This window comes from Perna viridis, chromosome 2 (assembly GCF_037379345.1).
Source record: "Perna viridis isolate PV_CMFRI_1.1 ecotype Kerala chromosome 2, ASM3737934v1, whole genome shotgun sequence".
Classification (NCBI taxonomy): Eukaryota; Metazoa; Mollusca; class Bivalvia; order Mytilida; family Mytilidae; genus Perna; species Perna viridis.
Genome location: NC_142446.1, coordinates 8,357,841 through 8,479,736, shown reverse-complemented (window position 1 = coordinate 8,479,736; position 121,896 = coordinate 8,357,841). Strand labels below are relative to the sequence as shown.

The 121,896-nt window shown below is 33.8% G+C and overlaps 3 protein-coding genes across 3 annotated transcripts; 2 read left to right on the top strand and 1 right to left on the bottom strand.

Annotated features, from left to right (window-relative positions):
- The first annotated feature begins 302 nt into the window (after positions 1-302).
- LOC148623532 (solute carrier organic anion transporter family member 4A1-like) lies at positions 303-36,212 on the top strand. The gene is made up of 14 exons (XM_088565400.1): positions 303-522; positions 9,536-9,601; positions 11,363-11,430; positions 12,317-12,633; positions 21,884-22,081; positions 22,447-22,552; positions 26,381-26,502; positions 27,765-27,859; positions 29,898-30,036; positions 30,939-31,137; positions 31,519-31,654; positions 33,058-33,245; positions 33,455-33,519; positions 33,904-36,212. Exons 1-14 carry the CDS (start codon positions 514-516, stop codon positions 34,131-34,133), a joined length of 1,938 nt encoding a protein of 645 aa, XP_088421526.1. The 5' UTR covers positions 303-513; the 3' UTR covers positions 34,134-36,212.
- Positions 36,213-50,381: 14,169 nt separating this feature from the next.
- LOC148623531 (solute carrier organic anion transporter family member 4A1-like) lies at positions 50,382-74,160 on the top strand. The gene is made up of 14 exons (XM_088565399.1): positions 50,382-50,461; positions 51,430-51,531; positions 57,868-57,920; positions 58,672-58,988; positions 60,661-60,858; positions 63,108-63,213; positions 67,111-67,232; positions 68,198-68,283; positions 68,412-68,550; positions 70,060-70,258; positions 71,738-71,873; positions 72,069-72,250; positions 73,039-73,103; positions 73,403-74,160. The coding sequence occupies exons 1-14, from the start codon at positions 50,429-50,431 to the stop codon at positions 73,636-73,638; spliced, it is 1,974 nt and encodes a 657-aa protein (XP_088421525.1). The 5' UTR covers positions 50,382-50,428; the 3' UTR covers positions 73,639-74,160.
- Positions 74,161-80,148: 5,988 nt separating this feature from the next.
- LOC148623530 (solute carrier organic anion transporter family member 4A1-like) lies at positions 80,149-103,624 on the bottom strand. The gene is made up of 14 exons (XM_088564860.1): positions 103,607-103,624; positions 101,424-101,465; positions 99,706-99,755; positions 99,116-99,432; positions 96,510-96,707; positions 95,908-96,010; positions 94,346-94,473; positions 92,958-93,082; positions 92,717-92,855; positions 91,954-92,158; positions 91,469-91,601; positions 83,229-83,389; positions 82,836-82,900; positions 80,149-80,700 (listed from the first exon to the last, which is right to left on the bottom strand). Exons 1-14 carry the CDS (start codon positions 103,622-103,624, stop codon positions 80,321-80,323), a joined length of 2,064 nt encoding a protein of 687 aa, XP_088420986.1. The 3' UTR covers positions 80,149-80,320.
- Positions 103,625-121,896: the final 18,272 nt, after the last annotated feature.

The following is a 121,896-nucleotide window of genomic DNA, read 5'->3' as shown; positions in this document are numbered from 1 at the left end:
AAGTCATCCGATTTTAGAGCATATCGCATTCGTGCCATTTCGGATGTAGAAAGTAAACCAAAATCAGTGACAGAAAAAAAAAGACGATTAACGACTGAAGACTTGTTTTTTATTACAATTTGAAATGTGAACATGGCAAACTAAGGGGCCTCCATTGACTCAGTACTGTAGTACTTTGATTATCCAGTGAAATGCGAGGCTGTAAGCTCAATCGGTTACGTTGGCAGAGTTAAGCACCATGGCTGTCATGTGATGCTAATGGGAACTCCAGGCAGCCAATATCACAGCGGTCACGTGTTTAACCTAAAGAAATAAGTGAGCTGCTGAATGGTTCACTGATCTAACTCTGATTGGTCGAAAAACTAGGTTATAATCTAAGCTACTTTACGTTTTTTTTTCGCGAACGATTTCAAGTTATAAAAGGGATAAAGAACAATGAAAGTATTTACAATGGTGACGTAGGCGCAGTGAAGCGGAGAATGACAACCATCTCTGACCATTAACAAGCTTACGATGTCACAGGTAAGACATTTGCATAATATTTAACGCTGACAGGTGACGCACTATACTTTTAACTCTAATTACAATGTCTAATTTTTAGTGTTACGTGTATTTGCATTTTCTTACCTTCTTAGGTTTAGAGGACTAAATAAAATTTCATAATCAAACTCTTTATATCATTGAGCTAGATAACTAAAAAAATCGACAGAGCAATTAACTTGTATTTGGCATTGTACATTGTTACACTTATGTCTTCGTTCATTTAACAAGACATCTTGACAGAATATTACTTAGTTGCAAATGGATTAGGATACATGGTTGTTCTTTTTGTGTCATCGTATGGTTATTTTTCAAAACTCTCAAGTATTTAATAGGCGTGAAAACCGCGATTCAAAGACTTTACTTCATTTTATGTACATTAAATGTTTACACTGAGAAAGATTTAAAATTAGGAAGTGCCTGAGGGAGTGTTTTTCAGTGGTTAAACCAAAAAGTCATAACGATAGGGTTTTAATAGCTTTTGACATACATGAAGCCGCCTTTATAATTGTTATTTGTTGTTGAGACTATATCTGATACAATTTAGCTCCTCTATGGTGTGTAACTTTCTTCAACATTGTTAGTTTTTATGAGCGATGTTATCGAAACAATAATAGCTTAGTCTCAATTTAGCGTGGAGTAAAATGCCGCTTTAAGGCCGTATCCTTTTTATAATGTAGAATTAATCTCTTTAAGCTAATTGCTATACTTTTAAAGTTAATGACCGAAAACTGTAATAAAAATTAGTAAGAATGGCAATAAAGGGGAAATAAAACTTAAACTTTGGACCAGGTGAGCTAAGAATGTGTCGATTATGCAGATGAAGCGTAAATCATGGTCACTATTCTATACCACAGTGATCAAGTTACTAAATACATATATTTCAAAAACTATAAGACATATTTGAAAGTAAATGTGAGTATGTTAATTCAGCATAAAGAGCTTTTCAAGAGTCTTCATATATAGTCCTGGTTATGTGACAAATCCTTCTAAGCCTAATGGCCCTGGAGAGGAAAAGAAATGACAATCTTTTCGGTTTTAGCTTTATAGTATGACTTGAAACCATCATAAACTGAAAAAAAAAACTTTTAATTGATGTCAAGGCCCACAAAAGTCCTTACGTTTCTAATTGTATGGCCACTCCTTAGAAGAACGGCTAAAATTTATCTTGTGGTTTTTCATACGCTCGTCTAAGACGGGACATATTATGGTATACCGTCGTCCACACTTCGGGCAATAACTTAAAAACACTTTCACCAACTTTTATGAAACTCTGTGAATTGTTCATATTTATTGACATAAGCTCCATTTCGATTTTTATAAATTTTAGATTTATCGTTTCCGTGTTATGATTTTTTAATTAAAAAAGTGGAATTTTCAAGTTTTCGGACAATAACTGGAGAACACTTTCACTAACTTTTATGAAACTTTGGTGAATTGCTCATATATACTGAAGTAAGCTCCCTTCCGTGTCAAATTTAACGTCTCCGTGTTACGAAGTTTTACTCTTTAAAAAAAGGCGGAAACGGCCAAGGAAATTTTATTTGTTGAAAAATTGTGGAAAACGGACTATTTTTTTATGATGATCGACTAACAAATATAAAAGGTACTTGGTAACCTTGCCAGAAAAGTGTGTTTTGAACAAGATAGAAATGTATGGGTGAAAAATCAAGACAACAAACTTGAGGTATCCTTGATACTGCCAAATTGTTTGTGCATTTTTTATTTACTTTTTTGGGGGGAAGGGTATTTCACTGGGCTCACAGTATTTCTAGTTAATCATATAAAATAATTAAAAGCATTAGGACAAGTTAAAAGGGCAACGGGCGTATCATGCGCTTAAAGCGCAGCTCTTCATTAGCTTATCACTTGAAAACCATAATAGATACATGTGGTAAGAAATTGTTAATACGGTGTCCTTATTACCGTTATTGCCCCTAAAATGAAAAGAACTTTTAACTGGTGGAATAATCCATATGATTAAATAACACTATAACAATAAAGTTGAAAATGATAGCACTTTCCGTATATCCGTTACACCCTTCATTTCGTGCATTATTAAGCTAGAATATCGTTGCTTCTAAGAGATAATTCGAGTGTCTTTGTGGATATAAACCACTAAAACCTCCAAAAATCTTTCGTTACACAGTGTTAGCCAATCATTTCCACGATATAAGTGACGCTGACAATCAGCTGACTGTTCCTATACTTGGTTTTATTTTCGTATTCGTGCTAACATATATTCTCAAAGCTGATAGACCCGTTTTGCACTCGTGTGTAATACATGACGGACTGAGGTGTTTTTTAACGTCCTTGGCTGTCGTTTGGGGTCTCTCACGGACGGTGTAAAGCATCAAAGCGTTTATACAGTCCCCGGGCATAGTCAAACCCGTGAATGTGGGTCATTGTGTATTCGGGGAAATTGGTTGTCATATGACCACGTTTATTAATTAAATTCATTAAAATTAATGCATTATCACGTGATTTAATGTCGATCGGTGACCTAGTGATTCAATTTGTAATATGCACGCTGTATACAGTGTTTTATAGCCTACAGCAGCATTTGCTGAATCTTTGACCTAGCAAAATACTTTTTGGGATAAAACCAACAATATCCAGTGCATGTAAGACATATATTGGTGCATGCCAGTCAATTGATAAGAAATTTCCATGGCCGAAAAAATAATGTTATGATTCCCAGATCTAGTCTAAAAATTTGTAGGGTCGGTAGGAAGGGATTTTTAATTTCATTTGATACTTTTGAAATGAAATAAGTCATAAAGATACAATGAAAACCAAATATACAAAGACTAAACATGTAATAGACTAAATCCACAGCCTAATTCATTTGGGATTCGGCGCATAAGTATTTTTTTGTTTTGACGGAGGTGGTAAAAACAAAACAAATATCTCAAGTGACGAATTCCAAAAAGGGATTATCCACGACCAAGAGCATACTCATGGCATGTGTGTTTTCAATTTTCTTCTTTTTTCTGAAAGACAATCGACAGAATTTTTACGTTATTTTTTTTCTTCAAAATTTCAAATAAAAACTTATGAGTAGGGGGTCTGAAGGAGGGTCAGTAGGGTGACCGGAAACGTTTTTTTCAGGCCTAAACGGATGGTATATTTATTACTCAGGTAGTGCTAGAGATTGTCTGGCAAGCTTTTTTCTGACTTGGCCTGGGGTATGAAATAACGGAATCCAACCTTTTACATCAATTTTCTATCTACATACAAATAAAGATTCTAAAGAAAAGTTAATGACAGTGTTGTGAAGTGCTGTATGTACATACACGTTATGTTGGTTCTGATACCAACTGATACTGGCAGTGCCTCTTGCATGAAATATTTTATACAGCTGCAAAACATGTACACCGTTTTTGTCCAAGGAAACATTTCTCAGGCTACAAATGTATGTGACTATTTAGAATTAATTAAATTGTTTGATACAAGATTTAGTTGAAATATTGATTTTGAAGTGTTAATTGTGAGTCAGTACCGATGGATTTAGCCTTAAAGTTCTTTATATACCGGTATTGTATTTTTGTTTCATAAGAATTTCGAATGTGACATTAGAGATGTTAATTCTTCTTAGCAAATCATACACTACTAATTTGGTCCTAAGGAAGAGTAATTGAATGGAGCTGACAGCAACGTCATCGTCTGCGGCGTCCGTGTCGTCGTCGTCCATATTCACTTGATTTTCGTGCGGTGACTTTATGGTTATGAAATTTTTATATGATTTTACAAACTACTAATTAATGATTGCTCCTGTTAAATTTTTTAGTTTATGGCCCATACCATTTTAAAATTAGGGCCATCCATGTTACTGACAGATACCATACTGTCGCTTTCTGTTAATCTAAACAAAAAACAAAAAAACTGAGAGCCCAGAATTTTACCAAGCTAACCTACATAAAGTGAAATGCCCAATCCTTATTAACATGACAGAGCAAGTTCAACACATCCATGCAAGTACACCTTCAAGGAAAAATATGTATATGACATGTCTCATGGTTGTGGCAAGTCATTGTGGAATTTGTTCCCCATTTATTGATATCAATAAATGGAGGAGTTTTCTGGACGATGCAAACACGTTCACCCTACCGGTGCATCTGGGTCATGCTCCCAGTTTTAAGTGGAGTCCGAGTTTCTCATTTACTTTTGTTACTTCGTATGTATTATTTTAGTTACTTTATGTTCATTGTTGTGTTTGTCTGTCTTCCATGTCTGGTCTTTGTCTCTGGAATACATTCCTTTGATTTCCGCTAGAATCTTAGTTCCATTGGTTACTCTTTCAAGACAAAACGTATGTATGTATGTTCAAATTTGCTCTTTGGGCAATACCAGTCTGCGTCCATACTTGCCCCTCGGGCAATACCAGTCTGTATCCATACTTGTTATGTTAAAAAAGATAAAAAATGAAGCAATATCAGAGGTAAAACTAAAGTTGGTTTCACAAAACCGTGGACAATATGCATGGAGATATTAAATAGAATAGTATATTTTATTAACAATTCTCAGGATTCCATGTATTACGGGGCGCCGAATGGGACTCTTGTGGTTTTGTACTCAAAATTCAATTTTGTACAGACAAAAGTGAATTTTGTTCAACAAAAATGTATTCTAATTAACAAAATTTATAACATGCTACACATTTTCAATTTTGTGTCACAAAAGTCAATTCAGTGTCACAAAATTCGATTAGTGTATTTTGTGTGACAAAATTGAATTTTTCACAAAAGACATTTTTGTGTTACAAAATTCAAATTTATGAGACAAAATAGATTTTGCCACAAAAAATCTATTTTGTATACAAATCAATATACAGAATCATTTGAATATGCTAATGAATTCTCTCATCATGATTTTGTAAAGTTTCTCAGTGGATATAATAACAGGTTTCCGATTACTTCGAGCAACGCAGGACGGTTAAGGTCGTTTTAAGTGAAATTAAAAAAAAAATCTTTTATGTTGCATTCTACAGTAAAACTGTTTTGAAATTACTAAAATTGCTGTTATACGTTTTCTATGAGATTTTTTTTGATAAAACAGGTTTTAAAATACGCGATTTTTCTACTTTCGATTTATTGGGATTTTCCCTGGTGAATCACGTGATCATTTCCTGACAGCTTTCAACTCTACTATAAAATGCTTTTGCCCGACCTGTTAATCGCAACCAAATTTGTTGAAATTTGACAAAATAATTTGTATTAATGTATTTGTCCCACATTTTGTTGGAAAAAGAAATGAATCGTCAAATTAGCCGAGAAAATCATATTAGAAATATGTTGTGCGGTGAAATTTGTTAATCTGTAAAAGTCGACTGAAGATTATTTTGTTCTACTATCCCTCACGTTTTTTTGCTAGATACAGATAAATTCCTTTATTTCATTTCGATTCTATTGATGTATGACACAAGAAATTCGGTTGAGTGGAATAGGTTGGGCGAGATGAAAAACCGACATAGTACGTGTCTAACTTCCGTTGAACCCTTTTGTTTACAAATGCTCCAATTATCTATCTTTAGATTCAAGATTTTAAGTGATACAGTGGGTTATATGACTACGATATCCGATATTTCCCTCACTTATGTGCTTTATTATAACTGTGCACATTCGTACCTTATCCACTGTATTGCCGTGAATGCTTTAAGTTTGTGATACACGTGTACATGATGCTACACATTTTGAATTCATTTGCATATCCAAAGGATTCTGTAAACTAATTTGCATACAAGATTGACTTTTGTGACACAAAATTGAATTTTGTGACACATAATTTAATTTTGTGACACAGAATTGACTTTCGTGACACAGAAATGAATTTTGTCTCACAAAATTGATTTTTGTGACTCAAAATTGTTTTGATTACAAAAAGATCAAGTCATATTCGGCGCCCCGTATACATGTATACTGGCTCCAATACTACCACAAGTGGTTACACGTCGGTACTGCTTGATTATATCATTAAAAACTTCGTCACAATCGGAAAACGACTCATTGCAGTTTTGCCATTGTCTTTTTTGTGCTTTTTTAGAACTAGCAAAACTTTTGATAAAAAAGGTTTCTTTTTTGTAGTATGTAAAGTCTTGTGATATTTCTTTAAAAATAGAAAAATACTCACTCACTTGATATTTTGGAAAATACCTACAATAAAATACACACCCCCTCCATAATCAGTCACTAAACAAAGAAGAACGTAAGAACCACATATTAAGAAACAACAACTTTTTATTTCATAATTATCTTGTATACATTGTATTGTTATACCTTCCAAAGTTTGAATAGTAGGCTTTGTTTATGTTTGATAGATGGTAGTAGTATTTCATTATTGACACACAAATATTACGTAACGTGCATTTAATTGTACATCTAAACACATGTACAACATAAGACGATGATATTTCACATGCGATCGATGTCTGACGCCATGGCCTAATGAACCATTTGCATTATTTTACGATGTATTTTATACTTCAATTTCTATCAGTATAAGCCATGTCGAAAAATAAAATCATATTAAATTTACTGTAAAGAAGCTCAGATAATATTGTAGACATTACGTCATTGCATTTAACATGTTTGGAAATAAAATGCTTTTGTTTTTATAATTGCTGAAGGAGGTAGACCTATGGTAAGGAACACATTTCTTACAAATCATTTGGAACCCTTGTATTCAGCATTTTACAGCAATCTCGTGTAAGCATCAAAGTAACCTTGATTGATTTCATTTTGATTAAAAAATGTACTCATCAATGGACAGAAAAAATATGATTCAGTATAGTCCATTACTTAACAATGTAGATTTAAAAACATATATGTAAAAAATTATAGATTTGACTGCGTCTGTGACATTTTTTTTTCTAACTCAACATAAAATCCCACCCCCTCGAGAAGAAAATGATCTGTGTCTTAGCATTGCGGACAGTCCTGAAGTAAATACTCTGCGCACATTGTTTTTACCATTTCCGACAATCGTAAGGTAAACAAGCTTCGCACATTGTTTTACCATTCTCGGACATTATTCAAATCAAACGTCGTTTGACAATCAGATAACTTTGCATAAAATCATTTTTTCCCGACTTTTCAAGATTCTTGAAATTTCTGAGAGGACTGGCAGCAGCATCTAGAGTGAATTTCGAACGTCAGACGCTGTTACGGAGCTTGGTAGGTGAAAACGCTAGGTAGATTGTTTTTACAATCACCAGTAGTCCTAATGTTGTAACACACTGCGCACGTTATTATACCAATACCGATAGTCCTAAACTAAGGACTCTGTGCACGTTGTTTAACCATTACCGACAGTTCTTAGATGATCACGCTGTGCACAATGTTAAACTCTTGCCGATATTACTGCGGTTAAAACGCTGCGCACGTTGTTTAACTCTTGTCGATATTCCTGAAACGTTGCGCACGTTGTTCAACTGTTGCCGATATTTCTGAAATGTTGCGCACGTTGTTTAACTCTTGCCGATATTCCTTGGGTTAAAACGCTGCGCACGTTGTATTAGGTTAGCATTGGTGGGCGCATAGATTTTACCACTGCCAATAGTCCTATAAGGTAAATATGCTGCGCTTGTTTTTATCATTACCGACAATAAACATATGCGGTACAACCTGAAGTTTTGTCTAAGCATTAATTTTTAAATGGCGACTGAAAAAGGGGAAATATCAAAATATTATAGTACATTGCGATATCTCAAAAACTAAGGTAGCCATGGATGACATGCTGAGTCCCAATTTTGAGGTTTCGAGACAATAAGAAAGTCGTGTTGTCATGGGAACCGGTTTTCCAGCCAAAATTTCAAAATGTTCTGATTTGAATGAAATTTGGTTTTTACGGTAAAAGTGACACGCTGAGTCCAAATTTTGTCTTTCAATACAATTTGAAAGTTGCTGTTGCCATGGAAGTTGATTTATCGCCAAAAATTCAAAATGCTCTGATTTGAATGACATTTTGTTGTTAGGGTTAAAATGACATGCTTAGTCCTTAATTTGTGGTTTCGAGTCGATTCAAAAGACACTTCTGCCATGGAAACCGATTTTCCTCTAAAAAAAATCGAAATGCTTTCAGTTAGATGAATTTGGTTTTTAGTGGGAAAATGATATGCTGAATCTAAATTATGCAGTTTCGAGACTGTATTGAGTCATAGAAGGGGCAGGGTTTTGAATCCCTTTATTCATAATCACCTCTTGTTCACTTTTGTTTTTGTATTTTTTTATATTTAGATAATTTCAAATGAAAATTCCACTTAATCATTTTACACAAAGCTGTGCTATGAAAGACTGTTCACTCATATAAATATAACGTAAGAATGATCAAAAAGGGCTCAAAGTCGATCAAAGTTTATAAACTGGACTTAATTTGTTATCAATATTTACTATAGCATCGTTTGTAATAAGTTTTTTCCCTTTCGATGTCATTCTTATCTTATTTAGAAGTAATTGAAGGACACTAGTGAAAATATCTGAGTATAGTTGCAATACGCACATAACGTCTACACAGTCTCGTGCGGGGAGATTAACATACCGTAAAGAGCGACAATGTCGTGACAATTGTCAGATGCCATGACATCCCACAACGCCTTTAACTATGTACCATAGAATGCTGAGTGCTTAAACCATGCTTCTTAGTTGTTAGGATATAAGATTAAAAAAATGAGCGCGGAGCAATGTGGGCCAACGTATGTGAAAAAAGTCATGCTTCATGGAAAAGAAATACCCGTTTGTGAATTTTGTTAACTGTGAGCTCCTGCAAGCCTATATATTGATGACAAAATTTAACCCCTTTTGACAGTCAACATTGGTTTATTTATATTAACTTGCAAGTCCAAATGTTATTGTCTACGATTCAATATACGAAACTGATTTTTCGACTATAGTTCTCGCTCTGATTTTGCAAGACATATTTTGTGTCTGCGTTAAATAAGCAGTGAATAATAAGATGAAGGTTATGGATTCTATGTATTTATAATATTGTACATTCACAGAAAGGTTATGATAATGCAGCTTACACAACGTCCGTTGATGACGTCAAGGTCGTGCCAGAAAGTAAGGTAGGTACACAGACGTTATCCCCCCCCCAAAAAAAAGTAATGGTCTGAGAGTACATCTCGCCATTTTCACGACAGAAACAGTTTTCGCTAATCTATCTGCTCACCCAAAAAGTTGTTCCTCAACGGAAATCGTTGTATGATAACTCATTTTTGAAAAAAAAATATCAGCAATCTGTTAGACGTTTTGTCTTAAATTTTGGGCATGAACTTGTTTCAAAGGAGAGGACGAAAAATCGGTTGGTGAAAATTACTTGTGAGCGAGAACTACTCTCTGACAATTGAAGTTTAAGGTAGATCATACCAAATATTTCTCGATCGTAGATACATTTTGCTAGTTTTTCTAGAAAATGACATTGAATGAACATATTATAGAATTTAAATGTAAAAAAAAACACAAGTCACCGAACTTGATTTCAAGATAAAGGCAATTTTTGTATGTATTCTGTGGGAAATTTCACTATTTCACAAACTTATAAAAACTGGTAGATAGAATTTCTTCTAAATCTATAAAATTCCCATTATATTTCTATTGAGCATTTTCCCGCCTATTATCTCCCCTTAAAAGAGGTTTTATAAATTAATGTTTGTAATTTTACAACATAATCTTTTATGTCAATACTTCTTTTAAAATAATTTAATAATCTGTTTTTACATCATTCTAAACATTAGTTCATTTAAAATATTAAATATGCCAGTGTGATTTTGTAAAATGACAGAGTGTAATAGGTATGATATACATTAAAAATACTATGGAAATGTAACTTAAGTATATCTACTGTAACAAAATAAGCATAAATGGTAAACGTTCATCTCAATAGGTAAACAAAAGAATCTTTATGAAATTATACCGCATGGTGTCTTATTACAAAAAAGGAAAGCTGGAATTTATTTTGGTGTTGTCAGTTGAACCGTTTAGGAATAAGGGACCAAAAAGTTGCAAGAAATAAGCATTTCCAGAAAATGTGGATATTAACTTGACTGAATGTAGATCATACCCGAGATCATAACTAATAGTAGGTAGATTTTCCTGTAATAATTCTTCTTGTAACTGGAACAATTCATGAATACGGGACCAAAAAGGGAACAACTTTGATTCTGGTCAAATCCTTATCGTGTGTCAAATATTTAATCGGAATTAAAATTCAGAACTGTATTCAGGTGTGTCCATATTTGTCAAAAATGTTCGGGGTTCGACCTCTAAGATCGTATCAAACTAAGCCCAGTGAAACATTTTATTTAACTTTGCCACATGTTAGGTCGAAAAAGGCTTACATGACAAATCCGAATATCGGATAGGAAACCTGTTGATATATAGTTTAGTAAAAGTTGTTTTCTGAATTTCTAAATGATTTAAGATGACCGAGAAATTCCGTAATATTTTAAAATGCCTTCCATTTTTGGCATGTTCATCTTCGTTATTTTGTGAAATGTCTGAATTAAAAATGCAGTCATGTTTCAAGATGCACTAAGCTCTGCATAAACATGAATATTAAAGAGATCAAAACATTAGTATGACATTTTTATGTGGGATAAACTGTATTTTTGAACGATTCTTCAAATTAATTTGTATTTCTATACATTCCTTGTAAAGAAGAAAATTACAATTAACTCCACACATGATATATTAACAGTCTTAAGAAAAAGGATAGCACGAGTTTCGACATGTCCCGTCCCGAATTTGTCCCATCTACTCAGTTGATTTCAGCATTTTGACTTTGGCTTTGTCGTTTACAATATTGTTTTTTGTCATCTCTGTTATAGCTTCCTGTCCAAACCAAACAGAAAGACGGTACAGGCACAAGTTGGGGATTCTGCTCATTTAAGCCAAAGTAAGAATTAAATTGTAACACCACCAAATCCATAGACAATGGTATTGATTCTGTCAGAGTCGGTGGGAAATTAATGTTAACGCCAATAAAAAGTTTGTTTACCACTCAAAAGGACTTCAACCGAAAATACAATGTATCTAGCTATCAAACCTAAACCTTCTTCGCGTTCATTTTCACCTTCTTTTAAACTCGAACAATAGAAGATTTGAAAAGGGAGTTTGAAAACATGAACAGTCCGTGTGTCGCAAATTTGTGTTATTGGGACTGTTCGTGTTTTCAAATTAGATAGATACGTTGTATTTTCGGTTTAAGTCCTTTTGAGTGGTAAACAAACTCTTTATTCGCGTTAACATTAATTTCCCACCGACTCTTACAGAACCTTGTCTCTTACTTTTATAATCACTTCAATATAAAACAACACTTCAACAACTCAAAATAAGTTTATAATACTTTTACTTTTTCAAGGTTATTATTCTTACTGTAATATCTTCTTGTTGTAAAGATTTGAATCATGTAAAGTATTATGTTTTACAATATTATAATCTCATCAACCATAGTAACATATTTGAGCCTTTCTGTTTACTGTCTGTCTGTCCATGAAATTAGTAAGAAGATCAGCAGATAATGCATTTAAATCGGGTCGATTATTAGCTATGCTAGTGAAAAAAAGTTATTTAATTATAAAAGTGAAAAGTGAAAATCTGATATTTTTAATAATTAAAGAATCCAGCTTTTTAATTTTTACAGTTTTTTTTTATTGAAATAAGTTGTTACTAACTATGTGGTTTTATCAGTATATACAAAAGTAGTTATCGTACATTATTACTGAAACTATACCCGACTTAATTCACATTGAAAGGCTAAAACACATCTTTGATCGCTTCAGGTGTTTACAGGGACTAAACCGGATGTCGTTGTTTACCATCTTCGTTTGTATCATGTGTTTTTTGGAAGGTTATGCAGTTAATGGAATTGCAAACGCAGCTCTTCCATCAATCGAGAGACAGTTTAAAGTACCATCTACTAAATCAGCAATAATTCCAAGTTCACAAGACATAGGAGCTCTCATTGTAGTTTTGTTTATCAGTTTTATCGGAGGCAGATACAACAAAGCATCATGGGTAGCAACAGGATCAGTTATCATGGCCGTCGGATCTTTTCTTTTCATGGTTCCACATTTTGCCGAAAAGTATATTTACCCAGGTATACATACCTTGTTGTTCACGATATTTATCAGCTCTTATGGGATAAGTCTATTAAAGTGTCTAAATTTTATAGCAAAATTATCCTAACACAAGTGACAATAAAACCATGATTGCAATATAACTCAATCACATTGCACACCTTGCATTATTTGTTAAAACAACGAATGTTTGTGGTTTGTCTCAAGTACTTTCTGGAGAAAAAGTATTTATTTCAATTTAGGCACAATTTGAATTGTTAATTTCATCTTTCAAACACCGTTAATATAGGATAATATTTTCGTTGTTTATACGTCAAAACATCAATATGTTTTATGTTGATCGGTTTAATATATGGTGAAAAAAGTAACTTCCTAAACGTCAAACGATTTATTTAATCTGTTGTAAATCATTACAATACACCCTTAAAACATTTTTATTTTTACTTGTACATCGCTAGGTGCATGATTGCATTTGGGACTATTTTTCGACAGAGTGCTACGTGACGTCACGTATGTTGTGCAGCTATACGACAATTTTCATTCTCACTCGACTGGCGCGATATTGAAAATTATCGTGTAGCAAATCAAAGGGAATTTAAAACAAAATAGCGATAAAGAGAAGTATCACCCAGTTAATGCTAACGTGCATGCGCTAGACTTGCGAAGAAGTTTCACCCGGTTAATGCTGACATTCATGCTCTAGACTTACTTACGAGGAATTATCACCCGTTTAATGCTAATGTTTCCGCTTTAGACTTACTTACGAGAAATAATCACCCGGCCAATGCTAACGTACGCGCTCTAGACTTGCTTGCAAAGAATGATCACCCGTTGAATGCTGACGTTCACCCTCTAGACATACAAACGAGGAATTATCACCCGGTTGATGCTAACGTTCACACTCTAGACTTACTTACGAGGAATAATCACTCGGTTAATGCAAAAGTTCACGCTCTAGACTTACTTACAAGGAATTACCACCCGGTTAATGCAGATATTCATGCTTTAGAGTTTTTTTTACGATGAATAATCATCCGGTTAACGTTCATGCTCAAGACTTACAATGAATTATCATCGGATCAAAGCTAACGTTACTAACGATGAATTATCACCTGGTTATATAGCCTACTTCGCAAGGTCGTTTAGAGTCATTGACTTTGTGCATGCTTTGTTTCTATAGATGATAAAGCAGTTCGAATCCTCTGCAAAGAGTGCATCATTAATTTGTAGCCTTTCATCGATTTTGCAGTTTGAAATGGCCGTTATACTTGGTTTAATTATTTAACGTACTTATTTTTTCAATATCGTTGATCCTACCCTCTCACGTTATACGTCTTGATAGTGATATACTGACACTAAGATGGTAGATTTTCCCACACCGTATTAGACTTGATAAACATTTAATACGAAAAAATTTCAAGATTACAAACTAGAAATGTAGGACTTGGGTCAATTATCCTTTAATTTTGTACATAGAAAAATATTCACGAATTAAATATTTTATATTAATTCTATATTTAATTACGTCACTAGTCAATTATATCTTTAGCAGATGGGTTAACTTTGGGATAATAAGTGCTATAAAATGAAATTGCTAATAAGCATGAACTATTCTATGGTTTGGCTACGGATGCTTCATAATAATTTGGTAGTTATAACCTATAGGTCTACGGTTTATATATTTTTTATCGAAATTTTGCTTTATTACTTAAAAGCACTTAATCTTTGTGCATAACTAAAATATGATGTTCAGTAAATCACCGAAGGTGAAAAATCCTTACATTGTAATAGCTGAAAAGGGGCTTCGTAGGGAATCCTCGACTTCAATCTACAGCAAAAATGTCGAAAATGCATTTTCAGCGATTTTTGTTGCTAAGTTTTTTCTCATTCTTTATTCGCTTATTTGCATTTATTGCAGCAATTATTTTGTCTACATACCTCTGTGGAAATATCGGACATTCAAAAAGCCCTACTAGTAATCTTTGAAAGTATGTCCAAGGCAAAATCCGTCACTCCTACCGGTTGCGACAATGTGACTTGTGTCTCAGTAGAATGAATTAAAGTTCAGAGCATTTTACAATTGGACCGAATCTAGTAGTTCTAGTGAGTTATAAATATGAAATTTGGACTTTGACCACTAAAGAATCTTTTGTTAACTTTACAATCTTTAATTTCTTACCAGAAAAAAACCTGTATTACATATAAATCTAGTATGATCAAAATTATTTTCCTAGGGCACATGAACTCGTTCGATTGGATAAAACCATTCGTGCAAATAATCGAAGCCGCAATATGCAAGTGAAGAGCCAGCCACTATTGATGAAAATATTTGTAGTATCCAAACAGTGAACAATATATGTTTGTATTTGTAAACACTTCAATCATTCAGCTTCAAAATTACATGTCGTGAAATGCGTACATTTTTCGTTATAACTATGTTTTTTTTTATTTTTGCTCTTAAATGTGTATGTGGTTGTTTCAACGGTTTCAATCATTAGCAGCAAAAATATTGCAAACGTTTTGAATAATACTCGATAATTCATATACTACGTACCAGACTACTGAATTTCACTACGCACACGGCTACTCTGCAAGTTAAGAAGTATTTACGTAGGCAAATCTTGTCAAAATTACATTCATGTTATAAGAAATGCATTAAAAATTAGAAAAAAAATTGAATGAACTTGACTAACTAACGTATTTTCAAACCAATTAAGTATTTTTTCATTTGTTCATAAAGTGAAGGAAAAATCACGAAACGCTGTCGCTTGGGGTTTTCTGCCAATACGAGCGACAACAACTTCTCTAGCGACAAACAATTTAGATTTATTGGAGGTCATTCTACTAACGTACCAACTTCTTAGAGTCGTGGATTACTGAAAAAAATTCTTGACAAAGGAGATGAAATAGGCACAATATACCATGATTTCTTGAAGATTTCTGACAAAGTTCCCCATAAACGGCTGCTCATTTGGAATAATCCCACAGACTCGTTACTTGGTAAACAAAATGTAAACCAACCGGAAACAGAGTACAAATGGGAAATACTCACAGTGGCAGGACGTCACTATCGGAATGCCACAGGGCTCAGTTTTTGGTCCTTTCCTTTTTGTAGAGTTTATAAATGACATGCCGAAATGCGTCAAATCCTAGATCTTCATTTTCAAGTGTCCAAGACAATATTAACAAGTTTTTCAAATGGTGTTAGCAATGGTTGTTAAGATTTCCTCAAAGCAAAGTACTAACGGTTTCACCAAAGAATCCTGATATTAGAGTCTATAGCTTTCCAACATACGAAGGAGGTAATGTGTCATTGGAATCTGTAAGAACCTAGAAAGATGTAGGTGTTACAATTGACACAAACCTGAAATTTAATACTCATATTTAAAATGAAGTAAATGATGTGATTAGTCTGTCTTACATTGAAAGTTTTCTCAAGGCGGAATGCTTTCCGCGTTTTTTTTTCTTGACAAGAATTGAAGTACTTTATTACGGTTCAAATATGACGGCAGAAATTTATGTCCGCAAATGCGGCTTAATCTCCCGCTTTGACACAGGCACGTTAGAGGGGCATTATTTAATTTTTCATTAAACATTAATTAATTGATTACATTTTAGGGTGTTTGTAAACTATGTTAGGCAGGATCTTTTCTGTACAACACTAGAAATAGCTTTACATTGCATTATCCAAGTGACTTACTGCAGCAGAATAATTTCTTCAGAAGTTTGATCTTTATAGAACACGATAAATCAAAAGTTAAATGTCAATACTTAACACTACATATACCTAAAATTGAGCTTCCAAAGTTTATCAAAGAGATGAAATGTACTTACGATTCATGAAATGCGTTAAAATGCTCTGTAGCCGTGTGCGTAGTGTTATTTAGTAGCCTGACTGAGTAGCCTGGTGCGTAGTGAACGAACTATCGAGTATCAAAACTTGAACAACAATTTTTGCTTGTAATGTTTGAAAGCGTTTCTTGAAATAACCACCTACACATTTAAATGTAAACATGGAAAAAACAATTAAATGAAAAATGTACGCATTTTCACTGCATTTTCACGACACACAATTTTGCAGCTGAATGATTGAAGAGTTTAAAAATGCAAAACTGAAACTAAAAAACATTTTTATAGTTCAAGTTAGCAAACATACATGTCGATAAAAGACTTGATTTCACCCCCGTTTTGTTCACGTTGACTTCAATGGTAATGTAAAGTTTTATTAATTGTAGCACAGTGTGTATTTGTGTACACGCCGTGGACACCAAGACAAACATAGGTTTTATGAAGCGACAAAGGAAGTACGTTATGACCTTAGATGTGTTTTTTCCATTAAACACAAATGCAAGAAAACAATATTCATATTTTCTGCAAGAAAATCGTACAAACATGTTATATGGTCCCAGGTTACTATCTATGTTTATGTAGACATCCAGTAGAACTGTGGGAAGTATTCGGTTCACTACGCACCCTGTAACAAAATTTACTGTCTGTCTAAATAACCATAGGCGATGCACCAATCATAATGAAGCACCCAATATCTGAGTGTCAGGTATTTTCCATATTTAACTGACTCTCACAGAAACATCTTTTCACAATATAATTGCTAGTACAACGCTTTTTACAATAGACCGTGCTTTTTTAAACAATTTTAATAACACAAATACTAACAGCCTATTGTTTCTTTACTATTTGCAATACCAAAACTAGCTGGCAAACTTTTTATGATAAGCATACTATACGTAAAATACACATACTATATGCAATTAAAAAAAAATAATAATAATAACGAAGAAATTGAAAAATAAATTTGGAAAACAATTATCCATATTCAGATTAAAGAAAAAAGTATATAAAATAATTTACATGTAGTGTAGTTGTTTTGTATTGTTTTGCTTCTGATTAGATTTTGCTACCCACTGTTTCTATGTTTCTATGTTTCTATGTTTCGAAAAGTAATATGTATAAAATGTAGGCTGTGAACATTTCACATGATCACGAAAATTGCAACAGTTCCTTATTAATGTTTTTGCCCATAGTAACAAAAGTTTGGAGGTAAAACTAATATTTTACAGGAACTTACTACTTAAAAGCCAAATTTTTTTTTATAAAAATATTTATCAAACCCAAAAGTAAAATAATCACTTCTCTTAACAGAAAAAACATGCCTTTGTACATATTTCTTTTCAATACTTTTACTTCTTTCTCTCTTCTCCTTATCTGACCTGTATGGTGTTGATGAAATAGCCTATTCACTGTTCGTTTACAATTCAGTAATATGGCGATCCCTGATCAATGTCACTACCTTTGAACTGAAAGGGGATGGGTAGTGACCCTGTGACCTACAGGATTGCCATAAGTCTGTTTCATTGTAGAGTAAAAAAAGACCGCGGATACCTTCGTCAATTCAGTTTTTTAGAACTAATTAAACTTACATTGTACAGTTTTTATTATAGCTTTGACTTTACTCCAATCAGGGTTGACATCGTTTTCCTGCTGTTTGTACTCCACGTCATCTTAATTATTGGTAATGTGGAACAAAATCAAGGTCCGTCAACCGAAGCAAGTAGTTCTGACGATAAATGTATTTCTATATGTAATGTAAATATCCGTAGTATCAGAAATAAACTTCTAAATGACTTCTTTGAGGAGTTCGACGTGTTAACGATTACTGAAACACATTTAAATCCAGCAATAGAAGACACTGATATCCAACTCGATTCATTGTTCAAATATAGTACGTAAAGATAGGAACACGTTTGGGGGGAGGTCTTCTCGTTTATGTTAAAGATCATGTGGGCATCGATCGTTTACCCGAATTAGAAAATCAGACTGATGAAACACTGTGGGTAAAAATCAGGACAAAAGGCCAGACATTACTTATTTGTAATACATATCGACCAGAATGGATGGACGATCTTGACTGGACACTGTTAAATCACTCATTAGGTATTGCAAGTCAAATATGTGATAATATTGTGGTTGTCGGAGACCTAAACTCAGACTTATTCAAATTGGATAATAATAAACTGCTTGACACTATCAATCTTTTCAATTTAAATAATGTAATAAGAAAACCAACAAGTATAACTGATTATAGTAGAACTCTCCTAGATCCGATAATTTTAAACGACTTTCTCAAATGTATATACTTAGATGTACTAGAAATTCCCCGAATAATAAGTGATCATGATGCATATGTCGCTTTTCTTGAATGTCCTAAAACGAAATCAAAATCGTATAAACGTGAAATATGGGTCTATGACAGAGTTGACACAGTGCAATTTAATGAATGAAGTTGACTGGGCAACACTACTTCCTGACAGGATAGATGTTGGTGGCGCCTGTGACATTTTTACCGATAAATTTTTACAAATTGCCCGAGACTCCATACCCACTAGATATGTAATTATTAGAAAAATCGATAAACCCTGGTTTAATAGTGAGCTAAGGCGAGAAATGAAGAAAAGAGACCGATTACAGAAACGCTCCCTCCTTACAAACAAAGACAATGATATTACAAAGTAAAAACAGCAAAGAAAGTCAATAATATGAAGAAAAACGCAAAAGAAGAATTCGAGCAAAACTTAGATAATATTATACTTGAAAATGCCGGCAATCCAAAAACTTATTGGAAACTAATGAAGATGTTAATTAAATGTCCCAAAGGGAAAAGTCAAATGCCCCCACTACAAAACATTATAAATGATCCACGGTTTGGAGATTTTGCCTTTGATGACGATGACAAATCAAATATATTTAATGAATATTTTTCAAATATATCACGCGTAGATGACACTAATATTTCTCTTTCAGAATTTTGTAATAGGACAGAAAACTTTTTATCGGAAATTGATATTGAAACAAATGAGATCATCGATATTATGAAGGTAATTGAGCCAAATAAAGCATCTGGTCCAGATATCATTAGTCATAAAATGTTAAAAATATCCCCCGAAAAAATAGCTATTCCTATAAAAAATAATCTTTAATAAGTCATTGCAACAATGTAAATTTCCTTCCCAGTGGAAGATGGGAAATGTTATTGCTGTATTTAAGAAGGGGGATCAGTCATTACCCTCAAACTATAGGCCGATTTCGTTGATAAGCTGTATAGGAAAGGTTATGGAAAGAATTATTTTCAAACATGTATATAATCATCTGTACAATTATAACTTAATTTATAAATACCAGTCAGGCTTCCTTTCAAAATATTCCACAGTTCACCAGTTATTAGAAATGTACAATTGCATGTTGAATTCATTTGAAAATAGAGAAATAAATTGTTTTGTTTTCTGTGATTTTTCAAAAGCGTTTGACAAAGTATGGCATGAAGGATTACTACTTAAACTAAAAGCCTATGGGATAAAGGGCTCATTATTCAACTGGTTTAAAAGTTATCTCTCTGAAAGAAACCAAAAGGTATTAATAAACCAATCTTCGTCTTCCACCTGTAATATTTAGGCGGGTGTTCCCCAAGGATCTGTACTTGGCCCTTTGCTCTTTGTAATATATATCAACCAATAGCAGATACACTTACTTCACTGTGTAGATTATTTGCCGATGACACTTAATTCAATTTTTCCAGTCAAAATCATGTACAAATTAAGCCTGTAATTGATCAAGATCTGGCAAAGTTGGATGAATGGTCCAAGAAATGGCAAATGTCTTACAATCCTGATAGAACAGAAATTATGATATTTTCCAATAATGCATTACCTACTCTCAATTTTGGGTTAAATGGAAAAAAATTTCCAATTACAAACACCCATAAGCATTTGGGTATTAACTTTTCTAATGATGCAAAATGGCAGAAGCACATTGACATTACAATAGTAAGCATATCCAAACACTTAAATGCTACGTAAATTAAAATATCAATTAGGTAGGAAAACCTTGAAAAAGTTGTATCTGGGTTTTATCAGACCTATTTTTGAATATGCAAGTGAAGTTTGGGATAACTGTGGTATTGGTAATTCTAATTAGAATGTGCAAGAATAGTAACTGATTTGCCAATTTTTACAAAAAAAGAATTAATCTATAAAGAAGTTGGGTGGGAAACATTAGCAGAAAGAAGAAAGAAAAGAAGACTACAAATGCTTTTTAATATGAAAAATAATAACGTTCCTAACTATCTTTGTAATCTTTTACCTCCTAATATACAAAGTATAACAATGTACCCCTACGAAATGGGGAAGATATCATTGTACCTTTTTGTAGATTGTCTTCAACTATGGATTCATTCATACCTGCAACAATTAAAGAATGGAATACTCTTGACCTCTCAATACGCCACTCAAAATCAATTGGACACTTTAAAATGACATTAAAAAGTAGAAATGTCAAAACTGAAATTCCAGAATACTTCTCAATTGGTCCAAGGAAAATTAATATTATACTTACACAACTAAGATGTTCTGCCTCATTTTTAAACAATGATTTATGTAAAGCTAACATGATCTCAGATCCGCCTTGTCGCTGTGGATATTCATTTGAAAATGCTCAACACCATTTTTTTGAATGTCCTTTGTACAGGGAATACAGGGAATTACTTATCGATGATCTCATTTGGCTACCTAACAACATCCCGTTTGATATTAATTTATTAGTTTCTGTGAGTCAAGAGTTATCTTTAGCTGAAAACAAGAGTGTGTTTAGTCACGTTTTCGCTTTCATAAAGCGGTCTAAAAGATTCATAATAGTCTAATGTACTACTAGCGGACATGTCTTAAATGGGCTATGCTCATCAACACCGTCTAATCTGTACAAATCATTTCGTCTCCTTTGTAGATAACTTCTCTGAAGAACTTTGTTATATGTTTTATGATATAAACAATTACTCGCATGCTCATATGTTCAAATGTTTCATTGTTAATATTGTATTGCGGAAAGGACTTCATAAGTATGATTTACTTGTGTCCGATCCATTTTGTTTTGAACAAATAAAATATGTTTAAACCAAACTTAACTTAATATTTCCAAATTGCTTAAGATTATTTTATTGTTAATGCCTACCGGAGCTATATGAATTTTACGAGTATTTTTGAACATGGTTGCCATAACACTAAAATCATCATATTCTACGACCGAAATCACAGGCTCAATGATCTTTATTTAGTTGCCCTCTCCACTCCGAGGTCAGATTCTTGCAGAAAGGCATTACTTCCCTCTTTCGTTTAAAGCAAGATTGAAAATCTTAAAAGCAACTAAGCCGGAGTTTCTGAAACTGATCTGTAATGAAAACGAACTTTACCATGTTTGTTACAGAGTCCACAGCTCAGACGTCTTATAATTGTAGTGCCAGTAGTCTACCATCAGAATTATGCCAGGAAGGAGGAGAGAAGTACCTTGCAGTCTTTGTAGTTGCTCAATTAGTCCATGGATTTGGGTTTACTCCAATGTTTACGCTTGGTACTGCTTACATTGATGAAAACGAAGACCACCAGTTAGCTGCAGTTTACATCGGTATCTAAAATAACTTTAAAAAAAATAAATGGAAAAATGCTAATTAAACCAATTGTCTCAGTTTCTGGAGTTATTGTTTCAAATTGAAATAATGGTATTTGATGTTATAGAGAAAGGATAAGTTGTTTTCATTCACTGGTTAAAAGAAGACGATGTTTGTGATGTTTTACCTTATGTGTGGTTCAGTTGCGGAGCGCATACACATTGATGATGTGAAAATTGAAAAGTGTAACAATTGTTAATTATATGAAATTTGATTGTCTAAAATCTCCGTTTTGAAATGATTACCAAGATAATAAAACAGCTAATGATTTGTGTTTTATTAGCTGCTCTATTGTGACTTTAAAGTTTTTTTTTGTTCGTAGGGTTGACATACGCCGCTACAGCTATTGGCGTTGCTGCTGGATTTTTCCTCGGTGGACAATTTTCTCAAAATTACTTTGTTGATTTTGATCGAGTTAATCAAGACAGGTAAGAAGCAACTAATTAATAATTCCCTCATGTTGAATTTGCTCACAAGCTACATTATTTTACAATATGTATAAACGCGGTACTGTACATTATTTTATAATATGTATAAAGGGTTCCTTTATGTTACAAGATATATGCACACGGTACACTATTTTACCATATGTAAAAAACGAGGTACACGACAAAGAACATAAAATAAATAATACATACAAAAGTAAATGAGCAACTCGGACTCCACTAAAAGCTGTGAGCATGAACCAGGTGAACCGGCACGTTGTGCGTCCCGAGTTGCTAAAAAAGTCAAGTCCTGGGAAGACGAAAGAAGAAATTAAACTATGACACTAAAGAAGTTCTGTTCTCCCTCAACAAATTCATGATTTTAAGCTGTATTCGAACATTATGTATTCGCCTTAAGCGACTATTATTTTTCTAACATAGATGATAAATATATTCTTAATCAATTAACCTCAAAGAACTTCATAAAAGCATTAAAAGCATTCCATAATATTATACATAATTTGTTAATATCTTTCTCCTGGCTATCATCGAAGCTGTTTTTTAGAAGTGTGGTAACCCATTGCGGTGTTTTATTTGTTCACGGCAAGATAATATTGATGGATAGCTACACGTAATTCCTTAAAGTAAAATGTTTTGTTTTAAATACAATTTACATAGACAGCTCAATTATCAACATAATATAAATAGAAATATAATCGTGATCAGAGTATATACATAATGAACAATACACCCAAAGTCGTGTCAATTTTCAATAGTAGGTTCAGCTCTGAGGAATATATGGACTCAGGATATATCCTAGTTTAGATTTTAATTTGAATTTTTTTTGACAAGTGTATTGTATATATTTATGTCGACTGATATATTAAAAGAGTTTTGAACTTCAGAAAAGACACGTCTGTCAATATGTCCCCTTTTTGCCAGGTACATCATTTCAGAGTAAGGACATAAACGATCAAACACACTAATGTCATTGCGATGAAGCGTTACCAGACTGTTGACTTGACAAGTGATAATTTTCTGTCGTGTCGTGGATTATTGGTATTAGAAAGTGCCTTAAATCAGAAATTGTGATTGTCTGGAGTATATTCCGGTGAATTGTTATTTCTTTTATTTCAATCTAAGATCTTTTTATACTTCTGCAAGTATGGACGCAGACTGGTGTTGCCCGAAGAGCAAATTTGAACTTACGTTTTGTCTTGAACGTGTTTGCATTGTATAGAAAGCTCCTCTATTTATTGATATCAATAATTGAATTGTGCACCTGTTGATAAATATCAATTAACATATGTTACTCACTATCTACTGATATCAATAAATGGGGAACAAATTCCACTTTGGCTTTCCTTAACTATAAGACAAGTAACATACATGTGCATAATACAATGCTTCTTCCTTGAAGGTGTACTTGCATGGATGTGATGAACTTGCTATGTCATGTTAAAGATTGACCATTTCACTTTATGTAGATTAGTTTGGTAAAAGTCTGAAGTCTCATTTTTATGATTAACAGAAACCAACAGTGTGGTATCTGTCAGTTACATGGATAGCCCCAGTTTTAAAATTGTAGGGGCCATTAATTTAAAATTAAATAGGAGCATTCGTTTAGTAAGTCGTAAAAGCATATCAAAATTTCCTAACAATTGATCAACCATAACTATAAAGTCATCGCACGAAAACAAAGTGAATATGGACGACGACGACACGGACGCCGCCGACGATGACGCCAATGTCAGCACCTAATCAATACTAGTATACGATTTTTTTTTGCGGTGACACTATTATTGTATATATATATATATATATATATATATATATATATATATATATATATATATATATATATATATATATATATATATATATATATATATAAGGGCGCTGGACTTTGTGCAGGCGGTGTTGCCATAGATGTCACATCAGTTCGCTACACTCCTCCATCCGATCAAATTGATACCGGGAAGATAATGTAAACTTATAGAAGGGTCTAAACATTCTCACTGATGTTAGAACTGTCAAAAATATATATATAAAGTCTAAAGGAATCTGCCAACCAGCGAAATTAATGGGTATCGGATTGTCGAGTCATGACGATGCAGCATAAACAGCTTGTTTTTGAGGGCTGATATATCTAAGCCCAACTTGACTCCAGGCGAGAGTCGCTCCTGTGGTGACAAAAAGTGTAAATGCTGCAACAAATGCACCACTCGTCATTATTCACCAGCACGGTCACGGGGAAACGCTACAAAATATTTTATTTTGTAAGGTGCACTGCAGAGTGCTAATGTAATATATTTTCTTCACTGTCCCATCTATGGCCTTCAATATGTTGGTGAATCTAAACAGCCTTTTCACAAGCACAGGAGCGACCTAACAAAAAGGCTTTACTCCCAGTGAGTCAACTTCAGATCACCAAACCGCAGCCTCGACGATTTCAACAAAATGCAAATCTTGATCGTGGAGCAAAACACGATCTGGAGCGATCTACAGAGAGTGAAGAGGGAGGGATTTAGGATAAAAAAACTCCATGTTTTACATCCACACGAAATTAATAAAAAACGTTAAGTTCTTCCTTTTTTGTATAGTTTCTTATTACAATGTTTCCGATCATCCTACAGACCCTCTCCCTAAAAGTTTTTATTTTTGAACTTGAAAAAAAAGTCTGCCGCTTGTCTTTCAGAAAAAAAGAAGAAAATAAAGCCAGGGATGTTTTTTCTCTCCTAGATGTAAAAAAAAGAGTTAGAAATACATGTTGTTTATATTTAGAGTCGATTGTAAACACACATGCCGTGAATATGCTCGTGGTCGTGAATAATCCCTTTTGGGATTCGGCACTTGAGATTTTTTTGTTTTGACCACCTCCGTCAAAACAAAAAAATATCTCGAGCGCCAAATCCCAAGAGGGATTAGGCCGTGTACGAAGTTTATTACATATTTAGTCTTGGCATATTTGGTTTCCATTGTATTCTAAGTTTGGTGTCACTATCACTTATACTAATTAAAAAAATAAAGAAAAAGAAAAAAGCCCTACCTACGACCCTACAAAATTTTAGAATAGAGATCGATTTTATTATCGGCCTTGGGATGATTGGCGTACACCAATAAGTTGACTTACCTATCTGTCTTACATGTACTGGAAAGTGTTGATTTTATCCCATGAAGTATTTTGCTGGGTCAAAGAAGCAGCAAATGCTGTAGGCTGTACAATATATAGCGTACAAATCACAAATTGGATCACTAGGTTCACACGGATCGACATCAAATCATGTGATAATGATTTAATGAATTTAATGAATGAACGTGGTCACATGACAACGAATTTCCCCGAATACACCATGACCCACATTCACGAGTATGACTGTGTCCGGGACTGTATGAACACTTCGATGCTTTACATTGTCCATGAGAGACCTCAAATGATAGCCAAGGGCGTTAAGAAACCCCTCCGTCCGTCATGTATTATACATACCACATATGAGTGCAAAGCGAGTCTAACAGTATTGAGTATATATGTTAACACGGAAACGAAAATTCAACCAAGTATCGGAACAGTCAGCTGATGGTCAGCGTCACACATATCGTGCAAATGGCTTACACTGTGTTACGAAAGATTTTAGTGGTTTATATCCACAAAGACAGTCGAACTATCTGCTAGAAGCAACGATATTCTAGCTTTATAATGCACAAATTAAAGGGTGTAACGGATATACGGAAAGTGCTATCTTTTTCAACTTTATTTTTCCATTATTTTTTTGGTTCAATTGATACATATTTTGATTTAAAGCTAGTACTATATCTTTTTTTTAATTTAAGCCTTGGTTTTGATGCAACGGATGTGAGATGGATCGGAGCTTGGTGGATAGGATTCTCGATCAGTGTCATAGGTTTTATTCTCATTGCTGTACCTATATATGGATATCCTAAATTCCTCCCGGGTAAGTTTCACTAGTGTCAATGAGAGAAAAGAAAAAAACACAAACAAACATCTAAACAGCTGGCGAATTTTAATTCTATGAAATAATGCTGGTGTAGGGTATTAACAAATTCATAAATGTTTTGGTCAACATATCCCCTTTTTCAGAGTCAAACCTATGAATGCATTGAAAATATTGTTTCTTGGATTGATTTATTTTTTTTATCGGTAAGATGATAGGCAAAAATATATATTTTGTTACACTCGAATACCGTCTTCCCACTTCAGTAATTTAATATGTTGCCTGTCTTTATAGCCCTATAATACATCTTAATGGCTATTTGAATGTCACCCATTTTCGCTCTCTTAGCCAACATTTCATTTTCATTCACTGTTATTTATTGGAAAAAATACCTAAGCGTCAGGAGATGGACGATTAAATTAAGTCAAAATCCCAAAACATGTTCTAAACGTGATCACATCACACAGAGACAATCTACATACACAATGTAGCGATCCAAATAAAAACATTACACATTAAAACTGAAGATAAAGGAAACAATACGTCGCACTATAAATAAATAAATAAATAAATAAATAAAGCACTAGCCATATGTACTTGCAAACAAATGGGAGTGACATCAGGTGCTCCGGAAGGGTAATCATGTACTGTTCTGGCAGCGACACCCGTCATTTCACAAGTAGTATAATATGGTAATATTCTTGCATCACACATTTTAATTGTTTCCATATGTATTTGATTGAACATAGTACCCCGTGGATCACCACAAGTTTGGGGTATATAGGGATGTCGGTAAGTATTGTCCAAATTATAGTTGTCTGCTATATCATGAGTGATCAATTTTCGATGCAAAATTTAATGAAGCTCACAGTCAAAATGTCTGTTTATCGAAGTTTATTGATTATTATGAAACTCAACAGTCAAAACGTCTTTTTATCTAAACTTTATTGAATATGAGCGTAATATAAATTGCTTATACTTTATTTGTTTCATTTATAATCGTACAATTCCGTTACAATCAAAATAAGTCTCTTTTTATAATTCAAAGTTTTCCCGAAAATTAATTTCAATGGACGTGTCTTTACTAATATTGACCAAAAATATATCACTGCGTCATCAAAATCCCCCCAAAATAAAAAAATAAATAAGTAAAATAAAACAAAAAAAACCTTCCAATTATTTAATCTTAACACCGCAAAATGCAACGCAAACAATTTTATAAATGTTAAAAAAAATAGAAAAAACATATGAATTCTTTTTAGGCACTGAAAAGTACAGAGTACAAAAACCCGACATTGAAGAACAGACGACAGCCATTCAACTATTGAAACTGTTCCTTGCCAATGCCATAGATTTGGTAGTTTGATTTGATTATCTCATTAAGAATATTTTAATATTTAATATTTATGACATATCCATTATGATATTAACTCCGATTAAAATAACGAAACTATTATATAAGCCACTTATTTTACTATAGAAACTCAATAAGATGTAAGACAAGTTGTCAATTTGCTATGATATTAATGAAACTCACTCGGACCACTGTATGACGAAAAAATAATTTATTTATTATTGAACGAATAATTTTAGGAATAATCACATTTTTTCTGTGATTAAATGCATTTTTTCGCAAAGCTTCTATTTTATTTACTTGACCTTTGATACACATGAAAAGTCAAAGTTTTTAAACGACAGCAAACATTTTTTTTGTCGTCGATCGTCGTTGTCGTTCTTTATTTATGATAACTTAAGTAAAATTTGTTAATTCTTTAAAAAAGAAATAACACATCGTTTCGTTTTCGAAGAAATAACATGGTCATATTTACAAAAGTAGAATGTTGCTTATCAAACCAGTTGAGCGATTCAGGCTTTTTAGAGCCTCTAGTTTTTGATCCGATTTTGATTTTTTTATTGGATTTCTTGTGAAATTCTTGCCTGCATTTTTAAATCAGATTTCAGATATCTCCTACTTTTATTTTAGTACAAAACGGCCCAAAGGGGGTCACATCTAAAAAAGAATCAACCTTTTTTTAGGTCCGAAAATTACTGCCGGCATTCCATTCTTCTATCAAATTTATCTCGTACGTTTTTTTTTAAATAACTTGGGTCGAAAGCAAAGATCTTTAATTAGCACCCTTAAAGCCGGACTTTATCCTCCTTTAATTTAGCTACATTGTGTCTAACCAAGTTGTTATGACTGTTATGCTATGCTAAATTGTTTAAAAAATTGTGTCAACACTTGCCCCAAATAAATAGAGTTTAACTTGTTGCGGTAGTATCGTGCTTCTTTATGTACATTACTGTTATCTTTTTCTAGAGATACTTCAATGCGATGTGTTTTGATTTTAGTTTTTACACTTAACTCTTGATTGAATTTTTGTAGAATGGCTCCTCTCTGGTGACCTTTCTTCGATAAAAACGTTATTTTTGTCATGGTCTGGTCGTCGATTTTATATCTTTTATTATATTTTGGAAGGTTGTAGATCTATTACATGTAAAATATTACATGTAGGTGAACAGATGCTGAAAAAAACATTTTGCCTACGACAACGGTAGAAAGTGTGGCATTAGTCATTTTTGTCAATCTATATATAAAAGAATGTTTTGGTCGAGATTTTTTGGCTATGTCAACAGTTTTTGTTTTGTTGAGTTTGTTAAAAAATGTCTGTGTCAACGCTTTTTTGGTTGAATTAGACAAAACTACCTACGTCAACACTTTTGGCATTGAGGTAGACAAAATGTGTCAATCTCATCGCAACAAAACGCTTTAATAGACATTTTGTGTCCTACTCAACACTACATTTGCTTTGATGTTTTAAGATTATCTACTACAACGCGTTATTGTGTTGAGTTCGACAAATTGTGTTTTAAATGGACATTTTAAGTGTTGATATGGTAAAAATATGACTACGTCAAACAAAATGAGCGTTTAAGTAGACAAAATGTTTGCTTCTGTTATATTTTGACTGTGCATGGACATTACAGTCAGTATTTTAGCCCGCAGTGTTAGTTCTCCAGTAGAGAAAAAAATCAAAACAGTAAAAATTTCGTAGTCTACTAACGGAAGCAAAAGTCCCAGGAAGTAAAAAAAAAAACATATTGAACCTGGCTGTATTGGTCTTTTAATTCCATATTAAACCTGCTTCTTCTCCGCTTGACCCAGTAGCTTGACTATCATTCGACATAATACGGGGCCAGTATGGGAACCAATTTATTACCCTATATTATTATCCCTTTTCGTTAAGTATTGAAAGGGAAATTGAATACATATCTTATACTAATGTTTAAAATTCATTATGCACACTTTTAAAAGTTACTCTTCAAGGATACTTTGACTTACATATTGTCTAAACTTCGTTCAGTTTTCAGAATTTCTGTCGTTTTCTTTTCAGTTCAAAAACAGAACCTTTATGATGTTAACTTTTGCTGGGAGTTCGAACACATTGATTATATCTGGAGTGGGAGCATTTTCTTTTAAATTTTTAATGGAACAATATAATTTGAATTTTGATATTGCTGGATACTTAATAGGTAAAATATCGTTAAAATATGTTGTAAGTTATTACTCAATTTAATAAATTCATTTCTATTTTCAGGGAAAAATATGTTGTTTTTAGATTCTTCTGTATTTTGGATACAACCATAATATATATATTTATACGACTCGAAAAAGCATGTGGTTGTTAAATGGCATGTCGTCGTTTGCTTGCATATTTATAGTTTCGAGAAATATCTAAAAAAAATGAATTAAACATAAAACATGATTGTGCTCTTTGTTGTCTGGTTTGTCGAGTGACTCACAACGAGGCGTAAAATATTTAATTCATGACGTTCATGACATATCATTCGTTTTTGAGAGGTGAAACATGGAGTAATAGCCGATGATTATGTTAAATCGTTATTGGTATTATACAATATGCCTAAATGTTTTTTTTTAAATCAAATCTCGAAGCATCATATCCACCCCTTTAATATGCTTGTATTTCTCTTTTCAGTTACTCCTCGTTCTGCCATTCAATTTGTCACATTTAATTTCAAATAAATTGTTCTAATATAACAGAATCAGCATTCTAACCGCGAAAGCGTTTGTTAAAACAATGCAGTAACTTTCAACCAATCAAGCACAAAGTAACTTTTGAAAAAAATATAAATAAAGGACGAATCAAAATAAAAACAAAAATTAGACAGAACAAAATTTGACTCTGACATAAAAATAATATACCGTACTTACTTGAATCGTAAGAGTAATATGAAAATTATATTAAATAATGACATAAGATATCTGGGAAATAAAATCACATGCGAGTTGGAGATAATGACTTGGCAGTTTCGTATGAAGAGGTGTAGATTGTATAATACCAAGTGCTGATGGTGATTGAATATAACTCATTTTTCATGTACATTTTTGTCCATTAGCTTGTTTTACTTTTCAGGCGGTCTGATCTTAATCGGGTCAGTAGGAATGTTTTTGGGTGGTTTGATAATAAGAATGTTCAAACTAGAGGTTCGAGGTATGCTCCATCTATGTGCGGTAACAACATTACTTTCTGGTGTTCTGGGAATATGTTTTTTAGCAGGTTGCCCAGAAACAAGATTGAGAGGTTTAGAGATGCCGTACACAAACAATATTGAGTAAGAGTATAGTATATAGTAAAAACTTCTGGCAACCTGACAGTTCTCTAGATGCAATAGGTTTTTACATTTCATCTTTTGTCTACAATTTATTCGTAGGAGGATTACTGCGATAAAGAAAAAAAAAAAAAAAAAAAAAAAAAAAAAACATTCTACACACGCCCTTGTTACATACTTTGAAAAACGTCAATATGTTACTGGTTCAGGTAATGTCGTTCCCTGTCAAATGTTGAATGCCGAGGTTATGTGTTGCAAAATTTAATTGAACAAGAACAACAACATAACGAAAAATAGGAAATGAAGAATTCTGTTCCAAAGATCCAAAGCTTCATTCGTTCATCTTGATTACGTACTTTTGACATAAAATAATTGATATTTCAGTACATCAGGCGGTTTCCTAGATACATGTCAAACGTCGTGTACATGTAAATATGAAGCAATGTCTTTAGTGTGTGGAGGAGATAATACTGTATATTATTCACCTTGCCATGCAGGTTGCAAAACACAGAATGGACAGGTAGGGTCTCCAAAACTATAAATCTGCAATCGTACAAAATATTTTCACTTACGAGTGATATTTTATTTGTGATTTTTACTTGGACACAACGTACCGGCTTACCTGACTTATGACCCGATTTTATAAATACACATGTTTATGTTTTAGTCAATGCAACTGCTGGTGGACACACCAGTAGTCAGACTTGTCTGAATGATATAAAAAAAATCTTACTTTTCTGTGGAAGTAAGATTTTTGTGTAACGTATACATATATTAAAACATGCCTAACCTCAACACCAAAGAAATAATTTCCATTCAGCATGTTAAAGGACGAATTGAAAGTCACGTATAACTGATACTTAAACAGGTTGTTTGTATGCAAGACATTGAAGGGAGGGTAACAAGTGAAACAGTTTGCATAACATAGTCGTAACGAAACTGTTACTGATGAAATTATTCGATACACGTTTTGATGCACATTGTTGTGAAACTAGGTTAAATTACTCATTAGCCTTTGTCTTGGGTTTATTTTTCCGTGATTAAAGGATGATGAGTGCATAAATTTTATAACTTTGTCTATAATTTGTCAATTATTAATCAGATATTCAGATCTTTGTGATCTTCTTCAGTGTTAATTAGTTATTAGTCACATATATATCATAGACAGTTGAGTAATCATTAAATTAGATTTAGCTTTTCAGAGTCAATTGTTAGATTCAGTTTAGACCTTCTTTACAGCTAAATGTAGCTGTATATCATTGACGTATTTTCATATGTCTGCTAAAATATGATATGGTCCAAAAATAAATAAATAAATAAATAAATAATACTGGAGATTCAGGAGTGGGATAATTCAACATTGAGTTAACATCCAAAACATGACCGGAAGGTGAAAGTAGGAAACAAATACGATATGGATTTAATGAATAATTGTATTTCAGTTGACTCTATATGTTAAGCAACATTTGGTGACATCACATGAAATATGTAGACGTCGAAATGCACGAACAACTCTGGGGATGACTGATAAATGGAAAATCGAAAATGTAACCATACTGAAACTCTAATATCTCACTTTCAATGTTGTTTTATTTTATTTCCATTATTTTACTGTATAACTTTTAAATGTTTTGTATCTTCTTTGTAGATTGGTATAAGTATTTTATGCGATTAGTGAATTATATGAACACTTTCTTGTCATGTTTTATAGTGTAGTCATCAAACCATAGTAATAGAGTATGAAACAAACAAATATTATATCTAAATATGAACCAGAATGTTTTATGGTTTAGTTAAGGTATTATATCCACTCTTGTAAAAGTTAAATCTGTTTTCTAAGTTTTTTCTTTTATGTATTTACTACTGTATTGCAAACTTTTAAATATATCAATAATACAAAATGATACTAATTGTATTTTATAGGTATCTTATAGTAACTGCAGTTGTGTAGCTGACGCTCTAAACATTTCAGTTTATAGTTCTACTGCCACAGCAACAATGGGTCGTTGTGATGATGGATGTGACAAGCTTGTCATACTGGCACCTTTTATGTTCCTAGCAATGATTTTAGTTTTAACTTCTGTGACTCCAAACTCAATGGCTGTGATGAGGTAACCTTTCTGTTTGATTAATTATTATTCTTTATTTTTTAAAGTCAAATACTGGGCAAGCATATAAAAAAATCATTGAAATTATGGATACTGCATTTTCATAACACTAATTTACTTTCTAATTTTTTTATGAATGCGTTAAAAAATATTAAAATTACTTGCTAAAGTTTTATACCTAACCAACAATATTCCGTTTTTCTTAAAACTAGAGTTGTACCGGATGAACAACGGCCATTTGCTCTTGGCGTTCAGTGGGTTTTTATACGATTATTGGGTGAGTAAAATGATCAACTGAGATTAAATTTATGTTATTTCAGACATCAAGTGAATTTAGAAAGAATACAGTGTAAATTCCTTATTTTTACATTATACATATAAAGATAAATCCAACGTTATTCCGACGACTGTTTGTATGGGGAAAAATTGTGTTCTAATAACCGTAAATTGTCACCACATTGCCTTCAGTCTCTGGTATGACATCTCTGTTGCATAAAGTACAATGCAGATATACTGTTACCTTTTTACCGTAACAGAAATCGTTTGTACAGATAAGTCTTTTATAAAATTTGTTTTGAATGCACCAAACTAAGCAGTAATTTAAAAATCAAATAATAATAAGTAAATAATAAAGACAATAATTTTTTTGGTAATTTTTCAGGTACAATACCGGGACCGTTTCTGGTAGGCTGGGCAATAGACAACGCTTGTTTAATATTTTTGGAAGGATCATGTGGAAACAAGGGAAATTGTTTGTTATATAGTCATGAATCTATGGCGCTGGGTGTCATGGTTTGGTGGCTTGTCGTGTCGCTAGTATCGTCCATATTTTATTTTCTCGCTAGTATATTTCAGTGTTGTGATTACAATAAGTCATTTGATCTCACATAGTTCAATCCTTAAATCATGCATACATATCATTACATTTGTATTTTTATTATTTTACTTTGTTTGGTAATTTTTGTTCATCATGTAAAATTTATAATTGAAAATTCCTTATTTGTATTTGACGATGAAGATAAGGGCCAAATGTTGACATTTAAATCCTCTTTCGAAATATTTTTTTCATTTCGTTCCATAGAAAGTTGATCCAAACAATCTTTTCTTAAATCATTACCTTTAAAGACGTTTGAGCAACACATTTTGTACAACGGATGAGACTATAAACTTCCATGAAATTTGTATGAAAAAAAGCTTCAAAACATTTTTGTAAATACATATAATTGGAATGGTTAAAACGGCAATTTATATTAGTTTTTGTAAGTAGTCTTTTGTAATTGTCGATTGGAGAGTTGGTAGGTAAAATATTTTTAAAATGACGCGTTTTAATAAGAAAATGATATGGGAAAAGTTGTGTGATATCTTAAATAGTTTTTTTAGCTCATCTGGCTGAAAGGCCAGGTCAGCTATTGCCATCACTATGTGTCCGTCGTCGTCGTCGTCCGTAAACTTTTTCAAACATCTTATTCTCTTAAATTACTCTATAGATTGTAACCAAACTTTGCATGAATGTTACTTAGGGTATTTTTTAACAATCCTTGTGTGGGGATTTTTGATATGACAAAAAAACATGGCCTGTTACTAAAACAGACCAATGGGGTCAAATTGTAGAATTATGCAAATAACTCAAAAACAGTTGGGTTTGGCTAAAATCTGGTAAGACAAACTTGTTCAGCATGATGGGATGGACCTATGCCGAAATTTTTTCAGAAAGAAAATGAGTGATGGGTCCTGAAATGAATTTTTTTTCCGAATTTCACATTTCCCACTTAGAAAATCTCCTCTAAAACGACTGGATGGATTGAAACAAAACTTTGCATGAATATTATGTAGAACATGTTTAACAATCTGTGTTTGGGGATTCCTGATCTTGCAATAAACATGGCCGCCGTTACTAAAAAATACATCATAGGGGTCACATTGTAGCATTATGCAAATAACTCAAAAAAAGATTTAGCTAAATCTGGTAGGTGGTTAAACTATTCAGCATGATATGATGGATTTATGCCGAAATTGTCAGCAAGATCCATTGACGAATGAATCAGTTATGGGTCCTGGAATGGTTATTTTTCCGAATTTTACATTTCCAACTTTGAAAATCTTCTCAGAAACTACAGGATAGATTGAAACAAAACTTTGCATGAATGTTATGTAGAACATGTTTAACAATCTATGTGTGGGGATTTTTGATCTTGCGAAAATTCTGGCCGCCGTTACTAAAAATAGACCATAGGGGTCAAATTGTAGAATTATGCAAATAACTCAAAACAGTTGATTATAGCTAATATCTGGCAGGAATTAACAATTGTTCAGCATGATGGGATTACCTGCTTGTACATGTATGCCGAAATTTTCAGAAAGATCTGTTGACAAATGGAAGAGTTATGGGTCCTGAAATGTTTTTTTTTAAATCTCCTCTTGGACAACTTGTGGGATGGATTGTAACCAAACATTGCATGAATGTTTGTTAGGATACCCTTAACAATTTTACATCCGTCGAAAACGTGGCCATCACTACTAAAAATTAACGATTTGTTGAATTACTTGAAAACCAAAGGGTTTAGCTTAATTTTCCAGATGGAAAATTGATCAGCATGTTGAGGCCAACCTATGCCGATATTTTCATAAAGATCTGTTGCTCAATTTTTGGGTTATTGCCCTTGAAGAGAAAAAAATGTCAATTAACTTAAATGGTCTGTATTGATTAAATGATTCTTGTGACAATAGTACGGTAAGATCAAGAGTTCAGCTGTAGAAAGCTATATAGACTATTTTTGACCAGGTTAGCGATTCAGGCTCTCTAGAGCCTCTATTTAGCCGATACCAAAGGTTGTAAAAGTTCAGTCAACAGCCTTCAACACAATGAAATTATTTTTTGGTACATTTTACAATGTGTAGTTAATGTATGTTAATCAGATTATCATGTACATGAATTTAGTGTGTTTTCCTATAAAATACGTATTTGTTAAACGCTTAGTTCTGATATGACTGATGTTTCTGTAAGATCTTATTACTTTTAAGTTCAATAAGGAAAACACTTACTTGTTAACAAAACATTAATACATTCATACAGGCTTCCTGTATGACGGATGGCTTAATTCTAAGCATATAGCTACCATAACCGCTTCATATCTTATTAAAGAGTAATCAAGGGAACCAAGGTTATAGCAGTGATCAAAAGAATGTAATCGAGGGACAAAGACCAGACATGGAAAACAGACATACACAACAAAGAACATAAAGTAACTAAAATCATACATACAAAGTAACGAAAGAATATGATCAACTAGGACTCCACTAAAAACTGGGAGCATGGACCAGGAGCCCCGGTAGGGTAAGCGTTTGGTGCCTTTCTAGAAACACCCGCCGAGTTGCTCATGAAAAAGTCAAGTCCGTGGTAAACGAAAGAGAAAAGGAATATGTTATCTAGGTATACCATATTTTAGGATTCATTTGAACTAAACGACATAACTTTCTACCTTTTACTTTGTTTTAGCTAAAATCCATTTGATATATATAAAAAATTGTCACTTCTCTACAACACAGCTAAGGAAACTGAGGGAGATCACAGTGTAATTTCAATTTCATCTGCACTTGGCTAGGGATTTGTTTTACATTCTACCCTCATAGAAGTGTGTATTGTGTCCAAGTTTATTGAAAGATGTTGTTTCTGATGTATTAGTCACTGATTAAACATACACTAACCCACTCTTAACTATGCACAACACCTACTCCTCAGTATGCACTACACCCACTCCTCACCATGCACTACACCTACTCTTCACCATGCACTACACCTACTCACCATCCACTATACCCACACCTTATTAGTCACTCATTAAACATACACTAACCCACTCTTAACTATGCACAACACCTACTCCTCAGTATGCACTACACCCACTCCTCACCATGCACTACACCTACTCTTTACCATGCACTACACCTACTCACCATCCACTATACCCACTCCTCACCATGCACTACACCTACTCACCATCCACTACACCCACTCTTCACCATGTACTACACCTACTCACCATCCACTAAACCCACTCCTCACCATCCACTATACCCACTCCTCACCATGCACTACACCTACTCTTCACCATGCACTACACCTACTCACCAGCCACTATACCCATTCCTCACCATGCACTATACCTACTCACCATCCACTATACCCACTCCTCACCATGTAGTCGACTAAGATTTCTTGGTTCCCTTGATTACTCTTTCATATTATAGAATAGAAGTTTTTAATGAATGAATGAATGAATACGCTATTGCGAAAGCATAAACATGCTATGGCAAACAAACCCAGATATAAAATGAGAACAATAACAGATAGCAGAAAAAAATTAAGTATCATATCTACCAATTTCAATATTCAGTCTGAGTGTACCACTACGTATTTAAGATAAAAAAAAATATAATCAAGATATTTCTCTTTAATAAAACTTATTTTGAACTGTCTATAAATACACAATTTATTACATTCTTCTAACCCTGCATTCCAGCTTTGTACAAACTGATCTTTTAGGCGATTTTATGTTGTCAATAGATAGTGTACCAGGATGTTGATTAATCAAAATATTATAACCAAGATCACATAATAAATCTTCTACATTTGACACCCGATTAATTTTACTATTTAATACATCATATAAATTTTGTACACATCATGAAATATTGGAGGTTTTTTTCGGAACAATCTGAATCCATCACTTCAATATTCTCTGTTCAGTAATCACATACATTTACTGAAGTGAAGATAAAAGTGAGGATAGGAGTTCATCATCTCAAGCTGGTCGCCGTTATAGTAAAAATGACAATCTACGAACCGCCATCCATTACGAAAAACTACGACTTTGGTCTTGTTCGTATTTACTTCAATGCTCCATTTGTTACAATATAACATTAACTTATCCAACAGATGTTGTAGAACGTTTGGTGATTTCTCCAAAAAAAATTATTATCCGCAAATAGAATAAAATATATGAGAAATCCATTTTAATTCACTATTTAGATTGCTTCAAGAAAACTTGCTTATGATATCATTGAAAAAAAAATTATAAGAGTAAGGGTTAGAGTAAGAGATAAAGGTTCACCTTGTTTTATACCAAGCAACTTTTCAAACGCATCTAACAGAATTTCACCGGATCACACTCGCAATCGTACAGCAGATTTTACAACGGACACGACCTTGCTGCTAATTCCTTGGTTAAGTAATTTATATAGTAAGATGTTTATATAGTTATGCTTTCATTTTTCTTGTCAAGACGATAGGTGTCAGGAATGGATTTCAGCATTTTAATTTTAAGATTGACCTCACAGAATGTCTTAACAATTTGCAGACAATGTATTTTCATCTTCAGTTTTAGCTACATTATCGAAAACTAAGTTGTTACGCATGGATGTTTTTTATTGAACTTCTATTATCTCAGTTTATTATTTTCCTTCCGCATATCACCGATGGACTCAGCAATGTTATCGTCACTTTCCAAGTTCGCTCTGCTGCTGATAAACTGCTTCGAAATCTTGTCAAATTCATTTTTACATTTGGCAAAATCAGTTTTTTGTTTTTCAAAATGTTTACTTATTACTTAAAAGCTCCTTTCTACCTGGTCCATTCGACTAATAAACTGCCGTTTTTAAAAAAAAAGCAGTTAACAATGATTATTCTAATATCATCGATTTTTGTTCAATGAATGTGAAAGTCGAATATATTTGAGATTTCTTGTTTGACTGGAAATCAATTTCAATTGAATACTTTATGGATGCAATAACAATAATTTGAAAGTTAAGACAAAATTTCTCAATAGATATTTTATGAAATTCCCATGTTAAAAGATTCCATGGTGGATACTTATAGATATGAAAATGCACATGCCTGAAGCTTTATTAAATAAACTGTTATCATAGAGATAAGTCTCGTATGTTCGATATTGCCAATATAATGGTGTGTTTGTTAAATATTAGTTTTTGTGTTGCTTTAATATTTTGTATAAAATGTGAAATTACAAGATTATCATTTTTTGTGTTTCCACTACAAAATGCACTAGGCGACAGATGGATGAACACTCAACTAAACTTTTCTGGAGACCACCACAAAATACCTCGCCACTTCGTGGTCACACAACGACGGTGTATCTGGTCGTCCATGCTCCCACTTCTTAGTGGAGTCTGAGTTGTTCATTTGCCTTTGTTACTTTATATGTATGATTTTGGTTGCTTTATGTTCTTTGTTGTGTTTGTCTTTTTTTCATGTCTGGTCTCAGTCCCTGGATTACATTCTTTTGATTACTGCTATAACCTTGGTTTCCTTAATTACTCTACAACATGTTTGACAATTAATGTATATAATAGAGTAATCAAGGGAACCAAGGTTATAGCGGTAATCAAAAGAATGTAATCCAGGGACAAAGACCAGACATGGAAAACAGACATACACAACAAAGAGCATAAAATAACTTCTGTATTGATGACTTCAATCTTGTAGCAACATAATATTATGAAATAAGAAAGGTCGGAAGAATTGGAATATCTGACAAATTAAAGATGTCATTATGAATGGCAAAAATGTGAGTAGCTGGGGATTAATTGTTTTTATTGCATCACATTGAGATAGTAGAGATTTAAGTAAAGATGAAGTAAAAAAATATGTCTCCATGAACTATAAGAAACCTTAATATTAAACTTTTAACATTAAATTTTCTAAGTTAACAAACCAAGGCTGCGGGGGTATATGCATAAAATTGGCATGGATTTGTTATGCAATGGTGGTAATGCATCTGTACACCAAATATCATTGACTTAGCATAAGGGGTTCATGTTGAAATGTTATTATCAGCAAACTTAACATTGAACTTAAACATTAAATTATCTAAGTCAACAAACCATGACTTCGGGGGTATATGCTTTCCGCCGTCGCCGGAAAAGCAAATCCTAAGTCTCGCCTTCCGCGACTTTCGTTGCAGGCGAGACAAAAATTACCGAACATTTAAACTTAGGCAATAGTCAAAGGGAATAGTCAAAAAGAAAAATCCTTATAACAAATTGCAATATCGAGGTAAAAACCGGAAAATTGGAAATTAATGCAATAATCCTGACTTGGTATAGGAATTTCCGATGGAAATGGTGGGTAAAAACGTATTTTACAACGCTAAGGTTACACTCTACCTCATAAATCTCTGCAGATAGTCCTATAAGGATTTGTGGGAATAAAGCTATGCTATCTGTCAACATATATTTGTTACTTACAATTATATGAAAGTTCCAATGGTAAATTAGTTTATAATGAAAATTCATTACGATCCATTTGTTTTATTAGGATTATTCCGTTAGAAACATTTGTAATATTAGGTTTATTCCATTAGGAACAGATATTACAATGATATTTCCAGAGGAACTTATACGTTATACCAGAGCTTGCCTTAATTACGCTGACTTTTTGTACCACACTAAACTTCTTACAATATTGCTTCTGGAACAGGGCTATGTTGTCACAAAAGTGATCTTATGTAATGGAGGAACTTCTCTTCCATTTTTTTCATATGTACGGAACGCAAACTAAGTTTTTCAAAGAGACGTAACCCACCAACACAAGAAAGCCTTGTTGGTGGCCTTAATGGGAGCGGGGGCTTGGAAGAACAGTAAACGTTTTTCTTCGACACTCAAACTATTTTCACTCTAGTAAGTACCTAAATGGATTGAAATAAGTTATTTCAAGTATTCAAGTGCGTACCGCAGCTCCGATAAATCGAATATTTGAATTTGAAGTATCCAGCTGTCCATCGCTCAAATTGGACAGTAAACCAGTCTGTCGGTTGGAAAGTTACTCACCTTTGACTAAAATATAAAAAAAAAACGATGTTAAACTCGGGAATGTGAAAAAAGAATTATTGAGAGACCCATACATACAAATTAACATTTGTTCCTGTAAAAAGTATACATTGTTAAATTTTTTGAAAATGATAGATATTCTCATATGATTTTTCATAAGAACCTGTAGCTGTGGTAACATAATGAGAAAAAAATTGCTTGACAAATTTTGGGTGACTTCCAAAAATGAACTGTTAAAAGTAGATTTTCTTAATATCAGGCACTTAAAAACTTCAAGAAATAGTAAGCAGGCATCGTATTGTTGTAAAAAAAAAACATCAAAAAATAATCTGTATCTTTCTTGCTAATTTTTTATACTTTTAATTCTTAAGTTTCGTGCAAAAGTTTGCAGTTTTGAAAAAAAAAAACAGCCAACTGCTTTAAGGGAGAGAACCCAATCCGGCAAGGACATGAATCTTTGTGGATAGCTTGAAGCATGCATTTTACACTTTTACATCTCTTAATTTCACATGTATTACTTCTACTTATGTAAGTACGCTCTACTACCCATAATCAATATTTATTTTAAGTTTTGCTAAATGAAACCGGGTCAACTTTATGTACGGAATAGTGCACCTCAATCTCATCTGTATAGTGCAACTGAAATAATCCCCGCTTACATTACAATTAGTTCTATCCGATATACTACAATACAACTGTGTCACCGGTCAAAATTGATTTAACATCAACTTTTCAATAAGTGTTGAACTTTGTGTGGGAGACGCATCAAGTTTAAGATGAAAATAATAAGATACGAGTAAAAATATAGTAAATAAATTTGTTAACGCTATCAAAATTCATCATTTGTCATCTGTTTGTCAGAAACAGAATATTTCTACATAAGATCTGGATATCGGAGATAAAACTTTTAACACAGCGTATGATTGCATTGGTCAAAAAGTCTTACTCGCAGTTCAAGAAGTCAGAATAATAACTACTAGCTCTGGCATACCTTAACAACTGATAAATATAAACACTGTATGCAGGGGAAGCTGGTAAATTACAGCACAATATAAGATAATTTATAATTTTAAAATCAAAATCTTTCGTTTGTCATATATTTTGCACTGAAATTTCTATTTGTTGTCAATAACTGAAGTGATGCTCTAAAAATGACGCGAATAAAGCTGTATCAGTAGTCTCTTTGATTTCTTGCTCTGGTGGATACATAGACGAAAGCCATCTAAGATTATCAAAGATAATCGTCAATATATCGATAGGTAAAATTAAGGGATCTGGCCACTTTTGTCTTCCTGTCTTTCTACAAGATTTTGAAGAAACTCCGATTCATATGAATATAGAAAAAGTTTTGTGTAATATCGGGGTCTTTGAAAACTGATGTAGTATTGGCACTCATTGACCTACTTAAAACTTTCATTCGTTTCAAAATGAAAGACCTCACGGACTTTAACCACTCTGACAGAGAATCAATGTCTTCTTGTTCTCGTTTTATACATTTTCTTGCATAGTCCTCGACGGCATCCATCAGAACTTTCAGAAGTTATAATTCCAATTTATGGAGCGTGGTTCACGGTACGTGGGACCTTTAGATAGGATATTACGCAGAGATTCGTTTTCGATGATGGTTAAATCTCCCGTAACGACGTGACTAGAAGGACCATATTTGAATGGAGAGTTTTTGCAAGAACAGTCAGGTGGTTTAGCCTTGAAGTCTTCAATCTCGAGGTTCTGCAATAGCCTTTTATAATTGAAAATTTTGGATGCAATGGGTGAAGTATATGAATATGAAATAAGTGGTATGATTTTGTCTTGAAATATGGGGGAATTTCAAAGCTGTCAAAGAGGGTTTGCAGTCCTACCACAACACTTGTTACTCCCGTAGTGGTATTAATTCAGATATTTTGGAGACAATCAGTTCAAGACTATTATCAGAATATAATAGCATTAAAACCTATGATTTTTCAACACTGTTTATTTCTATTCCACATACTCACTTAAAATCCCGACTTAAAATATTATCCAAAAAGATGGTACACCTAGATACAAATATAAAGTTCTTGGTAAAGATTCCTCATACTTTGTAAGAAATAATTCCAAATCATCTTCAAAATATACAGAGGAAGATGTTTACAAAATGCTGGAATTTTTAATCGACAACGTATTTGTCCAGTGTGTTGGGCGGGTTTTTCAACAAACGGTCGGTATTACAATGGGAACTAACTGCGCTCCTTTACTTGCTGACCTATTCCTTCACTCTTATGAGGCTGACCTTATAGCTGATCTGATCCGAAAGAAGGAATATCCTTTAGGTAGATCCTTTAATCTCAGTTTCCGCTATATGGATGACGTATGATCCTTAAACACTCCTAATTTCTGGGATTTTATACATCGCATCTACCCCAAAGAACTTGAGATAAAGGATACTACAGACACTGTGAAGTCAGCCTCATATCTTGACCTACACTAAGAAATCGATGGTAAATAAAAACTATTGACCAAACTTTACGACAAACGTGATGACTTTTCATTTAAAATTGTCAACTTTCCTTTCATCTGTGGCAACATCCCTTCGGCACCTTCGTATGGAGTGTTTATATCACAACTCATACGTTATGCCAGAGCTTGCCGAAACTACGCAGACTTTTTGTATCGCGCTAGAATTCTAACAAATAGGCTTCTGGAACAGGGTTATGTTGCTACAAGGTTGAAGTCATCACTACAGAAGTTTTATGGTCGTCATCATGAACTCGTGGATATTTATAATTTATTATTATTCTTAATCAACAGCCTGCGGGAACAACAATCTAGGCGATCAGTGGTTTAATAGCCTAAGAAAACGTAAACCATACGGTTTCATTTTAATTTGTCCCTGATTCAATGTAATTTAAAGTCGCTGCTTCGACAAATACTTTTCATTCAAGATTGTTGGCTAATCAAAGTTTAAAAGCACTTAAACAATTCACTGTGTACCTACGGTCAGTACACGATATGTATCTGGAATACATCAGGAGCAGATTGTATGTCGTTTAAACAACAGTTAGGCTTCCTAAAACTAACGTGTTGTGGTTTAGGTCATAAAAGTTTCACGCTATATGATTGTAAAATTACGGTAAAAAATGAGTTTATCATGCGTTTTAATTGGAAAAAAGAAAAAAAAAGAACTTATCTATGGTGTCTTTATCAGAAATAACAAAAAAATGTACGAAATTGAATATGACTAAGTAAACCCCACAAAGTATTCAAAATATAATTTCAATTTTGCTAAGGAAAGTTATGTTTAACACAATCGCAAATATTTCGTGTTGAAGAAAATCAAGGGTTCTTACTGCAAATAAATTATTATCAACTTACCCGATTTGCTTCATTATAATAAAATTGATGTGAAAAAAATAATGATTTTCATACTTTAACTTGATTAAAATGTGTTTACTGATTTTGTTTTTAAACGCATCGTCTGCGGAATTAAAATGAGCAACCTCAACGCTAGAAATGAAACTTAAAATATAACTCTAATGTGACATAGAATTGCACATTAACAAAATGGTTAAATCACGTTGCTAATGTTATAACGGATATATATTGATTATTGAAAGGCTGTGGTCATTCTTTATTCGTTTTATAACCATATTTAGTCCTGTCATCATTTGATAGATTAATTTACAAAACCCTTCTTATATAAGGACAAGCGGTGTAAAATGACTCTTTGGCCCCGTGCAGGTCCGGGTGTTAAAAGAAAAGGCCTGCAGCAGCGCTAAGCTTGTCGTAAAAGGCGACTAAATAGTGCTCAGAACCCTAGCCGGGTACTAGGGCGCTCTGTTCACAGAGCAACTGGGAAGTGTGCCCCAGGTGGTTGAATGGGGGTACCCCTGGCGTGTTACATGCTGGGGTTGTCAGGCTATAATACGGAAAACCTGACCGCAAACCATAACGATGCACCGTGTTGGGAAAGATGCCATTTTCCTCGCACGTTAATGAACCCTACTGTGGTATTCTCCCGGAGTAGGAACCATAGGGCTCCGCCACAGGAGGCTAAATTAACCCACCGTACCCATCTCTCCCTATTTCCAGTGGCAATCAAAATTTGTCGACCCCATTGTCCTTGTGTCCCATCCCTTTTTCATTTCATCATCATTTCATGTTCATTTTATCATCAATTTCATGTTCATCGTCTGAATATAGCTGAAATATTGCTGCTCGGACGTTAAACCCCAACAAACAACAAACAAACAAACAAAATGACTCTTTGAACTTTGGAATACTACTTCAAGGACGTAATGAGAATATGAAACTTGTTTTTGTAAACAATTAATGGTGATTTATAGCTTAAGATAATATAGTTTCTTTACAAACTTATTTATACCTTAATTACATTGAACCATGTGTTGCGTTCACCTACCATTTTGGCCGAATTAAAAGACACATTAAGGGGAGAGAAATATGTATAAAGTAAAGTAAAGTAGATTACAAGATGGACACGAGTACAGTTGAGTTAGTTGATGTTAATAGAGGGTAAGCCTGTCTTGCAAGCAACTGCAAAAATATCCCTAAATGTCAAAAGTGTGATGATTTAAGTCTTATTATATCTCTTGAAAAATATAGTACATTTGGAGACATATTTAATTTTCTTAGTAAAATTCTTAACTGTGATTGAACTCCACTAAGAAACAAAATAAAATGAGATAAAATGGTTTGATGGTGTAAAATGTCATTTGAATTATACATGTACTTAAAAATGGTGCTTTGTAATTTTAATTGACTATTAAAACATTTGCAACAATAAAAAAAACAAAAACAAAAACAAAAAATAAACAAAAACTAGACAAAAAAGAAGACATATACAATAGTTAGTCTGTTATACTTAATAGTGTCTAATTTGTGTAATTTATGACTAAAAGCATCAAACGAATATTATTAAACGTTGAGCACTGTTTACATACATCATGAAAAAAAAAATCCTTTTATGAAGTAATTTAATTACTATTCCTCTACATTTTAAGCATGTTGAACATGTTGACAGTTTTTTTGTCACTTTGTCACTTTGTGTTGTTGGCGGTGCCTTCTTTGTGTAATTTGTAATAAAAAATATTACCGTAAATTTGATAATTTGGCGGTTTTTCTGTCAAAATATTGTGTTATTTTTGGAGTTATCAAGCAGTGGTAAAAACAATCCTCTACCCTCCTTACAGTTAATGCTACAAAAGCCGAGCTATTGCTGGTTTATTTTGATACAAGGAAGGGTTAATAAATTGGTAATGTAAACATCGGACAACTGATGTCTGCCTCCGACGGCAATGGGTTTTTAAGTTCCACTAAAGTCAAAATCTAGGACTTCGCCAGTCATTATAGTCATAATTTAAAAAATGCAATTATTGTTTTCCTAAAAATTCATTAAACTGTATATGGTCTTCTATACATACTTATGTTTCCTACTCTGATATAACATCTTCTTCCATGTACAATAATAATCAATAATTTGAAAACAATAGAAATGTAAACACCAAATTTTAGAATTAATTTACAAATTAACCATAACGGGTTTGTTAGGATGCAAATATTCTGTAGCTTAAATATCTAGCTCACTAATTTGCAACAATCACCAGATTTAAATGAAAACTTTGATAGTGTATGTTTTTTGCTGTTATTTAGCTGGACCTTAGCAAAAATATCATAATTCATTTATTTTTTTACGAAATGACGATGTGTTCAAGCAATTCAATGCTAGCATAAGCTGCATAACACATAAGGAAACAGGATTATATATATCCCAGAATGCAATATTGTTTTGACATCTGTCGATTTGTTTTGAAACATGTTGTTTCTGTCAAAAATAGAACTTATAAAACATTTCTCCTCAAATCTGGCAGGTGCTTGTGTGTTAAAAGCACATAAAAATACATTTAGCAACGTGTTAGATCTAAATTTAAGGTAGTAGAGCTGGGGTAAGGGAGGTAATCCAGATTGGAAGGTTGTTAGTTACTAGAACGCTTAAATGACTCCTAACATGGAAGATTCAAAGTGATGCTGATGTCAAAAGTAAATATTTCAAGAAGGGATTCAACTTCTAAAACAAAGATATCAGCCTCCAGCAACTCTGATCTTTGTAAACTAGGAAATTGGAGTATTGATTAAAGGTTTTTCAAGATTTAAGTCATCACTACTGAAATTTTATGGTCGTCATCATAAACTCGTGGATCGTTACGGTGTATCCACTTGTACCATGCGAACTGATTTGTTCAACGTGTCATAGACATCTTTTCCCTTTTTGTCTACCATGGACTTGACTTTTCATGAGCAACTCGGCGGTTGACCGAAGCAGAAGACGCTTCTATACCGGTACAGCTGGTCTATGCTTCCAGTTTTTTGATGAAGTCCGAGTTTGTTACTTTGTATGTATTATTACGGTTTTTTATGTTCCTTTTGTGTGTGTCTGTTTTCGATGTCTGGTTTATGTCCCTGGATTACATTCTTTTTGATTTCCGCTAGAATCTTGGTTCCCTTGATTACTCTTTCCAATAGGTATGTTGAGGAATATTTTTAATTAGGTGGGAAAATGTTTGAAATGATGTACTCTAGCATTTAAAGAAGCATTCAAATTGAAATACGACTATTTTCTGTCATGAGACAGTACGGCTAACCAATTACCTTGTTACTTTCCTTAACCATTTATAGTTGAGGAATGATACTTTTTCGTATAATTCCTTATAAGATGTGTCCAGCATACAATTATATCCAGTACTTATGTTGACCATAGAAATTTGTCCCTTCAGAAACTTAATATTTGTGTGACATTTTGCAACACAAGTTGCATCTTGCTGTGACATGCAATGCTCTTTCTTCAATATCAGTCATCATAAATCTATCTTTGGTAACCTTATTTAATATTTACACGATGGTAGCAATTAATTTGACTAATTAGAAATTATTCCAATGCCTTTCTTCAAGATATTTAAACATTAGAAAAACTACATTGTGAACTTTTCTGAATGAATATGAATAGTCCATAGAATGTCAGTTTTGTACGAAAATTGAATTATAAAATTTTGCAAAACATAAGTTTTTATATAGGGAAATAGCTTAAAATTACCTCCTTTCGTTATTTTGGTAAAATAAAAGTCAACTATCTCTTACACAACATAAATAGAAAAAAAAAGTAATGCTAAATCTTGTATAATAATCCTTCTAAAATGAATTTGACTTAATATACAGTTGTTTATTTAAAAAAGTTGTAACTCTACACTACCAGATATGGTTCAGTTTGGACAACTATTCAGAGTTCTGCATTTTTGGGCCCGTATTGTTCAAAATCTGCACGTTGATTTTTCTTAAGAATTTGACAGAAGATGTATGATATCATGTACAAATATAGGGAAAATTAAATTATGGGAAAATTTTGGGGTTACTTCTTGGGGTTACTTCAGGCATACTATCTTAAAACATCAATTTATTAATATAATGAATTGAAAAAGCTTCAATAAGAAATGTCCTATAATTAAATCTGTCACAGTTTGCATGTAAGTCATACAAATATTACATCTTTCTTTCGTCAGCGCCCATTAATACACTTGTATGTACTTTTTAATACATTTTATTTTTTAGAGATTATTTTTTGGCAATTCATTTCTTCATTTCTTTTGGAGTTTTCAAAATATACTTTTTTTATTTGGGAGAAAGATATCTCAAAATAATGCGTTAAAACGACAGAAATGTTTCATTTATCAAAAAGCTTTCGTACAGTTTTTTTTCAGTTCTCTATTTTTTAGATTATGTGATTATGTACTTCATATACTTTAGCTCCTCGTCTGCACCACATTTCCAAGAAATAAATAAGCTGATTTAACAACGATCCAAGTAATGACAGCTAGAAGACCCTAACCTCTAATCAGTACCTGTTGTGTCTTGCTATGCATTTAGTACCCAAATTAATCAGTCGTCCATTTTCGATTAGTGGCCTATAAATGACATGAAAATATTCATCATTAAAAAAGTGGAGGGTGGTTCCAAACAAGAAATTTCTTCAATGAAATGGGGTTAATGGTTTTATTTGATTGTATACACGCAAATTTTACAAAAAAATAAAATATCCAGCAAAAACGGAGTTTTAACCCTCAAAACCCTCCTTTTGTACCCGCCACTGTTTCGTGCTTTTCAGAATGGCCGCGTTTATAAAAAAAAGGAACATTTTGTATTAATCGACCATGCGGAATAAAATATATGGCCAGAAAAGGGATTTCTATCATTATCATATGTCTCGCTGAAAATAAACAAATCGTCAAATTAATCAAGGAAAAGTAGCAACTAAGTTTAAAACAAAATTAAAAAAAAAATATGAACATATTTTTACAGTTTGTGACAACGTGTCTCGTGACAATTGCAGAATGATAAATAATCATTAAATTTGCTTGAGCCATAATACTTTTGACAATCCAATTTTCTCAAGAATGTCAACTCTCTGTGGTTTGATGCTATTGCTATTTGTAATTATCAAACTAAAGGAATCACTGATTTCAACGATTGTAGATGATTTCGATAAATTGAATTCTTATTGAAAAATGCAGAATCGGGGAAGGCTATAGCTAACAAGTAGTTTATAGTTCAGGATGTCGGAAAGTTTTGTGTTCATTCATCTATATAAAAATGACAACGAACCACCTTGCGCACTGCACTGCTACAATACTCCATATATTTCGGCGTGTTTCATTCGTACACCGACAATCTTATGTTTAGATACGTTTGTAATGGCCTATCTATTATTTCCAGTAAATACGCAATTCGTTTTTTTTTAAGTTTTTAACTTTAAAGTTTTATATTAGAGTCTTAAACGTTGAAATTAGCAATATATTAGCAAATTCAAAATTCAAGTATATAAGCAAAACGTGGAAATATAAACAATCTACGTACACAATGTATCTCAATAAGAATAAAATATAATTGCGTATGAAGATATGGAAAAAAACACAGCACACGAAAAACTGAAGAACTTGCAACATGGACAAAAAATATCTCATTAAAATATGATCACACGCAATCTAGCGTTCTAGACAAAAGTGATTATATTTTGGCATTTACGAGTACAATTAATGACCCTTTTTATCAAATTAATTTCTTTTGCTTAAAAAAAACTATAATTTGTTGGTGTATTGATTGTAACATGGTTACATGTGTTATTTCTTTTATTTTCATCCTTATTGACTAAAGACCGATAACTAATCTCTTCAATCCTCATTTTCAGTGTTTCAAAGGTGTAAACGTTAAATATGCGAGGCTCATGAATAAGAGACTATCCTTTAAACCTATAGAGTAAAAGGTCAAAAGTCCAGCAAATATTATATATACACGAATCAATGATGCATAACTTTGTCACAGGAAAGATGAAGGTAAGAACTTTGATATTGTGTTAAACAAACATTTCTTATCTATATGTTTTAGGGAAATTGTAAAATGCACACACAACAAAGAGCAGGTTTTTTTTGTCAATATGTTTACTTTAACACAATCGCAAGAAACAACATGACACACATTTGTTTACAATACAACCGATCTATTATCCATAACATTTATGTTTTACAAGTTTTTCATAGATGACTGACCAATGTAAATGATTTATACTTACGTATAAATTTTTGGATATTAATATATATGCATAGGCACACAAAGCAATAAAAATAGTTCTGAAATAAATTAAATTTAAGCAGCACATTAAATAGAGACCCAGTCTGTTTTTGATGGAATATTTAATTTATTCACCTATCTTCTTTACAGCATAATATTTCATGATAAAACAAACATATTTTATTGCATAAAACAACTTCCAAGTAAACCTCGCTTTGTAAAATGTTAACTGCATTCCTTTGTGGTAAAAATTCTAAAATGCTCGAAATGTACATTACCTGAAGCTGAGTGAATTATTGGTGTACCCGAAACAAGACAATTCGGTACGTTTTGATTTTGACACCCTGTATTAGTGAAAGTTGATGCCTTTCTCCATATTATTACTCTACTGATTATGGATTATTTACAAAATCTATTTAAAAAGGTGTAACGTCAGATATTCCGAATTGGTGTATCTGTTGTCAGTGTTGTCAGTGTATATAGTTAGTACAAAGTAGAAACATCCGATTGTTATGTCAATACTTGTGACTTATTTTGAAATTCACCAGTGGTCTTGAATGAACACTTTGCTCTTAAGAAATGTATTCTCGCATTATGCTAAAACATTCCGAATTATCAGAAAATTCTCCTTGATATGTCTGTATTACCACCAGTCATTGGTTATTTGTTAAATTTTATAAGTTAATGTTACCGTACCCAGATAATTAAGTCGTATTTTAACAATGAATTCCAGGAAAAACTAGACGATAATAATGTACGACAAAAGGTTTCAGTCGATACAAACGATTCAGTTGAGAGAAATACAGTTATTGGATATCCAAGAAATCACGTGGCAGTAGGTATAATTACTATTGCCTTTGGTGACTTCTTAACTCTTAATCCTTAATTCCTAAGTATTTTAATTTTTATCTTAAGCTTAATCTTTAATGCCAAAATCATAATTTCAATAAGCGTAAAAGTATCAATAAATTTTGTTTAAAAAGTTTATTCCAGCTGCATACTTCAAATACTCATGTATTGAATCATGTTTGAATTTCTACCCCTCACAAAAGCAGTAATAGGAATCAAATAAATGGAAATAACAGAGAATGACTCAAACGTATCTAATAAGGGTAAATACTGATCCGATCCCCTGTCAAGTCAAGTCCAAAATAAATCTGACAAAACAGGTATTACATCACCGGAGTAGCTGGTACCGCAATGGTCCTGACTTAGTACAGGTATTTCAGAAGAAATGGTGGGTTAAATCTAGGTAACCTCCCTTTTCCATTGCGGCATGAATATGCCGGTGGTGATTAAATAGAATTTATATGCTATAGAAGAACTAATTTGCTATAGTGTCATAATAAGTAAATCAGTGCTTATATCAATACAAAGAATAGTTTACAAAAAGCAATCGTTACCAATTGTTTTAGAAGAGACTGATTATTTTTCAACCGAGGACTGATGTCTGAAGAATAATTTGGTATCTTTTGAGACGCATTTCCTCATACCCCATATTCAGGTGTCTGTTACGTAAATATTAATGGCGTTCAGGGAATTCAGAATAGTTAGTACTTGCATTAACGTAGTGAATCATTTGTGAAATATATGCAGAAGATGAAAGTATATTGATGCACAAGTAATTTAAAATTGAAGTCGTCTCTTTTATCATAAATCTAGGTACCCACCAAAATCAGCTTTATTACTTACTCCGAAACAGCTACTAAACACAAAACCAGTCTTAGTTTTTCATATGATTATCGCATATTTGAGAGAAAAAGTACATAGATTGTACATTAAATTTGGACTTTGCAAGAGTTATCGTTCTTGATTTTGCTTGATTTCGTTGATTTTAGTGGGAGATAAACGTACGATTTTCTCAAAAGTGCAGATCTGAATACAGAAATAATTATTGTTATGTAAAAATATAGCATATGTAGACTGAAAAAGCATCGTTTGTTTAGTAGGTTGTTCTACAAAATGAATCACTTTACCATTGGCCATGTCTGAATTTTATATAGACTGATACATAAGTATCCACATATGAGTAATGCCACTACGAAAGTAGATGATATTGCAACTAGCCTGCTGTTCATTTTGCTTTGCGAACAATATATTTCGAAGATGAATTGACATCTCTTACGTGGAGCAAGATGAAGATACATACCATTTTTTGTATGGATTCGTATGAATTTTGGAAGTCCAATGCAAGTGATACAAGTGATCAATGTTTAGATTCTGCAATGTCTTTTATGGTTGAAAATTCTACTACTTTTTGTATTAGCTGTAAAGCTGTAAGGAACAATAAGTATAGATCGATTTTTGAAATACGGTGGAATCTTGGAAACAACCTTTTTATGATGAACAATATTGACGATGTTAATAACATCTATAGCTCTTTTGAAAAAGGTATATGGATAAACCCTTTATTCTCATCGTGAAGAGGCTCAGATTTAACAGGTTTAAAGGACGGAACTGAGCTACGTCAGATATAATGCTAGACAACCTGTATTTCTTCGTCCAGTGCAAAATCTCTAAGATCTTTCAAAAGGCTGAAGATTTTGTCTTATGTAATGAACACCTAAAGGTTGGTGTAAACGAGACAAAATGGTATTATATATGTCTGAAAGTGAATATGAATTAACGTGATTGGGTGCATCGTTTTTCCTAGGTGTCCGTCGTCTTTGGCCATGGGTACATTTATTTTTAATAGGTGCTAAGCAGCTTCATTACATTGATGTCACTGTTACCTAGACAAGGAAGATTCCCGATACCCTTGATATTATCTTTTCAACCGTAAGGCATTTCAGAACAAAACTCTTTAATCCTAAGCAGCTCCCTGTCTGTGCGGTACGGTCTACTAAGTTTAGGGTTGTTAAATTACACTATAACAATAAAGTTGAAAATGATAGCACTTTCCGTATATCCGTTACATCCTTCATTTTGTGCATTATAAAGCTAGAACATCGTTGCTTCTAGGAGATAATTCGACTGTCTTTGTGGATATAAAGCACTAAAATCCACAAAAATCTTTCGTAACACAATTTTAACCAATCATTTGTACGAAATGAGTGACTCTGACGATCAGCTGGCTGTTCTTATGCTTGGTTTAATTTTCGTTTTCGTGCTCCATATATACTCAATACTCAATAGACCCGGTTTGCACTCTTATGTGAAAAACATGACGGACTGAGGTGTTTCTTAATGTCCTTGGCTATCGTTTGGGGTCTCTCACGGACGGTGTAAAGCATCAAAGCGTTTACACAGTCCCCCGGAAATAGTCAAGACCGTGAATGTGGGTCATTGTGTATTCGGGGAAATCAGTTGTCATCTGACCAAGTTCATTCATTACATTAATTAAAATAAATGCATTATCATGTGATCTAACGTCGATCGGTGATCCAGTGATTCGATTTGTAATATGCACGCTATATAGAGAGTTGTATAGCCTACAGCAGCATTTGCTGAATTTTTGATCCAATAAAATACTTTTTTGTTATAAAATCAACACTTTCCAGTGCATGTAAGACAGATATTGGTGCATGCCAGTCAACTGATTAGAAATTTTTAAGGCCGAAAAAATAATGTTATGTTTCCGAGCACTATTCTAATGTTTTGTAGTTTCGGTAGGTATTTTCATTTGATATTTTGGAAATGAAATAAGTCATAAAGATACAATGAAAACCATACATGCACAGACTAAACAAACATGTAATAGACTTAGCCCACAGCCTAATCCCTTTCGGGATTCGGCGCATGAGTATATTATTTTGTTTAGACGGAGGTGGTAAAAACAAAAAAAATATCTCAAGTGCCGAACTCCAAAAAGGGATTATCCACGATCAAGAGCACACTCATGGCATGTGTGTTTTCAATTTTATGAAAGACAATCCGCAGAATTTTTACGTTATTTCTTTCAATTTCAAATAAAAAAACTTATGAGTAGGTGGTCTGAAGGAGGATCAGTAGGATGACCGAAACATTTTTTAGGCCTGAACGGATGGTCTATTTATCACTCCAGCAGTGCTAGAGATTGTCTGGCAAGCTTTTTTTCTGACTTCGCTTGGGGTATGAAAGAACGGAATTCCAACCTCTTACATCAATTGTCTATATATATGCAAGTAAATATTTTAAAAAAGTTAATGACATTGTTGTGAAGTGCTAAATGTACATACACGTTATGTTGGTTCTGAAACCAAATGATGCTGGTAGTGCCTCTTGATATATTTTATACAGGTGCAAGACAAGTATACAGTTTTTGTCCAAGGAGACATTTTTCAGGCTACAAATGCATGTGATTATTTAGAATTAGATAAAATTGTTTGATACATGATTTAGTTGAAATAATGATTTGAAATGTTAATTGGGAGTCAGTACCGATGGATTTAGCCTTAAAGTCCTTCATATACTGGTATTGTGATTTCGTTTCATAAGAATGTTGAATGTTTTTGGTTGCGTACATGACTGTTGGTTGGAAATTTTTCCATTATGCTGTTTTATTCTCCTTTGCTAGAGAACTGTTTAACTAGGACTAATGTAAAAACAAAGACATTATAGATGTAAATTCTTAGCAAATCATACACTACAAATTTGGTTGAAAAATGATGCTGACAGCGACGTCATCGTCGGCGGCGTCCGTGTCGTCGTCGTCCATATTCACTTGATTTTCTTGCGGTGACTTTATGGTTATGGTTGATCAATTATTATGAAATTTTGATATGATTTTACTAACTACTAATTAAAAATGATTGCTCATACTTAATTTTTTAGTTTATGGCCCCTACCATTTTAAAACATGACATAGCAAGTTCAACACATCCATGCAAGTACACATTCAAGGGGGAATATGTATATGACATGTCTTATGGTTGTGGCAAGTCATTGTGGTTCCCCATTCATTAATATCAGTAGATTTTGAGTAACAAGTGTTAATATATATTTATAAACATGTAGATAATTCAATTATTGATTTCAGTAAATGGAGGAGTTTTATGGACGATGCAAACACGTTGACCCTACCGGTGCACCTGGGCCATGCTCCCAGTTTTAGGTGGAGTCCGAGTTTTTCATTTACGTTTGTTACTTTGTATGTATTATTTTAGTTAATTTATGTTGTGTTTGTCTATTTTCTATGTCCGGTCGTTGTCCCTAGATTACATTCCGTTGATTTTCGCTAGAATCTTGGTTCCATTGGTTACTCTTTCAAGACAAAACGTATGTTCAAATTTGCTCTTTTGGCAATACCAGTCTGCGTCCATACTTGCGACTCGGGCAATACCAGTCCATGTCCACACTTGTATGATAGGTAATATTTTTGATGAAACGAACTTTCAAACATTGATCGTAACCAGGCTGATGTCGTATCGATGTGTATTCTTACGGTTTCGCAATGTTTGTTCGGTTTCACCAACATATATATCAGTCCACACAAAGTACGCTCATTAGTGTAAATGACATTTTCAGAAGAACAGTTCAGCTAATACGGAAAATCCTGCCCTAATGTACATGTAATTTTCAACTAGAATCGTAGATAGGCTGTAACTCATATACATTGTGGCATAGACACCTATGTGTCATGTAGTTTCTTGTTCCAAAAACATAACATAGACGTGCAAGTCTTAGAGTATTAAATTAACTGTAAGATTTTGTGAAGGGATCACTATCCATCCATTTTTAAGTTTCTGGAGCACTGATAGCTCTTTTTCAACATATAATACTTGATACACTTAGTTTTTGAAATAACAAATAAGTGTCTATATCCAGATAGCAAAATAGAAATAATGATCACACGGACTGACAACTTTCCTAAGAAAGTTACATTTTCACAATTTCAAAACTTTGATACAAAAAATAGTTTAGCTCATGCAAACTTTTAATTAAAAAAAGTATTACTCACCTAAGTTTTTTACGGAAATATTGGATATAAAGCACATTCCATCAAATAAAATCACTTGAAATAACAACTGCTGGTAATAGATTAATTTGTAAAGAATAAGAGTTTCTAATTATTGTCTATCTTTGAACCTTATTTTCACAATTAGAGATATTCGACTCTTCCATCCCTACATAAAAACGTCAGTTTAGTATTGCACTATATATCCATTTTTTTCCATTTTTAGAATTTCCATGCTACCGTTAAATAGGCTTCACAAATATAAGCTCTGTCGATTGTATCAGACTGAACCGCTATGTTTCGACCACGTTGGAATGCATATTTTTTTTTCAGATATATGAGTACAGTCCGAATAGCCATATTCATTTCTTTAAAATATATCGCAACTTAAGCAATTAAAACGGAAAAATATTGGAAATATTTCTATCAACGTAATGCAAATAAACATTACACTTTCAAGTGTGTTAACCTAAGTAAAAACGCGTGTATTGTTACACAGAAGAACAAATTTCACCAAAATGACAAAATTGAACTTATCCGTGAAAGTAAACTACTTTTTTTCTATTTTGAATTTGGAATAGTTGTATATTTTTAATCTATGCAGACAATTCAATTTGAAAAATAAAACCAATTAAATTCAACGAAAATAAAAGTCAAATCTAACCAAAGAGTGATGAAAAGAAATAAGATTAGAGCGGAAATCAAAAGAATATATTCCAAGGATAAAGATGTACCACCCGCATTCCATACAAATATTGGAGCATGAACTAGGTGCACCGGTAGGGTAAGCGTTCTCTGCTCTAGAAAAACGCCAGTCGAGTTGCTCATAAAATGTTACAAACGGAGTCGACGAAAGAGGTAAGTTAAACTATAACTCGTTGAACAAATCAGTTCACATTGTGAAAATCGATGTACCATAACGACCCACGAGTTCATGCTTGACAACAATAAAAGTTTTTGAAGTGACTACTTTAATCTTGGTGCATTCTGATCCTGTTCTAGAAGCCTAATTGTAAGAGGTCAAGCACGATACAAAAAGTCCAAGTCTGTTATTGGTCTCGATACTTTTAATTTTCTGCTTAATATTTGTGGCATTCGAAAAAAAAAGTTCATGTCTTCAGCATAACAATGTATCATTGTAAAAAAACAATCATATAATCATTGTACCAAGACAAAATATTTATTTCCATAGAAACACGAAACTTTTATCTTCTATCAAAAGTCAAAATGAATTACTGTCGAAAGTTGAAATGAAATTTACGCACAATTCTTTGATGACCAATTTTTTTGTTTTAGACAGGTGACCAAAGTGAAGATATGAAATGGGGTTACGGCTCCTTCCGACCAAAGTAAGTTCAGTTGTTTTGAAAATGTCAGTTAAGTGAATTAAATACATAGTGACTTCTTTTTCAACCTCTTCCATACATGCTTTCCTCCTATGTTGTTTCTTAGTTTTTTTATTTTTTTGTTTGATAAAACATTGTATTCCGCTATTATTTTTGGGAAAGCACCCTTGATTTGTACTAAAACACAGTAATAGGACGGAGTTCCAGTGACGTCATACTTTTGTATATTCTCTGTCAAGACATGAATGGCTTAAAATCTTTCTGTTAGAAGTGACGTATCGGAGAAGTGACGCCAGCAGTAAGGCTGTGATTGGTTTGAACTTTTAACGCAAACGCACAACGTAATATTTTGTCGAGATATCAGCGATATAACAACTTAGTGGTGAAGTGATCAACAAAACTAAATTTTGTTTGAGTACAAATAGCTTCCCCTCTCAAAGGCACAGCCTAACTGCATGTCATTTTTTCAGTATGTTACCATGCATGGCTACTGATTTTGATGGGAATGTACTTATAAATAACTTATATTTACTCCTCAAGGATTGAAAAATATGTATTTAGAAAAAAGGCTTGAAAGTTCAGTTCTTACTGTCCATACAGCATCATTTCAACATTTTGTTTTAAAATTGACAACCTGTATACATCTACCATACATATAGTAATTTCTTATTTTGTTTCTTATTAGAGCATTAGATACTATCTATAAATCTTGTCTTTGATAGTTCAATTGAGTTGATTTAAATCTCAATTTCAGATCCCTGCAAGTGCTGAACAACATGCCGTGCTACGTTATATTTGTGTCAATTGTATGCTTCATAGAAGGGTTTGCCATTAATGGTATTGCAAATTCTGCAATTCCATCACTAGAGCGACAGTTTAAGCTTCCATCTACGAAATCAGCACTGATTCCTAGTTCAATGGACATTGGCGCCTTGATCGTAGTTCTATTTGTAACTTTTATTGGACGTCGTTATAACAAGGCATCATGGGTAGCAGGGGGAACAGTTGTCATGGCTATTGGATCTTTTGTATTTTTGATTCCCCATTTAATGGATCAATATACATATATAAGTAAGTTGTATGATAACCGTTGTATACTTTAACATGTAATATCGTATATATATATTGATAGTAATCTTGATACGGGTAACTTTAATGATTTTTTATTTATTTTTTCGGTCCTAAGCAAGTCATTAAATATAAGCAATTTTCAGCATCGTCTTGAAAGCTCTTCATGTCTTTTTTCCTCGACTTTCGAACAAAATGAGTAAAAACATAAATTATTACCACTACATGAAAGAGAATTAATATATTACCCTTTGATTTCCACTCAATGACAACAAACATTTTATCTTTTGGTTTCTTTTTTATATGAATTGAATAATTTCATGTCAATAACGTGAACAACCACACTTTTTAAATAAGTTAACTCCTAGCCTTATCCGATTCTTAGTTCCGCAGTGAATTTATCTCTAGTCAAAATTTTGTTGTTTCCGTTCCCTCAATAACGATACCTTTATCCACAACTATAACCTAAGCTGACGTAATCCCTAATCAATCGGTTTGATTAATGTCTAGGTTCTTTTATGACCTGATTCCTAGACACGACTTAGTCCATGTGCAAGTTTGTTTTGCAATGACTCACATGCCGTTCTGTAGTAACGATCAAGGTTTTAATGAGTTAATCCCTAACAAAACCTCAGTTTTAATGATTTAATCTCTAGTGCCATTATTCGGGTCCTTCAATAAGGGTTACAACAAAATTACCGAACAATAATCCGATTCATATTCAAGTCAAGTCCAAAATAAGTCAGGCAAAATAGATATTACATCACCGGAAAAGCTGGTACCGCTATGGTCCTGACTTGGTACAGGCATTTCAAACGAAATGGTGGATTAAATCTAGGTTTTACAGCGCACTAAACCTCACTCTTCCATTGCAGTGTGAATATACCAGTGTATTAAAAAGCATTTACATCAGCACAAAGAACAATTTATATAAAAAAATCATTACTCCTGCAATGACATAATTCCTAGACAAAAGACGCGATCCTTGGAATAATTAATTGGAAGAAAAACTCATTTTAAATGGTACAATCCCAAACCATAGTTCGGTGTATCAATTACTCAAGCACTAGTCATAATTAGTTTTCTTCAATGACTTAACCTCAGTTCTTTGATGACTTATACCATTGCCACAACTAGGTTCTTTGATGACTTATAACTTTGCCACAACTCGGTTCTTTGATGAGTTATACCATTGCCACAACTAGATTCTTTTATGACTTATACCAATGCCACAACTAGGTTCTTTGATGAGTTTTACCATTGCCACAATTTGGTTCTTTGATGTCGTATAACTTTGCCACAACTACGTTCTTTGATGACTTATACCTTTGACACAACTCAGTTCTTTGATGAATAATAACTTTGCCATAACTCGGTTCTTTGATGACTTATACCATTGCCAAAACACGGTTCTTTAATGACTTATACCATTGCCACAACTAGGTTCTTTGATGACTACTAACTTTTTCACAACTCGGTTTTTTGATCGCTTAATTCCTAGCCACAAATTAGTTTCGTCAAATTACCTAATCCCTAACCCAGCATAGCTTAACTTTCGATTGTCCAGTCAAGTTTACATCTGCTTTAAACTCCATAAAGACTGTATTTTCATCATGGGATTTTTGTAATATTTCAATTGTTGATAAATGTTAATTATGAATTATCATTATTGTAGAATATGGGTCTGAATACACATATAATTGCACGAGTGGAAATCAGTTTTCAAATGAATGTGAACCTATCGGTGAAAAGTATCTGACTATCTTCATGATGGGGAATATGTTACATGGTGTTGGATTCACTGCCATGTTTACACTGGGATCAGCCTATATAGATGACAATGAATCAAACGCAAAGGCAGCACTCTATATAGGTAGTATCGATTAAATATCCTATTACACATTTTGGAATTAAATTATGTTTTTAAGGTTAAGAAAAAAAAACAACTCGTAAATTGGAAAAGCTTAAATAATACAGACCAGTCATTTATCCATCACAAATATGTTTAAACTGTTTTTTTAATTCTTCAAAACATCTTTCACGCAGGACATTTCGATGATGATTAAAAAAATGAATGCAACCCATCAGATCAGTTTTTGGTGAAACAATCCAGATATGCGAAATTCTCCTGACCATTCCAATAGCAAGTATTTCAACTCTCCATTCGGATTATTTCTATACAAAATGTCTAGAATCTAGTTTATCGGTAGAATAAGCGTCCATGATATGCCCGTTTTAATAAAATATGTAATAGGGAAAAGCAGTCAAGGGAACCAAGATTATAGCGGAAATCGAAAGAATGTAAACCAGGAATAAAAAAAAAAAAAACCAAACAGACATGGAAAATAGACCAACACAACAAAAGAGCAACCCAAACTCTACTAAAGACTTGGTGAATGGACCAGGTGCACCGCTATGGTAAGGGTCCTCTGCTTTTCAAGAAACATCCGCCGAATTGCTCATAAAAAATCAAGCCCTGGGTAGACGAAATGGGAAAGGAAAACTATGACATGTTGAGCAAATCAGTTTTCATGGTGAAGATGGATACACCGTAACGATCCACGAGTTCGTAATGACGACCAAATATAACTTCTGTAGTGATGACTTCAATCTTGTAGCAACATAACACTGTTCCAGAAGCCTAATTGTAAGAAGTCTAGCTCGATATAAAAAGTATGCTTAATTACGACATGATATGGCATAGCGTATGAGTTGTGATATAAAAACACTTTACGCAGGTGCTGAAGGGATGTTACCACAGATGAACGGAAAGTTGACAATACCGAATGAAAAGTCATCGTGTTTGTCGTACAGTTTGGTCAATAGTTTTTTCTTTACCATCGATATCTATGTGTATTTCAAGAAAGGGAACCATCTGCTTATATTCTCTTGACGGACACATGTCATATTCGTCAACAACTTAATAAAGACGGCCGTACAACAGTTGAAGTGATGAGTTTCATCTTTTTAAAAGTGCAACATCATGCCACATCTTTGAAGTATGTTGCTTTAAGTTTGTTTTACTCCGACAAGCTCTTTTTTGAAATGAGAGATGAAACATTTCAAAAAACATTGCCGCCTTTACTAAAAATAGAACATAGGAGTCGTACAGTATTTTTTGCATATATCTCCAAAACCGTTAAATTTGGCCAATATCTTTCAATTGCTAAAATATCCTTATTATAAGTCTTCAAAGTATCAAAGTTATCAGACGACTTCATGTAAGGGTTATTGCCTTTGAGAGGTAAAATTGATTTTTTTCACAGTTTTCAGCCTATATCTTGAAAACTATGATAGATAAAATGAAACTTTCAATTGCTTAAATGATTCTTATTATAAAGCCTACAAAAGTCTCCAGGGATCGAAGTTGTCAGACACCATATAAGAGTTATTGCCCTTGAAAGGCAAACAAAATACATTTTTTTTGCAGTTTTCAGTCAATATCTTGAAAACTATAATAGATTGAATTAAACTTCCGATTGGTGAAAGGGTCATCATGATAAGTCCTACCAAAGTCGTCATGGAGTCAAAACTTTTCGGAAAACTTCTTGTTAGAGTTACTGCCCTTGGAAGGCAAACATTTAAGAAGGTGAGCGATTCAAACTCCTGGAAGCCTCTTGTTTTTGTGAAATTGATAACTGAAATTTCTTGCACGATTCTTCGGAAATTCCGTCTCTTTTATGTGTTAAGCGCACTAGAATGAGTTAAAATACTGTAAATTTTTCTCACGGGTAAAAGAAATCTGGAGTGTACATACTTATTTCTTTAAAAACACGCTGCATTTTGTGGTCAATTTATATATCAACATTGAGATTTCCAGCAGCTGTCGTTGTAGCGTTATGTAGCAAATTCACAAATCGCTTTGACGTCGACAATGCTATAGTTTTATTGTATCATATATTGAATAACGAGTTCATGTGACCTTTATTTTACGTATACAACCTTAACTCGAAAACGCCAATTTAAGGAAGAAAACGAAATCTCGCACCACTAAAAACAGGAATTTGCTTGTTCTGTATAACCAACACGCTTTCGTTGGTTGATAAAAAAAATCAAATTCGATCCCTTTCTAATACTCCCACAAATAGCTAGAATTGACTCAAATAGTGTGTTTGGTTTCAGGTTTAACTTTCTCAGCGTCAGCGGTTGGTACGGCGATAGGTTTTCTGTCTGGTGGATGGATCACACAGAACTATTATGTAGAATTTGATAGAGTAAAAATGGACAGGTACATAATTATTTTCCTCTAGATAATCTTTTCAAAATCTGGTTTGGACTAGACTGTAGAAGTTTAATTGTTTGTTGCTTGGCTTTCGGTGGATCACTGCCTCATTGGTAATAATGCCATATATTCTATTTTTTCAAAATGTTGGATTTTTTTATCGACAACATAGTTGTCTAGTGTGGTGGACGTGTTTTTCAACAGACGGTCGGCATTCCAAATGGGAACAAATTGTGCTCCTCTTCTTGCTGATCTATTCCTTCACTTTTATGGGGCTGACTTTATAGCTGATCCGATCCAAAAGAAAGAACATCAATTAGCTAGATCCTTAAATCTTAGTTTCCGCTATATAGATGACGTGTTAACGTTAAACAATCCTAGATTCGGGGACTTGATACATCGCATCTACCTCAAAGAACTTGAGATAAAGAATACTACAGGCACTGTGAAGTCAGCCTCATATCTTGAGCTTCACATAGAGATCGATGGTAATGGAAAACCATTGACCAAACTTTACGACAAACGTGATGATTTCTCATTCAGAATTGTCAAGTTTTCTTTCATCTGTGGTAACATCCCTTCAGCACCTGCTTATGGAGTTTTCATATCACAATTCATACGTTATGCCATAGCTTGCCGTAACTACGCAGACTTTTTGTATCGCGCTAGACTCCTTACAATTAGGCTACATGAATAGGGTTATGTTGCTACAAGATTGAAATCATCACTACAGAGGTTTTATGGTCGTCATCATGAACTCGCGGATTATGAAAACTGATTTATTTAACGTGTCATAGTTTTTAATTCCTCTTTCGTCTACCTCGGTATTGAGTTTTTAAGAGCAACTCGGCGGATGTTTCTTGAAAAGCAGAGAACGCTTACCCTACCTGCGCACCTGGTCCATTCTCCCAGTTTTTAGTGGAGTCGTGGTTGCTCATTTGCTTTTGTTTCTTTGTATGTATTATTTTAGTTACTTTATGTTCTTTGTTGTGTTTGTCTGTTTTTCATGTCTGGTCTTTGAATGGATTACATTCTTTTGATTTCCGCTAGAATCTGGTTCCCTTGATCACTCTTTATATATTGATGTGTAGTCGATGTAAATTTGCGTGACAAAAGATTTTTCCGCGCGGAAATATAAAATGGGCATGCAAAAGCACTACCTCTGCTGGGGCTATTTAGTCCATTTGTATGCATAGGTAAGTTTTAAAGTAAAAAAAAACAATTGTAAAAAGAATGAAACCAAAGGAAGAACTGGGTTGTAACGTCTAGATAAATTGTTATGGTCAATCAAGCATGATAGTTGTAAAACAATAAGAAATGGTTTGTCTTTAAGTGCAATTAAATAGGGAAAATTAGACAAAGGTGTTCTGATAATGGAGTATTGTGATGTCTCCCATTTCCAGTTTTTTTAATTGCTGCAAAACCAACTTAACCACGTGGTTTTAATTGTCTGAAGACTGCTACAATTAAAACAATAAACATACTGAATCAATATCTATTTGAAAATTTGAAAATTTGAAATTGAAACTAAAACTTGATGTGAAATATATCCTTAAAATTACTAAATTGCCTTTCCTTTGCAGACTTTAGATATTCATAATAACCTTTAGAAACTATATACAAATTTAAAACTCTCTAAAGGTAGATTTGAAGTTTGAAAAATAAACATTCTACAAACAAGGGCCGATGGTCACTGCACATTGTTTTTCAATGTTATTTACTTAAATCATTGATTACTATGGATGAGTCAAACAACAAAACACTTAGTTATGAATTGTTATCCCCCCCAAAAAAAATCAAGTATCATCATTAGCGTACAACTCTGCCTTGGCGAAAGACTATTGACGTCGTACTTTGTGTTGGTTAGACAACTAAGTAAAATGGTTATATTTGTCATGATTCAAATTCTGAGAGATAATATTTAAGTAAAATTCTGTAAAAAGTCTGAAATCAATGCCCAGTCCGTAACGTTCAAATAATTCATTTTGCAAATCTTATTATACTACTGAGTAAATAAGATGAGTGATTTCTTTGGACCACGGCCAAACGAATTATCTCAGCTTTTTAAAGAGAAATATTATTATAAATCACAGTCCCTAAACATTTTAATACTGAATAATTTGTTGGGAATATGTTATCGAAACTTGGCACATCCCAGTGGATATCGTTTTATCGCAAATTATTAAGAGTTTAAAGAACATTCACAAAAATAAGGAAACATGTAAATAGTGCAAACAATACAGGGCGAACCTTATATTTACCATCTACTATCTAGTCATAGATATTTCATTTCATCTTAAATATTACAAGTTATGATTAATTTTGTGTTGATGGAGGAAAAGTGTGTAAAAACAACACTCAATCTTCTTGGCAGAAAAGACAACATTGCATTTTACTCTCTGAGTACATCGGCTCCTTGGATAGTTGTTACTTTTGAATTTGAAACATGATCTGACTCATGTGTATTGTAATAATATACATGAATTGAATGTTCATGAAAGGAACATCAAGTTAATTACCCCTATATACCTACTACTACCTGAGGCAACGAAAAAGGTAACAGCTGATACCGATGGGTAATTAACTGACCGTTTCCCAAATCAAATGAAAACAGTCGACATTTTTTATGTTATGTTTTCATATTTTTCCGTATTGCGCGGTCATGATTGTAATCTGAAAACATTTTATCGTATTTTAACGTTATTAGAGGATAAATTCCCAGATTATATGAAATAAACTTAGTCAATATTAATAGAATAAAACAAAAAATAAAACAAAATAAAATAAAGAAACAAACAAAACAAAACAAAAAAAAATTAAAATAAAAACTTTAAACAAAACGAAAACAGAACAAAACAAAACAAAAAAGCAAAACCAAAACAACAAAAAACGTGTAATAGGAAAAAGGCACTGGTCCTAGGTTAATAGAATAAGGCCTTTTAATGTAGTAAAGTTTAATTTTCTGGACACTTACTCAAAATCTAAGCATGCAAAGTCTAAACATAAACAAAATTCTTTAAAGAATTACAGTATACCATCAGTACTATCTTCCTTCATGCATTTTCTTCATAACAGGATGGTTAACAAATTTCTTTGAAATGTTTTAATGTAAATTTGCTATAAAATAAAATTACCCCTAAATCATTAGGGTTCTCACTTACCTGGTATGTAACAATATTCCAAAATTCCATTTGATTCAGATGCAAAGATTTTGAGTAAGTGTCCAGAAAATTAAATTTTACAGAAAAAAACTGATTTTTTTTCAACTATGCCCTTGACTGCAAATGAAAATAAAAATCAATAGTATTTTCATTTATCTGGTATGGAACAATATTCTAAAAAACTCCGTTTCCATCAGATGTAAACTTTTTAATTTTTTGTCTGGAATCCTAATATTTTAAGAAAAAATGTAAATGTCTTTTGCATACTTGACCTTGACCAAAACTTTTCTGAAATCAATAAGTATCTTACTTATCAAGCATGTAACAATATTCTTACGTTTGGTTTGAATCCTCATTTTATCGAAGGAAATTGAAGATGAACTGAAGACTGTGGGCTTGACCTTAAACGAAATTTACCAACAATTGATAGGGTTTGCAATTTTCTGGTATGTTACAAAATCCCAATGCTTAGTTTAAACCAAATGTAAACTTACTGCTTGAGTTATTATCCTCAAACCTCAATTTTGGGAAAAAAAGTTTTTTGGCTGCTGGGACCTTGAAATTTTCCTTTACCAATAGCGATCTTGCTTACCTAGTATGAAACAATATCCCAAAGTTTCCCTTGAATCGGATATTAACTTTTCCAGAAACCGGAAACCAATGTTGACTTCGTCCTTTATATTTTATTTTGTCTCAGTTAAATCTAACATCTGCAGTAATAAGTTAAAATTTTATTTTACAGTATTGATATAACATTTTTCGATCCTCGATGGGTTGGAGCATGGTGGGTAGGTTTTACAATTTCTCTTGCTGGTTTTGCTGTCTTCGCCATCCCAATATTTGGTTACCCAAAACGCTTACCAGGTATATAAACAAAACATATAAATACTATCAATCAATTTAAAATCATGTTTTCGTACAATGTTAATGAAAGTGTAAATAGATAATTTCATGTAAAATATTATCGTATTAATTTCTGTTAAGGCGATTCTTCCAGGAAGTAATGAAAAAAGTGTGTTGCAGTTTTACACTTGAAATTTAAAGTATTGTGAGGGTAATTTAAGTCATCTCGTTTTTGGACAGTGACTAAGTAAACACGTTAGAGTAGATCAGTAGATATTTTTCGTTGGCTTGACTCTCTCTCTGGTTCATTTCTGGATTTAATTATAATTGTAAAAAGATTTTTTTTACCTTTTTTCCTTAACCTGGAACTCCTACAGTTAACGAGCTATACCTGTAATTATTTAGTGTTTTAATGTACACATAATATCGGCAAAAGATATACTGAAGCATCAATTGGTGGACTCAAAATTCAAGTAAATGACCAAACGTGAAAACATTAAATAGCCGAGACGATCTACATATTCAATGGAGTTGACAGAATAAAATACGAATACGTGTGAAAATCAAAAGTAAAAGTAATGGAAAACAAAATACCACAAAAAAAAAAAAAACTAAAGAATTTACAATGTGAAAATTGTCTAGCCAGCAGCAACACTCACATTGGAAGAGTAATCAAGGGAACCAAGGTTATTGCAAGTTAGTAAAATTCGGTAAGGGTCTAGCTACAATAAAGTAATTCCAGGAGACACTTTGTTAAGACCGAACTCCAAAAAAGTCCCACCAAAAAACAACGGAGCAACCCCAGATTCCTATCCGTGCGATATTAGTTCATTGATAATATTTTCGTGATGTGAATAATTCTATAATAGTGGAATATCGTTAAATTGAAGAAAATTATGCCCGCTCTGCAAATACCTTTCTTTATTATCGACAAATGTTGTGATTTAAACCATGTCTTTGCAATTTTATAATATTCCATTTTATAGACACCAGCTCATATAATGACAAACAACAAGAGGAACTGTCACTTCAACAGAACATCAAGAAGTTCTTCGTAGTGATGCTACAACAGGTATATGATGACAATTTCGTTATTGGTCTTTTTTAAAATATATTGAAAATTAACCTTTCAAAAATATTTTTTTACATCTGATTCACAAATAAATTAGGTACGAAATCCACTACTTTTATGTATTTCAGATAAGGAATCCGATCTTTCTGATGATTACTTTAGCTGGGGCTGCCAATACATTGGTATTGACTGGGGTAGGCTCGTTTGCATTTAAATATTTAATGGAACAGTATAATCTCGAGTTCACTACTGCTGGCTATCTATTGGGTGAGTTGAGCAAATTGATTAGTTACAATATTTTTCACAAAAATTGAATGAAAATTCAATTCCATTTAGAAAACTCATCTGGATATCGTCTGATCAATAATTTAAAGGACGTCTGAAAAACAACGAAAAACTGAAAATCCACACCGCACAATTGTAAGGATCGTATTTCATTCTGCTGGAACAAAATATAAAACAAAACTGTAATTCATCTAGATGTAGGTATATGCCAAGTATCAGTGCCAATATCTTAAAGGACATCTGAACAATCAACTTGGCGGACAGACAGTATGTAAAAATGTAGTCATATTCGGTTTCGTCTGTAGTTGCACTAATTGTTCCAAAACATTGCTAATTAATGCTTCAAATATGAAACAAATCTGTGTTTCTCGAATCAATTTGAAACCAATGCTTTCCACCACATTTACAGCCCCTGTAAAGTTAAAGCTTTTGGATTGAATCTGCAGTGACATGTTGACTTTTTGTTACACACCCAACAAAATAAAATAAAGAGCTACACCGAGCGCCACATTTTGAACTCTGTTCATTTAAGAAAGTGTGGACACACAATTAGTTTTACACACTTAACGAAGTTCATTGTAGTCAAAGTATATGGTAGGACACAATATTGCACAAAATTTGATGTTCATTTAAAAGAAGTTCTCCTTTGAGGGTGCGTATAAAACATCTTTACCTTTTAATTCGATACCTCAAAGGATCCGGATATGATAAACAGCAAATGAATTCCATAAATTTTATAAAATCATCAATGGACCCCTTAACGAATGTTAGCTTTGTGATCCCTTTGTTACCTTATAACTCTAAATCCATGAAATTTGATTGAAAAACACAGACAGGAATTTTATAAGGAATAAAAAAGTTATTTAAAAATAGGACGAAATGTAAAAGTTATTGTTTTGGGGCGTGACCCAATTTTGTACCTCTATAATTCGAAAAAAATTTAAGATAAGTCTATTGTGTAACAACTCTTAAGACATATTAAACATAATAAAAGAAAAACATTGGCACTGGAATCATCAAAATCGGATTAACAATGCACTTTTTCTATCAATTTTAATGACAACGATTATTTTTTAACTCTTTTTTTTCTAAGGGGAGGGGCCAAAATCTCTAAAAACTGTAGAGCCCTTAGCCATGTCGTAACAATTTCAACATTCGATGAGGTTTACTCAACTTATCTTAAATAAACAAAAATATTAAAGGACGCCAACGACGACCGCTATTCTGACGACATCATGATGCTATATTGTTTCTGCCGTCATATAAAAATAGTGCCCTTGTATATGTTAATGTTCAGTTGTAGTATTCTTCGTGCTACTATTTTAGGCAAGCTTAAAAAGTATAGATAAAAAGGTCATGTATTACTAGGATGTGCATTCTTCCATATTAGCATTCAGTGATTGTCAAGAAATCACAATGAATGTACTTGGGTACAACTATTTAATACTTAAAAAGTTTACAAAACTTCATTTTAAAAGTTCTTTTTTACAGCTGGTTTGATACTAAGTGGCACTATAGGGACAACAGGCGGTGGTATAATAATTCGTGCTTTCCATCTAGAGTTAAAAGGTATGCTCCGACTTGCTTTCATCTGTGCCTTTGTCTCAGCTATCATGGGTATAAGTTTCATAGCTGGATGTCCAGAGGTCAAACTAGCTGGTGAAGAGGTCCCATATTCCGGTAGTACAGAGTAAGTGAATACAATTAAGCGGTGAATAGTTCCCACCTGCGATCGACTGTACACTGCACTTGCGTGTCAGTGAGTTTCAGTGAATTTCTGAAGAATGAAGAATCCGTTGTCACAAAAGAGTTATGTTTAAATTATTTCAACTGTCGATAGTTCATTTTATTTTTTATCTGAGATAATGAATTCTGAAATTCTGAGCATTGAGTGTTTCAGTAGAAATAAGTGATATCTTGGCAAATCATGATAATAAATTATTTATTCTTAACTAATTGTTGAAGATGAAATGTTGACATCATCAAAGGATCTTTTTTAACCAATGTCATAACAGGAAAACGATAACTAGAGCTTTTCCGTCGAACGTCTTTAGTATGGCGATTGGAAAGAGTAGATAAGTGCCGAAGAATGCGTAGTTATGGCGAGTGCTGTGAACTTGTACCGTGAGCCACGAATTGTATCTACACGCGTTCTTGGCACAAAATATTTTGTTGGGGTTATTCACGATAATCGATTAAATTTTCTTATTTTTATTGCTATTTTCAAATAAATTGTATTCCGTAAATTGACCATTGACTTCGATAAAGTTTTCATCACAAGAGAAAATTGTTGTGACGTTTTGGCAGGAACAAGTCCGAGAGTGAAATAACAGAACTATCGAAATTAGCTACATAGGTACACATTAAAAAATTCACTCTAATTTATATAATAAATGAATAAAATAATCCCATTTGGCAAGATTTTAATTCTATTTTATTTGAAAAACGTTTTTATGTATCATCTGCGTAATGTAAAATGAGCAACTGCTGACAGTAAAATTGCGGTTTATGATATATAACTCCTTGATATATGATGATATAGACATATGTTGTTATGAAAAGCTATGTAAACCTACTTGCCATTACTCTTAAAGAAATGGACTGCTTCTTTCACTTATAATGTGAACGAAATGATTTCTTTAGCTTCGTTTTCATGAAAAGTATTTTTCGTTGTTTAATTTTAGAAAAGATTGCTTTTATTTTCGAATACCAGTTTGTACTAAAGTATTGATGACAAAACAAAACAAGTTGTTTGTACATAAAGTACTATTAAGCAATTTATTTACTCATTATTATTTCAAGCCTTTTCATAAGAGCCTTTCAATTCAAAAATGTATCTACTTCCTCTTTGCTTTAAACAACTCAGTTTGCCTGCAATATCTTTAATAAGCAAGGCAATATGAATTTTCAAGATATGTATTGAAAAAAACTAATTTGAAAAAAAGTTTTAAAAATCCAACATTAAAACTCATATAGAAATCTATATCAAAGTTTGTTTTACCAATAAAGGTAAAACTTTACACATGTGCAATAAAGGGTGGTACAAAGTCTTGGCCATGTTAATATCAACACAACATCGATCAAAATATTTTATACCGGCATTGGTATTTTGTATGATCATTCATTATAACACTAATCGACTCAACATACTAACAGCTGTCTATAACAGTGTTTCAGGTGGGTACACAGACCAATGTCAGGATCCTTGTCAATGTCTATACAGTGGATTTACACCAGTCTGTGGTTCAGATAACATCGTTTATTTTTCATCATGTCATGCGGGTTGTACCCATCAACCTGTTCCGGTAAGGCATTTAAGTTATAGTCCAGATCTAATGTTCCCTTTATACATAAATACTCTTTTCCATGTACAAAACAAATCTTAATACAAAATAAAATTACTGATTCAAACTTGATTTTGGTACTATTATGGAGGGACCAAATAAGGCCATTTCTTCTCAACAATTATATGTTTAAACTTATATCAATGTTATTTAAAGGGGTATTACAGCAACTGCAGCTGTGTTGCAGCAAATTTGAACAGGACAAAATCTGAGGCAACAGCTTTATACGGTCGATGTGACGATGACTGTGATAAGATATACTACGTAGTACCATGTATTTTTATAGCACTGGTATTTGTTCTGGCGTCTACAACTCCAAACTCAATGAGTATTATGAGGTAGTTAGCATTGAAATTCAATTCTTTCTTGTCGAGTATTTTCTTTTTTTTCCCATTTAAGAGAGCCTTTTTCTAATTTTGTTTCTGAAGATATTGAAGTTCTGGCCTTAGCGCCACATTGAAAACAAATACTAAGGTTTTAAAAAATCTTAACTTTTTAGATTTAATTATATCCAGTCACTGCTTGTAGGATCTAAAAACATTTTTTCTACTTTCTGTTCTCTTTGTGAGCTGGCAAGGAACATTTCTGGTTCGTATTGATTCTAATGGAACATTAAGTTGTTTTCCTTATCTTTTTCCAAAAAGGCTTTAAACAAAACTTGTTATCGTAGTTTTTTTAATAGCCTTATTGACGGGAAAACCACACACACAGTCATATGTAAAAAACAAAGACATAATATAACAAAAACAAAACAAAACTAAACTAAACTAAATAAAAGAAAAACAAAACAGTTAATCACGCAAACAAACAAAACCTTTTGTGTTTACTTCTAGGCTTGCTTGACACATACATCCGCGAAATGGGGCTTGCGAAGAACAAACAAATTTTTCTCACGAGAAGCATAATTCCAGCATACTCGTTGACTACCTTCAGTTAACACGAAAGGGTTTATTATTTCTAACACAAAATCAGACATTTCCAAAATGTTTCGTTTGGATTCATACAAGACTGCATTACATACGACTATGACGAAAATATATAATTTAGTTAGTGGAGAAAATAAGAAACCATGTAGCATAAGTTGGTGTGACATTCCTGTTTGATTTTTTAACTGTTAAATTTCCAGAGTAGTTGAAGCAGACATTAAACCATTCGCGCTAGGAGTGCAATGGGTAATTATTCGTTTGCTTGGTGAGTTTTTTTTTCTTTTAGATATTAAGTTATATTAATCTTTGCCATGTTATAATATGCATATTTGCACATGACGATTCGCACTTTGATAAATCCCAGTGTTAATGCTTTTATTTTAACTGTGTAAAATTTGATATGTTTAATTCCGTAAATATGGACAGTACCTTTTAAAGCATTTGCTCCTTATTTATCATAGTTCTCGGACACATTTATGTAGTAAGATGTGCACATCTTTGTTTTTACTGTCCTTAAATAACATAACCGTTACAAATGATAATGAATATCTTGTACTTTTTCAGGGACGATACCGGGGCCGATTCTAGTTGGCTGGGTTATAGACAATGCATGTCTGATATTTTTGGACGGAACATGTGGAAATAAAGGCAACTGTTTGCTCTACAGCCACGATAAAATGGCTCTTGGTATAATGATATGGTGGTTAATCGTTTCATTTCTATCTGCCTTCTTTTATTTGCTAGCAATAGTTTTTGAAGCACGGAATGGAACAGCTAAATCTTTTAACATAACTACATGAAAGACGACATTTACATTTGTATCTGCTAATTTTAAATATTGCTATAACTGGATATTATGGAACACATTATGGTATTGTCCTAACAACGATTTCATGTCAATTTTTTTATACACCAAGATTTGTATGGTGGAAAACAATTTCTTAATTATGCTTTTTTCATATTGTTTTAAGGAATTTGTAAATACAAAAAAATCCTGTCATATTAGTATTGCAATATTTGATATTCTGTACATGATAAATGTAAATGATAAGTAGCTCAGGTTTCAATTTCGTGCCTTACGTAGAAGTACAAGTGCAAGCAAAATAAACAAAAACCACCTGCGATAGTATAGTAGCGGTGTTTATTATCCACTTACATGTTTTTTCCAGGGATTGACTGTTTAACATACGTACGTATATTTTATTATTATACACTTGTGAAATGGGTTAAAAATGATTCGTATTGTATAAACAGTGCCATATGTATTTTTATATTATAGATTAAGTTGTTGATATTATGCCAAATAAAATGTATTTTGTTAATGTAGAACATAATTAATGATGTTTTTTTTTATTGTTTATATCGAAATAAAAATATTACAAAATATGAAAAGAGAAACTGTAATCGATATTAAGCATGATCCAGACTCCACGTGTTCTTGGACCTATTGCGTATATTTTTGATTCTATACATTACAGTGCCTTTTTGATTTACAGACTTTTTATTACCAATCTTTGTTACGTTATTGCGGTTAAAATAACTAATTACTGCGATCTATTTTAATTCAGAATCAATGTTATTTTTTTAATGCAGTCTTTTAAAAAAAAACGGCCCTTCTTGCATTTAGATAACTGAACCGCACCATTTTAAGCTCGAATTTTCAATATGCTCATGGTTGTATACCCTTCAACTACTTCATTAACTCGAAACTGTTAAAATGCGAGTTGTAAATCAGATTATGGAAATTCTCACATCAATTGGTTATCTTTTTGTTATCCATACTGAAACTTGTCAATTTGATTGGCGGATATTTGAAAAACTTTTCATTGTAAACTTCTTCATTCTTCTTTATGTACCAGTGGTTAAGTTTTGGGCACGGTAATGATCGACTAAACCGTACTTGCCTGTTCACAGTAATGTACAGATGCGATCACTTCTAACCTCTCTTAAAATCTGTCAGAATCTGTTCTATGACAAAGGCTGTCCTGGGTCATGACATACTTCGTCCTATTCCCTGACAGATCCTGACAGAAACTGTTCTGGGTCGAGACAAAGAAATACGAAAAGCTGATCTAAACTGTCAGACCCCTGGACAGTTCCTGACACTAAATCTATATTCTGCGTGACGTCATTTAGAACAGGAAGTTTGATTAAAATTGTCGTTTTATTTCAAATATTTATATAAGCGCAGTCACGTACATGTTCACTGTAAACGCAAGTTATACCGTGTTCGCTTTGTGACTTTCATAGTACGTATAAACGATGGCGGGAATTAGGAAAGAGAGCGCTCGACGAAGTAGCAAAACATTGTAACACCATCACACGAACAAGTTCCTTGCAATTTTCGAAGTAACGAATCTGGAATGGCCATGGACACGAGAACGTATTGGGTGATAAAATTGCCCAATAGCCTCTTTTGAAATAGATACTCTTTCAGAATCTACTAAAATATTGGCTATTTCCACATCTGCTGTTCCGCCTTCTCGTAAATTATCGATCCATTGTCTCAGATAAACTGAAATTCAGTGAACCTTTACGACTGGCATTACGATACGTGTCTTCTGGTGAACCAAAACAGTTCTAAATGACGTAATTTAGAAGAGTAGTATTATAATCTGTCAAGATCTGTCTGGAATTGTTCTCGTGAGAAACTCTTCAGTAATAGAAACTGTTCTACATAGAACAATTCCTGACAGAGCGGTGTCAGGACCCAGGACAGTTTATGACAGAAATTGTCTCAAGTCCTGACAGAGTCTGACAAGATGTATCATGGGTCTGGACAGTTCCTGACAGATTAGAACTGTTCTAGGATAGCAAACCCTGACAGGATCAAAGAGACTTTAGAAGTGACCGCATCTGTATGATTAAAAGGCGCGGTAAGTTTTTAACACATTTCATGAGTCTTATAACTCGAGAATACAAGACGGAACACAATTAGGAAAGTCAATTATTACAAAATGAACAATGAACGAAAGAAGGAACACCGTTAAGCTAGATCTTTTAATCTCAGTTCCGCCATATAGATGACATATTCACGTCCAACAATTATAGTTTCGGGGATTTGACTTTATAGCTGATCTGATCAAAAAGAAAGAATATCGTTTGGCTAGATCCTTCTATCTCAGTTTCCGCTATATATATGACGTATTATCTTTAAACAATCCTAATTTCGGGGATTTGATACATCGCATCTACCCAAAAGAACTTGAGATAAAGGATACTACAGAAACTGTGAAGTCAGCCTCATATCTTGATCTACACTTAGAAATCGATGGTAAAGGAAAACTATTGACCAAACTTTACGACAAACGTGATGACTTTTCATTCAGAATTGTCAACTTTCCTTTCATCTGTGGCAACATCCCTTCGACTAATGCGTATGGAGTGTTCATATCACAACTCGTACGTTATGCCAGAGCTTGCCGAAACTACGCAGACGTTTTGTATCGCGCTAGAACTCTAACAAATAGGCTTCTGGAACAGGGTTATGTTGCTACAAGATTGAAGTCATCACTACAGAAGTTTTATGGTCGTCATCATGAACTCGTGGATCGTTATGGTGTATCCATCAGCACCATGAAAATTGATGTATTCAACGGATCATAATTTTCCTTTCCTCGTTTGTCCACCCCGGACATGACTTTTTATGAGCAACTCGGCGGGTGTTTCTAGAAAAGCAGAGGACGCTTACCCTACCGGTGCACCTGGTCCATGCTCCCAGTTTTTAGTGGAGTCCGAGTTGCTCATTTACTTTTGTTACTTTGTATGTATGATTTTAGTTTCTTTCATGTTCTTTGTTGTGTATGTCTGTTTTCCATGTCTGGTCGTTGTCCCTGGATTACATTCTTTTGTTTACCGCTATAACCTTGGTTCCCTTGATTACTCTTTAGAATTGTCAACTTTCCTTTCATCTATGGCAACATCCCTTCAGCACCTGCGTATGAAGTTTTCATGTCACAACTCGTACGTTATGCCAGAGCTTGCCGAGACTACGCAGACTTTTTGTATCGCGCTAGACTTCTTACAATTGGGCTTCTGGAACAGCGTTATGTTACTACAAAGCTGAAGTCATCACTTCAAAAGTTTTATAATCGTCGTCATGAACTCGTGGATCGTTACGATGTATCCATCTGCACCATGAGAACTAGTTTGCTCAACAGGTCATAGCTTTCCTCTATCGCCTACTTTGTATGTATTATTTTAGTTACTTTTGTTCTTTGTTGTGTATGTCTGTTTTTCATGTCTGGTCTTTGAATGGATTACATTCTTTTGATTTCCGCTAGAATTTTTTTTTCATTAAAACATCTGAAGTTAATGGTAAATTAAATGTTCCTAAGTTTTCGACCAATATGTCTTCGTCAGGGAATACGAAAAAAAGGTCACACACCATGGTACAGCTAATTAGACTAAACTACTAGAGGTGAGTAGATTTACATTACATTTTCTCCCTAGGATTTGGGATAGACGTGTTATACATTCTTGCTAGCACAATCTTGCAATAAAGACGGATCTTTAAGTATTTGCAAATCGTCAGGAACATGCAAAATATAAAATATGAAACGAAAAATCTTAATCAGTAATATGGATGTTTGCAAACATTTGATTGTGACATTAATAATGGAGTATTTTTATGGGAATATATGATGTAACAGCTTCTTACATCACCATCACGACCCTTTTGACTGATAGCTGTGTCTTCCTACGCATATACAAGCAGAAACCTACCCGAGTTGAATTATCTCCTATTTCATTGTGATTTTCGTCTTTCCTGAGAGAATATGGCTGCGATAGGCCGTTGTTGATTCTGATACGGAAAATGATCGAATATGAGCGACTTTCACGCGTTGACAAAATATGACGTGTAAAAAGTGCCTTCTGCATGTATGGTGATTAGGAAACAGCAAGTGTAGATTGTGCCGTTTGCTTGATAGATATGTAAAACGAGGATTTCTTCGGATGGATAAGTTTGAAAAATTAAAATTTTACTTGAAGATACAGCACACGTAAATTAGTAAGTATGCATGTGAATGTAAACAAAATGGGTCAAAGGTGGTAATGTAAAACGTGCATGTACTATCCTATATCTGTATTCTTGATTTCAATCGTCCCACGGCAACCGTGTCTTAGAATTAGAGTAGAATATAATAATAACCAATGAAGGAGTTCAAAATTCTGTGATTTTTTTAATTTTGTTTAGTTTTATTTTGAACTAGCATTTTTTTCCTTAAGTGTCTCATCACTTGTTTCTATCAATGATTTGGTTTTAATATCCACACATACCCAGTGAAGAATCTTTTCTTGGGGTACGTGTGGATAATGATAGAAACAAGTGCATGCAAAAAATAATTTAATCATTAATAAACGAATATAATTGGCAGTTGGATACGATTTTTTTTTCAGATTCCTAGTGCTTTTAAAATATTAGACATATAATACTTGTATACTGCAACAGCTGACAAGTATTCTTTTTGGACTTACAAGTGTTAAATTTCTCTATTTCCTTAATGTTATATTTATTTAATATTTTCTTAGTCTTCCGAAATAGAATTTTCATATCTGATAACTTGGTAGCATTTATATATATATATACTATATTTATATTAACTGTGAACTGTTTTAACTAAATATACCATGCATGTGCATACTATTGTCAGAAGTACAGTCGGTATTACTATATAATGCAGTTGTTATTTTACAGGGACTGATAAGTGTGATTAAAAAGGTAATGTTTGAATGTTGTGTTGATACTTGCTCTAATTATTGAGGTCGTATCAAAACTACAACCTGAGAAGTTTTACATTCCTTGTTGAATTTGTATTGGTTACTATTAGGTTGCACTATACTTGCAAATGTGATGGATGTGATTTGTTACACAAAGTTGACATGGCTTTATTAAGTAAACTTCAACAAAAAGGATGAAACCTAATGGAATTTTGATTTATTTTGGGTATTATAGTATTAATACATGTACATAGATAGATTCAATACTTTTGGTGATTCAGAGGTGTGAGATGCATGCTGTCAGCTATACAGAAAGATTCAGGTCTAAACAAGATTGGATTGATCTTGATAAAATTTTATAACAGGGTTAAGGACGGTTTGTATCGAGTAAATCTAATCCTAAACTCACAGACTAACTGTTGGATAAGACAATTCAACGAATTTGAAAAGAATCATGACAAAATAGTTTTTTCACATAATTTGCATAATATTATTTTGACGGAGAAAAAAAAATCTACAATCGGAAACGTTTTAAATAAAACAATGTTCAACACTATCACGGACACAACAAAAGCAATAATTAACTAAATTTGAAAATATCGCTAAAAGATGTACAATTGTAGTAATTTTAGTAAATTACTTTTGGTCTATAATCACTTTGCCGATATACAAGGACATGTAACCTTGCACTTAATTGTTGACAAGCTTGTTGACGTGATTATACAGGTAAACTTAAGTAAATGTATGTCATGTGTACATTGGCAAGCATTAACTTTTTTTCTATTATTGTTACAGCTACAAAATATGCAAAATTTGGCATGTTGGTAGATACACACGGTGTATTTTCTCCTCATTTGTTTTACCAAACACTAGGCGTGATCCATTTTTGATTAAACGTACCCCACTCAAAGTCATTTTAATTAAAGGTGGAGGCTTTATCTTGCTTTTATTTTATTCAGTTTTTGTTGATAATTTAATGTTTGCGAATATATTCCTAATCTATATTGAAAATAATACATACTTTGCCTTAAAGTAACTTTTATGGTCATTAGCAGCGACAATAAACAACATGATTCACTTTTCCGCTTCAACTAAACGAGAGCGTGATTTCTATTGTTCTCGTCGCGGTAGGCTTCTACCTGATATATCTATTCCTTTTACGGTTTACCTTAGTACATGATAAAGGAGGCTCGATAGATGTTAGAGAAAGCAGAGCACTCAATTATCTTACCTATCCCTGTTTTAACGCATTGTTAGGTAGAGTACAATTATATTGCTCCTTTACCTTAATTTTTCTGGTTGTGTATTATGATTTATTCATTTTTGTTGTTTTGTTTGTGTCCCCGTGCTTCATTTTTTTGTCCATTGGATAATAATGTTTGGATTGGGCTTTACTCACTGTATTCTTGATTTCATTTTCATTTGAGAACCAGTCCCCTCGATCCGGTTATTCTTTGTGTATATATCATGTGTATATTAACGTTCCTCTATTCACCGTGTAATGCATTTATTTGATCTATAACAATTATTAGTATCTCGTATGCAAATGTGCATGAAACAAGGCTGGTTCTCTAATTGAACACGTGGTGTATACTTCGTGAAATCTTCATTCCACATGCAAATATACTATATATCAACAAAAATATTAACAAAATCAATATTTACTCAAGTTATTCTGTGTTCAGATTGTCACACTCTATTTGGATTTGTGTAATACTTTGACCACCACTGTTCATGTTTTTGTATAATATCATATAGAATTCACATATGTGTCGAATTTAAATTTCTTACAGATGACTTTTCCGAATGTTGGAAGCCTAGATTTGTGTACGAACGGTTTCCAAAATTCACATCATAATCACCATTTGAAACTACCTTTTCATTATCCTTTGAGATTTTCGTAGTGATGGAGGAATTATTGTCCGTCGTATTCTCATTATTCGATGGCTTGTAGATTCTACCACCTATAAAAAATCCACCGCAACTGATTACTTTAACAATACACCACCAGAGGAACAATTTCCAGCTCATATCAGACCGATCATATACCCAGCATGACCCTTTGACATCACAGGTGTACTGCCAGACATCACATGATGTGTCCAAAACTGCTCCTGTTAGGACAGGACCCGGAATTGTACCTTTAATGTATTTAATATGGTTATTTGCAAAATTGTGTTTTAGAACATCGTGCAAACAATGTATCGTATGAAACAGGTTCAGGAAACTCGCTGTTCATTATTTTGAGGAATTAAGCATGCATATGCGTATAAAATCCTGTGTTAGGAATTCATGAATTAAAATGAGACAAAATTAAGACATTAAATTGTATATAATTTTTGAAGATTATAAAAATTTTCTCTTATTTCACATTTCTCCACTGATGTGAGAAATGATATTCTATCTAAAGACATCTCTTGTTCTTGACAAATTGGCTATGTTTTTTGAAAAATATTCTCTAACTTCACATCTCCTTACTGATGTTAGAATCGATATTCTATCTAAAGACCTTTCATTTTCTCAGTAGTCATTCCTAACTTCATCAAATCACACTGACTGCCGTTTTTACATTCCGTACAAGAGCACATCTTTTTGGACATTTATAAAACACATACACAAGAGAAACAATATCTCACAACACATTTTGAGTCAAACTGTATTTCTACACTCTCGATAGTTAAAATATTCAATTTTGAAACACTTGACGAGCCTTGCACTTTTAATATGAACATTTCATTATCTCCACTGTAGAAATGTCGTATAAAACTGGATGCAGTAGGATATTCTATATTTTGAAATTATTTTGCAATTGAGATAATTTGTTCATAAGGAATATTCAATCATCGAGAAATCATATTTTTTTCCGGATTTGCTTGTTTGTTAAGGTAGTAGACCGGGGTATCCCGAAATTTCCCAATATATAATTTGTATATCATTACACTAACTGTAGTACATTTTCTGTCAATCTTATGAACATTCACCATGCAATTACTGAACAAATAGGCCCAAAAAATGCTTTTTATTAAAAATCTGAATCATTGGCCAAACTGAACCATAAATTATATTGTAGGGTCATTTGGACAAACTATTTAAATAAACAACTGAATGTTAAATCAAATTCACTTTAGAAAGATTAGTATATAAGATTTAACATGATTTTTTTTAGTCGATTTATGTTATAAAGGAGATACTAGGCTTTTTTTTACCAAAATAAAAAAAAGGACAATTTCCTGCTATTTGCTTATAAAAAACCTTTATTTTGCAAAAAATCCACTTTTCAATACTAATCTAAAAATAGTTTCAGAAAAGTTCACCGCGTAGTTTTTTTAATATTTAAGTGATCTTGAGATAAGACATTGGAATTACTTTTTCTGCGTCGTAATTAATAGCTAAAATCATGTAAATATGCAATAAATTTACCAATTGAAGGGACAAACGTATATTGTTAATTATTAACTGTTGGATATAGTCGTATGCTGAACATAGCTACAAAATGAAAACAGAAAGTTTGAAATCTTAAAACGTATATTTTCTCAAATCCAAAGGGTAAATTAGTTATAAATTGGCAAGGTTATTGGTTAGCCGTCTCATGACAGAGAATATTTAATATTTCAATATTTCAATTTGAATGTTCTATCTAAAGGATTTGACTTGGTTTGCAATCATTTCAACCATTTTCCCGCCTCATAAAATATATTCCTAAATGTTCCTATTTGAAACATTTAATCAATACGTCAATTTCCTAGTTTACAAAACATTTCTGTTCTAAAAGTCGAACCCCATCTCGGAATTATTTCCCTTTAACCTCAGTATCATAGTTAAGCCTGCATATTAGAAGTCACTCAAACGTTTTAGTGACTTAAAACCTTTCAATTTGGATCACCGCCCTTACACCAGGTCTACTACCTTTAGTAACATTTTCGATACAAAACTCTTTTACATTTCTACACGATTAATAAACACAAATAAAAAGCTCCAAAAATAAAACAAATACGACCCACTTAAAACTGGAAGGTAATAATGCATGGAAAAAATGAGAAATTATAATCATACTACTTCGGTTATTTTTCCTCATAATTTAGTCTTTCCGTTTCTTACCAACAGTAAGGTTGATGCACGATAAAACCCAAAATATTCCGGATATGTAGACGTGTGCCAACATAATTCACCTTTTATGACTGATGAATACTTGAGTTGCCTTATTTTTACAAAGTTAGACCGGGTCAGTCTTTTCCGTTGAGAAAGGTCAGATGACGTTAACAAACAAGAATTATACCTAATAAACGAAGAAGAACCCATTGCAATCCCAAACCAACTGCTCGATGTTCGTCTGGAACACATCTAGAAATCAATAAATAACGACAATAAAACAAATATAACGAGAAAGTGTAAGGTGAATATGTAAAAGTACATCACATAGATCAATAAAACTGAAACTGACTTCACGCGTGAAAACATTAAAAACATGCAGATGTTGTATGAATTGTTAGTAATTCCAAAATATAGTTTTGCAATTTCAAGAAAGATATTCGATACACCTTGGAAATCAACTTACATTTCTTCACGAGAAGAATTTTTTTCGAAAAAAGAGGAAGAGAGTTGGAGTACAAGGATGATGTAAAAGAAACAGTGCTCTATTGAGAAGAGGTTAGTAACCTTTAAAGCTCACCTTAAAATAGCCATTGATGCAGGTGTAACAGTGGTAAAGGTGCACAGCATAGCAAGGAACAATAAAATTACGAATACAATATAAATATCACAACTACTGCTACATTCTCCTGATGTTGCAGTTCCATTACTGAAACTCCCTATGCAGCTACAATCTGAAAACTACAAAGATTCAAGTATAACTATTAATGTTAAACACCCTGTAGAACTTAATCCGGATATAAGAAGTCGTCGCAACCAAAATGTTTGGGTTGCTGTAATACAAGATTTACTTTAATTATACAGTCGTCGAATTTCTTTTATTTTTTTTTAAATCTCCTCCATGGATTCGTCTCGTGTCAGGGATAATCGCGTTTATTATACTTCATGTCAATTTGCTGAATTTTGATTGGTTCAATACGAGGGTAATATTCTGCTCTATCACATGTCTCTGAGGATGATGGAAGGATCTGAAAAATCCCAACGATGTTAGAACTGTCAAATTTGTGATGCAAATGTTTTGGTCGTTCCCTCCGCGGGACTCGAACTTGTACCGCTGTGACATCTATGGCAAAAACACAAAGTCCAGCGCCCTGGACCACTCGGCCAGCCAGGCTATAAAATATAGCTTCCGCTAGCCGGGTCATTCCTTCTCGTAGGATTAATCTAGGGCTGTAACTTAGTACACGATGTATGGTAGTACGGGACAGTTCATCTAGGTGTTATTATGTAGGATAGAAGATCAAATTAATGATGCATGTCACAACAAATCAAATTATTCAAACGTCTCAGAATGTGACGACTCTATTGATTGTTTGGTTGATTTTTTTTTTATTTCCTCCAAAAGATGAAGATTTACAAAATAAGAAAATAAACCATAAATATAATACAAAAGTCACTTGACAAAAAAGAAAACTACACACACATATATACTGGAAGTAAGTCTACAATGCCGTAAAAAATTGAGTTTCTATCATTCATAAGCGATTCACAATGAAGTATGGAATGTGTGCTATGTCGTATGTAAATCGGTTACAAAGAGAGCATTGTCCACTTATAATAGCTAGCGACACTAGATCAGTTAATACCATAAGTTAATTGAGTTTTCAATGGCATTTGGAACAAAGTCTAACCAATCTGTGTTCTGTTAAATAATGGTAGATTTTGAAATATCGTCAAAGGTCATGTCGTTGTTGTACCAATACTTTCCATTTGTTTTCTTCATAAATAGTAATTGTTTGACTGACGACTTTTGACCAGAGTCTCTTGTCCGGAATGAAAGTTTTTTTTAATGAAGTGCACATATTTCAATAAAGTTCGAACGAGATCGTAAGTCAAAGATGATTTGTCAGGTTTGCCAGAAATTACATTAGCAAGCCTTAGGTTAAATAACTGTTTGTGAGTTGTCGTTACCGAATAAATATACACAAGTTTTTTTTTTAGTTTTGACTGTTTCTTCTGATTCATTATTTTCTGGAATTTAACAACATTGCAATTTTGTTATGAGTTGCCTATCTATGTATTTTTTTCGATCGTCATTAAATAAAGTGCATTCCATAATATAATGGTATTCATCCCCAATAGTTGTGTTACACAAAGGACATAGTCTTTGATCTCTCTGAATATTTATCCATCTTCCAGTCCCTACTGGCAGCTTGTGGTTTGTTGTCCTAAATTTTGCTAATGTTACTATGTCTTTACCACTAAGTTTTTCTAAATAATTTTCAAATTCCAAAGATTCTTTGTATACACGGTAGTTTATGGATTTAGGTGAAGTTTGTATATTTCCAAACCAGGATTGTTCAAACTGATCTTCCAGTCTTTCGATAATTATTTTCTGTAAGTTCGATGTTGTGTTCTGACAGGTCCAGAGATAAGAATAACCGCAAGTATCAAGTATATTTTTAATTTTGTCGGGCCGTTTTGATCGGAACGTTGTTTCTTGACTTAGAATGTACATGTAACGGAAAATAGCAGCACTCAGTTTCGTATCATAATATGTTCAGGTTGCACTATAATGATCTCGTATATGCGTTCAGTCTTCTTGGTAAAATACGACTGAACATTGCTAGTTAATTCATTAAAGAAAGGTATGTCAAAACCGTTATCATTTCCTTTTGTTCTGAGTATATATCCCGAAAATAGTCACACCATAAGTCACTAATAGAAATTTTGTCACAGGCGACTTTTCCATCATAGGATAGTTTACTGATTGACGACTTCGGTTTCTTGAATTGACGAACACGTTTGTAGAATTGTTCGATATCTACTTCCGCAGCATTATGTATTTCCTCGAGTTTTTCGTCCCGCCACAATTTTTTCGGCTAAACGTTTACGACTTCGGAATTCCCTTTTCTTATCTTATCTTTGTAATTGAAATAGCTAGGATCAGTATGTGATCACGGTCTATCTTCAGCTATCCATGTTAGCCGTGCCTGTCTTTGTCTAAAATGACAATCGTTTAATTGACGTTTTTGCCAGTACGGTTTTAAAAGAAAACTTCGGTACTGACCTGTCAGGATACACATACTTGTACCTTTATGCAAGGATTTAGTAAACACTGTTGTATAAAGTTCAACGTCATTCGTACCAAATTCTACAGTTTCATTGGAGAAATTAAGTCACTTACAAATTTCAGACTGGTAAAAATTCTTTTCAAAAACATCAGACTTCGACCATTCAAAGCATGTCTATTGGAGGATTTATACATTTCCATTGATGTACCAAGCAGGTCTATCTATCTATCTATCTATCTATCTATCTATCTATCTATCTATATATATATATATCATTATATTGCAACCTGAACAAATTATGAAACTATGCAGTATTTAAAAAGTCGGCCAGCCTTCACAGGCCTACGATGTACTTTCTTTTCAAAACTATCCATTGGCTATGTTGACATGTACACTATCTGGAAAGTGATCTGATACAGAATAAGGACAATTACAACATTCTAAAACAATATCATTTGCAATATTATCTGGAGTACAAATATAATCCAACAATGTTCTAGTAACAAAATCCTTACATCTATATGTGTATAAAAGACCTACCCTACTTTGACAAAACGGAGCCGGGCACCAATTTCGATCCCTTAACAAATCAGTAAAGTTAGAGACTGTTGTTTGCCTGTGCTTCAGTAATATTAACATTAAAATCACTTCCCACTATTACAACATTGTCATCATTATATATATCATAGATTCTACACAAGTCATCTAAATATATTAAATATGTTTCTTTATCATGGTTTGTAGGTGGAAGCAATACACATAAAACAAATACTCATATAATGTTTTGAACGTAGTTTGACTCCACATATTCGATCTTTCATTGTATCTAATTTATGTATTTTAAAACAAAGTGATTTTCTAATAAGCAATGATGTACCTCCAAAACCTTTTGAGTAACTACTGATATTTATACCAATATTGTACACACAATCAAACCTATTATAAAAAATCTCTAAAAATTAGATATTATATGCATTTAACCAGTGTTCAGTCAACATACAGATGTCGCTGTTATCTAATACAGTTTGAAAATATGGCGCACCATACATTGCGTCTCTCATATTCCATGCACACAATCTTAGCATAAGTGAAAAATTAAACAATAAAGCTACATGTATATAAAATACCAGTACATTGATAATTGTGGAGTTGGTCTTTACCTGTACTCTCCGCATTGTGATTCTGTTTATGTTTTGCTGTAAGGTACATAGTCTCTATAATATACACCTTTCGGCCAGAATGACTCGTTGTTCTCTATTTTACTATAAAAATCATCCTCATTTTTATTCACGCGCATAATGTAAATTGCACTCTGACTACTTTCACGCGTTTTCAGTAACCCTGTAAATGTCACGCGAGCTTCTCTCTGTTCTGCGTATAATCGCAATGCTCTTTCAAATTGCCGCATAAAACTTCTCTGCTCGCACATTATACAACACAATGCACTTTGTTCGTCTTCTAACAACACCACAGAAAGCTTCTGTATCATCAATATTTTTGTACGATTGTTTGTTCACACTGGGTGTATTCAGAAACGTCGTCATAATCGTTCGTACTGTGGTCATATGTTGCTTAATCGTAATTGAGAGGTTCATATCACTGAGTGACAATGGTCGTATCGATGCACTTTTGCTTTTGTGTTGGTGTATCGACGCGTGATAATATTACCAAGGGAATAGATTGTGGTGTTTGCTCCAATACTTTTTCACTATAAGAAGATTTAGCTTCTTTGGCACTTTGCTGTTTAAGCCTGTTGTCAATTGATTCAAGCTTTTGATTAGTCTATCTGATAACTTTCTCTGCACTGTCATAGTCTTTTATTTCGTCGCGATCTTTCAGCTCTTGTACTTTTACATCGCCCTGGAGTTGAGTAATCCGATCACGAAAGGTCGAAAGTTGATCTTGCAGATTTAGAATCTCTGCATCTTTTTATTGTAATGATTTCTTTAAGGTTTTGATTTCTCCTCAAAAGTTCTTCACAATTGAGTCAAGCTTTGCAGATAGCGGTTTCAGATCATTTATCATCTGTTTCACTTCGATAAGCATCGAAACTACAATTGTGTTAAGTGAGACGCTACTACACTTGTGGCTTTATTGAATAGTTAATTGTATATATCAGCGAGAATCGAATCGTTTTAATAGGAAATGGAAGTAGGTCTCCTTCATGCACTTTTGGAGATACATTGTCGTAGTTCATAACCGTTGTTCGCGCCCTCGATGTACTTATTAGACCGCTCTATAATATAGATAAAGTTGAGTCAGTTTTCCGAATGATGTCAAAAAGCGATGGTCGGATCAGTCTCAGGCCACTGGGATCAGTGTAACCTAATAAGCCAGATGTGGAGTTGACCAAACTCAGACTTAGTTACACATATCATGGTCATTAAATTGACTATCAGTAATAACATGTTGGTAGCTCTGACTCAGATCATTGATTAAATCCGTATCTTGTACCGTTAGATTATCACTAGTATTTAAATCCTCTAGATCACTCCTAGTTAGTTCTATTCACAAGCATTCGATTTAGAACAGTTAGTATAAAGAAAATCGTATCTATATGAAATTACATACTTGAGCGTGTAACTTTGTTTTGAAGAACCATTCCAATTGCCAGACAATAATATTTGCTATAAAGAGTACAATTGTCAAAAAACTTACGGAGTCAAAATAACCGCCATTCAAGGGCACATAACCTTTGTCATCGAATAGAGTCGTCAGATTCTGAGACATTTAAATAATATTGACATGCATCATTAATTTGATCCTCTATCCTTACATAGTAACACCTAGATGAACTGTCCCGTACTACCATACACTGTGTACTAAGTTACAGCCCTAGATTAATCCTACGAGGAGGAATAACTCGGCCAGCGATAGCTATACTTTATAGCCTAGCTGGTCGAGTGGTCCAGGGCGTTGGACTTTGTGCAGCCGCTGTTGCCATAGATGTACTGGCGGTACGAGTTCGATTCCGGCATTGCAAATTTGACAGTTCTAACATCGTTGGGAATTTGTCAGACCCTTTTATATTCTGGACCTTTTTTTTTGTTTTTGTTCTTGTTGTTAATTCTGCCCCGTAAACAGTTGTTTAAAATAAGTATATACAACAACACTATAATAGAAGAAAAAAAATAATAAATTTACAAAAAACAAAAAAAAGAAAAAAAAACAAATACAAAAAAAACAAAAACAAAAACAAATACAAAAAAAAAACAAAACAAAACAAAACGATACATTTTTTTTTTACAGTTTCATGAAAGTACTTGAAAGAAAATGAAACAATTTTATTGAAGAACTTGGACAAACATACAAAACTTAGTGTTAAGACCTAGTTCGAAAAAGAATGACGATGGAACATAAAATAAATAACAAATAGCTTAGAGAGTTTGTTACCCCTTGAAAATACATTGTCACCCACGCCTCGCCTCGGGGTAACAAACTGCTCTATCACACTCTTAGCTACATGTTATTTATATAGTGTCACATGCTAACATGTAACATATTGCATATTTATGGCACGCGAAATTAACCAAAATCCCGTTATCTACGGGATAACGCTGTTATATATGGGTTAACAGACTGTACCTCTCAATATCACCTGTGATCGATAATTAAATTCCGCTAACTATGGGTTAGCAAACCGCTATCCCATATATAATGCTCGCTAACCCATAGATAACGGAAAATCAATTATCATTATTGTTTGCTATTGATAATTAATTCTATCTAATTCATTTAAAACACTGTTATATGTGAATTAATTTACGAAATTTTCGTTGTCTATGGGTTAGCAGGTGCTAACTAAAGGATACCGAAATGAATTCATCGATAACGGAATTAATTCATTGATAACACTTTGACCAATCAAATCAGGTGTTACATCTATTCGGAGTGCTGAACTAAAGAATTTATCATCGTTTGCTTCGTCGGTCTCGTTTACAAGGACGTGCCGCTCTGTAAGCAGAAAAATCTTAGCATGCTTAAAATGTTCATTTAATAAATGATAAAAAATATATAATTTTGGTACGGCTGTAGCATAAGAGGCACTTATACATTGATAGAACTGTAACAAGACTTGTGGGGATAACCTCTAACAATGCTGAGGCGGACCAAGGATTTCAGGTTATGGGTTTAATGCCGAGAGAAGGGAGTCAATGATATAGTGGGAGATAGAATTTTGTAAAAAAAAAAACAAAAATGATTTTCCAATTTAAGCTTGTTGAACGACCCCTCAGCTCTTCACTGGAAAGAGGGATCTGTATGTAGATGTGCTATTTTGCCTGTCTTTTTCACCCTAGGCATTCCCCTTGCTTTTTACTTAGCAGGACCTAGCTTTGTTGCTGTAAATTGAACATATCTTTGGTTTAATGACATTTTATATCTATTTTTTTTAAAATAAAGCATAATGGTATTCTTCATAGTGAGGGTTGTTTTGGTGCACACCCTGTTTGCCCATTGAGTCCTTTGCAAGCTGATAATTTCTTCCATCTTCCCAATAATATTACCTACATTGTAAATAAATGTTATTTTTTTAATGGTACCAAAAATTGACAGTAATGAACTACTGTTTATGAACTGTTTATTAAAACTCTTGAATTGTGCAACATAATGTCTAATGTTTATTGCATTAATAGGGGCGAAACAGTTTTTCAATTGTTCGCAGTACTTTCACACGTGAGTACCGGATGAACTTTATTCAAAAAACCGTTATATGTCAAGATCGATATTTGTGTTAAAAAATTGTGTACAGCCTTGCTAACGAACACGTTCAGAGAACATAAAACTGATTGCATACCCAAATGTACGTTATTCATACATAACGGTGTTTTAAATGAATTAAATAGAATTAATAATCAACAGCAAACGGTAATGATAATTAATTTTCCGTGGTCTGTGGGTTAGCAGGCGTTATCTATGGGATAGCTAGCGTTATCTATGGGTTAGCCAGCGTTATCTATGGGTTAGCGGATTGCTATCAATCACAGGTAACATTATGAGTTACAGTCCGTTAACTCATAGATAACGGCCTGTTAACTCACAGCTAACAGTGTTATCCTATAGATAACGGGGTTTTGGTTAATTTCGCGTGTCATATATGCTGACCTACCTCAAGTAACCATTTTGTATTATTAGAACCGAAATGAAATACTTATGGTCTCACTAACCACTTCTAACGTTTCCATTACTTTACACGTTAAAAAAGTAATTTTCAAAGTCTCACTGTGAATTCCCAGGACAAATGACATCTTAAAGTTGCATACCGTTGCGAAGCTTGGAAAGTAAGGCTTCCAAAATCATTATGCTAATGGTACGATGATAGTATAAATTCTTCACAAAATTTACGTGAATAAATAATACTGAAAATCCACATTTTAACCTGTTCTGCTAACTGACAGCATGGAGGCAAATTACTCACACATGTAAACAATATTCATACACTTTTGTAGTTAATTACATATATGATTTTAAAGTATACATTCTTAGCTTTATTTTGACTACTTTTAATCATAATACACGCAAATAATGCACTTACAATGCATATGTCTAGGTTCATTGTGTTTTTGGTACTACATAGGGGGGGGGGTGGCCATTTGACCCGGAAGTGGTTAGTGAAACCTATACAAGACATTGTGCTTATTTCAAAACTTCTAATATGTGTAACGGGAGAGGTAGACCGTCCTGCCACATATGCTATATTTGTTTTGTTTATAATATAGTAATATATTCGAAATCACAAATTACATACCTTGACACCACTGACATTACATCCTGCATGACAAGCCGAGAAGTAGGTCATACCATCAGATCCACAAACAGGTTCAAATGCTGTGGTTGTACAGCCACAGGCTGCGTTACAAAAGGAGCTAATACTGCTAGTACTGTTAATGAAAATATTTAAATAACAAGCAGTTCACAGTATCATTGATGGTTTTCAAAGTAGGGGTAAAACAGACAAAAGTATCAACTTTGACCTTTAAGGTAACTTACTTATATAAGAACATATAATATTAGTAGCACTATACAAAACGTAACAGTAAAATAATCCCTTTATTACTGCACACTAGTATTAATTTTAATAAATATGTGTTCTACATCTAGACTTGCGTCAATAATTTTTTTCTATCATTCATTTTAAAAGTGACACTTTCTAATGTGAAATAACAGCCATATATGACTCATTTCAATTTATAACTTTAATAGGAATTGAAGTGTTAAATAAGTTTCTGTTACCTTGTGCTTCCATCGGAATATGTCATTGACAAACCAGCAAAAGCTTGTTCATCACAGTTGATAAAGAATCCAGCACCAATAAGTAAGGCAATTAATGCCAACAAGGAGCACAAGTTCGTCATTCCACGGAATTGTAATTTGAAAGATTTTATAAGTACTCCTCCAAGAACCATTCCTCCAGCACCACCACCAATAGTTACAGCACCTAAAAGTAACAAATGGAGGCCGTCGAATTCCAGATTTCCTTACCCACCTTCTCAGCGGTTAATCTATCTAATCAAATCTATAAAATGGATGGGAAGATGTGTTTGAAATGACAGGCGCCATAATTAAACAAGTACTATCTTAAAAAAAAAGATAGCCGACGCACTAAAATTAGTTCATATTTACTTGTAATTTTCTACATTTCATTTGGGAAGTTACACATAGCATGCAATACATTTTTTTTCGAACACCACTAAATTATCAGTATTTGGCAAATCGGGAAACAGAATTGCAATCAGGTGACTTGCTTGTCCATGGAAGAGTGTCGCTAAGGTTAAAGGGTAAAAAGCGAAACTATATCGACTGCGTCGGAAAAAGAATAATAATAATAAAACGACTTATTTGTGATTGGTTTTTGTGAATGTACATTAATATTAAAATAAACTTGGAAATAAAGGAAGACATGAAAATACCAAAGGTTAGCAGTGGTTTTCTACTTTCAGTATCATGCAGATATAAACACAGTTTCGGTTTGCTGCGACATTTTTTTTAAACATACCCATTATAAGTCCAGCATTGCTTGGGTTGACATCAAATTTTTCTTCTAAGATCTTTGGCGCAAAAGCTGACAATCCTCCGATGATTAAAGTTTCAGCACAAGCAGCGAATACAATAACGTCAAAACATGGAATCTTCAACTGGAAAGTCGAAAGAACGATAAGATTTGAATTTATTATTACTTGCAACAAAATACTATTTTACCTTAAAGGGTAAGATTTTCACTTAAAAAGATATCTTACCAATGTTATTATTGCTTTCGGAAAGTCCAAGATTTTCTTACGAAGAGGTCGTATATCACTTTTCTGTTTTTCTAACTGAGCATTATCTTTTTCACTCAAACGTGCAGCACGAATGGCAGCTGTACCTAAACAGACAAATAGAAAACAAATGTAAACTTAAGTACCAACCATTGGCCTTTTTAAGTCCACAACGGAAAGATCGTATTCTATTTTGACATAAATTAATGGAGAGGTTTAAAAAGTACTATGTTTATGATATTTTCATCTGTGTAAGCTTTTCTATCTTCTAAATTTTTGAATATTTTTATATGTTTTAATCAACGTGCATGCAAAAAAGTGCATTTTATGAATAGCTGAACTATATTTCATAACATAAAATTTCACATCAGGTTGGTGTCATATTAAAGTATAACTCGTGAAATTAGTTATTTCCATTTGATCCTATTACAAAAAAGGAAAATTAAAACAAAACTAAACAAAAACAGAAACAAACAAAAAAGCAAGCAAACAAACAAACAAACAAACAAAAAAACAAGATTATTGCAAAAGACTTCATTAGTTATTTATTGAAATAAGGTATGTAGTTTCTTGGATGACTAAGCTTTAACAGCGTTGTCATAGTATTCAATGTTTAAATCATACAAAACCAATTATATAGCTAGTGCTGTGAAAACAGCCAATTAAAGTGTATATTTCAAATTCTCAATAGGGATCTTAATTTGCAAAACATGATCCTGCTTTAATTTCCTTCTTTCCTGTGAATTATCGGAAATATTTACAATTATGTTTCCAACAATGAAGCTGTTTTTGTTGTAAAGTATTTTGATGTAGGAAGTAAAGTTTCGTCAAGAATTTCTTATTCATAGATCGATACATGTATATTAGTGTATGACAGTAGGAATGGTAGTTGGTCAGGCAAGTGTACCCATTTTACCTGTATCAACTACCTAATAACTTCCGTACAGTAGGAATGGTAGTCGGTCAGGTAAGCGTACCCCGTTTTACCTATATCAACTTCCTAATAACCTCTACACAGACGACGGAAATGTTGAACAGATATAAAGTTTGCACATTATAGTTCAACAGTTTAATTCGTTCAATATGCTGGAGTATTTAGAGTATTATTCTGTGTAAGAATTATTCAATGTGTGGCCCATCATTTTTCTCAATTAGGTCTTTTTGTCTCAAATTCATACACATAGAAAACAACCGAATAACAACTATGATTTAACCTGAAGCATGTGTGGCGTAGACATTTTTGACTGCTTCCATTTTCACTAAAGTGCATTTCAACTAAATACAACCTATCAATATCTTAAAAAGCTAACCCATACAAACATGCACTTTGATTCAATAAACACCACACCTAGATTATGTTAACTTCATACCTGGTAAATTGTGTGGGTAAGCAAACATCGGTATGGCTGCGACAAAAAATGCAATGCACGTAACTATAAATCCAAGCCACCAAGCGCCTATCCAAATAGGATCAGTTGGTGTAAATGTGTTATAGATGCTACAAAAATCAATGGAATCTTTAAACTTATTTGAAACAAATGAAAAACATAAATACAAATTTTGGTAGTGTTCATGTCTTACTTGTGCAAGTACAAAGATTGCTGAATATTAATAAAAAAGTATACACGCTGGGTTCTGCGTTCATTATGGTAATTAGTATTTAACATACAGTCGTATCACGCAAAAATAAAACCGCAAAGTCACAAAGAACCACCAAAAGAAAGGCATACAGCCAGGGCTCAGTACTTAATTCACAACAATTACCTTATACTTGTATTATCTCTCTTATAAATGGGGAAGATGTTTATCTTCGTAAGTGGGAAAGAAGTGTATCCTTATAAGTGGGGAAGAAGTGTATCCTTATAAGTAGGGAGGATGTGTATCTTATTAGTGGGGAAGATGTGTATCTTATAAGTGAGGAAGATGAGTATCTCATATGTTGGGAAGATGTGTATCCTTATCAGTGGGGAAGATGTGTATCTTATAAATGGGGAAGATGTGTATCCGTACAAGTGGGGAAGATGTGTATCTTATAAATGGGGAAAATGTGTATCCGTACAAGTGGGGAAGATGTGTATCCTTATCAGTGGTGAAGATGTGCATCTTATAAGTGGGGGAGATATGTATCCTTATAAGTAGGGAAGTTGTGTATCTTATATGTGGGGAAGATGTATAACCTTATCAATGGGGAAGATGTGTATCTTATAAGTGGGGAAGATGTGTATCCGTACAAGTGGGAAGATGTATAACCTTATAGGTGGGGAAGATGTATATCTTATTAGTGGGGAAGATGTGTATCTTATTAGTGGGGAAGATGTTTATCCTTATAAGTGGGGAAGATGTATATCCTTATCAGTGGGGAAGATGTGTATTTTATAAGTGGGGAAGATGTGTATCTTATTAGTGGGGAAGATGTGTATCTTATAAGTGGAGAAGATGTATATCCTTATCAGTGGGGAAGATGTGTATTTTATAAGTGGGGAAGAGTTAGATTTGTATCCGTACAAGTGGGGAAGATGTATAACCTTGTAAGTGGGGAAGACGTGTATCTTTATAAGTGGAGAATATTCTAATAAGTGGGGAAGACGTGTAGGACGCTTACCCTACCAGTGCACCTGGTCCATGCTCCCAGTTTTTAGTGGAGTCCGAGTTGCTCCTTTACTTTGGTTACTTTGTATGTATGATTTTAGTTATTTTATGTTCTTTGTTGTGTATGTCTGTTTTCCATGCCTGGTCTTTGTCCCTGGATTACATTCTTTTGATTACCGCTATAACTTTGGTTCCCTTAATTACTCTTATAAAAAATAAAATGTGTATCCGTACAAGTGGGGAAGATGTGTATCCGTACAAATGGGGAAGATGTGTAACCTTACAAGTGGGAAGATGTGTACCCTTACAAGTGTGGAAGATGTGTATCCTTTTAACAACTTACTATGTAGTGTCTATCCTGTTGAAGTCAATCCAAAGATTTAAGAACTGCCCACCAGCAACAAATCCAGCTGCCACACCAAGAGCCGTCAATGCATATATCAAACCTGAGGTCAGAAAAGTGTTGAAATGCCACTACGCGACTGGTATAATAATCGAACCTTTTGAGTCAAAGGACGAAGAATTGTTTCCCATTGAATAAAAAACGAAAGATCATTTTTATAAAAAGCCGATCTCTATGAACTCACATAGTATTGTTGTAGAGACGTTAGTCTATTCGTTTTTGGCTAAATTTATGAATGTCTTCAGATATAATTTACATTTTGTCTTTTTTACCATCATGATTAATTTTCAGTTTAGTATATGTAGTTTTCAAGGGCAAGCTCTTTACTGTTTATGGTCTAATTAATCAATGTTTGAGATGTGATGCAGACTGAGAAACAAATAACCTTGTTTACAGATCATACCCTGTTATAATCTTACAATATTTTAATGTTGTGAATGAATATTTCAAAGTTGTTGAATTCTACAATTAAAGTATCTTTTAATTGTGATGAGCTTAGTACTTTTGCACCGAAAATATTTTCATATATTCCGAGTACTCACCTAAGTAAACTGCAGTTGATTCCGATCTAGCATTATCGTCAACATAAGCAGTACCTAGAGTAAAAACAGGAGTGAACCCAATTCCGTGAACGAATTGGGCTAACATCAGCACATACAAAAAGCTATTTGTCGTCTGACTCGGTGCCGTGCACGTGTTGTCTGCTCTGACGTCACATATTTTACTTGTAGAGTTAACGTCTGCAATAGTTGTAGTATATTTTTTTATTTCTATGTCAAACATACATACAAAAAATTATTTACTTTTCATTATCTAGAGATTTTTGTCTTAACATTTAATTCTGCAAATTGTTAATTCTCTTGAAATTATACAGCGACGATGATACCAAGCAATATAGTCGACATCTGATCCGTCTCGTATTTCGCAAACAAGCAATTTTCTCAAGTTGTACTCTCCAGCCAGATTTAATTTTGTTGTCAATGGTAATATGTTTCTCAACAAGAGGCTCTCAAAGAGCCTAAATCGCTCACCTGGCAAACCTTGCCCTATTAACTAAGTAAGTAAAGGTATCGTGCTTTGTTACATTGTTTGATAAAACATTGTTGAAAAAGAGTGCTGCAAGTTCAACTGAGTACTTAAGGCAATGTAAAATGTTGGATATGCCTCAAACGTGTTTTTAGAACCATGGGCCACATATGCCCTGTTATTCTAACGGGTCTGAGAAGGCAGTAACCCAGTATACATTTGCTGATAAAGTATATAAAATGAAGTTAAATCATGGTTGTATAACATTTTCGTCACCACCATTCAATCAAGAGGCCTTGTTTACTATAGAAACCAAATATCGTTGAAATCAAAGCAAGTATAAAAATTAGCGGGAAAATGACAGCCATTTTGGAAATGTCCGCCGTAACAAACTTTTGTCATCACCACTAAACTTGGAATACCATGTTTCCTTGAAAAACAAAAAATCATTGGAATCTGAGCAACAGGTCAAAATGGTTGCAAATTGCCAGCCATTTTGAAAATGACTGCCAAAAAACATTTCAACCCTGCCAAAATAATACACATGATAACATATTTATCTTGTGAGAAGCTTTCATCTTCATTACTCTTCTATAGTTGAGGTAAGAAAAAAAAACCAAAAAAAAGCATTTTGACCCTTATGTTTTATTTTAAGTAACGACGGCCATCTTTTTGGACCGATAAAAAATTTAAACTATCAGTTTGTGCAGGATACCCTAAGGAACAATGATTTTAGTTTTCAATAAAGTTTGATGCATGGTTTCAGAGAAGATTTTCAAAGTTGTACGCGTGGAAAACTACAAGAAAATCTGTTTCAGGGGCCAAAACTCCTACATCGGGTGACAAAATTTCGACATAGGTTCATTTTCTGATGGTGGACAATATCACCCTCCATCAGAATTCTGCTTTCTTTCCTACGTTTCAAGACTTTTAAACAATTAGTTTTTGCAGACTACCCTAGGAACAATCTTACAAAGTTTCGTTTCATTCTGAAGGGAGAAGAGTATGTTATTATGCAAGTCATGGATATCGAAACTAATCTGTTAAATGTTCATGAAAATTAAATTGAAAAAAAAAATCTTTTCTTAACTTATTAATCGCGATTCATAATTAGGGAATTTGAATTTCCTGCACTTATGGGCGCCACCATGATCGGTTGAGCTGTGACGCCACAAAGTCGGTTTGTAAAGTGAAAGTAATAAGTAAATGATGTCCGAAGTTTGCAACCTTTCCCCTATAATTTCAAACCAAAACACAAAGAAGAAGAGACTGAAGCACAGCATGTAAGCAAATGTCAAACCAAAATACACAAGACGAGACTGGCTCACAACATGTAAGCAAATGTCAAGAAATATTGACGAAAGATGATTTGCAGCAAGAAGACTAGTATTTCCAAGGAAAATGTAAAGGCTTCTTTCAATGAGTGTTCGTGTTGCAAAAAACTGTTTGAGTATTTCTCTTTTATCATTTGTGCAACCTTTAACTTGACAAGACAGCATGTTTTTGGTTATTAGAAAAAACGGGATCGTATAAATATTTACGGAATACTATTTGTTTACATATTATTATGCAGTACATGTATCAGTACCAAACCAACTTAGTGACGTCACGATCTAATCGGAAATTATCGGTAAAAATCAATGAAGTCTGCGTATGATCAACACTATCGATTTCTTCAGATAGAAGAGTTTAGCAAGACAGCAATTATGGATCTTATGGATAAGGTATTTGTAATACATTATTGTGAAGTTCAGTATAAGCCACTTCAAACACAGTTGTGATTGTTTGATCTTGCTTTTCTGCTAATTATGGAATATCAAAAGTATAGAAAAACGTCTATTGTAATGTAAAATCCATGGATTTGAATACGCCGTGAATTGCAGAATATATTTAAATGATTTACGTCCTCAATTTTTTCCTCGTTTCAATACGAACAACCATAGTTCAAATATTTTTTTCACGTTTTTTTTATTCTATTGTTGATTTAGCAAAGTACTGGCTATAGTTTGGAAACTGTTTTTAATATCTATTAAATTTGAAAATAACTTAGAGTTTCACCTGTGTATTACATTGAACAGGTTCCTCTCTCCAATATTTTATTTAAAAAATAGATAACACTTACTTGCTCCTTGATAGTCATAAGGTTCTGAGGCAAAATGTGGAATGAGAAAAATGAAAGATCCACAAGCCATCACAAGGGTTCCAATACCAACAACAACGGCACGATTCTTCTGTGCAGCATAAAAACTGACAAACAGGACAACAACAACAGCACCAATATCTGTTGAACTAACTATTAGAGATGACTGAGAACTGGAGAGGTTAAAACGTTTCTCCAATGTCGTCAGAACAATGTTAACAAAACCATTAACAGCAGCTCCCTCTATGAAGCCTATCACACACAACCAAAACACTACCCATTTGATATTGAGAAAGCACCTGTTAAACATAAGAACCAATTAAGATAACCATATCATTTTAACAAAGAGTTTACAATATTGTACGATTACATGTCTATAACAGCAAGTTCCTAGTTTTAGAACCATACGAAAATTACTGACTTTATTTCACTTCTGAGCAGTTCAAACTTTTTTAACTTTAATTTAAGAACATACCAAAATTAATATGTATTGTGAACACTGTTGTGTTACAGACGAGTTTATATAAAGTTACCTGAAATATATAGGTATAAATTTTATCTGATCCACTTACTTTGGTCCAAAACATAACTTCAATTTACTCTCATCAACATCCTCAAAACTCTGTAAATGTTCAAATGATAACAATACATAATCAGTTTGTTTTATATATACATAATCACAATAATTATATATATATATAAATGGCCTTGTTAACCTGCAAGAAAAATGTCACCATCTTGACCGACTAATCTCCAGGGCTGAACTTAGTTCGGGTGTCGTTTTTATTGATATTTCAGAAGAAGGGGTGAGAGTTCCAAAGGCCTCATTCGTTCCCTCCGCGGGACTAGAACTCGTACGACCAAAAATTTGCTCCGCAAATTTGACAGTTCTAACATCGTTGGGAATTTTTCAGACCCTTCTATACGTTTACGTTATCTTCCCTGTATCAATTTGATCCCATGGAGCAGCGTAGCGAATACAGTCGTCGCATTCTGAGACATTGTATGATATTGATTTGTTGTGATATGCATCATTAAATTGATCCTCTATCCTACATAATAACACCTAGATGAACTGTCCCGTACTACCATACATCGTGTAGTAAGTTACAGCTCTACATTAATCCTACAAGGAGGAATGACCCGGCCAGCGAAAGCTATATTTTTATATAGCCTAGCTGGCTAAGTGGTCTAGGGCGCTGGACTTAGTGCAGTCGGCGTTGCCATAGATGTCACAGCGGTACGAGTCCGAGTCCCGCGGAGGGAACGACCAAAAATTTGCTTCGCAAATTTGACAGGTCTAACATCGTTGGGAATTTTTCAGACCCTTCTATAAGTTTACGTTATCTTCCCTGTATCAATTTGATCCGATCGAGCAGTGTAGCGAATAGAGTCGTCAGGCGCGTAGCTGAGGCCAAATTGAAGTGTAGGCAAACTTACGAAGCCCCTCCCCCCCACCCAAGCTCCGCGGAGTTAGCGTTTTAGAGCATCTCCTGGATGTATTTTATCTCAAAAAAAAAAACAAAAAAAAAATTGACAAAATTAAGTGCAGGCAAAAGCTTTTTTGCCTAACGGCAGCTACGCGCCTGGTCGTCGCATTCTGAGACGTTGTATATATATCCGTTGATGAATCAAGGCATAAATACTAATTCTCATAGAGAATGAACGGGACAACCTCAGTTTAATTTATAAGTTAAACGATATGTGAGAGTCCCCCAATACAAACTTTGTCTATACTAAACAAGAAGGTTTGGTATTAAAGGAATGTGATCCTGACTTAATAGGCCAGTTAATTTAAGTTGTTTATAGCAATATAAATTTTAATTCCATGTTTGTTCTATGCGGTGAAATGATACATTGACTTGGGGATTTTTTTAAAAATTTTAACGCATCGAGTATGTTTCAGACAATGATAATTTGCTGACAGTCTGCCTTAAGCTTACGTCGTTTTTTTTTAAATTTAATTTGTGGATTCGCTTATCATCACCATTACAACGAACTTGAGAATAAACTGTCTGTGAACTTTGATAAATTCATTAATAGAATGACATTCGACTATTCAAAGTGATTTTCTTGCACAGAAACTTTGTCACTTTTGGTAGACCACATATTTGGAATCCAAAGAATCGATGAATGTGACAACTTAAGGGACAAAAAATTGTCTTTTAGTTTATTGCAAGAGACTTAAGTGTTTAATAATATTATATACTATTATCATTATTTTAGAGTTAAAATTATTTTTAGTTTTAACTATAAATATACACCTCATTCGAGTAATATTTTCTCCTACCTTAATGCTATCCTGTTTGTATTCGTCTCCGTCCTGCCTTCTCTGCAAATATATACAGATGAAATGCACGAAAAATAAAAAATGCAGTAAAACTACATATCATTTGTCAATTACTAACCAGTTGGTGTTCTCTCTTATTAACACACATACTAGTATATAAATATATACATACGGTGTATACATATGATAGCACCGCCTGCACAAAGTCGAGAGCCCTAGACCACTCGGCCAGATAGGCTAACGCTGTGACATCTATGGCAGCACCGCCTGCACAAAGTCGAGAGCCCTAGAACACTCGACCAGATAGGCTACCGCTGTGACATCTATGGCAGCACCGCCTGCACAAAGTCGAGAGCCCTAGAACACTCGATCAGCTAGGCTACCGCTGTGACATCTATGGCAGCACCGCCTGCACAAAGCCCTAGAACACTCGACCAGCTAGGCTACCGCTGTGACATCTATGGCAGCACCGCCTGCACAATGTCGAGAGCCCTAGAACACTCGGCCAGCTAGGCTACCGCTGTGACATCTATGGCAGCACCGCCTGCACAATGTCGAGAGCCCTAGAACACTCGGCCAGCTAGGCTACCGCTGTGACATCTATGGCAGCACCGCCTGCACAAAGCCCTAGAACACTCGACCAGCTAGGCTACCGCTGTGACATCTATGGCAGCACCGCCTGCACAAAGTCGAGAGCCCTAGAACACTCGGCCAGCTAGGCTACCGCTGTGACATCTATGGCAGCACCGCCTGCACAATGTCGAGAGCCCTAGAACACTCGACCAGCTAGGCTACCACTTGGCATCTATGGCAGCACCGCTTGCACAAAGTCGAGAGCCCTAGAACACTCGACCAGCTAGGCTTCCACTTGGCGTCTATGGCAGCACCGCTTGCACAAAGTCGAGAGCCCTAGAACACTCGATCAGATAGGCTACCGCTGTGACATCTATGGCAGCACCGCCTGCACAAAGCCCTAGAACACTCGACCAGCTAGGCTACCGCTGTGACATCTATGGCAGCACCGCCTGCACAAAGTCGAGAGCCCTAGAACACTCGATCAGCTAGGCTACCGCTGTGACATCTATGGCAGCACCGCCTGCACAAAGTCGAGAGCCCTAGAACACTCGATCAGCTAGGCTACCGCTGTGACATATATGGTAGCACCGCCTGCACAATGTCGTGAGCCCTAGAACACTCGGCCAGCTAGGCTACCGCTGTAACATCTATGGCAGCACCGCCTGCACAAAGTCGAGAGCCCTAGAACACTCGACCAGCTAGGCTACCACTTGGCATCTATGGCAGCACCGCCTGCACAAAGTCGAGAGCCCTAGAACACTCGATCAGCTAGGCTACCGCTGTGACATCTATGGCAGCACCGCCTGCACAAAGCCCTAGAACACTCGACCAGCTAGGCTACCGCTGTGACATCTATGGCAGCACCGCCTGTACAAAGTCGAGAGCCCTAGAACACTCGGCCAGCTAGGCTACCGCTGTGACATCTATGGAAGCACCGCCTGCACAATGTCGAGAGCCCTAGAACACTCGACCAGCTAGGCTACCACTTGGCATCTATGGCAGCACCGCTTGCACAAAGTCGAGAGCCCTAGAACACTCGACCAGCTAGGCTACCACTTGGCATCTATGGCAGCACCGCTTGCACAAAGTCGAGAGCCCTAGAACACTCGATCAGATAGGCTACCGCTGTGACATCTATGGCAGCACCGCCTGCACAAAGCCCTAGAACACTCGACCAGCTAGGCTACCGCTGTGACATCTATGGCAGCACCGCCTGCACAAAGTCGAGAGCCCTAGAACACTCGACTAGCTAGGCTAAAACAGGATGAGATTTGTAGCTAGACACATTAAACATACTTGGAAATAAATGTAAGAACGGAATGAAAAAAAATTCTTACAATCTAGCAGTATAGTGTGTATATACTATATATGTACTACAACATATCTTGTAATATAAGTTAAAACACTAGATTTATACTGCCAAAAGGAAAAAGCTATATTTTCATAAAGCCTTGTGGCCGATTGGTCTATGGGATGGATTTTGTGCAATAGATTTCACAGCGGTACAAATTCGAATCCCGCGCAGGGAACAACCGGCAATTTGCTTTGCAAATTTTGACAGTTCTAGTATCGTTGGGAATTTTCCAAACACTTACAATTAACTTTACCTTCCCTGTATCAAACATGATCCGATAGGACAGTGTAGCGAATAGAGTCGTCTCATTATGAGACGAATGTGTAATTTCGTGTTTCCAGGAAATTTACGCGTATTTTTACGGTCTGTCAAATTACGCAAAAATAAAATCACTCTGATCTCAAGCACTTAGTGCACCACTTCACATCCACCAAAATAATAAACGGCAAAATTATTTTTATACTTTTTTCTTACAAAATCACCAAATTTTACACCCGCCAAAAAAAAAAAACCGCCCAATGGTATTTATTTTCTGTATCGTTATTTCGATTCTCTATCCTACAGCCCTGTGCAGGTCCGGGTGTTAAAAGAATAGGCCTGCAGTAGCGCTAAGCTTGTCGTATAAGGCGACTAAATAGTGCTCAGAAACCTAGCCGGGGGCTAGGCGCTCTGCCCACAGAGCAACTGGGATGTGTGCCCGTGGTGGAATGGGGTACCCCTGGCGTGTTGCATGCTGGGGTTGTTATACGGAAAACCTGACCGCAAACCATAGTGGTGCACCGTGTTGGGAAAAATGTCACGTTCCTCGCACATTAAAGAACCCTGCTGTGGTATTCGATAGGAGTAGGAACCTTTGCGCTCCGCCACAGGAGGCTAAATTACCCAACCTTACCCACCCCCTTTTTCCAGTGGCAATCAAAATTTCTCGACCCTATTATCCTTGTGACCCATCCTTTTTTTTCATTTCATGTTCATTTTATCATCCATTTCATGTTCATCGTCTGAATATAGCTGAAATATTGCTGCTCGGACGTTAAACCCCAACAAACAAACAAACAAACAATCTATCCTGCATAACACATCTAGATGAGCTGCAATGTACTACCATACATCGTGTATTAAGTTACCACCCTAGATTTATCCTACAAGGAATGACCCGGCCAGCGAAAGCTATATTTTATATGACCTAGAAGTATAGGCGCTGGACTTTGTGCAGACGGTGTTGCCATAGATGTCACAGCGGGACGTGTTCGAGTTCCACAAAAAGAACAACCAAAAACTTGCTTATATATCTAGTTGTTACAATTTTAACGCCAATCACTAGTTTGTTGAGTAAATTATACTTCATTATTGCAGTATTAAATCATCTTCATGTTCTAAGGTTTAATATAAATAATGTTTAGTTTTCATCTTCTCTTTAACCATTTATTTCTCCAAAACCAAAAAACAGAAACATAAAATACATGTTAATTACAGTTTAAAATACAAAAAGAAACACATGGAGGGCACACTGATTATAAGTGCTTGAATGGCTACCTCGGGGATTCTATCTTTTTTAAATAAAACGAATGAACTTGAAAAGTTTTGTTTTGTATGATAAACTATGAAATATGAGTTCAATAAGTTTGTAAATATTCGGTTGGTTTCAGAAATGATTTTCTCTTATTTAAAAGTGACATACATTTGAGTAAAAGATTAAACAAGGGAACCAAGATTCTAGCGGAAATCATAAGAATGTAATCCAGGGACAAAGATCAGACATGGAAAACAGACACACACAACAAAGAATAACCACAATACGTACAAACCAACAAAAGTAAATGAGCAACTCGGACTCTGCTAAAAACTAGGAGCATGAAGTAGGGTAAGCGTCCTTTGCTTTTTTAGAAACACCCGCCGAGCTGCTTATAAAAGGTTAGGTCCAGGGGAGGCGAAAGAGAAAACTATGACACGTTGAAAAAAATGGTTTCCATGGTGCATATGAATACACTGTAACGCTCCATGAGTTCATGATGACGACCATAAAACTGTAGTGACGACTTCAATCTTATGTAGCAACATAAGCCAGTTCCAGAAACTTAATTGTAAGAATGTTAGTGCGGTACAAAAAGTCTGCGTAGTTCCGCCAAGCTTTGGCATAACGTATGAACTGTGATATGAAAACTCCATACGCAGGAGCTGAAGGGATGCTGCCACAGATAAAAGGAATGTTGAAAATACGGATGAAAAGTTTTTGCGTTTGTCGTATAGATTGGTCAGTAGTTTTCCATTATCATTGGTCGGTCCCTAAGTGTAGGTCAAGATACGAGGCCGACTTCATTCCCTTTATCTTTATCTTTTTCTCATTTGGGGCAGATGGGATGTTTAAAATCCCAGAAAATAGGATTGTTTAACAGTAAAACGTCATCTATATAGCGGCAACTGTGATCAAAGGATTTATACTGTTTTTCAGTCGGGATTTGAACTGAGTATACAATGATACTCATTACCAATATCCAATCTTATTAAAATTAGACCTATCAATTGTCCATTCCGTCACTGCAATCTAATTAATATTAAATAAAATAAATAACCATTCAGTCACTACTTGCAGTGACTGAATGGAACAATTGATAGGTCTAATTTTAGTTACATTGCACCAATATGTTGAGAATTACATATCCTCTCTAGGAATGTTCCGTCATCTACGAGTTTCTATAAGTAATTTGTGATTCATGTTTCATCGAAAAAATGATGTACAATTTTTATTGTTAAGGGTTAAACAAAGTCGATTGATTGATTGATTGATTGTTGGGGTTTAACGTCCGAGCAGCAATATTTCAGCTATATTCAGACAATAAACATAAAATGGATGATGAAATGAACATGAATGATGATGAAATGAAAAAAAGGGGTGGGACACAATGATAATAGGGTCGACAAATTTTGATTGCCACTAGAAAAAGGGAGGGATGGGTAAGGTCGGGCAATTCAGCCTCTTGTGGCGGAGCGCAAAGGTTCCTACTCCTATCGAATACCACAGCAAGGTTCTTTAACATGCAAGGAACGTGGCATCTTTCACAACACGGTGCACCACTATGGTTTGCGGTCAGGTTTTCCGTATTATAGCCTGACAATCCCAGCATGAAACACGCCAGGGGCCCCCATTCCACCACCTGGGGTACACCGGCCAGCCCCCGGCTAGGCCTCTGAGCACTATTTAGTCGCCTTTTACGACAAGCTTAGCGCTGCTGCAGGCCTATTCTTTGAACACCCGGACCTGCACGGGGCCAAAATCGATTGAAAACACACCAAAATTTCGTTTATGATGTTCAAAAAGTACTGCCTTTAAAGTAGTATAAAACGAGTTTTGGTGTGTTTTCAATCGACTTTGTTCTTGAAAGAACATATAGTTTTTACTTAAACCGCACATGTAAAAATTATTAGTCGCCCAGAAAACAGGAAGTAGATAAACTAGAAAGCTGGAAAGGGGAGACACGGTATAAATCACCATGCATAAGCCACACACATCTGATAATTTCTTTTAATGGGTGCTGAGAAATCTTCGACGGAAAATTTCCAAATACCGCACATGAAAACAGTTAGTAGATGACCTAGATAGCTGTTAGGATAGACACGGTATAAGTCATAATATTCAAGCCATGTACCAAATATCTAATCATTCCCTAAAGTAGAAGTCAAGAAATATGAGACGGAAATACGTGTTACGGACGGGCGGACGGACAACCCATTACTATATACACTTTTGAAGCAACGATATAATAAATAGTCAATAAAAAATATGAGTCATAAGGTGACCATAACCCTCGAAATTATTTAGTATTTAAAATCTACTTTACGTGTGTTTAATAAATTTATAAGCGCTCAATTTTATATTTAAGCACTTTTGACAACGGTAATAAATCCCACACACTTATCATTTTTCATTGACAAAAAAAATCCCAGTTTCTGAGATAATTTTCTTTCAATAAAATATTTTTCTTTAGTTTTCTTTCCTTACTCTTTGTCATAATGTTAAAGAGAACAGTAAAGTTATATTATGAGTAAAACACATAAATAAATGAATAGAAGAATGTATAATGAATTTATATTTTTTTTTTCAGATATAAAAAAGAACGGTTTCTGTAAAGTTTCGCGATGTACGCCTTTTACAGAGAAATTGTAAATCATTATTATATTTCAAAATAACAAACAGATCAAACTGATAATTCATTTCTATATTTTTATTAAGAATTCTCATGATAACAATACCATTAGTATGTAGAAAAAGTGTGCGAAACAATAATTATGCCAGTCTGCTGACTAATAACAAAATCAAACGGTGAGTTCAAATCACAATAAAGAAAATATCTGCGTCAATATATAAAAGTTGTTTAAGTGTATAAATGATAACGTCAATAGGAGGTCAGAACCATTAAACTGAAATAAGATTATTTTTTCCTTTGTCTTTATAAAACATTTATAATCATTGTAAATTCCTACCTTCATCTTGCCAGCTATGTATAATAGAGGTGGTTTAAACTAATCAAACATTCAAAAGGAAATTTGCATATTCATAAAAAGTTACGACAAAGACAAATATTTGTATTCCATTTAATTCACAAACTTGATTTCTGATGAGGAAAGTGAAAAGTGTATAAAAGTAAAAACTTGTCTACTATTTAAACATTTTATGGTGTGGCTCAAGTCTTCTTGAAAATAAAATCCTAATCGTTGCAAATATTCACTGAGCAAATTTTTGGTCGTTCCCTCCACGGGACTCGAACTCGTACTGCTGTGACATCTATATAGCCTAGCTGACCGAGTGGTCTAAGGCGCTGGACTTTGTGCAGGCGGTGTTGCTCTAGAGTCACAGCGTACCAAAAATTTGCTTCGCAAGTTAAACAGTTCTAAAATCGTTAAGAATTTTTCAGACCCTTAAATAACCGTCAAAAGAATAATATTCACAATAAAAAAGGGAAAATGCAATAAAGGAAAAAAAGAAAAGAAAAAGAAAATAGAAATAAAAATATAAGAAGTTTACCCCTTACATAATTAAACAAGGTAGTCTATGTTATCTCATCATGAGTTTAATCACTTTAAGTTGGCTAGCGTGATAATGCCAAACGTTCATAGACCATAACCATTATATCACTCCTCTAAATAATGTCTTTACAAGAATTCCAACACTGCTTTGATCATGTACAAATTAAAAATTGTTTGTTTTATCTATACGCAGAATAAGTTAACTTATCAACGCCCATTTTTATTTCCTTGACTATATATGCACACATAACAAACATCTCTCTTACTTGAATTGAAAAAAAAAAAAACAAAAAGCCATGTACATTTTGTAAAACTCTGTTTTTAAAGTTTTATTGTTAGTCTTTATGGATAAAGAATGGAAGGAAGGAACACAAGTACAGCAGCAAAGGACTCAGATTGTTGAAATATTGGTTCTATGGAGAGCATTTTGATTTCACAATACTTATGGAAACAATCGGTGAACTCCTTGATTTGTTCATACATCTTTTTTTTTTCAAAAACGTAAAATAAAATCTTTTAATGATAGCGTGCAGTGGCATTGTATTAAGAAAGTGTTGAAACAGGAAGGAAATGCCTATCGTATTTCGTGCACTTTCTCAACTGTAAATCCGTAGGTAGATGAACGTTGTAATTACCCTTTTGCATATCCCAAAGTACATTATTGTATACTGTAAAATTGAAAAACTGTCTTCTGAATTAAGGAAAAGTGAAATACATTCTGCTTAATGACATGTACTGTTTATTTGACTAAAACTATTAAGTATTGAACAAACATTACAAAAGTAAATTAAGAAAAGTGTAAGTAAGAATAATTGTAGTCATTTAAATTTTGAAATTGTGTGATAAGTCAACTATTCATAATAAATCATTAAATATGTAAACATTTGACGTATGACTAGACATGTGTAGCTTACAATGTCAAATTGTTGATAGTCGTTCATGGACAAACAAAACATTTAAAAATGGAGGTTAACATAAAAATGCTGCAAAAGTTATACCATATTCCTGACAGATTCTGACAGTCATTAGCTCGAGAATACTTCTCTGACTGAATTACATACAGTACATGTACGTGATTCCGAAAAAAAGGCGTAGCACCCGAATCCCGATAGGTACAGGAATTAAGGAAGCCTTGCTATGTTTAAACTTGATTTTTTTTTCACTTTTTGACCCGACTTTTATGTATGACATGCAGTACCAACACAAATTATAGACTGTCGAACATGCTACGTCCCTGACTTTAAATAATTTAATCAAAAGTGCTCGCACTCATACATATTGCAAGAAAAAGATATTTTCAAAGAATTTTGACTCATATAAATATGTCACCGACACCTGCATGATAGATATATTGAAAAATTCGGCATTTCAGTCATTAATTTTATATCCTCAAGAAAATTAAAAGTGAGTGCACTCATACATTTTGCAAGAATATGACATTTTTAAATAATTTTGACTCAAATTAATGTGTCACAGCCACCCCATGATAGTGTGTTGTGATTGGACCGTGAACAACACATGAACAACGATCGAGTGATTGTGGGATGATGATCACGACGAGCTCTATATATATATAATTCGAAATTCAGTGTAAATTTGGAAATCAACATTGTTTTCCTAATCGGATTTGCTAATTTACATTAGTCACACAGTTTCATTTATATAATCGCGTACTTCCTGTTCTACATTACGTCACACAGAATAGAAAGATTTAGTGTCAGGAACTGTCCAGGGGTATGATAGTTCAGAACAGCTTTTCGTATTTTCTTTGACCCAGGCCAGTTTTTGTCATGATCTGTCAGGGAATAGGGCAAAATGTGTCCTGACCCAGGACAGCCTCTGTCAGACATTGTCATGATCTGTCAGGATTTCTGTTCTATCTGCTGTCGTAGAACAGTTTTCCTGACAGAATCTGGCAGAATTTAAGAGAGGTTAGAAGTAATCGCAACTAGTGTAAGTTGCGCACGTGCCGAATAAATCATACAATGAAATAAGAAATGGATAATTTGTGCATAAAGCCTACTGGACAAAGGGATAAGGGTCCATAATAAGGTTTTAATCTGCTTACTGGATATATTGATGAGGCTTTTTTCTGCATACTGGATAAAAGGACAACAGTCTATAACGCTTTATTCTGGATTAATGGATCAGGGTCTATACTATATGTTAATAAATATGTAATTTCATATTGGCCCTGTTATAGGTTTGAGGTCTGTCATATTGGTCGAGGCGGTCGTATTGGTCCCGAGGCATCGCCGAGGGCCAATACGGCTGTCGAGGCCAATATGATTGACCGAAAACCGAGGTGATTCATGCATGTCAAAAACCCCCGAATCAAGTTTTATTTCTTGTTCAAAAATCGTTATAGATCAAATAACCTTTGTTTTACACTTGGGGGTTGCGCTTTTGGGATGAAATTTAGTACCTGAAATTAGCACTTTGCAAGAGTTATCGTTCTTGATATTGTTTGATTTGGTTGATTTTAGTGGTAGATACATGTATGATTTTATAAAAAAAAAAAAGGTCTGAATGCAGAAATGATTATTATTAAGTGACTGAAAAGGCATCATTTGTTTGGTGGATTTTACTACAGGCAATGTCTGAATTTTATGTTGACTGGTACTTAATTACAAGTATTTTGTAAACATGCGTGATCAACAAAACATAATATATAATGTAACTGAATGTACCCAAGTCTTCTTCTTACAGTGACTTTCAACAAGCAGTACGACGGGTGTCTTTGAAGGAACAGGCCCTGCTTAACATTCCGGAGTACCCGTGTTGACCTCGGACTTTGATAAGTTCATGTTGTTCGTTTTTGTGTGTACTTGTAAAGGTTTTGTGTTGTTTGGTATGGTCTTCGGATGTTGTTTTCATGCTCCCAGTAAAGTTTGGCCTTAGTTTGTTCTTTGCGTGCTCCCAGTGAAAGCTTTGTATAATCTGTATCGCTACATTTTCTTAACAACGTATCATTTGAGGAAACACAATCAAATTCGTAATTGGTCATAGTTAAATGTGAGATAAACTGATTTAAACGAGAAAGCAAAAAACATATATAGTGTTTTGAATAAAGTATATGCTTTGGCCCTTAAGTTCTGTCAGAATTATTTCAGATTCTTTCGTGTTTTCTTAGTGCATCTCATTGTGGATACGTCGAACTCCTAAGAAATTTCCATAAGACGACCTTATACGTATTTTGTTCCAAGCTATTTCAATGGCAAAAAATATGGCGATGAAGAATCCGATACGGGGCGCCGAATGGGACTCTTGTGGTTTTGTACTCAAAATTCAATTCTGTACAGACAAAAGTGAATTTTGTTCAACAAAAATGAGTTCAGATTAACAAAATTCATAACATACTACAAATTCAAATTTTGTCTTGCAAAGTAATCATTCAGTGGACAAAAGTTACTTTTGTCATGACAAAATTCATATTTGAATCACAGACATTACATCTGAATATTGTGTAACAAAAGTCAATTCTGTGTGCAAATTAGTTTGGATTCTGTAAACAAATTTGCATACAAAACTGAGAAATATTATGACAAAATTAAACTTTGTCTCAAAATTTAATTTTGTGTTTTACAAAATTGAATTCTGTCATAACAAAATCACTTTTGCATGCACTTAAACACAAAATTCACTTTTGTGTCACTAAAGTCAATTTTGTTTGCAAATCAGTTTACAGAATCCTTTGGATATGCAAATGTATTCTCTCGTCACAATTTTGTAAGAAGGTCTCTCATTGGATATAGTAACCGCGGGTCTCGCAGACGCAGGTTTCCGATTACTTCGAGCAAGGACATATTATAGAGATTATGAACTATTCTGGAAAAGTAAGCAATACCTAATAAAGTATTCCTTTTGCAGAATAGCGCATCAACCATATGATATGCCCATGCTCGAAGCAATCGGAAACCTGGAAGACCCGCGGTTACTATATATCAATGAGAGGCCTTCTTGCAAAATCAAGATGAGAGAATTGATTTGCATATCCAAAGATTCTGTAAACTAATTTGCATACAAAATTGAATTTTGTGACACAAAATTGAATTTTGCGACACAAATTGACTTTTGTTATTTAATTTTCATATCAGGTAACAAAAGTCAACTTTCTAGACAAATCAGTCAATATTTGCATACCTATTTCACAAAATTGAATTTCGTCTACAAAATTGAATTGATCATAACACAAGTCTGTTTAACATAGTTTTGTACGACAAAAACGATTTTATATTGAGAGAATTCAATTTTGTGTACACAAAATTGATTTTGATTGCAAAAAGATCACTTTCCATTCGGAGCCCCGTATCCGTAACAAAATGTTATTTGATGTTTAATGTATTATTGACAAAAATAATGTATCAATTCAGATTAATAATATTCAAAAAGGAAAAGTGAAGATTGTGTCCAAAAAAAAAAAAAAAAAAACCATGCCCCTTGATAACTATAGTTTCAGGAGACTTAAGGTGTATGTAGTTCTGTGTGTTCACGTTGTACAATTTCATATACCGGTACATGTACATAAGCTGTATATCTTGTGAATATTTCACAATGAGTTTTTATTTCGAACTTAAAATCATTTCAGTGAAGTATTACCCAGGCGTTTTGCAAAGATACTTCGATGAATTGGACTAATAAATATAAATCACTACACTTAAAACTCTTGATACCTTAAGAAATATTAATATATATATTAGATTATATAGATTATTATATAACACCTAGATGAACTGTCCCGTACTACCATACATCGTGTACTAAGTTACAGCCCTACATTAATCCTACGAGGAGGAATGACCCGGCCAGCGATAGCTATATTTTTATATAGCCTAGCTGGCCGAGTGGTCTAGGGCGCTGGACTTAGTACAGGCGGTGTTGCCATAGATGTTACAGCAGTACAAGTTCGAGTCCCGCGGAGGGAACGACAAAAATTTGCTTCGCAAATTTGACAGTTCTAACATCGTTGGGAATTTTTCAGACCCTTCTATAAGTTTACGTTATCTTCCCTGTATCAATTTGATCCGATGGAGCAGTGTAGCGAATAGAGTCGTCACATTCTGAGACGTTGTATAATATTGATTTGTTGTGACATGCATCATTAATTTGATCCTCTATCCTACATAATAACACCTAGATGAACTGTCCCGTACTACCATACATCGTGTACTAAGTCACAGCCCTAGATTAATCCTACGAGGAGGAATTGCCCGGCCTGCGAAAGCTATATTTTTCATATAGCCTAGCTGGTGGAGTGGTCTAGGGCGCTGGACTTAGTGCAGGCGGTGTTGCCATAGATGTCACAGCAGTACGAGTTCGAGTCCCGCGGAGGGAACGACCAAAAATTTGCTTCGCAAATTTGACAGTTCTAACATCGTTGGGAATTTTTCAGACCCTTCTATAAGTTTACGTTATCTTCCCTGTATCAGTTTGATCCGATGTAGCAGTGTAGCGAATAGAGTCGTCACATTCTGAAACGTTGTACATGTATATATATATATATATATATATACAATCAGAGGGTTGAATTTTTGCAGCTAACATCTTTGTCTATTTAGATAGCAATGGGATTGTAAACCCATAAGTCCATATCATTTAAAAGTAGCACTTCAATTTATATACATTTAACATAAGTTGCTTATATGATAATTTCATATATCTCAGATAGAGGATATAAATATAAACATGAGTGACAAACAAGAATTCGTCTAAAATTATATGAACTTATAAATTGTTATTTTTTTTTTTATAGATATAGAAGTCCTTTTGCATAATCAAGGCACGGCTTTGTCCCCTTGCGAATAGAGACGGGTCGTTATGAAAAAGGAAGCGAATGAGAGATGTTGTTTTGTTTGTAATGCCATTGTTGAAGATATGCCTGGCAATGTGAAGTTGGTTACTTATTCGACATTCATTTGATATTCGTTTGATTTTCATTTGATATTCATTCGACATTCGATTGACATTAATTTCACTTTCATTAACGTCCAATTTCAATATAAAAAGTAATTTTATAGTTAAAATGAGAATTCTAAAAGATTTAAGATCGATACACGGAAATCGCTCACCGACTCAAAAGTTGGCGGTCGGGGCCGTTTTGTCATAAAACTGGTATATTCGCAACGACTTTTGCATACCTTAACTGGAAGTGTATCAAACAGCCACTATATAGAAGTTGGAGTACTCGAATAGGACAATCGACTGCCAATCGATACTCGATTCATAGAGATTGAAATCGCTCACCGAGTCTCAAAATTTGGCGGTCGGGGCGACTTTGACACAAAACTTGCATATTTTGGGTCCCTGTGAGTGGTTCCAGATCACAGATATCGGATATCAGTTTGCTGTCGATTTTTACCGTAACCATGTACTACAACCCCTATGTAGTCCGACCGTGAAACATTTCCGGTTAAGGGGACTTTATGACGTCCAAACAATTTGAAGTCAAATGTCAAATAGCAAATTTTACGAAAGTTTTGGTCCCGGTGAGCAGTTCCAAATCCTAGGTATCGGATATCGGTTTGCTGTCGATTGTTACCCTAACCGTGTACTACAACCCCTATATAGTCAAACCGTGAAACACTTCCGGTTAAGGGGACTTAATGACGTCCAAACAAATTTAACGAAAGTTTGAAGCCCGATTCTGTTAATGTTTTTAACCTTCTTTTTCCTCCTATTTTTGAAATGTTCGTGTGAGTAAAAGAACAATTTGTAATCGTTTCCTAGAATGAATATTTTATATTTTTTTCGACTTACTTACATTAATGTTATATATCTATTTTAACTCCATATTGGTGATGATTATATAGGGATTACATTCGAGGGGTCACGAATAAACTACCTAGAATACATCCTTACCACTTCTTTACTGTATTCATTTAATCAGCATTACTTAAATATTTCGTGCTGCGTTTAGGGTATTCCTTGCTAAACGGCGATTGACAGAAAAAAAAATATTGCGTCAACCGAAAATCTGATATTTTTGTAAATTAATCAGAATAAAAAAAAAAACCCACACAGATAGACGTAACTGAATAAAGCGCACTTCTTGATATGAAAGAGAAAAAAAGGAGTTGGAATTGAAAGCCTTTTAAAAAATTGTGTTTAATTGGCGGTCGAACGGGCAGTCGCACAGATGGGCGGATGGGTAAACAGACGTGTCCACAAATTATGCCGTATAAAAGGGGATAATACTGTACAAGCTGTAATGTGTCTAACGAATATCAAATGAATGTCAAACGAATATCAAATGAATATTAAATGAATATCGAATGAATATCCAAAAGAAAAAAAAAACTAACAAATATCGAATAAGTAACCAACTTCACACTACGGATATCCCTTCTAGTAACAATGTTGAAGTAGGTTTTGGCAACAATTCAAAACCATTCACTACTTTAAACAATGTTACATACATTTTTTAAAGTAGTGCATGGTTTTAAACTGTTGCCAAACCTGCTTTAACATTCTTACTAGAAGGAATAGTTTTTTTTTATTCTCAATGAACCATTTAGATTGTATGTACATGTAGTAATGAATTTTACCGATACTATAAATGTCTTATATAATCCTCGTAGTTCTCTATAGAATTTTAGATAAATGATAATCTTTTGGGTATTGTATATAACTGTGTTTTATTTAACAAGGGTCCTGGGAAAACCCCTAATACTTAGAAATACACCAAGAAGTTGCCGAGACTGACCCATGTTAGCAAAGGATTTAGTTATTTTTAAATGTTGTTCACTAGACCGCCTATCTCTTCGGAAGTGCTGTATATCGTGTATGTTGTGAAACAGTGTTTTACTTTGAACAGTTACCTTAAAATTCTGTTTCAATGCATCCTTTTAAAATGATCCGCACATGTGCAACTGAACAAATAGAAAACAGTTATACTGAAAAACGGGAAATATATGAATAACGGTTACTCTCAATTGTTATAAAAATAGTCGCTCAGTAATATCCTATGTACATTTATTCTTTATTTTTGGCATTACAAAATAAGATAAATACATATCAAATACCTGTGTACCGTTGTAAATGTTGAACAACGGCTACTTTGTACGAGCTGTGCATCGTTTTGTCACCAGTGAATAATGGTAACTATTTGCTGCAATTTTTTGTATGAATACTAGTGTACTAGACTGTATATATATAGTTATAAGTTAAAGTACTAGTAAGTGATAAAATGATGTAAAGGCCTAATTACTGAAACTGATTTTTTTCTTGTATTGACAATAAAACTCAATATTCTACACATTTATTAAAGAATTTTAAATCTTAAGCTTGAAATGACCCGAGGTCTTAACACCTAGTTTAGTCATATTTATATGTAGTATTATTTATAGGCCCTTGTAGGTTTATTTATGTGGTACTTATAATGAAGTAAACATGCATTAGTTGAAGTGGGCATTGTTTTCTTTCTTCATGGCACTCAAAACATGTAAACGCCTTATAAATATTTCTACGGCTCGTTTCATGACACGTTTACTACAATGAATTCGTATCAGTAGCATTATTGTGCCTATTGTAAATTATATTCATAGTAAATATCGGTTTTGGGCAAACCATTGAACAGTTCTCATCTTTGGTAACCAATTAGAGTATAAAAGTCAATATTATTCACGATGACGTTCAGCCTTCATTTTTAATTTGACAGTAAAAAAATCATTTCATTGCCAAATTTCTAAGTTGTGGTTCAAAGCGAGAAATGTTTTGCCGATTCCCCAAGTAACACAAGTTCCAAAAAAAAAAAAAACAATATACATTACATAATATAAGTTCCGCCAGAAATTTAATTAAATGTTCCTAAAGGAATTTCCTTATATAAAACCAAGTTAGAAACGTTCCTAATACACGTTTGACAGCCATATTATCAAATGTTATCCAGCTGTGTATCTACCTATTTTGAATGTTCACATTTGGGTTTTAGCCTATGATTTTTTCTTCCTTGACGAACACGTGTGACCGCTGCGCGTGTTTGATTTTTCGTAATACCAGTCTAATTTCGTGTCATTTAAAATGTTTATCAAAATAAAATTATAAAGTATAGTTACCAGACAAACTGCATTAATGATCAAGCTAGGTTTGTACAAATCTTTTGCTTCCAAAATCTCGGGAAAGGTGATATTACGGGAGGATTTTTATTTAAAAAACAATAAAGTATATTAGTGGAGTCAGTTTCGTTCTATGACTTTTTATGTTTGATTATTTAACAGTGTCATAAAATCATAAAAATATTCTTACGATGCATTCAAAATATAAGGATACATGTTCAATTTATTTACAATATACATATTTTCATCGTACAATGAAGATGTAATGTTTTTTTTATAGAATATGTAACTGTCCCGCCCGCCTGTTCTTGAACCAGTCTGTGTTCGTACTATGGCACCCCGTATTTATTCTAATTTGCAGATATCTTATATACATTGTAATATAGTAGATATCTTCTATCTTTTAAGATATCTTATAAACTAATATGATATCTTGTAAAGTTTATAATATATCTGATCTTACAGTTTATTAGATATTTCATAAATTATGTATGTTTATAATATAAAAGAAGGAATATCATCTAAATTATATGAGATATCTACAAATTGGAATAAATATGGCATGCTTTAAAATTCTGCTGCTCATATTTTACTTTTGTTTCGCTGTAGGACTGTTTTATAACAAAGCTACTGTTTTCTTTATGTCTACAAAAATGACAATTTCTCTTTAATAGGGCTGCGCATTAATCGGTTTAAAAAAGAAATAAAATGCGCAGGGCGAACAGACACAGCACATGGGAGTCATATTAATATCTTACAATTAAGTTTCAATTTGTTTTATATTTCTGTCTCGCCCGTCTGAACTTGAATCAGTCTGTGTTCGTGCGTCCGTCATAACCATTTTTGACCGATTTCTTTCAAAACTTGATGAATGGTATTAGCTTTGTAAGCTAGGGTAGGATTGATTTCAAAATTCAAAGTGCTGAGGCACTGAGTCAAGGAAGACCCATAAATATTCATGTACCAAACTGCAAGCTAAATAAACCGATCAAAAACTTAGTCATTTTAAAAAATAGCCATCTGTTTTAATGAAATGCATATCAATACTGCTTGTTTATTAATGTATTTATGGATTTCTTTCCTGTTTTTGCTTTTAGTATTTCTGGCTGTGTACGTTTATGTCCTCAAATTTCTTGACATTTTACACCTAAATCAGCATTTCTTCGAATATATTATCTCCGCTAGGAATCACTGACTATAAATGATAGACGAATTTTCAAAGTACTTGAATGAATCCACACTTTGAAATTTCGGTTTGGAAATGCTTGAAGTAGATATGAATCATGTGGACTAGGGGAGGTTCACCAAGAACCTAATCTAAAGGGAGAAGTGAGCAAAAAACTTCTTATTTGTGCTCACTTTGACAGTGATTTGTAATAGTTTAAATGAACAATATTGTTAGTTTTCAAACAGAATTTACTGAAACTTGTCCTTGTCACTGTTGTCTAGATTAGGCCCTGAGTTAAAAAATATCTTAACCATACACTTTTTTTTACAGTAAATGATTACCTTTCTCTAATAATTTTTTCAATTCAAATAAGGATATCCAAACCACTAAGCAGATTAAAGATCTTTAAACTAAAAAACTTTGTACCTCATATATTTTAGCAATTAAAGATTCCAATCAAGTTGGAAAGACAAGGAAAAAGAGATGTAGTGAATACAGAAAATATTGTGTATTTCTTTATAACAAATGCACTTTGAATATAAATCCATCTTTTCTAGTCTCCAAAACAAAAAGGTTACTAGTGAACCCATACCCCATGTGTACCACTTTTTATGATGAATTATTATTGCGCCTAAGCAGAGTGTTTTATACCTGTCTGCCTTCCATAATAATAGAAAAAATGCACGTTTCAGGTCGTATTTGTCGGGCATTAAGGGATTAGCCCAATGCGCATGCGCATGACGTCACATCCGCTGGTAAAAGACCGGAAGTGACCCTTGGGTGTGACCGGTAGAGGGAGGGGGACCGGAAGTGGACTTTGAGTATGACCGGAATTGGACCTTGGGTGACCGGAAGTGGACAGATGGGACCAATAAAGGGATCATGGGGACCTTTTGATGTAGGAAGGGGGGACCTTAAAGGTTGGGAGGGGGAAACGACCTCTATAGGTATCCTCATTAAGTGTCCTAATTGGTGTCATTATATAGTATACTATAAACAGGTAAGTATAAAATAGGGGGTGTATTATGACAAGAGTTTATATTTGTTTTCATTTTTACATTTTCATTATTGTTCATTGTTTTTTTTTAAATTATTTTTGTAAATTAATTGTAATTTCATTGTCTTTGTGTAATCACTGAATGGGCACTTTGAATAGATATTAAATTTTGATTTGATTTTCTTTGTGTTCAGTGGATTGTGTAATTTGAATAGATGTCTCACGGATTAGACAGATGTTTTTTATTGTGCTTTATGAATACATTACAGGTGTAAGGACGTGTTGTGCAATGTTTACAACAGGGATATCAATTTTTATCATTGTTTTGATTATTTTTGTTTTAATATTTTTCGTATATCCAGTTTAAAATTTTGACTAACGTCTAAAGATTATACTGACTATAGTAAGGTTTACACGCTGTACAATCGGAACGTTAACAGCTTTTGAATGGTGTATTGCCTTTCATTCTTATTATAATTAGATTTGTATAGTCGACTTATTCATCAACTGTAACAGATGAATTCTACCTTTTCATTTTTTATGGGTAAATTCCTTTTTTCATACTTTCAATGTTTACATGTCGCGTGTACTTGATTTGACTCGTTATGGGGTTCTTGGGTCAACCATCGACAAATTTTAAATTTCTCTCCGTATTTTCATTTGTCGTTTGTTTCCTACGCTCTTTTTTGCTAAAATTTTAGACTTGTACGACCGTTTAATGTTTGTTTTTTTTATAAGGATTTTGAACTTTTTACTGCTATAGTATTTCAAATATTTGCATGTCGCGTACACCCAAACTTGCTTTCCACGTGTTATGAGGCTCTTTCGGGTAAACCGATTTCTTTTTCATACTTTCAATGTTTACATGTCACGTGTATAAGATTTGACCCGTTATAGGGGTAAACCATTGATTTGCGTATTTTTCCTCCATATTTTCATTCGTGGTTGTTTCCTACGCCGCTCTTTTTTGTTTAAGTATTGTATGGTGTGGTTTTTATAAGGAACTTTGTACTGCTATAGTATGTTTTCAAGTTACTTATACTTTGACCCGTGTTATGAGGCTCTGATAGTAAATATGTTTGTTATGCTGTCGCTCACGGTGTTTGTACTCCCCATCCTCTTTTTGTAAGAAGGGAGTCTCTTTATCTTTTCTTTAGTGTAGTTGTACTATACAACTAGATACACCTATATTTATCTATTTTATTTACGATTTCATCGTCGTACGATCTTGATGTTATTCCAAGACACATATGAGCATCCATAATCGGAAGTGGCCACCGACCCTTTGGACCATTCTAACCACCTTTTCCACCCCTTGCTAAAGTGTATTAATGCGACGCCGTCGAGTTCAAGATGAGATCCGCCTCCTTATTAGCGTCGTCCTATGGATTCAAATGATTTTAATTGCGACCAATGAAAGTCAAATGTGTTAATTGCGACCAAACGTGTGAGATCCAATCTCGTGCGGTCGCGGGGAGGATAAACACTCCGGACATTTTCGAAATCGTCATTCTCTTGCAGACCTCCAAAAGAGACAAGGTATGAATCTTAACCTCGAAGTTAGCTTTTGGCACCTGGTTTCCTCCGGGGGGTTTGGGTTCATTGTAGTGTTAATGTTGAACCCAAACCTCGAAGTAAGCTTGCTTACTTGCAACCAGGGGCCCTTATAGGTTAAGTTCGATCAATTATGCCACTGTTGTTTCTTTTTTGTTATTTCACAACGCCAAGTCATACCATATATTACACGATAAATCTATTTTTGGAGCACCTGCTTCGGCAAACATCGGTCATTGACTTCGTAGATAGTGATTGATATAATTGTGTATGAAACAAAACATAGCATCTTTTTTTTCATTTTGAATAATTAAATGAAATATAAAAGCACTTTACGTTATAGCACAGATTTTTTTAATCTCTAATAATCTTTTTTTACCGTCCAGTTAAGTGTTTCGGTTTAGTGTCCTTGTTAGACAAATAAGAAGTGTACACCCGATGCAATTCTATGAATGTAAATAAGTTTCATCATTTAGTAACAGTGAATATTGAAACAAAACTTTTTTGTGACGCTTGGTATACTTATACTTGTGTTTGTAATAAAAAAAGGGAGATCACCCTGCTTTCTTTTCAGAAATGTCATTCCTATGTGAGTTGTGCGGAGAGACCTTTGAAAACAAACAGAATTTTATCCATCACCACAGAATTTTCCATGACCTTCCATCGTATTCGTGTCGAATATGTGGAATGGAATTTACACGCAATTATAACAGAAAACGACATGAAAGCAAAATTCATGGCGAACG

What these genes read in the sequence shown, in the direction of transcription:
- LOC148623531 (XM_088565399.1), top strand. Translation starts at nt 50,429, where the DNA reads ATGATGCATAACTTTGTCACAGGAAAGATGAAG. An exon ending in GATAGAGTAAAAATGGACAG is followed by an intron (nt 63,214 to 67,110) that starts GTACATAATTAT and finishes TTTATTTTACAG; the next exon opens with TATTGATATAACATTTTTCG. An exon ending in CCATATTCCGGTAGTACAGA is followed by an intron (nt 70,259 to 71,737) that starts GTAAGTGAATAC and finishes TGTCTATAACAG; the next exon opens with TGTTTCAGGTGGGTACACAG.
- LOC148623532 (XM_088565400.1), top strand. An exon ending in TTCTGCTCATTTAAGCCAAA is followed by an intron (nt 11,431 to 12,316) that starts GTAAGAATTAAA and finishes TGATCGCTTCAG; the next exon opens with GTGTTTACAGGGACTAAACC. An exon ending in CGAAAAGTATATTTACCCAG is followed by an intron (nt 12,634 to 21,883) that starts GTATACATACCT and finishes TGTTTGTTACAG; the next exon opens with AGTCCACAGCTCAGACGTCT.
- LOC148623530 (XM_088564860.1), bottom strand. An exon ending in ACAAACAGGATAGCATTAAG is followed by an intron (nt 99,756 to 101,423) that starts GTAGGAGAAAAT and finishes GAACATTTACAG; the next exon opens with AGTTTTGAGGATGTTGATGA. An exon ending in GTAATGTCAGTGGTGTCAAG is followed by an intron (nt 83,390 to 91,468) that starts GTATGTAATTTG and finishes GAATCTTTGTAG; the next exon opens with TTTTCAGATTGTAGCTGCAT.